Source organism: Dermacentor albipictus, chromosome 1, assembly GCF_038994185.2.
Source record: "Dermacentor albipictus isolate Rhodes 1998 colony chromosome 1, USDA_Dalb.pri_finalv2, whole genome shotgun sequence".
NCBI classification, from domain to species: Eukaryota; Metazoa; Arthropoda; class Arachnida; order Ixodida; family Ixodidae; genus Dermacentor; species Dermacentor albipictus.
The window spans coordinates 109,800,968-109,922,475 of NC_091821.1; the positions used below are offsets into that span (position 1 = coordinate 109,800,968).

General features: G+C 47.1%; 1 protein-coding gene across 2 annotated transcripts; it reads right to left on the minus strand.

Moving 5' to 3' along the window:
* Window positions 1-991: 991 nt before the first annotated feature.
* Mtp (microsomal triacylglycerol transfer protein) lies at window positions 992-65,903 on the minus strand. 2 transcript variants are annotated; one of them, XM_065439427.2, is made up of 19 exons: window positions 65,235-65,903; window positions 38,647-38,673; window positions 35,905-36,098; window positions 34,283-34,510; window positions 33,372-33,485; window positions 33,059-33,204; window positions 21,433-21,521; window positions 20,690-20,760; window positions 18,950-19,110; window positions 18,378-18,540; window positions 17,869-17,982; window positions 17,123-17,335; window positions 13,706-13,917; window positions 10,185-10,282; window positions 9,970-10,091; window positions 8,307-8,510; window positions 6,598-6,752; window positions 3,280-3,450; window positions 992-1,209 (listed from the first exon to the last, which is right to left on the minus strand). In XM_065439427.2, the coding sequence occupies exons 1-19, from the start codon at window positions 65,287-65,289 to the stop codon at window positions 1,062-1,064; spliced, it is 2,685 nt and encodes an 894-aa protein (XP_065295499.1). In that variant the 5' UTR covers window positions 65,290-65,903; the 3' UTR covers window positions 992-1,061. The 2 variants fall into 2 exon arrangements, with proteins under 2 accessions (XP_065295499.1, XP_065295500.1); XM_065439428.1 differs by lacking the exon at window positions 38,647-38,673 and having other exon boundaries at window positions 65,235-65,899.
* Window positions 65,904-121,508: the final 55,605 nt, after the last annotated feature.

Here is a 121,508-nt window from a genome sequence, read left to right on the forward strand (position 1 = left end):
CAATATGTCCACTGATGCAAAGTAATTATGTCTCGGCACTGCCGGTCGAGAAACGTTGCTTCGAACACAAGAAATTCATTGCCATCACTAAACTAGCATATTCTTAGACACGTTGCAGCGACAGCTTAACCGGACAGGAAAGAAATCGATTAATTTGATCGACAGTTTTCGGCGCGTTGCGATTGGAATTATTCCACTAATAACACCATTGCGCCGCATGAAATGACGACGGCACTTCTATCGGTCAGATTTTACAATATTTGGTACACAGGGGAGTCTAAAGAAGTAAAGCTTCGGCAGTAGGTATCGTCGAAACTGTATCCTCCAGTGCTCCTAGCGCCTCATCAAACAACACAAGATTTGCACTTTGGTTGACTCGGCAACATAATTTTTAAATCACAGCAGCACTGAAGACACTGAAACTGCTGTATAGGGCTGCATAATTTTTCGATCCGACGTCTATACGCTGCCTTAACGATTTGCCAAACATCGGCACATGCTCAGTAGTGCGTTTAGTTTTGATGATTGTGTGCTTCTAATATGAAGTGCGTCTAATTTGTGTGGTCAAAATTACAGAAGTTGCGAGCTAGGAGCAAGGCGCATACTTTGTACATTTCCGATTTCTGTCACTTCCAGCGCTCTCAAATACTTCCCGAGCTATTATTTTTGCTTTACTTTTATTCGAAACAAATATTATCAGGTTGCAAATTAACGTATATCTCAGGGTATACGTTGTAACTACAACCCGTCTTGAAATAAAAAATAAAAGGTTGAAACATAAAAGCACTGAAACTGAGCACATTTCTAGCGGAGGGAAGATTTAAATTGACATAGCTTTTTTTCCACATTTTGCTATCTTCCTCGCCACCGCCTGTTGGCAACGACAATGTAATCGATATAATGGCAGAGGGACATTACTATTATTTGTTTTGAAAACGTATACACTTGACCGGTGCAGCAAGAACTATGCAATCATGCACACCAGGCGGACACATGTGAAAACAACTTTTATTAATTTTTTTAGATGACAATTTCATAAGCATGTAGTGCCTAAGCGACATTCATACATCGGCGAGCATGACAGAGCAATACTCGCTGTTCTTGTTGTGAAATGCATACGACTTCCCGCTTATATTTTGAGATCTCCTCTTGAGCCTGCGCACAAGATGCTTGCGACCCGTCACGCTCTCGTATTTCCTGATGTTGTGCCTGAAAAAAGAAATAAATAATTGAAGGACAAAGCAGAGAACAGTGTTTTGCGATAAGAAAGTTGGATTCCCCACGCAGAAAATTCGATGCTCCTTGGCTTTGCGTGGAAACATGAAATAACTTGACGTGTAAATGTGGCTCCAGAAAACACAACCATATTGCGAAGACTGCCTCTTGGCCTATTTGGTATTTGCTGAAAGATATATTTGCAGCTAAATGGACACACAGACACACACACTATATGGACACACACACTGTTTCTGTCTATTATCGTAAGCGCTTCTGTCAGTGTTTATGCCAGTGTTTGAATGATATACCGTCGTCAGTGTTTCTATCTCTCTGTGTGTCCGTTTATCGGCAAGTATGACTTTCAACATTGAAAGAAGATCGGTTGTCAGGCAGGTTTGCAAGCATAGCAACTAAATTCGAAAAAAAGAAAACTCAGTGCCCTTCCACTCTGTGAAGAAGGAAGAGTAGCGAAGCTGTGAATGTATAGGCCTCTTAATGGCGGACTGCACCTCCGCCGCGGGTAGTCCCCGCATTGCACTATCTTCGGGATCGGCCCACGTATGGGAAGCTTTATGTCTACCCACGGACACGATCCTGGGGGAACTAGCCTTTAATAGTTTCGCTGTAATTAATTAATTAATGACGACGACGAACGCGGGAACAGTGGCACGAGCGCGTTGGCGCGGTAGCGCCGAGGGGCGCCAACGATCCAGCTGTGGAAGACGACGCTGGAGCCAACCTTGATAGTTTTGTGTAGACACACGGACACGATCCTGGGGAACTATAGCCCTCAAGAGCTTCGCTGTAATTTGCTGTAAAGTTGGTTACGTCTTTGTGTTACTGAATTAATTAATGACAACGTCGAACGCGAGAACAGTGGCACGAGCGCGTTCGCGCGGTAATAATCACTAATAAATGCTCCTGAGCCTGGCAGATCAAGTATGGTTACGTGATTCCGGCTACAAATCCTGCGTGATCACTTTTTGTACTCGTCCACCAAAGGGGAAGTACTCTCGGCACGCAAAACTAGGGATAAATTTAATGCCTCTGTTTTCCACTATGCGCTCTTAGCACTGCTACGTGTTTCGATCGTGCTTAAGTCATGAAGCGGAATAGACAAAACGCAACAAAAACACAGCCATCGGTCCTGAGCAGCCGTTGATATTGAAGCGTGTACTGACTGGCTTCCTGCCACGTGAATCAGTCAGACTTCTGCGCATTGGAGCGACGATCACTAAGAATTATACTTTCCCTATAGCACCGTGAAAAGTGCCCCCAAAAAATATTCTTCGTTATTTTGAAACCCACGACGCTGCACACGATTAAGCAGTGAAAAAATGCAAGTAAATAAATAAGTAAAATAAGAACAGCAAACAGACGCGAAATGTGCTCAAGAATGCACGCAAATTAACTTTAACTTGTCTATAACAACGTATTCTGTCCAAAATTTGTTCAATTATGGTAATACGAGAAGAAATATGAAACATAGAATATACCCGGCATGATTCGATCTTTGCAGCCCTGCCGTGTATAGCAGCGAGGAGAAAATTTAGTAACTGAAGAACGAGAACCGCTCCTTGTTTGAACGAAGGTATACCACGCAGCAAACATAGCTCCTCGGTGAGTTGTGTAACTTGTACCGAGCTTGCTCTACTATAAATTATTCAAATTCGTGCTCCTTTTTTTATTCGGCAATTCAATCCAATAGACTATAATTTAGCGTTCCATTCACTTGTCATTGCAGCGGAATAATGGCCTACATGTAAACGGGGAGTGCGTCACGAAGTATCTGCTTTTTTTCCCTTTTTTTCCATTTCCCTTCTTATTTTCCCCCCATATTTCTTTCTCTTGTTTGTTAGAATAACAGATAATTGCCGGGAAGCCGAGGAGAACCTATACAAGGAACTGGAAATCGGGCGCACGATCGTCCGAACCCTACAGTTTCTTTTCTCACAGGTACAGTCCGCTATGTTCGATCAATGCTGAGCTCGTGAAAATATTGCATTTTCGGCCGGTTCAGATTCGGTACTCGGTCACGGCGACGACAGGCTGTGCACGCACCTAAGGACGACGCCTGGTTGCGTCATCTGGATGCACATCTTGTAGGGCTTCTCGTAGAAGTCGAGGTCGGTGACGAACTCGAGGTGCGTGTCCCCGGCCACGTTCAGCTGAACGTGGCTGGAGGCTGCGTCGCTGTTGAGCGATGCCGACGCCTGGATGACGGCCGCGCCGCTGCAGTGAAGCAAGGAAAAATTCAGTAAGTGGAATGTGGTGTTTAACTACGACTAGTTTAACGAGCCCCTCAAAAGGCTTTGGGGAACTCGACGCACACCGCGAAAACTGCTGAAAATGTAAAAGAAATCCCGCGCGACCTTCTTCATGGAGGAGCGACTCGCTTCGCCAGCGAGACGATGTTGCACGCATGGTCTACCGCGTCAAGCGCATGTCGCAGCGACAAATAGCCAGCAGCTGCGGAAACAATCGGGTGTTCAACGCGGATCGTTCAAAACTGCCGCTGAAAATGTGTCGCGTAGCAAGAAAGTAGTCGCGTCGCGGGGGTCGTCACTGAAGAGAAGGAAGTGTGACCTCGCCTCCGATAGTGGCCGGAATACCGCTTGCGGGCATTGGTATGGGCAACGGGAGAGGGCCTCTGCAGCCGGGAGGGTAGCGCGTCTCATCGCACAGTTTCTGTTGACATATTTCGCTTGCTTTTATCTGGCTACTAATAAACCATTTTAAGTATTATTGCGGTAGAAAGCTCCCTGGACGGCGCTTTACAACTTCTACAGTATGACCAAGATTGGCAACGCGTCCTGGAGAGGGGGCTCTGAAAATGCTTCATGAATGAAAATCCTAGTGAACGTGAAGGGGCCGCTTACACGCTCGGCTTTCTTAAACTAAAGATCAGTTAACTCAAACTTTTGTTTCATCAGAACCGAAATTAAATTTTCTCGAGAGGAGCTAAAGGTTACTATACAGAAAAACAAGATTGCTTAGAACATCAAATTTTGAGTATGGAATACTTCTCAGCAACGCTCTGGCGTTCAGATTACGAACACAGAAACACCAGCTATCAAGCCAAAAACCCTCACTGCGCTCAAGTATGTGTGCAAGTGCTAACAAGCAGCCGTCTGTCAGACGCTTTTTCAGAATGTGTCGTTTCACAGTACCGTGTGGCATCGCCGACATTAAAACCACATTAATTTTGTCTATTGACGAAATCGAGCCTGTTGCAGAAAACGCGCGCGAGTACGCGACGAAATGCGTACGAGACCGATGAAAGCCAAGCCACGATGAGGCTTTCGGGGCGACTGCAGCTGTGACGACAAAGAGGTCCAGGAGACGTGACCGACCGCAGCTAGAGTTCAAACGCCGGCTGGTCGAACAGAAAAGTTCTTCGTGCACGCAGGCCATGCCGAACGAGTTTTCAGTGCACGTCTGTCTTGCACGATCGTCTACATATACCGGGGCTTTCGCAGGGACCATCATAACGAGACGTTTCCAGTTAATAAATGTGCTGCATGCTGAAGTTTCAAGATCATTCCTCAGAAGTTGAAGTCAAATCAACAGAACAGCGGAACTCGACTTTTCTGCCGTGTTTCTGCATACACGGTGTCCCAGCTAACTTTAGACAGAGTTTAAAAAAATATGCGAATGCCACGTAGCTGGACAGAACCAAAGTAATGTTGTTTGCCGTCACTTGGAGACACTCAGATTATTATTTTTTCATCCCGCCTATTTAGATAATTAGCCTTAATGAATTAATCAGCTTCTCAAATATTAGATTTAGATTAAAAGTGTCAATGAGAAAATTGTAGAGCAACATAAGAAACCCCTGATGCAGTTTTCTATTGCTCAATACGTCCTACACTAAATTGTTTTTTTCCGAGCGTGAAAAAAGCCCCCAAATGCACGCAAAATTGCCTCGCGACTGGCCGATCGAGACACTTAGCGTGTATTCGCGGGCTTCTTTCACGCTCGGAAGAACACTTTTATGTAGCACGTATTGAGCAACAAAAAGCTGTATCGGGTGTTTTTCATGGCGCTCTACAATTTTCTCATTGACACTTTTCATCTAATTACAATATCTGAGAAGTTTATTAATTCATTAAGACTAATTATCTAATTAGGCAATATGAAAAAATATAATCTGAGTATCCCCAAGTGACGGCAAACAACCTTTCCTCGGTTCTGTTGAGCTACGTGGCATTAGCATATTTTTAAGGTTTGGCTAAAGTTACGTGGGCCACCCTGCTTAAGGGAACACTTTAAACATACCAGCTACGAGACATTAGGTCATGATCCGGTCGTCTCCTGCCCTAAATTTTTCTGAGTCATCTGACGTGCAACACCATAATATGGGCACCAGAAAAACAAATTTTGAGACTTCGAATCATTATGCTCTTTTGTGTCTTCCAGATGTGACGCGACACTTCATGCAACAAACTTTTGGGCAATCAAAGTACCTGTTTCTGAAGTATTACACCTACGTCGAGTTTCGTAACCGACGTAATTAAAGGAAGCTGAAGTGGTTTTAAACGTTTCAATAAACACTGCGTCTTATTTGTAGCACAAACAGTAACACAAATAGGACTCACGTTTTGAATTCAGGCATGTATTTACATGATGCGCTTGGAAAAAACAGATTGGCTAATCACCTATGCGAAAGTGGCGGTAACAAACTTGACATTGACGTCAATGTGGTGAAAAACTCCTACCTATGTTCCGCGTGTTTCGTTGAAGTCTCGATCAACGCTTCTCAGAGAAAACAAAGCCTGGAAACTCAGAGCCGTGACGCAACTCAAATGAGTGAATCCTTTCGTGACAAAGCACGCAGCGACGGATATGGGGAACGCTATACTATACAAGCGTCGCTGATCGCTTGGCAGCAGCCCTCCTATAATCCACCTGCTGTTAGTCAACTATCATGACTTTGCTGTTGCGACCTTCCCAAGTGACATCTGGGAAGCGTTGGGTAGCACGTCGCCAATGACGTCATTATCGTGAGGCAGCAAAAAAAAAATAAACAAGGTGGAAGATTTGACGCAGTTTTCTCACAGTTCCTTTTCGTCTACAGTTTCCTCTCAGATTTTCAACGTAATACAGGGCACAATACGAACCAAATGCATAGCCAGGCTAAATTTGCTTCATATTTAAGGAACGCTTTTCCCCTGTGAGACTGCGCAACGATCCTCACATGGTTGAATATGAAAAGAAACCTCCGGATAAATACCCTTATCTTAGAACCAAACAAAAGAGAACAAAGCACTTTTTTTTTCTTCTTGTAACAGCTACGTAGCAGAACTGCGCGTATATTCCATAGAAAAAAAAATGAGCATGCAAACCATTCGCGAAACGCATCAGGATGATTGGGCGCACCTGGTCTTAACCACAGAGTGGGAGTTCCTGTTCCACAGGGATATTTGTATGGAGCCAGTCATGTCCAAAGAAATGACTCCCTGAAGCTTCAGTTCCAAGACAAGGCCGTTGAGCAGGGCCACGAACTGGTGATGGTCCATCATCAGGAGGTTGCCCTGCAACATGGTCGCAATTGTCAGTCAGCTTATACCTTGTTTCACTTTCTCTCTAGTGCGCTTGAAACTGCTTCCAAAAGTTTTTTTTTTTTACGAAACTGGAGAAACGTATAAACGAAAGCAATGCTGCCGCTGGAAAAGGATTAACGTAGGTATTTTGGAACTCTTCCGATGTTTTTTCTTGCAATGAGCAGGGCAAGGAGCCACATTGACTATTGCCCTCTTCATTGTAAGCATGCCATCGGTAATGGTTCCAAAGCGTTAGTACGTCATTCTTTATTTCTTTTTTCTTGTATTAATCAAGGGCATGCATGCATTCTTTCCTTCTAAGCAACCTGACTATGCAAGGATAAGGTGCCTCAGAAAGGCTGGCCAACGTTTCAATAGGATGACCTATCTTCATCAAACGAAGATAAGCCCTCCTATCGAAACGTTGGCCAGCCTTCTGAGGCACATTATCCCTGTTTATAACCTTTATACAAACAGTGTGCTACTTCATCTGTCAGCCTCATTCTTGATTCAGACTATTAGAGGAAATTTAGTCCACCATAGTATAATATGCATGTTCGCAATTGCATTGTTACCGTGCTGCAGCTATAGTACACTTCAAGGACTGCTAACGGTAAAACGATTGGTTAACGTCAAACTGGTTTTCTGATTAGCGATTTCTGTCGCGTGCTGCGGACCAGCGTGAGAAAGCGCCGAGGTGCCTTTATCACTCTGGAAAACAAAATTTCAGCCTCGAGGTGCGCATACTTTCGCCTTCCTGTCGGTGGAAATTGTTGGTCGCGGTTCGTGCGTGAACGGAGCCAACAATAACGTGACTTTGACCGCGCGTTCAACCACTCCGCTGCCCGCGGCCACATTCCTCGAAGCTTTCTCATCGCGGTTCGCCTTTCGTCGGAGCAGCGCAGCACACGCGACGGCGTCGTGACGGCTTGGCCGAAAAACGGTAGCGGTGGTCAGCACGGCCGGTTAGTTTTGGCTTTCAGCGGAACGAGCGCGCAGCTCACGTAGGTCGCATACGTGGAACACTTCGCTAATTCTTTTCCTCCAGAATACAGCAAAAGGCAAAATGATACTGACCCCGTAGAAAATAGCAGCATCTCAAGGCCGAGAACGGTACACGACAAAAACCAGCTAGCTGGAAGGATTAACCAGTTTCAACTACGATGCACTGACGCACGTTCGTGACGTAGAGAATTCGTCAAGGAATTCGTTCTACTTCATGCACGACCGGCGAATCTTCCAGCAAATTCACATCGGCCCTTTGCGGCACCAGCTTTACTCGCACGGCCGAAAGGTTCGGAGCTGCGCTCCCCAATGTGCTACTCTGTGGCAGCTATAGCTAAACGCACACGTTTGCCCGCGTACTTTTGACCAAGATTGTACATAGGTGGGGACGATAACTTATGTGGCCGATAACATATTTCTCAGGGCCAAATTGGCATTTTCTTTTTAACGTCACCGGCTCCTCGCTGAAGCGCCCTTTGCGACGAACACGACTCCATATGTGAAATAGCCAGCCCCTGAGCGGGTAATCCGAAGAAGTACCTGTAGCGCCGGCGTGGGCTCGCTGCCAGTTCCGGACCACACGTGGCTCATGAGCTCCGAGGTGCCCACGAAGAAGACGTACGGCCGCAGCTCGTAACCGAGCAAGCTGAGCCGCATGCCGGCCATGGCCTCTTCCTCCTCCGAGCCACCGGACTCATCGCCTCCGCCAGCTACACTGTCCAGGCCGCCCGCGAACAGGCCCACCTGCAAGAAGAGCACGAGCCATGCGCAAACACTTGCACTTCGAGTCTGTGTGTGCATAGTATACACGTTTCGCACGTCACTTCACTGAGGGACTCTGAGACGACGCGCAAGCACAAAAACTTCTCAATGATCCTACATACCAGACACTTTTCCTCCCAACGCATGGAGAGCATTAGTCACCATGCGTCCCTTCGAGCCAGGACAGACAAATATATTTCCGTGCAACACCTGTAACTTTTATTCACATGTCACATGATATTCTTGCCGTTTTTATGGGGAGATATTTGCCAAACCCTTAGCTTGTCTTTGAGAACTTAATTAGGGTGAGGTTCGCGGTGATGGTAGACATAAAAAGTATATATATGAATTCAACAGCAAATAAAAACTGAGATGCTTAATTAATTATGCTACGTGCGGAGTATTAAGTGCGAGATCAAAGCACCACTTCGGCACGGTCAACATTTAGCAGCACAGGAATGAGCCGCGCAGTTGTGCGTGTTAATTCAGTTACTATTCAGTGTCCAAATATTTGCACAACGCGGTCCTTCTTTTGCTGGCGCAGGTATGAAACGCAAAAAATTTTCGCGACGCAATACCGATGCAAAGATCACAATAAATAACAATTGAATTAAGTTATATCCACGTTTAGTGCGATTGTAACGCCGTTTTTCGAATTGAAGGAATTGTGCTGCTTGCAGTCGTCGCCTTTTGAACCCAGCGCTTGTGCCGACTTGTATAACACTGCAGTATAGTAACCTTGCTCAGAATATGCTAGCATGCTACGGCGTCTTCCGGCCGACGTCTAGAGGCCTCTAAATAATGCCGCGTCGCAGCGCGACTACATTAGGCGGCACATAAAGTTACCTCATAAACGTTTTGTAGTCCAAGAAAGAATATACTGCCCTTATCCTCAGCGTCAGGCACGAGGAACATGTGAAAAGAAAGTCCGATTTGGATGGAATGAAAAGATGCTCGTGTACCGTGCTTTGGGTGCTCGTTGAAAAATTCCCGATGGCCGAAATTAATCCGGAAACCTCCACTACGACGTTCTTCATAGCCCGCGAGTTGCCTTGAAACGCAAAACACCATAACTCCATAAGAAAAAGCGCATCGACTTTGCGCTGTCGCAACAGTTCCATCGTGCAAGAGAAAGGGATCGTTGTCGAGGCAAAAATATAATGCAGGGCTGCGGGTATGGACAGGGGTGCTTCTGATTGGCAGACTTTGCCACCACAAAGACCGACAAGAAGTCACGAAGAACAAAGGACAGCGCCGGGCCAGTTCTGCCCGAATTCAAGTTTAGTGTTTTCACGGTCTGGTGAGGGGTGCTGATCCCTGAGCATAGCTGTGTCTTCACGTTCACCCATCTTCACGTTCCATGTCCTAACGGCTTTGAAAAGCACAATAGAAAGACTATAGTAAAAAATATTATTTAATGTCCAGTTAAAGTGCTGCTTACCGAAATTAAGTTGAGGGTTTCGTCGGCAGTCTCAAGATTGAAGTCCAAGGAGCTCTCCTTGAGCAGTCCACCAGGTATGAGCTCCATGTTGACTGCATAGGTGGAGTTCAGGTCTTCGCCTTCTGCGAGAAAATAAAAAGGCGTCACCACTGTTTTGAACTCACGAATATCGGACGCGGAAGCACGGTGCAATCGTGGGGCGACCCGAGACTTACTGGCCAGGTATTTGGTGAACGTGGCAGATGAACCAGAATGGGCCAAGTTGTAATAATTTCCAAAGGTACTATTGTTGAGCACCTTGCCGGCAAATGACCTGCGCATAAAATAGCTGTTTTAGTCCATGGCTGGGAAATTGCGGCGCGAAGTGACGACGCAGGCGGGAGTACCTTCCGAACAGAGATGACGTACGATCGATAGTGAAACTGACTGTGTTAGTGGGAATAAAATTAGAATGTTTTAAAGAGACCATTGCACTAGAATTGTGCTGCAAGCGAATGAGAAGTTGAGCTAGTTGGAATTGATCCATGGCTTCGAAATTACAGCAGGAAATGGCGACGCGGAGAGAACAAGTGAGAAACGGGCTCTTTCAAGTGCGTTTCAAGTCATTTTCAAGCCACAAATTAGTTTCAACCAGCAAAGCTTTCCATCTCCTTCTACTTTAAACCATCTGAGCCTCTACTGTTGCATTGTAATGAAGGCTGAATCAAAAGAAAAATTGTGTATAGAGCTTTGAGCGCAAGTGAAAAAAACCCAAGGTCCATGGTCGAAATCCGGTGCTCTTCGCTTGCTTCTCATAGCCCCCCTGCTACTTGGAGTCAAACACCACCAAGAAAATGAAATAAAACCTACTGAGCGGTCCAGAAGGCGGGTAGGAATATAAATAGAAGCAGAATCTTCGCTTTTAGGCTAACGTATAGGTAAACAAATCCAGATAGCGATAACTCTTTGTGAACAGACGGCGCGCGACGAATGCGAATCAAACAGCTAAGGCTACGCCCTAGCGCTGACTCGCAGCTGCATGTTTACTGAGACAATAATGCTTCCACGGGGAAGTGGAGCATTACTGAATTATAATTTAATTTGCTAAAGCTGCAGATTGTCTCATTTACTTATATGTTTTTAAGGATACACCTGCTCAGCTTCCGGGAGCCAGTGTTCTGTACATCAAGAACAGCCTATCCTTGCTTCTTTCGCGATAAATAAAATGAAGTAAGACCATGCCTTTTCATTTGCCTTCTTGTTTGTTACTGTTGGCTGCACCTCATATTCAGCCTCAGTAAGCATTATCTGACATGAAGTCATTGCATTGAGGACTAAATGCAATGACAACTTTCTGAAGATACAGCGCAATACAATAACAACTCAATGGAAAAACGGTGCAATGAAGATCCCATGAAAAAACAACGCAAAGAAAATAAATGAAGACCGCATGAAAAAAACAGCACAATAATTCTCCAATAGATATACAATGGATTCACGGTGGTCACTTTTCCATGACTTTTCAACAAATCCTCCATGAAATACCCATGGAATTTCCACAATTTCTCTGTTGATGGTACAATGAAATATCGATGGAAAATAAATGGATTTCCAACAACATTTTTTCTAATGGCTGGCAGCACAATGTTCGCCGAACAAAGCGAGCGATGGTTTGAGTGGACTTCGAGCCAAGTATGACACCTGGCTTTTATCACGTAAAGCGGAACTTCACGGACATCCCGTTCAACAGTATAGACCACCGGGCTCGTCAACGATGATTAGCCTTAATCTCGACGGCCCATGCAGACGGCGCCGCGTCACCGTTATGCAGTCTGATTTTCTCTCTGCACTACCGTGTTACCTGAACTAATAGGCGTACTGGAGAAAAAAACATGGCGCAGTGTTGAAACACGGCCCATTATACGGCATGCAGAAGCTCTGAAATCGCCCTGAGGACGGGTCACGTCGTGGAATATCCTCGGCCGCATCGTTTAGGCGCCGGTCGGTCATCTTCCGTGCTGGTGTCTGACTGGTACAGTACATCTTGTAACTGTCATTTACTTGTACTTTAGATGGCAAGCGTTCAAGATGAGACAAATGAAATCTTTAGTGCGAATAGGCACACTTGTGGGGTAGGTGTGTGGAGTAACAGCGCCCACTCATTCTCCAGCGCCGCCTTCACGCATTGACTGCGGAACGCAGTGAAGCATGAATTCTAGAGCATCGTTAAAGAGTAAAGCTAGATTGATTCTAGGCACAGTTACCAATTTAAAGTGAGCATAAATGGTGGAGGCGACGCGCTTACTATAATACTCAGTCAACCCTCAATAACTCGAGCTCCAGTCTCTCGAAATATCGGTTGAGTCGAAATTTCATTCGGGCCGTGTTTTCCACCCATGGGATTTTTCACCTTATCGCGAAACGCTTTTGTGCAGGACTCCGGATATCTCGAAATTTCGAGTCCTAAATTACCAGGCAAAAGGCAACGCGGCAGTTCCTAAGTCGAGGCAGACGCCGCGCCGAGCTGCGTTATCTTTCTCCCTTATTTCTTTCACCGTTCGCGCGCACTTTGTTGAGGCCTCACGCGGTAGCGGCGAGATTTTTTTCGTCCCTCTCATTTAGGACGCTGCCAGTGACGCATCAATGTGGTCGCAGCGTATTAATTGTGATCTTGGGCAAGCTGATCGGCACTTTGGAGCAGGCGCGTTCAGCCTTCGCGCTGCGTCCAAAATAAGCCAGCATGCAAGCCCTCTGCGTTTAGGCGAGATCGTGGCTTGATAGGGACGCTTGCTTCATGCTGCGCGACGGGGAGGCGTAAATTCCGCGTCACTTGTAGGCACCTGTTAAAGGGGTGACAATTGCGCTCTTCCATAGTTTTGATTTTCGAAGTGAAATTGCATGGAATTCAATACGATGCAGAAAGTATACAGCAGCGTCAGCTTTTGGGATGTCTGAAAATGGTTATGCTTGGATGACTGGCTTCAAATATATGGTTAGGGTCAATCGTCTTGACTCTGTGCCAATTTATGTTTTTATTTAATTCTGGCGTTTTACGTGCCAAAACCACGATATGACTATGAGCCACGCCATCGTGGGGGACTCGCGATTTAATTCACCACATGCGCCCAATGCACAGCACATGGGCGTTCTTGCGTTTCGTCCAATCGAAATGCGGCTGCCGCGACCGGGATTTAATTGATCTCGTGACTTCGTGCTTAGCAGCGCAATGCCATAGCCGCTAAGCTACCACGGCGGGGTTTCACTCTGCGGCAAGCACGCTGCATTGATACAGTATACCAGTAAAGACACTACCCGTATATACGCGGACGACTCCGGTGCTGATGTACGCGATATTGACCGAAAATAGTACTAGCGCTATTTTGGAAAAACATCCATGCATGTGGTTTATGCACGGCCAGAGCTAGGGCTTATATTTTTGTATTTCGCTTATCTCGAAACTCCGCTTATCTCGAAATTGTCCAGGTTTTTACAACTTCAAGTTAATGGGGGTTTACTGCATATACGCGCATGGAATCGCTCTCTTCGTACCATGTGTGCCCCACGTGCTGAGTGGTAGACGGCATAAATATGTCGTCAACTTGAAAGCCCTGTATTTCCAGCACATTGTGACAACTATCAACTTCCGGTACTCCGCGGTACAAGTACATGTGCCGCATAGAAATACCAGTTTGAGCTCAAGGTGGTCTACACACACGCGCATGCTGTGGCGCACTAACGTGAGCGAAGGCATCAATACCTGGCGCGGTCCGTGCGATCGACCAGTTCGAACAGCTTGCTGGCAATGAAGGTGGCCAGCTCTGGAGCCTCGACCCTGGGAAGCAGCTCCAGCGTGCGCTCGATGTGCCGCAGGCTGGAGCTGGAGAAGATCAGCTCGGCGGCTAGAGCACGTGCCGTGGAGTCGTGACGCCGGTCCACCTGCCCGTACACTTTCTCCAACGCGTCCAGCACCTGTGGCCAAAGATGTATGCATATATTTAAGAGCACACGGGCAGCGCGGCAAATCAGGCCATACTTTGTCCATAAAAGTATTGTCGGTGTTACCTGCAGGCCATTTTAAGTGCTCTGTGTTTGCAGTTGGTTACAATTTTACCCACACAACCTTCTGACAAAACAGACGAAAACTTATTCATAGTGGACTCAATATTTTTCATTAAGGAATAAAAGTTGATGAAGAAAGAATGACATGCCGAATAACTATTTTTCAAGTGTTCTTGCCGTTTGGTTCATGTGCCGTTTTACGCCTGTATTCTTTACATTCTCGGAATTTGTCTCTCGATACGGCCGTCTCGCGCTTTATACTGTACGTGTCCGTGAGCACTCATCCTTGTTCATTGCGCCGCCTCCGAGATCCCGTGGCTGCTCATGCGTATACTGTTCTATAGCGTGTGGATGTCCGGAAAGGGGTAATATACACTGTAAAATAACTTACACCCTTAAAAGCGAAAAAGGGTGTAAATGTGTCCAACTCACACCCCTAGGGTGTCGGTTATACAAATCACACCCTAAAGGTGCGAGTTATAGACATATTTACACCCTTTTTCGCTTGTAAGGGTGTAAGTTATTTTACAGTGTACACCGGTGTCCCACAGCCACTTTCAATCTCGATCGAGCCCGATCTGGATCAAAATTCTCGACCGCGACTGGCTTCTTTCCGCAGATTGAGCAAAGAAGCCAATCGCGACTGAGGTATTCGATCCGAATGGCGCTCGATCGCGATCTAAAGTGTGCCATGTGAAACCCGTATTGCACTTGGGACATGTTTCCGATCTTTAGTGTGATGGCGACGCCGTCGCTGACATATTTCCTTTTCACCCTACTCTGTTCATCGTAAATTTTACGTATGCTTTCCTGACAAGCAATCTATCCATATAAGTTCCCTTATTAAGTCCCCCTTCGTGTTGTTGAAGATGGCGGTCGTACTTCACACGTCCACGGCGTACGAGCAATGAAGTGTAATTCGTTTTCTATGAAGCAAGGGACGAACGCCCATCGAAATTCACAGGGGAATGCAGCCCACGTATTGGGAAATGTGTCTCGCTTCGAGAAGTGTGAGGTGGTGGTGTTCTGAGTTCGCAAAAAGCTGTGAAGACTTGTATGACAACCGGACATGCAAGACAGTCAGCCGGACGAATTCTACCACAGGGGCATCGCAAATTTGTGATGGGGCAAATGTTTGAACCGGTGTGGGGACTATGTGGAAAAATAGTGTATGGCACGTAGAATAGAACATATATTTGTAATTACCTGTATGTACCTTATTTTGTGTCATGAAACATAGGGGCAAATAATTTCTGATTCCCCTTAGTACAAGTGTTCTTAGTCAACGCACGCAATTTAAGAGGCATGCTAACCGCTAAGACACAATATAGGCAAAATGTCCGTCCACGCTTTTTATTTACGGCAGAATAATAATAAAATATTCGTAACAATTAATTGTGCATCACGACAGTGCTGCGTGCTGGAGCACTTTGCAAGTTCTTTACGAACTGGTTATTTGCAGCCTAGATTTACAGATTTATAGAATCAGGACCTGAGTACCGGGATATGTGACTTACATAACTTTATTTGGCGCGCTTTCTGAGCTTTGCTTAAATCTCTTTGCCGCTTGTGCTACTTCCTGGTGATTCCACAATGATCTATAGGAACCCTGCGCACTTGCCAGATGACACTGCGACTCATTTATCCTACGTGTCCCCGACGTCAGCCGCTATAGGGCTACGAAAAAAAAAATGAAACGATCTTCCGAACATTGTCTCAGTGTTAATATGTTTGTACCCAGTCCAAAACCTAAACTCCGTAATATGCTCGTGCTGCCGCGTATACGAGCGCGACCCTTTCCTCGTGATAAGCGTACCTCTAATTTTGACTCTCCCGCTCTGCTGTCGACTGTGTAAGAGCTTCAGGTGCCCATATTCTGCATGCCTGGTGGTTATACTTGCTTGTCCAGCTCTCGGATGATCCTCCAATGAAAGCATTTCTCGGCTCACAGAAAAGTGCCAGTGTACAATGGTCTTTCGCGGATATGCCATTCGCCATTAAATACACATTTTTCAAGAAATTTAACTGTGAAAAGCACTATGAGCTAGAAAATGGAGCGTTCGTTCGTCACGCTTTGGCTCAGGCACGGTACTACATGTCATAAAAGAAGACGTTCTACGTACTCGACCAGGCATTGAACCACGATCGCGCGTCCCCAAACCGAACATTCGAACCATTGCGTCGCAGGTCAACTCGTGTACTGGACCACGGCTCCCACGGTCGTGCGCTGCATTGCCAGAGGCATGCGGTGCCTGCGATGGATCGAGAGCCTTCATACACCCACACACATATGCACTCAAGCGTCGTAGGCGTGCGTACGAAGCTCCCAACGGACGCCGGCGAACTGCGGCGCACTCTTCCCGCTCCACTTGCGTTCGCATAGCGCTGCGCGTGCTTTCGGCGAGATTCGCGGATTGAGGAAGCAAATGTGAATAAAAAGTAAGAAATAAAAAAACAAAGAAAAAGGAAAAGGCCGGGATTTAATGCGGACTCAATGAAAGCAACCTCATGGATGGTTCTGTAACCCACTTGCATGACCTGGTTGCAAATGTATGGCGCTGCGGACAGCGCGTTTGCTGCTGCATGAAAAAAAAAATATATGCTGCTTCAGACTGCAGAGCAGCTTCTGCACAAGAGTTTCCGGCAGTTCTCCTATGGCAATGGAGTTCTTTCAATGGTTATCCAGGAACGTTAATGTTAATTTTCTTTCAATGTTTTTCAGGTCAAGAACCTTCCATGCATATAGGGATGGGGACGTGCAAAAGAAGGAGCGAGAAACGAATAGGTTTTTTACATCTTGCATCAAGCAGCTGATTCTAGCGAGACCTCTTACTAGAATCTGCTACTTGCTGCAAGAGATAAATTTTAAAAAATTTATCTCGTTCTGTCGGACGCCTCGTCACTGTGCCTGGAGGGTTCCTGGCCTGTCCGCGACCGCGAGTCGTGACAACAGGCTGACTACGCGTCCAGGAAACGGGGGCTCATAATTGATGTTCGCAGTAAGTGAATCGACGCCATAAAAAAGCCTCCAGAGTCCGGCAACTTTTTGTTTTGTTTTGTTACACGAAGGTGCGAACAGGACATCCGTTACTATACGATAAGGAAAGCCCTGTACCTGGTCGTTGAAGTGCTCGCTGCCGATCTTCTTTAGGGCGCGCAGAGCGGTGAGGACGGACTTCTTGCCTCCATTGCGGATGGCGTAGAGGAGCGTGGACAGGGTGGACGGCTGCGCCGCGTTCTGCAGTCCACGCAGGTACGTCTGCCAGCAGTGCTCGTCCTTGCACTGGCGCAGCTGGCCCTCGAGGAACTTAAGTGCCGCGCCTACTGCCTGCGTGGGCGGGCCGTGCAAATATAAGCTTTGTCCCGTTTCAGCCGCCATGATGAAATACGCAACGAGTTATTTTCCGCATTCACATCACGGTGACACCTTATTAATCTGAAACCCGGCCTTCCTATCTTTTTCCTCATTTCTTCCTGGGCATAATTACCACACTCGTGATTAATCAGAACTGATTATACCACGAATTTCTAAAGTTACAGAATTGTGTCCACAGCCGTAACGTTGATACCTTTTGCGACTTCCTAATGGCGCATCTTTCTAACTTGTTGCGAGTTTACTAAACAGAGCTGTACTGATTAATGAAACAAATTGTACAAAACATTTCTGGGTGCTTTAGCGGACAATTTGTGAAGCTCATTTCAGGTACGTACACGGAACCGAGCACTCTACCGAGGCTGGTCGAGGTCACAGTCGGCTATAGGCTGCCTGTACGCTGACATGCATGGCATGCAACTAGCGCGCGCACTTCGCTGCGTCGACGCTTGGCGGCATCGAAGTGCAACAAGCGAGAATAGACGCACCTCACTCTTTGCGCAGTTCCGGTGTGCTTTGCAGTACACGTTGACCAGGGCTCCGAGGGTGGCCACGGCGGACGCCTTGTTTTTCACGTTACGCATGTCCTTCTTGGCGACGCTCTGCGGAATGATAAAATTCAAACGGTGCACAAAGCTTTTCTCCTGGCATTTTCGAATACAAGCTGGTGAATCGCTTTCGAAGAACCGTTTCCGGAGAGTGTTAGGTGCGCAGAACGACGGCGCGTGTAGTGCATCTGCGCCTGCTTTACTCAGTCAATGTTATCCGAGCTGGCCTTCGGACAGCCAGGGGAAGTGAAGACACCATACTATGCTAAATGTATTTACTACAGAGAAGCATAATTGCATAAATCATATCGCAAAGTGATTACGTAGTGTGCGTCGAAAACAAATGATACCAATTAACGCGAGAAGCACCATAACTGGTTCTCGTGCATAAATCGTTATAGAGCATACGTGAACTGAGGCCAGTGCTATATCGGTGCCAGTCGACTCACCAGGATCTCATTTATGATGGCGGAACTTGGATGAGACGTGGCCATAAGGCCAACGAGGAAGCGCTCAGCAAGGTCACTCTCGGAATTGAAGTTAAGAAATCTAAACGCCGCCTTGACGGAGGCCATCGTCTGCGCCGCCGCTGCCAAGTCCAGAAGCTGAGGTCTGCGGTAGAGGGAAACAGCAATGGACGCGCGTGGTTATGCCAGTGACAGAGACGCCATTGCACATTATGCTATACACGTGCACTTACACATGACGCTATAAAAGAAATCGACACACGGACTCAAGGAATTCTCTGCCTGCGAGAGCACCACTATATATAGAGGGCGAGCTTCACTATGGGCGAGCTTCACAATTCATCAATGTTTACGTGAGGTATACGGATGAATTTCAGTACAAGGTCTGTCGCAGCTGCTGCTTGGAAAGTCGGCTGTTATAGTTTACATAGTGGTACCGAAAAGTATCACTAAACTGCGCAAAAAACACATGCGTATCTCTTGCATTACGTATGTATCCGTTTTTCTGCGCTTTTCCTCCCCCCACAAGTTAGGCATCCTGAGTATGCACGCACGTGATGTTCTTGTTCTTGCTGCTCTTGAGGACGGCATGCACTTCCTTCTCGGAGGCCTCCCGGAAGCTGTCGAGCAGCCTGAGGAACGACACGGCGGACTTGAGTGTGGCCAGGCTTTTCGCGCGGAGATTCGACTCGAACAACTTAACGTTGTCGGCCAGCTGGGAGAAGCAGAGAAGAGCGTGACATTAATTGAAATCGCAGGCCCTGCTCCAGCAGCGAACATTTCTGGTCATACGAAATCGGAACGCTCCCCACCCACCCTCTAAAATTTTTTGGCCATTATTCTCTCGGCTCCACTTCCTCCTACACATGATCCAGCTAGTCAACCTGCCAAACTTCGCTATAAAGTCTCTGTCTTAGTTTTTTTTTTTTTGAAACGCACTATTTGCCATACAGCATATTATTATAGCATATTATTTGAACAAATACGTGCAGTCTTTCTTCGAGAAGAAGCTGCATAAGTGACCTGTGAAACTTATTCTCCAAAATTAACAACTTGTTTAGTCATTTGTCAGATTTGTTTGTTTAGTAGTACATTTTTAATAATAATACATTTTTAATAGTAATACATAATACATTTTTAGCAGTAGTAGTTTAGAAATTGTGGCCTGGTGTGACAGATCAGGAACGGTCTTCAATTCTGATAAGACTGTGCTTTTGCGCATGACAAGAAAGAAACGTCCTATCCCCTTTAGTTACTCTGCTTACGGCACTACTATCTCGGAAGTCGAAAAATACAAATATTTAGGCGTTTTAATAAATTCACAGCTTAACTGGAGCAATCATGTTGATTACGTCTGTTCATCTGCGTTAAAAAAACTTGTATTTTTGAAACACAAGCTCAAAGGAGCCCCCAGTCACGTTAAGCTATTAGCCTATATCTCTCTTATTCGGCCCAAACTTGAGTATGCGGCTATAGTGTGGGACCCGTACACCAAAAAAGATATAGAAAAAATAGAAAACGTGCAAAGACGGGCTGTGCGCTTCATTTACAATAAATTCAAGAGAACTGATTCCCCATCTGCTTTAATGGCCTCCAACGAAATTAAACCTCTTCATATAAGACGGAAAATTGCTCGATTAACGTTTCTTCATTCACTCATCCAGAGAAAGTTTGGAATTTCTTCACCTTATGTTACACCTTCCACTACACGAAAAACCCGTCACCAACATACCCATGCCCTAACACCATATTTTGCGAAAACAAACTTGTTTAAATACTCGTACTTTCCGCGCACAACAAACGATTGGAATGCACTGCCTGAACAGATTGTCTCAAGTGACAGTTTTGAAATAAATCTTAGAAATGAATTTTGATGTGCTGATTGATGTGCAATGTATTTCCTTTGACTTGTTTCGCTCATTTGTATCATGTATCCAACCTTTTGTCTATGCAATAACTTCATGGCGTTTGTAAATATGCCTTGTTATCTGCCCTTCCTGCTTGGACCACATGAGGTCTGCAGTATTACGTAAATAAATAAAAAACTTGTAATCTTGGGTTGGTCTGTACTTATCTCTGCCACTGTAAGCACTTTTTCTCTCGTAACCTTTAATATAGGCAAACTAAGGTAATCGTATGGCGAGTTTTGGCAATCTAATCAAAAACCGGCTTCGTTCCTCGTCGAAGACGCGTGTCAGTGGCCCGTTTCAACCTTCAAGAATATGCCTTGTAAGCTCGTGCATTAGAGCATTGTCAGTATGTTACGCGTAAATCGAGACATTTTTTTCACATACAGACTTGCAGTTTTTGGTGCACTTCTTCAGCTCCGGCCTTGCGACTATGGTATCCTCAGTGACTTTGTGACCTGCAACAAGAGAAGTGCAAACAATGCGAAAAATAACTACACATATATATTTACTAAAAAAGTGACTTCGAGAAAGCTATTATTTGCTTTTATTTTAAACTCGCAGATCAAGAAAGGAAGACTAGTGCTCTCGCACAGTTCCAAACTATTTCGTGCCAAAATAAAATAATCAATTGATACATAGTTTTTCTGCCATATGTCCTGTTTGAAACACGGATGCCGAATTCTGAGGCAATGACTACGACATACATTTAAAAGCAGCCCTCAAGGATGGATAACCTTATTGCGCTAGATGTACAACCCCGCACTACTGTTGAATGGCGTCAAGCTCAGACCGCAGCCACATATATATCTAGCACGACAGTCACATATGTGTAATAAACAACAAAAACATTACACTAGAAAATTGTGCAGCAGACTTTTGTACGCTCTTCAAGGTACAGTTCTGCAAAAAAATCTGTGTTCAGAACGAAAACAAAAGTTGACTTTATCGCCTTACAAAGAAAGCTGAGCATGAATATACCATACGGTTGAATGCGCGCGCGGCTGCTTTGCCGTGCCTGTATTTTTTTCCGGCACCATCTGCTTATGTCAGCAATAAGTGAAAAGAGAGTATGAGGGTGGAGGTAGGCATGAAGACCGAGCACATGCAAACACAGTGGAAGCATTTACCGGCGGTCAGCTCTTGAATTACTTCCGCTTCTGTTGCTGCAGTGAATGTTTGACCGGACGGTGAAGTGGATTCCAGTTTGTAGGTATGCCTGCAGAATAGAAATTCAAGCAAACATAAGTTACATACGCAACAGCATAGAGGGGTTCCTGCATAGGACTATCGAGCAATGCTTTATATGACAAGGCGCTGCTTTCACGACTTCAGGAGGAATAAATCAGAATCTTTTTTATTCACCGCCAGAATGGCGTTGGGGGAGTCGACTAAAAGCCTGTGAAACTGGTACAAGAATATCAAAGCTCCCCACGCAAGATGGTTCTATATGCACAGTAACATATGCAGTAATATATGGCAAGAACACTGACTATCCCAATCGAAGCCAAGACAAGCAGAAAGCAGCAGAGCCATTAATATGCCTAGAGTGAATGACTACACTTTGTTCAGCGACATAGGTTCAACCGGTGTAAAAGACTGGTTTAACGGAAACAGAAGGTTATAGTGGTTATAGCTTGTCATTTGACAGCCATGTTTGTTCGAGTTTTCATATTAAAGTAAATGCAACCAGCACGTACATCACGTACACAATACATTTCATGAAAGAGAACAATTGTCGTCCACCCGAATTGTAGCACGAAACTACAAAGGAAATCCATAGCAGTTTAAGAAAAAATTGTTCCGGTCCGTCCAGGATAAACTCTTCTTCAACACTGAGCATGCCTTATTTCGTACGCTAGCTACTCGCATAACCCATGGTGTAGGGCAAGCTGCAGAGGTTGTAAGGCTGCTTTCGAGTCACAAAAGATGTCCCAACGATTTGGTGGCTGCTGGAGCACGTAATTGATTGCACCTTGAATCCCCTAAAGGTTTATTACGATACTTTACTAAAAGTTTCACCACCAGTTTTATTTCACCGACAGTTATACTGAAAGACCATTACCAAGGCGCTGACAGGGGCTGCGTAAGTGCTTGTTTCGTAGTCTGAAAAACAATGATTTCGCGTGCGCAGCATTTATATACAGATTAGTTTCCATCGCTTATGGAATTAATGTAGACTTTTCTGCAGCCTATTTTTCAGGACGCGAGACACATCAGGAGCTCTGAACAAGCTGACATTAACACATAACTAAGATGAAGAATTTACTCATAGACACAATAACTTGTTAACGTAACTGACTTGATGAAGCATAAGGTTTTTTGGCGCAAGGGCCATGGATGGCCGAACAGCACCAAGAAATGGTGTGGGGAAGTCGATGATGCAGTGAATGACAACTGCCAGACGTAGCGAGGCTGTATAGCTAGAGGCCTAAAACATTCCCTGTGAGGTACGTAAAATATACAAATAATAAAATAATGTCAAGGACGAGTGATGTGAGCGATGACAACAGAATATATTCTAAAATGAAATAACACAAAAAAAAGATGCGTCGATTCCACTAGCACGACCGCCTCACTAAGGCCCTTCAGCCCAAGGGTCTGGAGGCACGTGCTCTACTAAAGACTAAGCTCGCAGCAATACCCTCTAGATAGAGGGAGGGCTACGAGCCTCTCGGGCTAATAACATGCAGCACATCATTTATAAAGTTAAGCACTGCCTTGCTTTCAAACAGAGGTTCTGAGCCAAGAACATTGTTGGATGTAAGGGGATGCGTTGTTTGTATGTCAAAGGAAAGTACCGTCTTCGCTCCGATCCTGCTTCACGGCACTCCAGCAAGACGTGTAGTAGGGTCAGCCTTTCGCCACATCTGCCACAGATGGGAGGTTCAGCGCTAGTTAAATGGTATGAATGTGTACCACATCTACGCCCTGTTCTGAGGCGGCAAAAGAGAACTTCAAGCTATCGGGACTTTGTTAATAATGGCCAGTTCTCTAAAAGCTGTAACAAGCAAATGGCGCCCCCTCGGGCATAATCTTCATTGGCCCGCCAGGCTCGCTAGGCAACATTGGTCACCGCACCAATAAACACCGAGGAGCACAGCTGCTCGGCGGTCAGTCATTGTTCACCACCACGCTGCGGAGCGTCTGTCTAATGGAGGGTGCCTCGAGCCCTCCCTCGGTCATGAACCTGGGCGGATCGTGACACTGGCGACGAGTACCCACGGATCGTCCCACGCCGCTGCGAGCAGCGAAACACCGACCCGTTGCTGCCGACAAGCCGCTGTACGGAAGGCTCGAGCAGATCGAGGGAGATGAGTCCGCCGGTGCAGTTTACGAAGAGCAAGTCCACATGTTCTTCCAGGCAAACGACACACCCGAGGACAAACAGCAGGACCTTTTCCTGGCCAGCTGCGGGACCCGCGTCTTCAGTCTCCTGTTCGGCCTTCTCAAGCCAACCACACCGCATGTTAAGACGTTGGGTGAGCTGCTCGCCATACTACCCTCGCATTTCAACCCAAGGCCCGCCAGGCTCGGTAGGCAACATTGGTCACCGCACCAATAAGCACCGACGAGCACAGCTGCTCGACGGTCAGTCATTGTTCATCACCACCACGCTGCGGTCTAACGGAGGGTGCCTAGAGCTCTCCCTCGTTCACGAACCTGGACGGATCGTGACAAAAGTGGCTTAATTACATGGAGCTTCTTCAATGTTTGCTCATACCATAAGAGTTGCCAGCTCCTAAGTTTTTTGTGTAGGAATGGTTTCAAGTCTTGCAGGAACAGTTATACGGCCGGATTGCTAGGTTTTGTTGCTATGGAAGTTGCCATTTTATCTGCAAGCTCGTTACCCTTTTTACACTTGTGCTCATACACTAACATATTACAACCTGTTGGTTAGATGCATACATATTGCAGATCAGTAAAGAGAGGTTGTTTATTACAGGATTTTTCTGTTTTCGTAGCGATTGTAAAGTTTTGAAGACAAGGAATCTGAATATAATGACCTTCTTGAGCTTTGATTTCTTAATGTGTTTAGTAGCCGACAGTTTTGCATAAGCCTCTGCTGTGAAGATACTGGTTTCAGGAAGTAGTACGTCGGATTCCGAAAACGATGGGCCGACAGCCGCGCCGCGTAAGCGACGCCGGCTTGTGACTGACACATCTGTGTAAAACTCTGGGAAGGTGTACTTCGACTGAAGCTCTCAAAAGTACATATGTATGCGCGCATTTGGGCATGTTTTGTTACATAAACAAATGATGTATTGTATTCAACAATTTGCCATTTCTATGGCTGTAACAGCTTTGCTGGTGCCATTAGAGGAGTTTGAAAGACTGAAACACCAATTTCCTCACTTATGTTCTCTTATTGCAGGTAGGTTATGAAACAGGCTGGCACTAGACATAACTTGTAAATGAATAGGAGGGGTGCTCATTGTTAGAGTGCACTTTCAGGAAATACAAGAAACTGGAGTACGACCTCTGGAGATGCAGTGACCACTCATTTGATTTTGTGTAGAGAATTTCTACTGGGCTTGTCCTGACGGCACCGGTCGCCAGGCGGATGCCTAGATGGTGAACAGGGTCCAGTATTTTTAGGGCGCTTGGAGTGGCAGCATGACCTCATAGATGCATGAAGCATTTCCTGTCACTGCCTCATGTTGTGTGAGACAGAATTTTAAGGATGTTCATTATTTTGTGGCATTTGTTCTTGAGGTATTTTTTGTGTGGAATGAAACTTAGTTTAGAGTCTAAAATTACGGCAGAAAATTTTCGTTCGGTGTTCACAGGCAATCGCTGTCCATGCAGTTGTATGTCAGGATTCGGGAATATAGCCTCTCTTTCTTGAGAATAGCACGCAGGAGCTTTTAAGGGGATTTAACCTGAATACATTTTCAAACCTCCATGTTGACACTATATTGAGGCCGAGCTGAATCTGTCGCTCGCAGACTGCGAGGTTACAGGACTTGAATCCCATCTGCACGTTATCAACGTAAGTAGAATAAAACATATTACGTGGAATGTATGCACGTAGAGAATTAAATTTGCTATAAAGAGAGCGCAACTAAGTAAGCCACCTTGTAGTAGACCAGTTTCCTGAATAAATGGCCTGGATAGGGCATCGCCAACTCTAACGCGGAATATACGGTCGGATACGTAACTTTCGATTAAATTAAGCATATTGCCACGGATGCCCATTTCCGAGAGGTCTCGAAAAATTCCGTAGCGCCAAGTTCTGTCATATGCTTTTTCGATGTCAAGGAACACGGCCAGAAATAACTGTTTGTGGACGAAAGCATCACGAATGCATGCCTCAATGCGTACGGGGTGGTCGGTTGTAGAACGGCCTTCTCTAAAACCGCATTGTTATAGGTTAAGAGGAAGCTACAGCTCGTGTGCTCCTATCTAAATACATGTTAAAGGAGAATTCGTTTCTCTCGGCAACCACTGCACTAAATTTGACGAAGTTTCTTGCATTTAACAGAAAAACCTAAAATCTAGTGACTGTCGGTTGCCAATTTTTTTTTATTTAGGTCATCAGTATTTTATTAAAAATTGGCAAAAATCGAAAATTTTCAGAAAACGAATGTATCAAGTGTACAAATCTAACTCTGCAATGAAAAATGATATCACAATTTCGTGAATTGCATCTAATAGTAAATCTAAAGTGGAAAAAAATAATATGTTACACATGAATCTAAAAAAAATTAGTATTATGAAAATGCAGCTTTTGCACAGCCCTTGTACACAACGCAACAAATTCACGTAAGATATAAAATGCTCTATTGAATTTGTCCACTTTCAATGATCTAACGGTGCCGTTTACAGAACCTCCATATCTGTTCTTGATGCACAGCTATTAATTTGTACACTTCGCGCTTCTATTTTTTTTCAAACTTCCGAATTTTTGAAAATCTTTTTAACAACATTCAGGGCCTAAATCGAAATTCCGCTTCCAACAGTCACTAGAATTTAACTTTCTGTCTCAAGTGCAACACCTTTCAATAAAATCGCTCCAGGGGTTTTCTCAGAAAAAAAAACTTTTTGCATTTTACATGTATTTGAAATGGCCGCGTCGGAGTTGGGCCCGAGCTAAAGCTTCCTCTTAATTTCTTTTTTATTCACGATGCGATAGCCGACGATTAATCATCTTTTCAAATAACTTGCAGAAGCATGGTAGTGCTATGGGCCAGTAACTTGCGATTAAGGGTGGATCTTTTCCTTGTTTCAAGATGGGTACCACAATAGCTTCTTTCCATGAATCTGGAATGTACCCTGTTGCCCACATGGTGTTAAAACGGGGCAGTAGTACTTCCTGTGTGTCAGGATTACGATTTTTAATCATTGTGTACATGACACTATCAGGTCCCGGGGCAGCCTTCATACAGGTGCTCAAGGTAACTTTGAGCTCGGCAATGCTAAATTGTAGGTGCTAAATGACACCATCGTTCACTGGGGCAAGATTTACGGTTCAGCGCCTTATTTTCCGCTATTAATTTGTGTTTGAGGTAAGCCTTTGAATATTTTGCCAAACTAGACACACGCTGAAAATGTTCGCCAAGTGCGTTAGCCTGCTCTTCAAGGCTGTCGCCTTGATCGTCCACCAACGGCAATAGGTAAGGTTGCCGCATTGATATTTTCCGTAGTCTGTTCCACACTTTTGCTTCCTGGGTGTAGGAGTTCATACTCAAGGCCTATTTTTCACAGCTGTCTTTTTTGGTTTTACGTCGCGTTCGCCTGCCTCGCGACTTCACATACTTTAAATTTAGGAGATTTTCTGTGGTTGGGGACTTACGTAGCAAGCCCTAAGGCTTATTTTGCTTCTTACGAGCATGTCCTACAATCTTCTTGTAACCAGAGAATGCGCCTCTTTGGAGCCTCATTTGTTCGCGGTATGCAGTCGAATGCGGCGTCAATTATAAAAGCTGTAAAGAAGGTGGAACTATCATTGATATTAAAATCGTTAAGAGCATTATGAGGCGTACGTGTCATTTGGTGAAAATTTTCCCAATCGACGGATTCTAATTTCCATCAAGGAGTCTGTGTAAAGAGATCATGTTCTGATCTTTTAAAACTGATGGGAAAATGATCACTGCCCTATAGGCTTTTAATTACGTCGCATTCCAGGCAGGGCAGAAGTGTGGCAGAGAAGATAGCTAGGTCTACTGCAGAGTAAATGCTGTGTGTTATGCTGTAAAATGTCGGATCTTTTTTATTCAGTAAGCGTGTACCCGAGTTCAAGAGCAACTTCCCTATAATGAGACCCCTCGCGTCGCACCGCGAGTCACCCCAGAGCAGATTGTGTGCGTTGAAGTCACCGAGTAGGATAAACGGCTCTGGAAGCTGGTTTGTAAGAGATTGGAAATCTAAGCTGTTGCGTTTATACTCGCGAGGTATATATATAGAGCAGATAGTTAAAAGCTTATCAAGTACCATCGCACGAATGGCCACTGCCTCGAGAGGGGTTTGAAGCATCAGCTGCTGGCAATCAACTTTACAGTGATGACTGTAACGCCACCCGCCGAGGCATGGGCGTTCTCGCGATCTTTGCGAAATATGGCATACGAATTCCGGAAGTTTGTGTTGAGATGTGCTGCTGGGATACAGAGTACTTTAGGGTTATATTTGGATAGCAGTTCCTTAATGTCATCAATATTATGCAGTACACCTCTAGCATTCCACTGAAGGATCTGCGTCGCCATATTGACAAAAATAGAGACGTGCACATGTACTCCGCATGCCAAGATTTCTATATTTGTATCATGCTAGGAGCCCGTGTCGAAGAAAAACCATCCTCGAACGTCCCATCGCCAAAAAGATTTTCGTACCAGATACCCAGCCGTTCATGTGACGCAAGAAATTCACGGAACTAATTTCTCAAGCTAAAATAGAAGGAAAAATCGTAAACTACGACTTACACACAGCCTACAGACATGATAGCTCTCGGATTGTAATTTCAATATACGAGAAAACATAATTCTATTACGCGAAAACTCAAACGCCGTTTCCAGCGTTTCTACAATGCACAGACCGGAGACGGCGTCTGCCATTTACGCGCGACGGCGCGTAAATATCTGAGTTTAGGGTGGCCACCCTATCTGAGTCCACGGAGCTGCGCGCCCGCTTCCTTGAAAGACTTCCAGATGGCGCTCGCCTCCGCCGCATCGCGGCCCATGCAAGAGGCCGCGTTTCGACCAGAAAGCCCGCCTTCGTGCATAGCGTTCGCCGCGAGCGTTTCCCTGTAAACATTACGGTTACATACGCTGCAGTTGCCGGGAAGCGTGGGGAGCAGTCAGGGATGTTTGAATGCTATCGCGTTCCACTCTTAAAGGCGAAGCTTAAGCGTTCTCCAAATTTTTTGTTCTTTTGCGACACGCTCAAGAGAGCTGTGCTTGGTGTTGTATCCCCTGCTCCTGGGAGGCACTGGATGAGCGTGCTGGGCACGAAGAGACGTGTTTTAGTCTTCCCCTCACCAGGGGAGGCTCTTAGGGCCACCGAACCACTAAGCTGCTGTCCCTTCGATGGTGACAGAGCAACAGCTGCCGCATCCGCCGTGGGGGCGGGAGGCGGAGCCGTCAGCCCCATGTGTGAGGTCCCAGCGGTCGCCATAGGCCTAGAATGCTTCGATGCGCGCGAGGCGAGCGAGCGCATCTAGGCACCCTACACAGAACATTGTGACACTGCCACCTTGTGTGCCACATCGGCGTAAGTAGTGCACAGCACATCTGATGGGCGCTTCCGTGCTTCCTTGAACGTGATGTTTTCTTTGATTTTCAGTTTTATTTCTTCTTCCTTTTACCATGCAGGGCAAGAACGAGAGTACGAAGGGTGCCCACCATCGCAATTCACACGGTGGATTGTCTTGTCACAGTCATCTGCAGCGTGATCACGGTTGCGACATATTGCACAGGTGAGCCGTCCTCGACCGCTCTGAGATCCGTAGATTCCGCATGTATTCTCTGACACGAATTTTCATGTAACTTTTCTACGTGCTCTGGTAGTCTGCTAGTTCCGAAAGTAAGGATGAGATGTTTGTCGTTATTTAATTTGTCATCACAGCGTATCTTAATTCTCTTAACATCAAAAACATTGTGCTCTCTCCAGCCCTCAAGTTCCGTTTCACCAAGGTTGATAAAGTCGTCCTCTGAGACTACTCCACGGACGAGGCACGTACCCAGGATCTTTTTCGGGAGGGGGGGGGGGGCACCCCAAGGTAACTTTTCTATGCAAAAGGGGGGGGGGTACCTTTACTAATACAAATGTTAATAACGCCCACCATTCGCCATAAAGACGCGTAAAACCGCAAAAGAGAAATGAAATAAGGTGCATGTCACAGGTACGCCTTTGAGATACACGTACCTCTCCTTTACTAGGCAAACAAGGCACCACATCAAATGGACTCGCGCAGGAAAGAAGCGCGGGAAGAAGACTGCCAAGAACAATTAAAAAAGCGAAAGTGTAAAATAAAGATTTCTATGGTAGCATACAACTTAAAAAAAAACAGCAGTTGACAACCAAGGCACACGGCCCACGCGGGGTTGTGTTACTCCGCCAGCCAATCATAGAAGCAAACAAAATCGTCGTCATACGGTTTTTTCGAAATGGCGTCCTACTTGATACCTCCGGAGCATCTGCTGTTCTTGAAGAGTCTTTTCATCGACGGAAAGAATGAGGAGTGCAACAGACATGGACAAAGTGTATGGAGTTTGAGCATTTCATTCTTCAAAAGTCTACCTGCCATGGTTGCTTAGTGGCTATGATGTTGGGCTGCCACGCACGAGGTCACGGGATCGAATCCCGATCCCGGCCACGGCGACCGCATTTTGGATTGGGGCGAAATGCGAAAACACCCATGTACTTAGATTTCGGTGCATGTTAAAGAACCCCAGGTGGTCTAAATTTCCGGAGTCCCCCACCAAGGCATGCCTCATGGTTTCGGCACGTAAAACTCCATAATTAATTAACTAAATCTTCAAAAGTCTGCGGTACAGTTCATTTCACCACTGAGCACGTTTTCCTCATGAAACTTCACTGCCAACTGAAGTGCAACTTGACAATATACTGCATAGTTGCAGCGAAGCAAGCATTTTATTTCAGTTCAATGAAGAATTAGGCATTTGTCATTCCACATAATAGGCGAGAGAAAACGTATAAAGTTACGCGCTAATAATTTTATATTTGTGGTTACCGCCTGATTTGGGTAACAGGAAAAGTTTGAAGTATGAATTATTTGCAGCCTCGCGGAGGAACAGTGGCTGGCGGTTATGAGGGCGTGTGCGGGTCTTCACTGTAGACGTGAGTTGTATCCAATTATAGCAGTGTTTTTTTAATTAGCTCTGGAAGAATTACAAAGGAATATACATTTGCGGAACCATCACAGTTCTTTTGGATCCCTCGTTTACTGCTCTTACAAGTGCCACAACCGGCTCTTATTGTTATTTGGGAAGTTGCGTAACGATGCGTGGCCGCCAGTCCCATATAACCGTGTAGAGCGCAGGACGCTGCGGTTCTAGACGTACTGCGCCCACCGCGGAAGGTTATAAAAACATCTATACATAAGCACAGCAGAGAAGTGGCTACGTCAGGCGGCTCGACTGATAACTGTAGATGCGTCATTCAAAACACACGGAATTGTTCCCCACTTCCGGCGGCGTTTTCTCTGCTTCCTTTTAAAAAAAAGATGTTGATCAATAAAGATTTTTATAAACAATGGTTAAATTTGTTAATATTCGCTGTTTCTTCCTGTTTGGCTGTTGCCTTGGCTGTCTCCCTTAATAGATCGCTTAATTTCTCAACTCCTTGCGACTCTTGTTTCCAGTTGCCAATTTTGCACGAAAGGTGCTGTACAGTTAGGGAAAAATCAGACGAGGTAACGGGTGACAGTCATATTGCTTATGCTCCTATCTAAACACATGCATAAGGAGAATTCGTTTTTCTCGGCAACCACGGCACGAAATTTGACCAGGTTTGTTGCATTGAAAAGAGAAATATGCACACTATACACCCCATCGACAATAGGTATCAATGTATGTGCGTTATAATAATATGCAAATGATGTACACGTCAATATCTGCAGCTCTCCTTGTTTCATTTTTACTATTCTCATTTGTTCTGAGCAACGGTCGACAAGGGTACGAGAACACTTCTAACACTCGAATACCGTTGCTGCGCCTTGTAAGCTTCTTGGTTTTGTCCTGACATTTATTATTTACTGAGCTTCATCGGTTTGAGACACAAGGTACACTCATGCAAAGTTGAAAGCAACTTCTCCATGGCAATGTAGAATTTTAACCATCGTACACTGTATGAGTGTTACATGTGCTACATCAGTGGCAGCAGCTTATCGCGCAACTTGCACTAAAACGCTACCAATGTGTTCATTGGTAGTCGACAAAAAATGTTCATAATTTTATGGCAGCATGACTTAAACAGGGACGGGGTGGTTTCATTTCACGCAAATGTAAATTTTATTCTTGGTCTCTACCAGCCAGGGCAGGACCCAAGAATGCACGGATTGTGGTCGACGTCTGAGCTTTTCTTTCATTTAAGACTGTCTCCACTGGCTCGTCTCAAGTTCATTCATTCATTCATTCATTCATTCATTCATTCATTCATTCATTCATTCATTCATTCATTCATTCATTTATTTATTTATTAGTTCTCCACAGGTCAAGGTCAATCATGCGCTATGTGCGCACGTTATCGAGTTCACTATTTCAATCTGAAGAAAGTGACGTCGCCTGAATAGCGGAACAGGGGTGCGATCGGAGATGGTTGTTCGGCGCGTTCGTTCGGTTACCGGCGCGCGCGATTGGCCTACTCCGCGCCGACGTCACCAGCCGCGGGGCGCCACCCCGTTTTTGGTGACGTCAAAATGACGACACGCTCCTGTCAATCATCCGCCCACCGAGCATTTCGTCCGAACGGGACGGGAGTTGAGAAGTTTGGAGCGATCATACGGCTTCGCATGGCGCGTCTGGTGGATTGGATTGGATCCAACAGGCGGCCTTTCCGGCTGCGGAATGGCACGAATGGCACGTTTGAATCCAATCCATAGTTTAATTCTAGAAAATGGCGCTTCCGTGGGAAACTTCGGTTGTTTCGCTGGCGTTTCTAGAGGAAGGAGGAGAGTGGGTGGGGGTGCGAAACGCGTTTGAAGAAATGGCAGAAAGTGAATTCCGGCGTCATTTTTGTTTCTCGACACAAATAATTTGTTGGTTGTACAGAGAAATCGACAACATCATCGGTGCCAGCGAGCCACTGGGATGTTGTCGCTGCCTCTTGAAAAGTGCGCCATTCTTCCCGTCGTTTTTTTTTTCTTTTTTCTTCTCGCTGTGCGCGACACCACCTAGGGACGACGCAAAGAACCTAATAGTTATAAATTGCAGTAGTCACTCGTACTATACTATTTGAAAACGTGTTTGGGCTTGAGAAGAAAAAATACATTTTTTTAGGTAAAAATTCCATTCAATTGGAAGACGAGAAACATTTGGCTTTGTAGTATACTGTCTGCAAGCATACGACAAACGACGGAAGTAAACTTCCGGGGAGGTCACCGCTTCCTGACTGGCTGCTCTCTCCGCCCCGTTGTCACAAATTTTGCATACTGCAACTTTGTGACGTTGCAGCAACTGAACAGAACCCGTATCGAACAAAATATCTCCGACCGCGCCCCAGGTCGTTTTTGCCTTCCTCTTGGATATTCAGACGGCGGTGGTTGCATTTGTGCCGCCGAAAAACTGAACGTGTACTCACTCTGCTTTGACTAAGATGTTGGCTTCTTTCAAGATGTTGACATACAATTGAGTTCGTTCGCTGATTTGCACGCTCTTTGGAGCCGTCATGTCGGGCAGTAGCTCGTACAACGACGTCGACTCGGTTAGTACCGTAGGCGACTGAATCTGGAAAGCAAACGTAATAGCTCGCTAGTCATCAGCCGTCGTTCAACGCAAAACGAAACATGATGAGAACTTCAAGCGCCATAACTAAATATGTTCGAAGGCAGGCTGCAGAGCACACGTATTAGTGCATCATTATCAACAATGTCGAATACGTTGCAGTTACGTACGGGTTTAGGGTTGAAGTATTGCGTTTTGTCAGGGTGTGTACATGAAGACTTGTGCTTCGTAATGATGTTACGCTCGGTCTTGAACGACACCGCGCACCGACCGGAGACGTCAACCTATAACGGCACATAAACAATGCATTCAGATGTGTAAAAATCTAAGCAGAAAGAAAAGTATCCCGAAAAATACCCGACGCAGAGAATGCGAGAACGTATAACGTTTACATAGATGAGAATGATATATATATATATATATATATATATATATATATATATATATATATATATATATATATTAAAAATGCGATAAGTGTCCCTTTCAATGCAGTTAACCTCATTATTCTACTATAATGTATACAAAAGAAATCAGTGAACGTTGAACTTGAAGAAAATATTGTATACTGACGCGGGGACCTTTGTTAGGCATGCACGCCTTTATCCTCGCCCCCTTTCGAACCTTCAAGAAAACAAAATGCTCAGTCAATCAAAAACGTCTGCAGGAGCAAGCACGAGCGCAGTTTCACAATGCTCTTGAAATGCAGTGTACTAAAGTAAAGCCTGAAATTAAAGAAAAGTGATAATAAGACGTTTAATTCTATTCACGGTGCACCTATCGAGGAGCCAGGTACCTTTGTGCCACATGTACTTTAATTCTCGGAGCGTTTTACGGACCGACACGAATGAGTTGGCTGCATGCCATAATACAAATGGCGGTCCATCTGATCCAAGTTTAAACTGCGACATACAGCACTATGTAAATAATAAAATTTTTTCGCTTAGCAGTTTTCGCGTCGGCACTCTTTGCTGATCGAAAAAAAAAGTACTTCTCCGTTCCCTAAATTTCTGTTCTCTCTTTGGCACTTTTTTTTTTTCAAATCCCATGCACGTGCGCGAAATACATGCGGCAAGAGGACCTGGTGCTTGTTCTCGGCCGTGAGCTGGTACTGCAGCATGCTGGCCACGGCCTTCTTGATGTTGACGCTGGTGAGCGACTCGGCGTGCGACCAGACCTTGACGATCTCACTGCTCTGCTGAAGCACGTAGAGAGGCAGCGGCGAGGCCGCGTCCCATTGCGACGCGTGCTCGCTGCGGCCGCCCTCGGGCGCATCTGCCGGCACCACGGTCAGGTGCACCTGCGACACCTGCACGCCACGGCAGCGGTCAGCTCACGCGACAGAATGTTGGCCAACAGCACCGGCAATGTTGGGCAGCCCCTGCGTCTTTTCGTTATACAGGGCGTCCCCGCTAACTATAGCCACAGTTTAAAAAGATATGCTAATGCCACGTAGCTGGACAGAACCAAGGTAATGTTGTATGCAGTCGCTTGGAGATACTCAAATTATTTTTTCCATTCCTCCTAATTAGCTAATTAGTCGTAATTGGTTAATAAACTTCTCAGACATTATGATTAGATTGAAAGCGTCAGTGAGAAAATTGTAGAGCGACATGAAAAACTGCCGATACAGCTTTCTGTTGCTCAATACGTGCTACATAAAAGTTTTTTTCCGGGCGTGAAAGAAGCCAGGGAATACACGCAAAGTGCCTCGAGCGGCCAGTCGCGCGGCAATATTGTGTGTATTTGCGGGCTGCTTTCACGCTCGGGAAAACACCTCTTTGTAGCACGTATTGAGAAACAGAAAGCTGTATCGGCAGTTTTTTATGTCGCTCAACAGTTTTCTAATTGACACTTTTAATCTAATTACAATGAGTAGTTTATTAATCAATTACGACTAGTTAGCTAATTAGGAGGAATTAAAAATAATAATTTGAGTATCTCCAGGCGACGGCAAACAACGTTACCTTGGCTCTGTCCAGCTACGTGGCATTAGCATATATTTGAGGTTTTGCCAAAGTTAGCTGAGACACTGTGTATACGAATGCTATTGAGATTGAGTACGTGCGTCCAGCCAAACAACGACCTCAACTCGCTTCCAGATATTTTCCGCAATCCACGACAACATGCGCATCGCACGCCTGTGTATTTTCTCGAACAAAACGTATAAAACTACAGCAAGTTTCGCTGATATCGCTTTTCAAGAGAGCGTATACCAGGAGGTGAATAGATCTTCTCTATCAAAGAGGCAGTTACAGACACTGTGTTCATTATCAATGGCGAAATGTGCGGGTCATGACGAGGATGAGCACAGGTACCGACAATGCAAGCTACTCAATGAAGAAACAAATTATTACACAACTCGCAAAGAAAAAAAAAAACGGGACCGAACAAGAAGACGAACCGACAGAGTGGCGACCTGTAACTAGGGTTTATTGCGCTCAGCGCGTTTTTCTGTTAAGATGTACAAATTAGCTCGCCCCCACAAAATTGTTTCGAATAACTGTCGTTCTTAAACGCAAATCAATCAATCACTCAGTCAACATGTGCAAGGTTTCTGGTGGTCGTGCACTTTGCGAACAGTTTGAATACGCTGCGAACAAAGCTATATGGTTCTGCGATTGTGTCAAATGAAACCTGCAGTAGGTTTAAAAACGCGCACAGGTGCAGATAGGCAACGCCGTGCACGAGGCACACACTCACCTCTACCCGGAAGAGCCTGTTCAGCGGATCCTGGGGATTCTTCCACAGGCAGGTGACCGCAGCGGCCGCCCTGAGACCGTAGCCAACACTCTTGCTCGTCTTCCCCGCTGGCCGGGGCACTGCTTCGTTCAGGAACACGTCGCTTTTCAAGCTGTACTTGTACGTGGTCCCCAGCTCGAACTGTCGGCTCGGAGCTGTTTCACAGACACGGCGCCAGCCCGTTTAGTACACACGCCCTTCACCAGTCAGATAGGGAAGCACGGTTAAGTGAAAGAGAAACGTTTAAGAGAGAGAGGAAGAGAGAGCTATTTGAAAATCGAGTATGAAATATACCTTTTTTATGAAGTACACATCCAATCTATCGCTTTTAGTTGACTCCTTGACACCTCAAACTGGCGTTAAAGTCGAAAAAAAAAAACTGTTCTGATTGCAGCAACGTTTTCACATGCTTCATCGATTTCATGTTGGGTCTACGGCGTTTGAATAGTTATACATTGGCAACTTCATATCGATTTGAAGTATCTGGTCGCCACTTAATTTCTGACCACTTTCGTTAAAGTAAGGCGATTTGAGGCCTTCTAGCGCACGTAGGACAAAGAGAAAGACGTCAAATTTAAGCTTGTAACAACAAAAAAAAGAGACGCATATAATTAGCGTAGAGCTAAGCACGGAACAGTAATCATGCGTAATTAGCGAAAAAAAAAAGGCAGAAGTTAAACCCAGCTGGGTTCTTTCAAACTGCACGCGGCTAAAAGCGGAACCACAAGTGTGGCTTTACTCAACGGACAATGTCGGCCGATCCCGGAGACAGTGAAGACTAAAAAATGTGGGCCGATCCTGAAGGTAGTGCAGTCTAAACAACCAACCACGTGGTACACTAATGCGCCCAAGAAGCCCTTGTCTTTGTTCGGTGTCAACCGCTGTGGACTCTCCTTTCTTGAATGTATAAGCGAGATACTAGAGGTACTTTCTTTCGACATTCTAACAAGCTACCGCTTCCAGTTCGAATTGTTTGAAGCTTTCACGTACGGTGTACGTTCGTACGGGCTGTGTATCCGTATACTACGTTCAGATAAATTTTATACAAATGTACACAAGGTGCCCTGTACCGCTGCGTTCAATTGCCCATAGTTCAACATGAACGACTCCGAGTGCCTCACATGCGATTACTTTATTTGCTAGCTGTAATGCTTATCTACAGCAAAAGGTGTTAATATCCACTTCTCTGCAGGAGTACGTCTTCTCAATCACTTCACCCTCAGAAACCATGAAAGGCAAGGACTGATACGACGAATGTTGACAAAAGGACACGTTTTCTTTTTTTTTACGATAATCAGTTATATCGCCGCATTGTGATGCAGTGACACTCTGTCCGACTAAAGAGAGCTTCACGTTTGAAAACTAACTTATATAAGCGTAGTAAACACTGTACGTTCGAGATACCTACGGCCTTTCGAGTATAGCGTTACTCATGGGCCATTTTTTTAATCCAAGTGTTCAAGATAGCGATTTTTTTTTTTTGGGGGGGGGGGGGGGAGGTCCGGCAGCTAACTCTAACCACTTGCCCCTTTCCATGTGTAGCTTAAAAAGACGATGCGACCAGGCATTGACCTTTGGCTCTTGACATCGATACACTCGGCGGAAAGAGGTCATGAATATGACTGATATTTTGCGCAGGTTAGTGCAGTATAAGTTAAGAAACGAAGTTAAGACCGTATCTGAACTATTTCAGATTCAAGCAGTCTTAAAAGGACATACATACACATAACACATTCACAACAAGGTGAGGCAACATGCCCTCGACACACAGATCGAAATTACGCACATTGTATTACGCCCGGCAAGTCCTACAGCGAGGAAGCGTTTTTTTTCCGTCTCTTTTTTCTGCTGTGAAACAACAAGTCTTCCGTAGCGTCACTGCATTAGTATTTAATCATGTAAGATATTCTGTCACAAGATCTTTTAATATCATGCTTAAGATACTATACATATAAACTGGTCGTTTGTCGATGAATCTCGGACGTAATAAATTTTCGAAAAGTTAAAGCTTTTACCACTAGTCACTTTTACGCGTATACTCAGGGTAACACCTTTGCGTGTATTTGGCGATTATTCGATTTTAAAAAAAAAGAAACCGAGATCGAAATACTCCAAAGCGTATACACATTCTTAAATGCCGCCTCTCGATTCTTCAGTGAGTCGATATAATTAAAATAAATTTTCCAGTTTTTACGGGCTCGCGGGCGATATTGTGCACTTACAAACGAAATGTCAGAAAATGCAGCCGCGTGTACAAAATGTGGCGGAGACAAAAGTTCCCCTCATTTGAAAAGGAATGAAAGCACAGAACGAAAAATAACTGGACTTAAATTGCCTATGAACACGGTCTGCAGCCAATCGTTGAACGGAAAGCGTTAGCAGAAGCCTGGTTTTACTCAAAGACAAAGATATATTGGCGGGCCTCCACCCTGTGCGACACTGCAAACGGGCGACGCTAAGAACAGGCGGACACATGCGAAGAAACGAGTGCGGTCAGTGTAATGTGCACATTGACGTGACATGAACAAGTCACGTCATTAGAGGAACGACTCGGACAGCGAAGGATTAGTGAGGGTCAGAGACAGACAGTTCCCAGCGCCAGATACATACCATGCACGCTAAACACGGCTCAACGCACCAAAAACATTCCTCCGTTAGAGTCAGTACGCATTCAGAGCAGGCGTCCGTTGCTATGGTACGTACCTGGAGCTGGGGGCGAGATTACTGAATCTGAAAGGTCCAGAAAAGCACACAATTGGCCGCTGTGCGTGCACACCGAGGCTCCACAAATGATGGTGGGCCTCGAACGCCATATTTTGACAATGCTCTGCAAGCTCCGGGCACCGACAGGCGTGCCGCGGAGTCGTTAAAATGCACTCACTGCCAACGAAATTGCGACGAGACTACACGTGTTTTTCGTTGAGACATAGGAACACCAAAGAACCGCAAACATCAACCTTCCTGTTCACGAACCCATGGCGGCTGTCAGTCGGTACAATAGATAACGCAGTATTTTTTTTAGGTTTGAGCCTTGGCGAGTAGCAATGAAAATCGCAAAAAAAAAGTGGCAATTACTTTCGCCTTAGTGAAGTAGATTTGTGTAGACTCCTACACGTACCACCAATGTTGACATGGTGTCCTTTAACTCCCATGATTATGTCACGGAAGGTTTGCACCCTAAAGCAGCCACCGTGATAATAAAGGAACATTTGCGGATCGGAAATCACGATGAAGAGCTGAAATCTAAGTATGCCTAAAATGCACACAGCATTTTGCCACCTGGAGTAAGGAAGCCGCCGTCAAATGGTGAAATCAAAAAAGTTAAAATAAATCGATGAAGTACGCACCAATTGAGCCTGAGGCACCCGCCAATACTATTCAGTAACCAAGAAAGCTTTTTGCTCATTTGATCATATTGTTTCAGCAGATGCATCCAGCAACCACACAAGTATGTACATTCTCCCGTATGAACTGAGATTATCGAAGGGACAAATTGAACCAGTCATTAAGAAAAACACTAAGTTTCAATGCGAAGCGTTCTATAGCTGTTTCACTTCTTATTTCTTTCATAGAATGTCCTTCAAAACAGAATGCTCAGAAACCCCTGTGAACCGGTATCATAAAATAAAGCACCAACATGATCTAATTAGACAAACTAATGCTGTGAAGAGAGCTGCGATATCGCACACTTCACAAAAATTGACGGCGACATGTCACGTGTGCCGATGCCTCAAGAAGCAAAATGCCTTCGACAGTCATACATCTTCTGAACCTAACTAATGGCCGGACGTTTGAAGTATAACATGGCCACATCTCCTGACACTGACTAGTCCACTCGAGCTGCCGAACACAGCAAACATAAATTGTTCGACGCTTACTACGTGTCTACGTATGAAGCCATTCAGCTTTGTTCTTATCAAACTTAAGTGCATAAAGCACAGAACAAATCAGGAAAACTTTAACGATCAAGCTGGAAACTGCCAACAGAACGAACAACGTCTGCAGATCATTTTCAAAATACGGCGCGTGCGGCTACGCGCGGCCGTACAAAGTACACACCGCCAAGTACAAGCCGCCCCGCTCCCTCTCGCGCTGCCTCTCCGCTTTCCTTCATATTGACCCTTTTCGCGGCGATGCCGTGGGCGCTGCCATATTTGATCACGTGGTGACGCGTCCATTGCTTGCCTCAACTGCCTTCGTTGCCTCCGTGTTTACAATGGATGTATATGACGCCGGTGCGCGGCTTAGCAAACCTCAGTTTCGGGATATATCGTAGTGGTTATATCGTACTGGGTGGACGACACGAAGCTTTGGCCACAGCTTCAGAGAACATGCAAAGGAGCTTTCTGAGCTGATTGTTATGTCCAAACGGCGCGAGCAGCGTATATGATGCTCGATCTAAAAGCGGGGCTAATTATGTATCCCAATCTATCCAAACTATCCGCTCATGAATTCAATCGGGATTAGTGTGTTCTGCTCTTTGTTCTTTATTAGGCAAATATATTGAAGCACAGGCTTGTCACGTTTCTTACTCTGTAAAGTTCCTCGGTGCGGTCACTATCTGATTATTTTCTGCCTAATCGCTCGCGGGTGTGCTGACTTCCGATAGATTTGTTCTTACTGCGCACAAGGCTTGAAACGTAGCTATTTAGTACACTCTAATACCTTGTAGCAAAGATCGTTAGTTAGAAAAGTTACATTACGTTTCGACTCCAATGCCTCTAATCATTCGCTTTACCAGGTGTGACTGCTCTCCCATCGAGCGCCAGCTATGCTGAGGGAAACTTCGGAGGGAACCAGCTAATAGATGGTTCGATTGGTCTTTCGCCCCTATACCCAGGTCGGACGATCGATTTGCACGTCAGAATCGCTTCGGACCTCCACCAGAGTTTCCTCTGGCCTCGTCCTACCCGGACATAGTTCACCATCTTTCGGGTGCCAACGTGTACGCTCTGGCTCCGCCCCGGCGACGAGTGAGCGCCTGGGACGGGCCGTTGCTGCTCCCTTTTCCGGACCCCTGTGCGGTCCGGGATCGCAACGCAGCCCGCAAGGGGCCTTCACGTTTCATTGCGCCATCGGGTTTCGAGAGACCCATTGACTCGCGCACATATTATCGCTAGTTACTCGCTTACTCTTGTGGACCGTCACGGAACATTCAGCTTCGACCATTCGTGCGCTATCGGTGTAGTCCGTCATTTACTGTGCGTATGTGGTGCGCATATATTCAGGTGTGCGCCCCTTCATTTATTCTTGACACGTTTGCGATAGAGTGGACGTAAGTTTCCGTGCCAGTTGGATAAGATGTGTGTAGATACTGTGCGCGCAAAACCTACTACGACAGGAACCAGAGCTACTCCCTTTGTCATTGTTTAATAAGCGGTACTAACTTTTGCCGACGTTCCGGGCTGAAGCCCTTTCTGAAGGTGAGCGATACAACGCTGGCGGATGAGTCTGTATCCTCGAGGAAATCCGCACACCTCATGTACGGACAGTTTCAGCAGTGGTCAGTGACCTTGGTCCCACAGATTCATTCCATTCCTTAATATTCTAGCCATTATTTTATGCAGTCCATCATCATCATCATCGTCATCATCATCAGCCTGGTTACGCCCACTGCAGGGCAAAGGGCTCTCCCATACTTTTCCAACTACCCCGGTCATGTACTAATTGTGGCCATGTCGTCCCTGCAAACTTCTTAATCTCATCCGCCCACCTAACTTTCTGCCGCCCCCTGCTACGCTTCCCTTCCCTTGGAATCCAGTCCGTAACCCTTAATGACCATCGGTTATCTTCCCTCCTCATTACATGTCCTGCCCATTTCTATTTCTTGATTTCAACTAAGATGTCATTAACTCGCGTTTGTTCCCTCCCCCAATCTGCTCTTATCCCTTAACGTTACACCCATCATTCTTCTTTCCATAGCTCGTTGCGTCGTCCTCAATTTTCTGCCCCGGGTTTCTGCCCCGTAGGTGAGTACTGGTAAGACACAGCTATTATACACTTTTCTCTTGAGGGATAATGGCAACCTGCTGTTCATGATCTGAGAATGCCTGCCAAACGCACCCCAGCCCATTCTTATTCTTCTGATTATTTCCGTCTCATGATTCGGATCCGCCGTCACTACCTGCCCTAAGTAGATGTATTCCCGTACCACTTCCAGTGCCTCGCTACCTATTGTGAATTGCTGTTCTCTTCCGAGACTGTTAAACATTACATTATAATTATATAGTTTTCTGCAGATTAATTTTAGACCCACTCTTCTGCTTTGCCTCTCCAGGTCAGTGAGCATGCATTGCAATTGGTCCCCTGAGTTACTAAGCAAGGCAATATCATCAGCGAATCGCAAGTTACTAAGGTATTCTTTAACGCTAGAACGTTATTTAGTTTGCAGTCCGTTACTGCACAAGCCTTCAATCCACCATTGCACATATTGAAGCATGAATGGAGCACAGTGCGTGAGCGAAAACACAGTTGTATTTCCGACAGCTGATCGCACAAAAACAGGGCAGAAGCGATAATGGTTTCGTATTCGTGCGCTTTTCACGAGGGTTGCCATGTGGGCTTGTTGGTGATGCATCTTCAAGGGGGGTATGTGTGTCCCTTTGTGTCTTCTTTTGTCCCGTCTTAGAATCGCGCTACCATACCCCCCTTGAATGTGCGCTTTTGCTGAGGCAGCATGCGGCGCGCCGCCGAAAGCGCCATCTCGTTTCTCGAGAACAAAGTGCTCCGCGAAAAATGTCAGTGTGGCGCGCGAGGTTGAGCCGCGATCGCATGCGCGATTGTCAGTTCTTGCGCCCCACGTTGCGCCCGGTCACGAAATGCGCAGTTGCTGCCGGAGCACAACGCCCCCTCCCTCCACGTCCTTTCGCGCGAAAGAAAACGGCACGCTTGCCCTCCGCTTTCTTCGTTCGCGCGTGCCAGATTAAGCCGCAATCGACTGCTTCCCTCGCATGTTTTTTCAGTCGCGCATACAGCATACGACGCGCGGCGACGGTGTTATCGCCTTCGGACTTCATACGGAATATCACAGTGACGACGACGGCTAAAATGCGCTTGAGTGTCCATATAACTGCTATCGTAACATAATAGTTAGAAGAGAAAAAAAAGAAAGCAGGGAGACGGAAAAGACGACATGCAGAAAGCTATCACGTCAAAGCAAATGACTGAAAGCATTACAGCAAAAAACAAGGAGGGTGAAATTAAATTTGCACAGACCACACGTTCGCTAAGAAGGAAACCGGGAAGAGCAATAGATAAAAAAATGAAAACTTGAAAATGTCGCGATGAAACTGCGTAATTTGGGCTCCAGGGGCAGCACTGAGCGCTGACGGTTTTCGGGTGTATCAGCGTTGCAAGCTGTACGCCATCTGTCTCTTTCCTTGTGTGTGTGTGTGTGTGTATATATATATATATATATATATATATATATATATATTGTAAAGGGGGTTTATTCGGGTCCTAGAGAAGCAGCGACCAAGGCGGCAGCAGCAGCTAGACTCAGCCAGTGAACGAACTGGTTACTGGGTATGAGCCACACGAGTCAGTCTATAGGGAAGGGGTGAGGGGGTGGGCTTAGATCATGGCGCTCTTTTTGGCGGCACTGTTGAGCAGACGTCAAAGAACGGGCCAGTTGTCGGCATTTCTCGGCGTACTGAGCGACCGTAGAAACAAGTGAGCACTCAGCAGGGTCCGGCCGGTAGGGGAGAACCGTATCAATGGTGCTGGAGGGATGGCGGCCGTAAAGCGGAAAGAATGGTGAGAATCAGGTAGTGGCTTGAGAGGCAGTGTTATAGGCGTATGTGACGAATGGAAGTACAAGATCCCAGTTGGAGTGGTCAGACGCAACATACATTGATAGCATGTCACCAAGAGTTCTGTTGAATCGTTCTGTTAAGCCATTGGTTTGTGGATGATAAGCAGTAGTAGTGCGGTGATTAATTTGGCATTCAGATATAAGTGACTGCAGGACGTCCGAGAGGAATATGCGACCCCGATCGCTCAGCAGTTCACGGGGTGCGCCATGGCGGAGAACAAAGTTGTTCAGAATGAATGAGGCGACGTCTTTTGCTGATGCGGCAGGCAAGGCGGCGGTTTCGGCATATCGTGCCAAATGATCTACGGCGACAACAATCCATCGGTTGCCGGAGCCAGTAGATGGAAGAGGCCCGTATAAATCAATGCCGACACACTCGAATGGCTGAGCTGGGCAGGGAAGCGGCTGGAGAGGTGCGATGGAGAAATGCGGGACACATTTGCGGCGTTGGCAGGCAATGCAGGAGCGTACGTATTTGTGGACGAAGTTGTACATCCCTCGCCAATAATATCGTAGGCGAAGCCATGTGTAGGTTTTCGACACTCCGCCGTGACCACACTGCGGATCAAAGTGAAAAGCGGAGCATAAATCTTGTCGAAGGTGGCGGGGCACTACTAAGAGCCATGTGTGGCCGTCATTGTGGTAGTTGCGGCGGTACAAAAGTCCGTCGCGGATGGTGAAATGCTGCGCCTGTCGGCGGATCGCTCGAGGTGCCGAAGCTGCCGGAGGATTTGACAAAAAGTCGGATATCATGATGGTCCATGGGTCTTTACGTTGCTCTGAGGCCATGTCCAGGATGCAAGCGGTGAGATATCAGGTTTGTAGGTAAAAGCACTGGTGTCTGAAGTAAGTGGGGAGCGCGAGAGGGCATCGGCGTCAGAGTGCCTGCGTCCAGAGCGATAGACGACACGCATATCATAGTCCTGAATTCGGAGGGCCCACCGAGCGAGGCGGCCCGACGGGTCTTTGAGGTTAGAGAACCAGCAAAGAGCGTGATGATCCGTCACCACGTCAAAGGGTCGACCATAGAGATATGGGCGACATTTTTGAAGAGCCCATACGATAGCCAGGCACTCTTTTCCTGTTACTGAGTAATTGACCTCAGTTTTTGTGAGTGTACAACTGGCATAAGCGACCACGTATTCGGCATTAGGGTTCTGACGCTGTGCGAGCACGGCACCAAGGCCGACATCACTGGCGTCAGTGTGAAGTTCTGTAGCTTCGCTTGGATCAAAATGGCGCAAGATCGGCGGAGACGTGAGTAGGCGACGAAGAGTCGTAAAGGCATCATCGGAGGCTTTCGATCAAGCAGAAAGTTCATTGTCGCCTTGTAGGAGTTGGTTCAGTGGTGCGATCACAGTAGCGAAATTGCGAACAAAACGTCGAAAATAGGAGCATAAGCCAATGAAGCTGCGTAGTGCTTTTAAGTTAGTGGGCTTCGGGAATTCGGATGCGGCGCGAAGTTTAGCAGGATCAGGAAGTATGCCTTCTTTGGAGACAACATGGCCTAATACAGTCAATTTTCGAGCTGCAAATAGGCACTTTTTTAAGTTAAGCTGGAGCCCAGCATTCCGGAGACAGGTAAAAACTTGATGTAAACGGCGAAGATGAGTTGGAAAATCAGGGGAAAAGACTACAGCGTCGTCGAGGTAGCAGAGACAAGTGTGCCACTTCAGGCCTCGCAGGATGTCGTCCATCATGCGTTCAAAAGTGGCGGGCGCGTTGCACAGACCGAACGGCATTACAGTGAATTCATACAAGCCGTCTGGTGTTACAAACGCAGTTTTAGAACAGTCAGCGTCAGCCATGGGCACCGGCCAGTCGCTAGAGCGGAGATCTAAGGAGGAAAAAAACTCCGCACCTTGCAAACAGTCAAGGGCGTCGTCGATACGTGGCAACGGGTATACTTCCTTTCGGGTAATCTTGTTAAGCCTTCGATAATCCACGCAAAATCGTACGGTGCCGTCTTTTTTTTTTTTTTAACTAGGACGACTGGTGATGCCCAAGGACTACTAGAAGGCTGGATGACACCGCGTTTCAGCATTACGTTCACCTGGTCATTGATAACGCGTCCTTCAGTCGCCGATACTCGGTAGGGACGCTGCCGAATGGGCGCATGGCTCCCAGTGTTCATGGTGTGCGAGACAGTCGTTGTGCTGCCGAGGGATGTTGCTTGGCAGTCAAAGGAAGAAGAGAAGCCTTCGAGCAAGTTAAGAAGTTCATCGCGCTGCGTCGACGTAAGGTCACTGGCAATAGCTGGCGTAAAAGAACGCGGCAGTGACTGACGAGGCGATGGCTCGAGAGCGGCAAGATAAGTGGAGTCGTCCGTCGTGTCAAATATTGAAGATGAGGCCAGGGGTCACCAACGCGACAGCAGCAGCTAGGGCGCAGCCAGTGAACGAACTGGGGATGAGCTACGCGATGGCAACGGAGCTTTTTAGCCTGTCGATCTTCTTCGTCACAATATATATATATATATATATATATATATATATATATATATATATATATATATATATATATCGTATTTGGATTCGGTGGTTACAAGTCGTACGTAACGCAGCTGCATGTACAAAACCACAATTAATGAAATGTCTAACGAAATGTTTGTTTCCGTATGTGCGCCTTAGGCTCCTTACACGACTTCGCACGCTCGTGCGTGCGTGAGTACCTGCGTGTGTTTGTGCGCATGCGTGTGCACATGCGTGTGCGCGCGTGTGTGAGAGAGAGATACATTGCGAAATGTCATTGCAATAAAAGAGGCAGAAAAATGTGTCGTAATCTACAGCTTGTTTTGGCGAGAGCCATCCAGCAGTGTCCTCCTCTGCAATGCAGGCGTGCATCCCGCAAGCGGCTCGCACTTCAGAGAACCGTCCGGCCGCACGTCGTCTGCTACAGCGCGTCGCGGTAAGTGTTACGAACTTGTACCGCTGCACCACGATTACGGCTTTGTGGTCCCGTAGCGCTCGTCACCCGTTTCGTGACAGAGCGTTGGTAGCGATGACTCCGAGCCTGGCGTCGATGAGAATAACAAAAGGGACTTTATACATTATATACAGGTTATCATACAGGACATGAACGGGTCGGCACTGGGGCCGAGTGCTCACAACAAACGCGACTGTTCTCGCACGACGACGTCCGGCGAAAACGCGTTACACATCTCACCCCAGTCGGGAGCGACACTCTCTCCCGGTGGGGTCGGCAGATCCTGTTTTTCAGGCGGCGTGTCGCTGCTTTTATAATCCCCGAGGAACCATTGTCACTCAAACGGCCCAATACAAAGTCAGCACACGACGGTCGTCCGAGGGGTCCAACCAGCGACCGCGCTGGCCACCCGGTTCAAAGTTCGCGCGCGCGGTGACCTCCAGGCAAAGGGAGGCGCGGCGCCGGGCTGTCTGGCACACGCTGACACGTCCAAACTTGCGGCTCGCCGAGGCTTCTCCGCTTCTCCCGCAGGACACCGCTGCCTGACGGCTCAGCATCTTGCCTTTTCAAGGGAGAATTAGGGCGCTCGCAGGATAGATTCTGCATCTTGCAGATTCGGAATCCGGGCTTGTGGTAATGGCACAACAGCATCCCCGCCCTCAGATAAGGCGCCGGGAAGACGAGCTGCCTCCACGTGGCTCGGATGCCAGGCGCGCACGTTCGTCAGGCTCGTCCAAGTTCACGTCCAGTGTCGGGACGCCAGGTAACTTCACGTGCCCAGGTCCGACTCGCCAGGACAGGAGCTCTGCTCACCGCGTCGTCGCCAAGGCACCTTGACCAGCTCCGCTCGGGTCGTTCCTAAGACCTTGCTTCTCGCCACTGGTCCCGCTTGGTCGTTCTGCAGCTTGCAAAACCGACCGGCAAAAGGCAACACCCAACACGAACAAGTGCCCTCTGTCTCCCGTCAAACACCAGACAAGGCCATAATTCAAATCAACCTAACTAAATTGCTATCCCTCTTTTTGCTCCCGCTGCAACAAGAGGCAGGTGTACGATCTAGCACACAAGGCTCAAACAATCAGTTTTCAAATCAACAACACAACAAAATAGAAACAATTATTAATCATCAATAATAATGACAAATAGAATGGTCCCCTTGAAATCGCTTGGACCGAAAACATACTTCTGAGGAAGCAAATGAGGTCATTCATTTTTCCCGGCGATATTTTCGCGGAATCCGAAGCTGCTTATATTTGCGACCCTGCTTATCCGTGTAGCGGCGGTACGATAAGCCAGATTCTTTGCCAAATGAAACCCCCTTTTTTTTCACTCCCCGTTTGACGCCCTTCCTCAGATCGGCTAGTGAACAATCTTCCTGTTGCTCGCGAATCAGACTTTCTCTTTCAACTGCAGCCTGCTCCTGCCGGCTGGCGGAAACCGGAGCGAGTGTGGAGCCCGCGTCGCCTAATTGCGGCGTCGCGTCTATATCGCGGCTAGCACTGCACGCGTCACTCCCACTCACTTCCAGGACCCGCTCGTCTAGGCCAGCGTCTGAGCTCTGCCTCTCCCGTGACTGCTCGCCACTCAAGTTACCGTGATCGGTCCGTGTGCCGCACCGCCTTTCGCTCACCGACGCTAAGTCAAGTTCCCTCGACAGCGGGCGCGCTTTGGATCGCGTGGGGGCCATGTACGCCACGTCGGCAAAGAATGATTTGCCCTGATCCCTCAGCAGCTGCTCCGAGCTATTTGAGAAGAGGTAGGAAAATTGCTCCGGGAGGGCGGCTGACACAGCGGCTTCGGTGTTAAGTTTCCCAAATTCTCCTTCAATGATAACCGTTGCGATCGGTAAACAGACACTCTCCTTCTCGGCCACTTGCCGTATCCTAACGCACTCTCCCGTAAAATCACTCGAGGAGACGAAAGACGGGTGAACAACGTCCATAGTTGCTGCAGAGTCCCGCAGTGCTCGGCACTTCTTGCCGTTTACCTTAATTTCCTGCACATAGGGCTCCAATAGACGTATGTTTTTGTGAGTTTCCTGTATCGTTGCAAAAGCAATTCTCTCTGGGCAGCTTGCAGCGATGTGCCCTTGCTTTTTGCAATTGTAGCAGGTTAACGGTTTCCGTTTTTCAAAAGAACGCGTCATTTCGTTTCGCTGTTTCGGACCATCGTCATCATTCTGAGATGCATTCTGTCCTTCCCTTACAGTTTCTTTGGTAAGGGATTCGTCGTCCCGAAACTCGCGACGCGTGATTTGCTTCCGTTCGTCGGGCTTCCCGGAAAACCAATCTCTCCTATCAGCTTTTTCTACGCGCACTGCCTTGCTGTGCAAGCTGCGGCGTGTGTAATACTCTTCCGCTAACTCTGCTGCCTTGTTTAGCTTAACCTCCTTTAGCCTATCTTGCAGCCAGAGCCGGACATCCTCATCAATGCAACGGTAGAACTGCTCCAACGCGATGCATTCGACAATTTTGTCGCGGTCGTCGTAAACCTCTTCGCCCTTCAGCCATTCCACCAAGTCGGCTTTTAGACGAAACGCGAAGTCAACATTCGACTCCTTGCCCTTTTTTGCATACCGGAACCTCTGCCGGAAAGCTTCGGGCGACAATTTGTACTTCCGCAGTAGCGCTTCCTTCACATCACTGTAGCTCTCAAACGCCTCTTTCGATAAGCAAGTTATTACGTCTGATGCCTCCCCAGGAAGCAAGGCTAACAGATTCTGTGCCCAAAGGGATCGCTCAATGCTATTCCGTTCGCAGACGTGCTCAAATTTCACGAGGTATTTGGCCATATCCTCTCCGACGACAAAGGGTGGAAGTTGATCGCGTATTCTTGGACCGTTAGAAGTGAGACTAGGCGCTGGCGAGTTATTTCGGGTCTCCAACTCTTTCATTTTAAGCTCGTGCTCACGAATCTCTCTCCTTTCCTCCACGCAACGTTCCTTCTCCCTCTTTTCCTCCTCGCGACGTTCCTTTTCTTTCCTTTCCTCTTCGCAACGTTCCTTCTCCCTCTTTTCCTCCTCGCGACGTTCATTGATATCCGCCCAGGCCTCTGCGGCTTCCTCAGCCGTTACGTCTCCAGTCCTCATGACCTCAAGGATCGCATTCTTTCTTTTGGTTGAGCCCAACTCAATGCCCAACTCCTCACAAATTTCGAGAAGTTCCTTCACCTTGTACTTCTCCATCGTTCACACTGTCCTCCTGCTGTTTACCCTTTTTGAATATACCTGCCGTACGCTACTATAACACTACTAGTAAGACATATGCAAGTATTTCACACACTGCCCTGTTTACCCCCTCAGCATCCCCTGGTTTCCAAAACACTCTTACTAGGCTTGAAACACTCAAGGTTATCACAATGCAACACCAAATCCTTCCCTAAGCTACTATAACCTGTGTCAGAGAAAGTCTGGTGTTTGAGGTAAACTTCAGGCACTCACCGCGCCGAGGTAGCTGATGCCGGTCAATCCCGTAGCTGCCATCCAGTGTTACGACATCCCACCGCTGCCACCAGTGTTACGAACTTGTACCGCTGCACCACGATTACGGCTTTGTGGTCCCGTAGCGCTCGTCACCCGTTTCGTGACAGAGCGTTGGTAGCGATGACTCCGAGCCTGGCGTCGATGAGAATAACAAAAGGGACTTTATACATTATATACAGGTTATCATACAGGACATGAACGGGTCGGCACTGGGGCCGAGTGCTCACAACAAACGCGACTGTTCTCGCACGACGACGTCCGGCGAAAACGCGTTACACATCTCACCCCAGTCGGGAGCGACACTCTCTCCCGGTGGGGTCGGCAGATCCTGTTTTTCAGGCGGCGTGTCGCTGCTTTTATAATCCCCGAGGAACCATTGTCACTCAAACGGCCCAATACAAAGTCAGCACACGACGGTCGTCCGAGGGGTCCAACCAGCGACCGCGCTGGCCACCCGGTTCAAAGTTCGCGCGCGCGGTGACCTCCAGGCAAAGGGAGGCGCGGCGCCGGGCTGTCTGGCACACGCTGACACGTCCAAACTTGCGGCTCGCCGAGGCTTCTCCGCTTCTCCCGCAGGACACCGCTGCCTGACGGCTCAGCATCTTGCCTTTTCAAGGGAGAATTAGGGCGCTCGCAGGATAGATTCTGCATCTTGCAGATTCGGAATCCGGGCTTGTGGTAATGGCACAACATAAGGCACGAAAAACGATCTTGGCTGATCAAGCAGGCGATGCGTGATATAAAATGCGTTAATTACGTGACCACTAATCAGAAAGAAAACTTGGCCCAAGATGTTTTTTTATTATTATTAGCTAGTGTGCAGCCGACAGTGCCCGCTTTCAAACGGGGGAAGGAGGGAGGGAGGGGGGTGGGGGCGAGTGGCCCCTTGTCGACGCGCTTGTCGTATCAGGAACTTCACGAACGTTGCCACGCGCTGTCGCCCTTTCGAGAGGAAGGTGGGCCCACCATTTGCCTTTTTCATGCATGTTGCGAACCCAGCAACCCATTACCGAACTGAAGCAAAAATCGCTTTACATGCCTGACAGAGGCTTCCATTACGCTATTAGTGCGTGCGGATGTTTCACCAAACAGCCCATCAATTTTGTGCCTATGACATTTGACTGAATGTTGTGCAATTTTGTGCCTATGCACTGAAATCCAATAAAGAACGTGCGGATCCAACGAAGAAGCATATTCCAAACGTGCTTGCGTTAATAAAGGCGCTGCTTCTAAGCATTGCGATCAATTAGATTGCATTTCGGAAATTATATTAAATTCTGGGGTTTTACGTGCCAAAACCACGATCTGATTTGAGGCACGTTGCAGTGGGGGACTCCCGAATAATTTCGACCACCTAGGGTTATTTAACGCGTGCACTTATATCTAAGTACACGAGAGTTTTTTTTATATTCGTCTCCGTGGAAATCCGGGTTCGATCGCGGCCGGGATTGAACCCTCGAGCTCATGCAGCGCTACGCCATAGCCGCTAAGCTACCGCGATTGCATTTCTGTGAATTGTCTCTCTGTCGGTCTTTCGCTTCACACCTCGCAAGGCGGCGAATCGCACTACTCACAGGCAGCTCGTCGTTGACACTCGCAACACTTCACGTGATAGGAACAGTCAAGCGCCATCAGTGCGAGGCCAGAAACATGTGTATGCCTAATCGAGCCCATTATCGCCAAGCAAGCGTTATCGTCGAGCACGCGTATACTTCATCGAGCAAACGGTTGCACACCGAGACGGCACGACGCTTTCGCCATAAAAAATAAAGGGGGGGGGGGGGGGGGGCAGGCGCGTCGGGCCCGACGGAAGGCGTGCACACTGGTCTCGTTGAAGCTCCTCCTGGCGCGAGTATCACGCAATGACGAAACGCCTTGACCCGCGTGCAGTCACGGTTCTTTGTTTTGCTCGCTGCCGTTTAATGAAGACGACGGCCGCGAAACTCGTTTCTCTGGCGCGCGCTGCCGAAAGCGAGTTCAAGTGTGCGGCCGAGAAACGAGCAATGCCGGTTCGCAGGGCCCGCCTGCAGCGCGGCCACCGCTCCCGGGAAGAGCGCGGCGAAAGTGGCCCGCTTTGGGGCGCGTGGCTTCCCCCGCGACGGCGCTGCCGCGTGGGTGCCGCTAATCGGGACCACTTACCGACAAGTGTTTTCGGAGCCCGCCAGCGCCGCTGTCGCGCTGACACGGCCCCGACGAGGCGCATCCTCAGTTCGTGCGACGAGACGCAAACGCGAATTGTCCGTGCTTCAGCTCTTTCATCCTCTGCCCGTCTCTTTGTGGCGTTTGTTGATCCCACAGTTTTCCCACATCTCAGCAAGATCGCGTATGATTTACGTGTTTATGAACGAAAAGTCAACGGCCAACAACGCCAAGGAAAGCGCAAATGTACTGTGCCTTTTAGAAGTGTTTTAGCCGCACCGTCGCTTTTAAGAGTGCAGCTGAGGGATCGATGGCGGAGGTATTTTAACGTAGAGCGAAAAAAAAAAAGAAGACGAAAAGAAGAATATTACAATGCGGGAACAAAACTGAGTTCGATATAAATTTATATCTCAATTACAAATGTATCTGCAATCGCAACCTTACTTCCATGCTTACTTTCCTTACTTTCCCTCTTTAAGCAATCTTTGGTCATCGCATTTGTTGGCTTGATAAACCCTTTATTTCTTCAGTTGCATACTTGTAAAAAGAAGAATAGCACTTTCCTTTTACTCGTGTAGCCTTACTTGCCCTTTTCTAGGCGTCCCGGTGGGTATACTATGGCACCCTAATATTTTTCTAGAGTACACACAGAAACACACACACACACACACACACACACACACACACACACATTATATATATATATATATATATATATATATATATATATATATATATATATATATATATATACACACACACACACACACACACACACACACACACACACACACACACACACACACACACACACACACACACACACACACACACACACACGCTGCCCCCGTGCTAACAACGGTAAAAACAATATCTTCTTTGCCGCATTTTTTGTTGTCCGAATGGCTCCTTAGAGCTTCCATGCGACGGTATGTTGCGTGGACCATATACAATGTATAAGATTGGTTGATTTCGGTGCTGTAAATGTATGTGAGTGATTTTATCAGATTCAAAGAAACTCTTCATCGTACCATGAATAAGCCTACCATAGATCTATACCATAGCTCCAAGGTCTATACCAAGCCTACCATATATATATATATATATATATATATATATATATATATATATATATATATATATATATATATATGGTAGGCTTGGTATAGACCTTGGAGCTATGGTATAGATCTATGGTAGGCTTATTCATGGTACGATGAAGAGTTTCTTTGAATCTGATAAAATCACTCACATACATTTACAGCACCGAAATCAACCAATCTTATACATTGTATATGGTCCACGCAACATATCGTCGCATGGAAGCTCTAAGGAGCCATTCGGACAACAAAAAATGCGGCAAAGAAGATATTGTTTTTACCGTTGTTAGCACGGGGGCAGTGTCTTTGGTTAGCCTGCGAACGGTGTTCCGACAATCGCTGCGGTGGCTACAGGCATGGACAAGCAAGCCTCTCACGGTAAGCAAACTTTCCGAACAGTTGCGTGGAAGTTGCAGCACCCTACACAACGCTATATTTGCACTTGAGCGACACGTTCGTGCCGTTCACCGATAGCGTTCTATTTTCCGTTGTTGAACGCTGTCGGTTCCACTGGCTGCGATACCTTCGCGGAAGAGGTTAACGCCTCAGAGTGACAAACATAGGCGTGAAGAAGCATATGCGATTGTCTGAAATTACAGCAACAGCGCATAGAGCAGGGGATAGAAGGACTGAAGACAAACTCTCACGCTCGTGGCACATATGCCTGTGTGACGTACAGGGCCGGTGACTTTTATGGTGTCCATACCTGTACCGTGCTACCCGCTGTTTCTTGTTTTAGATATAAAAGACGGTCTGGCTATTATTGGTAGAGAAAGTATCAACGACGTCAGAAATACGCTAATAATAAACGCCATTGCTATACGTGAAAGAGTGTGCTTGCGTTCGTTCTCTCCTTCTCTCTCTCTCACGCACAGCAGTAACTGAGTTACGCGAGGTAGCAGATCATTTATTCAGTCAGCATTAAAAAACGATGCTGCAGGTGAGCTACAAGGCGCAGTCTTTGTGACTGCTTTTTCGAGCGGTGCAAACGAACCTGAAGGTTAATGAAGGAGTGTGCGACAACGAAGAGGAATTAGTGGCTCCGTCCCCCCACTTCATTATTCGCTTCATCCGCACTGCCTGTGCTTCCACTGCCCGCGGCACGCTGTTCTAACATGCCCTCGCTCCAAACGACGCACGAGAGGCGCAGAGATATGTGCTTAATCCTCAGGAATCAAGCACCCGACAAAAGGCTAGACACCGAGATGGCACGCAGAGTTCAGTACTTCCGTATTCTGAAGCAGACATGCGTAGTTGAAATCGTTTTTTTAGGACAAACGTCATAGAGGCACGTCGATGGAATTCGTCACTTTGTTTCCCACAACGATGGAATACTTAGTCGCCGTCATCGCCACCTTTTCCTACAGATAAAGAGCTTCCTCCCACTGTTGGCCACTGTCGTAGTCATCTTCGCCACTGCCGCGTGCACTAGACCCCCCCCCCCCCCAGGGCCTACATACGCCCCTGCGCCTCAACCTTCATTTTCGTCGTCGGGCATTCTTCATAACGCGCGCAGAGCATGTATCGCTCAGGACTTCGTACGAATACGATTTTGCTGGTATTCACAACGTACAGTTTGGCCGACAGAGCGCAAGCATTGCTATTGAGAGCTCTTAATGACACCTAGCGAGACCGGTGAAAGATGTGGGATTCTACGATACCCGCTTGAGTTTACAACAACTTGATATAATACTGTTTAACAGCACCTGTAGGTGTATAACTATATTTCTCAGCGTGTCCTACGTAAAGCAAGCCGATCACATGTGATTGGTGGCTTTTCGGGCGTCGAGAAAGACCGCATGCAGTGCTCTTTTATCAAGCACTGTCACACGGTGTTTAATTTGAAATCTTTCATCAGTTTGAGACTCATTTGTCGTGTTCTGATGAGCTCCAAAAATGAATTTGGGCTGGAGGTAATAAATATACAATCGTCGAAATACATATATAGCTCGCGTGCAGCTTGTCACTGAAAACGCCGTCTGTCGCTTATCTCAGCGCCTTTGGCAGCCACTGAATTGAACTGTGCCAATATGTCAGATCATTATCGACTCCGAAAGCGACACTTGGCGATCGAGCTCTAAAAGTGGAGTACAGATATGGTAGAAAAATATGTTATCGCTTTTATACTGTTCGCATACTTCAAGCGCATTACCGACGCTGTTCACAGTTCTCTCCATCTTCAACATCTGAGCAGCATAAAAAAAAGGATATCACAGAAAATTCGTCATACCGTGCAGTTCAACAACGAGGTTTTGTCCTAACAACCCGGCGTGACTGACTTTTCAGTGCACTGGCATATTTCAATGAACAGTTTTGCTTACACGTACCGGACAGAATATTCAGAAAGATCCGAGCTAACCTATCGTGCCTCGTTAGACCAGCTTGTTTTCAGCGTGCTGCTCACGAAATACTATATATGATGCAAGCTGTACAAAGGCTGTTCAGCTTTCCCACATTCATTATGTTTGTTTTATAAAAAGTGACCGTAAGACAGAAAAAAAGCGTTAATTCGTCTTGTGAGAAGAGGAAAACAGGACGAAGGGCAACTGTTTTCCGGGCAATATGTGGAGGGCGCACGTACTACAGCTGTATAAAGTGACGCATAACGCCGAAATCACAAGTGCTCATTTTGTATCCCTGTGAGAAAACGCAGAAATCTTTAGAGTATGCTTCAATTGGCAAAGTCGAAGCCATAAACATGGCTCACGTTCTGTCTACTTCAGATCGCTCAGAATTACAGTGCATACTATTGAAACGCAGCGTTTTCGCCTTCCGCCGGCATCGGAATGCAGCCGCCTATGAAGAAATTTGATTGACCTCAGCAGCATAATAAGCATCTCGTGCGATTATGCCTAGTGGCGTATCAATGTGAGTGCCGTACAAACGCATGAACACTTGCGTCTGTTTCAAGAGGAGGATGCCAGTGCATCAGTGTGACTGTCCCTTCAATGAAGCAGGCATGTTTAAAGACAGAACTCTCGGCTTATGGATTCTCGATACGCGATATCACCTCGTTATCTGGAACGTGCCCTGAAAGGGACCGCACAGCCCTCTGGTCAAGGGGTCTCCCGGCACTCAAGCCGATCGGCCAAGATATGTACAGGGCTGCAAGCAGCTGATAAGGTCGCAAAGGCGCATGACTCCTCCTCGGGGGACCGCCAGCGGACCAGGGCAGCGCAGAGACATAGTACACGACGGGCAACAATGTGCCCGTCGCGCATGCGCGTGGCACCTTGCTTCAGCATCAGACAATAGCCATGGACGACGTCAGGATTCCTGCAGTCTGGAGGCAGCTTTCATGGCATTTCACACGAGCTGTGCTAGACGGACACTTGGCGGCGTTCCCTGCTGCGGCCGCCAATATCATAGGTTTCACTTTGGGGAGGACATGGCACAGTATACGGCAACGAGCTGACTGGGGACCTACTCGTGGCCTCCTATATAACTACCTTTGAGTAAATGTTTCATCACAAATGAAAAATACATATACATATATATACATATATATATATATATGCACATATATATATTAATTTAAACTCGGGGTACTACTATCCGCGGCTTTTTTTTTCAGGTTCTCTCAATTAACAAATGGGCTAAACCATGTAGAAAAGACCACTTAACCGTGGTACGTGGCACCGTCCAAATATCAACCAAGATTTGCCGCGACACATACGCTAAGTATTTGGCATCGAAAAAATCGAATTTTGAAAACCAATTTTATCAGTTTAAACTTACGGCCTCTTTTAGAGTCCCTTTAATCTTTATTGGGTCAGCGGTTTATTAAACTTTTTCGAAGTTTATCCGGTATCTCTCTAACTAAGTGAACACTGGCTGACGGTATCTTGCATGCATTAGAACAAGTAGGAGTACAACACAAATCGATGCATATAAAATTGGAGGGAAGCTCGGCTGTACGAAGCCTACTGAATATCGCAAGCAAATCACTTTTGCGGTATTTGGCAGATGAAATAATTTTCGAGGCTGAGGGACCGCACACATGACACATACTCAGAAGTATGCGGTAAGTTTCTCGCTTAGCAGTGCGAAACTCTTTGCTTAGAAACATGGTATGGACAGCTAGCTTGCACAGTTTTTTCATCGGTTTAGCGCTTGTATAAATTGTGACCCGCGCGAGGGGGCCCCTGAGGTATTCCTCGGTGCACGCGCTGTGGATATGGTCGAGAATGGCAGGGGCAGTGAAACATTTACCCCATCGCCCGAGTTCGAACAGCGCAGTCTCGTCCCCAAGGCAATAACCATCTCCTATCGCTTGAAACTAAAATGCAAGACAGTTCGCGGCACGTGTCACATGGCGTAACTAATATTGAGAACATGGTGGAATTGAAAGCAGCTGTCCTATTTACGATAGAACAAGGTTCAGGGACAGGTCATCTTGGAACCTCCCAAAACAGAAACAGTTCACTTTAAACTACTGCGTCTCTTTTGCATCGTGAAAGCGTCGGAGAAAGCAGTTTCTGCCGTCTATAGTTGCGATGTAGGCTTGACATGTGCTGCGAAAATGCTACGGGATTGCGAGCAAGACACGAGCTCAAGGTGGCGACATGTCCTCTTCTTCAGTACGACTCTTGCCAAAAAGCTACTGGCTGTTCAGAAAAGCTGAGTGCCTGACTTGAACGCGCCAAGAGAGATAAGTGTGGCGATACAGTTTCCTCTCGTTCCTATATTTATCTTGCACATATAGGACATGGTCCTTGGACGAAAATTCCCTGATGCTTTCTGAAAAGCCCGAAAAAGAGGCGTAAGGCTTTGGCATGGACTACGCGAGGTTAAACGTATCGCCTTCACCGTTCTTTTTTATTCTTTATTCTAAAAACAACTGCACTGCGTTCCAGATTAAGGAGAGAAGGAAAACAATAAGCTACGTGACCACGCCTGCTGTTCATGCCGCCGAGCTAATTTTTCGAGTTCTACCCCCTAGCACTGATTTCCCTATTAGGGGCAAGAAATTGGGGTGGAGCCCTCTCGTGAGTGACGTCACGGCCAGGACGCCGCTCGCTCCGGCTCACTCGGCTGCCGCGCGCGCTCGTTCGCTTCGTACATGCTCAGAGTACTGGGCGTGCCTGCCGTACTTTTTCAAAGGTACTTTGGCTGCTATCTGCTGTCACGCTTCAACTGCAGCTTCTTCGAAACTGCGTGAATAGAGAAAATTTGCTGCGAGGATATTGTAAGCCATGTAGAGGTGTAGGGGTCTGTCCATAAAGTTTGCGTAAAAAAATCGACAAAACCAACCTCATGATGACTGTCGAAGGTAACGCGTTTCAACGTAGATGTGCGCCGCGTCTGTCCATAAATTTTGTGCAAAAAGTAATGTTTTCAAATTCTGCACAGGGAAAGTTTGTATGGTGCTTCATTGTAAACGTATAACCTTCATTTAGCATTCAGTTATGTCAGATATTTCGCTTTAAAGGGAACAGTATTCTTGGTATTTGGTGTAAACTTTACGTTAAATCGGTATGTTAGAATAAGATACTGCCTGCGAAGCTCTCTTCAAACTTCATATTGCTCTGGTGAGTTGTTCTATTCAAATGTGGGGACTGTAATTATCCGTAAATGGAAAAGCTAGGGGTGAATGTTTGTACGAAAAAAAAAAGTGCTTCTACTTTCAGCGTTCTCGGAAACAGCCCCCCAGAAAATGCATTGTTCATGACAGTTAACACGACGACGCGTCATGCATGGTATTGCAATCACCCAAAAGAAAAGAGCCAAGCCATTACAAGCGATCGAATGTTTCATATGGTTTTCTTTTCCTCCTTCAGTAGTGGTTCATGTATTCCCATACACTGGGGTGCGCGCACAGCCATTATTTTGGCATGGCTGTGCACGATGCCTCTTCTTAAGGCGTCTGCTCAAGCATTTCTTCTTCTGACTTGTTTCTGACACGTGGCCTGCAGTGGCTTTTATCGACAATATGGCTGATACATCCCGCAATGGACAGAGAGAGAGAGAGAGATGCAAGCTTCAATGGTATGCGGGAAATGTTAGCCTCGCTGCTTGCCTGACATGTTATATACTCCAGGTGCTGGATGATGATTATTACGCATACAGAGATGAACACTTAACACATACAGTCACACACACACACACGCACAGATAACTATAGTGATTTTCACAAAGTTTGTGAAGGCTGGTTGCCCGCAAAGAACGTCAATAGAAGCAACTGACTGTCGTTATGGCGTTACGTTGAGGCAGGTATTGTAGGCGAAACTCATTTGTTCACTACAACTTCGAATCGAAACCATGAAGCAGTTCTTTTACAGCGCCAATTGGAATACATACGTTATACTCGAGTCACTAGAGCACCGCTTAGGCTGCCTGGAACAGGAAAATCTAACTACCGTCTGCATCATGATGTCTCGAACTACAGTGGTGTTTAATTATACGAACTGAGAACCATTTCCTTCGTCAGTCCATCAGACCAGCTCCTACACCCGCCTCATAAAGAAGATACTATATGCAAGCGCCTCATGAATTCACTTGATTTTCTGTTTATCTTCTTCGGTGAATGCTGATATCTTCAATGTGTCTCATACCACTAATGAATGAAGCTTCGGCTTCTTGCTGTCTGGAACCATACGGCCTGAAAGGCACATTTCGCCCAAAAGGTTGCGCCGAGCAGCTGTGTCAGTTTAGCCAAGCAGATCCTTCACAACTGTTCTCCAAGCAACAAGCACCTGTAAATTTCAAAACTGAGTAGGGCTAGTATGTTGCACTGAAAAGGGAATAAATATTGTTCCATGCCTTTCCGCGAGCGGTAAACAGTTTAAAGCCTCAATTGGCTTTACTTCAAGTTACCGCCGCTTAAGATTACCCGTGAAAGACGGCGTAATATTGATAAGCAGTTCAAAACGCAAACGACACTGGCAGAATCTATGACTGCAGAATTGTTTATTCCTTGCATACTGCCGAAAGTTTCTGTGAATAAATGAGAAAATTCTATATTTTACCATGAACTGTACTCGTCGCGAGAAAACAAGTTCTAGCGGGTTAAAATCAAAGTAACTGTTGTAAAAGTCATATATAGCCAGCGTTTGTTACACGCTAGTTGTACGACGCAAGTATGGCTACTTAACTGGATTGTTTCATCCCATGTTTTCACGATTATGTGTTTTTATTATCCACGTGAGCCACTGCTGTAGAGCGTAGAACTGTACACGAAAAACCCACACCGCTGTGGACTCGGCTCCGTCAGGCGTCACTGTAACGTTGCCTTTGATAAATATATTGTTGCCTAGGAAATAAGCTCCTTCAATAAATTTTGACGAACGAGGACATCGTAAAAAATATATTTGAGAAGACCGTCATAAGTGTACCAGCATAGCTAACGAGAGCGAACAAAAAAAATAAACACTGCAAAAAGCGCCCGCCACTGCCCGAACTGTAGCAGACGACATGTGCGAGTGAGTCCTTGCCATGACGTCATGCGAGCGGCGCTCGCAGTGCCCCTGCAGCTCGTTCTCTGGGCTAATAGGCGAGAATTACGCGTGAACTATAACTGTGAAACAGTTACGCAGAAACGGTGCACAGAGTGGAGAGTCTTAAAACAGGACAAGAAGCTTATCATACGGAAGGGGAACTTGTCGGCAAAGAGAAGCCAGGAAAAAGGCACTGCTACACTCATTATGAGGCGTCTGGACGACCTTGAGTGCCAGTGATTTGCCAGATTATTCAGGAAAGGACCATATTTCAGGGACACCATCACAGTGGGTCTTCAAAGTATCTGTCGCCAGATATAGCATATCATCTGTTCAATATACCCGGTGTTTCAGCGAACACTTTCGAAAATTGCCTGTGGCAGAGATAGCACAATTATAGTCCATGAGCTGGCATACTTGAAGAGGCGCACATTACTTGCAAAAAGAAATTGAAATGCATAATTAACAAATCATGCATAATTAATGCATGATTAACAAAAATCAGTAATACAGCTTTTAACTAATTGCTGTATATATATGGCACATATTGCAATTTACAAATTCCAGCCCGGGAGTTCACAAGGCGGACCCACCTGGAACGAATTCTCAGGATGACACCAGTTTCGAGATACTAATTCTCGAACTTCGCAGAGAATCGCAGTGGCGTTCCAGTTACCTTTTGTGCTTCAATGCATAAATAGACATTTTGTTAAGAAAGTAAGTGGAATGACGGTGCACTTACTTTTACCGCAAGTTTGACGGCGCATGTCTCGTAGATGGTGTCATCCACAATTCTTTTCAAGTGGATATGCCGTGCAGCGACACTTGCTATTATTAACAAATTGCAATATGTGCCATAAGGTGATTAGTTAAAACTTAATTGGTGAATTATGCATTTAAATTTTTTGTGCATGTCCGCCTCTTCTAGTAGGCCAGCTCATGGACTATAATTGTGCTATCTGCCACAGGCAATTTTTTTTTTAAATTTAGATTGTTCGCTGAAACACCGGCTATATGCATCCCGAATTTGCGTCAGCTATAGAGGCAGAGTCTGTTTTGGAATTGACGTTTTAGAGTCAGCTTAAAGCATCGCAGGCCATCTGAAGCACCAACAGTAGACGAACAACCTTGACTAATATGTTTACTTCAACTGCGATTCTTGAGAACGAGTGATAAAAAAAAGACCATTTAAACAATATGAACGTGTAAGTGCAACAGATGATGATTGCGGATAATCCATCTGCACGATAATAATGTAACGAGACAACTGTAGCGCGCTTTCACGTTGTGAAACTACATGACAATAATTTTTGGCAATGATGGAACACTGCTATGGGGCTCATGAAAATCAGGCTGTATGCTGAGGTTCGACCAGGTATTTATCAGTTGGGTAGATATTTATTCAGAGTTATCACCCACGCCCTTCATTTGTATCAATTTTTTTTTAAGAATCGGTGTTTCGTCGGTGACTGAGTTAATGAATTAACCAATTAACCAATCAATAGCCGGGACTTCATAAACGCTTGTAAGCAGCATGAGGGCGGGTTTTATAATCACTCACCAAGCTCGTCGACGCCGTCAAATGAGGCGCCGCTGATCTGAATTGTTAATAATGGCGGCACCCGCGCCACGGTTGCTTAGTGGCTATGATGTTGGGCTGCTAAGCACGAGGTCGCAGATCGAATCCCGGCCACGGCGACCACATTTCGATGGGAGCTAAATGCGAAAGCACCCGTGTACTTGGATCTAGGTGCACTTTAAAGAAGCCCAAGTGGCCAAAATTTCCGGAGTCCCCCACTACGGCGTGCCTCAATCAGATCGCGGTTCTGGCGCGTAAAACCTCGTAGAAAAAATAAAGGAGGCGCCGACATCTTGGAAATTCGGTTGTTTTTTCCGTCGAAGAAACCGGAGCAGCATCTGCAGTTTGCTCACGCTGCTCCAGACGCGGCCAGAGGGACCGCGACGCGCGCTATCGCGTACAGCTGCCACACGTATCCAGCGCTATCGCATCACACTGCAGGCTCGCGTGCACGCACTTGAGTGCATGCGCATACTGTGCTAGCTCTGTCGCGGGACACGCGGACGAGTAAGCGAGAAAAATGTGGCGCACCGCCATCAAAATGTTGCCTCAATAAGCACGGGTGAAGTTGTGAACTACGGCGCTGTGTCAGCAGATCGGTGTATGCCATCGAAGTGATATTTCGGGAACAAAAAGAATAATAATAAACGACGATTATCGATTTCTCTAAATTATAACTATATCGCACCATCAAGTTCGAAAAGCCCATCATAAAGGCCCGCAGAGCTAAGGACAGTTGACGCAAGCAAAATTTTCAACACGCCGCTCACTGTTAAGAAGAGCGTCGTCCCTTTCGCAGCATATACTGGAGTTCGCGGCCCTCTGCAGCAGAAAAATACAGATAGCGGCGGGTGAGAAACGATAGTGGCTCTAAGCCCGCTGGTTTCCGCTGCAGGCGCAGGAAATTCGCCTACGGAGCTATCCTCTCCCCCCCCCCCCCCTCCCTCCTTCGTCCTGTTTTCTATCGTCGTAGTCGACGTCTAGACACGAAGCAGAGGAACGGAGGGTGCCAAGACGCTTGCAGGACGGATTTCGAGACGCTCGACACGCTACAGCGCTCAGCATTCACGTTCGAGATGCCCGTACAGGCATTCCTGAATAAATAACACGCGACATCGACAGAGCTTAGAACGCGGCTCAACGGTCGTGGCGTGCGGCTGCGAACAATTACAGAGGCCACGCTTGAAAGCAGCTTGGCCGAGGAAGGACGGTGACTAGAGAAGACTATTATCGGGTGCAACACAAATCCAGAGCTTACGCTGTACTTATGTCGGTGCGCAACATTCGAGCGCAGCTACGGTGTGCAACATTTGTTATACAACTACATACACCGCTCTGCCTTGGACTTGAAATAGACAACGCGCTACGACGGCCGAGAAGAAAGAAGTCTAACTGCACGGAATACGTAATAACGGGAGCTGGAAGTATACCAGTAGCTGTTGTGGTTAACGAAAACAGCCGCATGAGGTGCGGTCTTACATGTGGGCTAAACATGCTGGGCGAAAGTGCCGAGCACCGAATTCAAGTGGGCAAAGTCGTAGCTGTCCTAGTTCAGCACAGTTGCAACTAGTATCGTTTCATAAGGGTCAGTGACTGACAACGTGTCAAACGTTGAATGGCGTCCCAACCAGTATACACGACATTCGCTACTGCTTGTACCGGTATTGCCGGACGGCCCCGCCTTCGTCGCTCCTTTGGCGCCAATTTCAGCCACAAAATAACGTACAATCACAACAGCTGCTGGTATACTTCGAGCTCCCGTTATTACGTACCATGCCTCTCTGCAGTGCGCGCTAAAGCTGCGTTCTTTGGTAGACACAGCATCATGTCTAGAATCCTTTTTGCTAACTGGATAACAACAAGAAAAAGAAAAGGAGGCATTGGCTTGGCGAGAGCCATTCACTGTCATAAATAAAAGGTTTAGAAGACGCCTGTATAAGCCCAGATTGCGTCATTTTTTTTTCTCCTGTATATCCATCGGCACTAGTTTTCTTTCAATACCATGTTGAGACAAAATTTGAATTGGGAAGGAAACGCTAAGTACACCTCGGCTACGATAAACGCAAAGTACACGGTGGATGTAAACGCGGACAGATATCGGGGCAGTATTGGAGCCCATGACGCCTTTTCGTACCGAAATACTGCTATTGGTGCAAGTTCTTTGGTGGAAATCAGCAGTTATTAACGGGGAGTGCCTTTTCTATAGCAGATCTTCGCATGGAGCCAACCATCACTTACGTGTACTAATAATTTAAAATGCCATCATTAGCTAACGAACTGAGCATGGTTTGAATTGACTGAGTCGCGTCAACGTAAAGCTGCTGGCTGACACGTATACCTAAGCATCACACTTCGGGGTGTCTCTCATGTGGCGTTACACGTGTCTGCACCGCACACGTGAGTGACAACACGGTGCACCATTGTGGGCGCTTTCATTAACGCTGACCGATGCCGCCAAAAGGCGCTACAAAACCATGCTTTAACGCGTTTACAGCACGTGGTTACGCGCTCGATTGACAGGACACGCGCATCAGACGAAACAAGGGTCGTTCTCAAGAAGACTTCGCGTCTGCGGACACACTTGTCTCAGCTCTTGTAGGATAACCCCACATCGAAGTTGTAAAGCACGACTTAACCGCTATATTGCTTTCCCCACATAGGTGGCGTATACTATACAAACATGCTCGGGCCTCCGTATAAGGCCACGTGCAGACTGACTTTCAGGCACTACGTGCAGCAGGCAAAGCCAGAGCTTGTCGCTGTGGCGGTGCCCAGTTGGGTAGTGCCCCGGCAGTAGTACAAGACGAGCGTCACTCACCGGCGAGGCAGGCGAGCGCCGCCAGCAGCCAGGGCAGCAGCCGGGTTCGGGCCATGGTGGTAGTGGCGGCGGCGTGTGCTCGCGGAGCCGCAGCGAACCTATCGCCTCTGGGCGCTCGACTTGCGCCGCGCCGCGGAGGCAAGGGCCGCCGGTTGGTTGACCTTCAGATAAGGGCGGCCCGGATCGCGATGATATTTCACCGAGGCTCGATGGCGCGGCTGATAGGCGCTGAGTGAGGACTCCTGCGCCTGCTGGACCATCGCATCCGAGCCGCGGCCGGTCGTGCTGACGGCGGGCGGCCGAGCAGCGGGCTTGCCCCAATCTGGCCTTGGCCTTGCGGGCGACGACGATCGGGAGGGGGGGGGCCAGCGGCCGAAAAAGGCAAAAGTGGTCCTGCCAGTTCGCCCGGGCTTCTTCCGGGTGAGGGTCGGCCGCCGCCGCCGCTGCTCGGTCGGCACCGTTGCGCGCTCCTCGCCCGGCCGGAATGCCGATGCTAATAGAGAGGGGGCTGCGACGCTCCGGCGACGCGCCGCCACCATGACTGCGCAGCCCAGATCATTGGGCCGCGCGGTCGTGCACTGCCTCAAGGGCGCCCGAAGGCCTCCCCGCACGGCCAGGGATGACGCGCTGAATCAGCTTCCTCGCACGTGCAAAAGGGCGCTACGGAAATTCCCTCCAGTCATTGCAAGATCGTGCAGCATGCAGTCAGCTGATGGTTTTCTTTGCTGTCCTCCAGCAAAGTGTCGCTATGTCACAGCGCGTTCCCGCTATCTGTCTGAGTATGAATATGGGCCGACACAGTTCAAGTTAATAGTCCATAGACTATATCGGGTATAAGGAAGAAAGATCTGATATTGTCAGGCTTAACGTCCCGAAGCTGCACAGTGGTTTAGAACGGACGCCGTAGCGGAGGGATTCGGACATACTTGGCCAACTGGGGTTCTCTGAAATGTACCGAATTCATAATAATATTTGGCGTTTTACGTGCCAAAACCACTTTCTGATTATGAGGCACGCCGTAGTGGAGGACTCCGGAAATTTTGACCACCTGGGGTTCTTTAACGTGCACCTAAATCTAAGCACACGGGTGTTTTCGCATTTCGCCCCCATCGAAATGCGGCCGCCGTGGCCGGGATTCGATCCCGCGACCTCGTGCTCAGCAGCCCAACACCATAGCCACTGAGCAACCACGGCGGGTGTACCGAATTCATGGTACACGAGCGTGTTTGCATGCCGCACCCATTGGACTGCGATCGTCGCGACTAGGAATCGAACGCGTGACCTCAGCAGCGCAACGTCGTAGCCACTGAGTCACTGTGGTGGGTGAAGAAAAAGAAAATCAGCTCATAAGAGTGCATGTTCGAAGTTATGCATGCAGACAAGGGCACAAGAAGAGGGAAACTGAGTACACAAAAGTCGACTATCAACTGAAGGCTGGCACAGTACGGGAAAAGAAGGTAGACACAAAACTTATCTGCGCATGCTCAAGAGAGGCAGCGCTAACTGTCAATCAGGGACACTCGCCGGCCAACGCGAAAGATAACTGTTTAGGCACGATATTTCATCTTTATGTAAGATAATCGAAGGCTGGGGATAACGCACGCGCTTCTACTACTATTGATATACGAAGCCTGAAGACGTGCTTTTTATCCCGAGCTCAACTTACTTTTTGTCGTTCTAAGCTGCATAAAGTCACCGCATGTTAATATGTCGGATTGCTGGAGTTTATTTATTGTTATTACCTACTTACGCGGGAATTATTTAACCATCATGCAACCGTTGCGGCTTTTCCATGCTTGTAAGCTGAATTTTTTTCTTCAGGCACACTCGCTTACTGAATCCATCTATCAAGGAGTGAAAGCAAGGTCACTATCACTTACGAGCAAAAAAAGAACGCGATGCTATCGGCATCATTCGGCCAAGGTATGCAAGTCACCTAAGGGTGCAAAATTCTGCGTTCTGCATGCTTCAAGTGACAGTTAAAGCCTGAAGAGGATGCCCATGTGTCTATGACTATGTACATAATTAGCGCAATAAAGTCATGAACACAAGTAAAGGCAAAACAAACACAGCTCCATGCATGGAGTGTCTCGTCGCGTCTGTTTATGCCTTAGATTTAATGTGTTGCTCACGCTTTCCTTGTCTGGATCTGTGCCGTGACGCAGGCGGACCTTGCACGAGCGTTGTGTTTTCCAGGCGGAGATACCGGAAGCTGACACAGAAGCTTACCGCACATGGACGAGCTCCAACGCTTACACCCGGAACCTTCTGGGCGTTGTACATGCAGCCTGTAAGCTTGCATGCCCTACTTTAACCGCTCTCTAACTTGCTTCACACCTGCGAGCACCTACAAATATACTTCAACTTACTACGCCATTACAAAGAAAAGAAAATATTCAGTTTCGCCATACAGCAGAAGCAATTAATGCGATAGCAACGTGTTAGAATATTACACGAAGTGTATGACCCGTAGCTGCAGTGGCAGTGTTAATTAAACTATATGCGTAAGCCGACTAAGTAAAAACGAGCTCTTGTGCTCGGGGCCCTCCGTTTGAATCCTGCCATGGCACAAATTCATTAATGTTTATTATTTAAAGCCAAGTCTTTCTTAGCGACTTTAACACCACTTTTCCGCATCGGGTATGTTTCAAACGTCTTTCCTGAGCCGGTCCAGGAGGTAGTGCACAGCTGCGCCGAAAAATTACATCATTTTCAGGTTTGAACTCTGTTATTATTTAAGTCTGAGACAGTGACAGTGACAAGAACTTTATTAAGAGTGTCCTGAGGAACTCGATTGGGGGGACCGAAGGCTCCCCGATCAAGTTGGTGGCTCCGCCCACGACGGGACAGGGAGGTGGTGACTCTCCGCGACGTCGCGGGCCCTCTGGACGACCTGTAGTTGGTTTGTGAAATCCGAGCTCTTCAGCAAGGCGTCCCACTTGGACTAGTTATGAAAGTCGGAGCCCGCGTTGTACGGGCACAGCCAGAGCATGTGGTCGAAGGAGCAGCACGCGTGACCGCATTTGGAGCACGATTGCGGGAAGTTCGGGTCTATCCAACTCAGCGCTCTAGGGGTGAAGTAGGATCTCGTCTGTAAAAGTCTGAAAGTAACAGCCTGAGCCCTGTTGAGTTTCGGGCTGGGGGGAGGGAATTTTCTTCTGCTTAGTCTGTAATGTGATGTAATTTCATGAAAGGTCGTAAGATTATCTGTGAAGGAGCAATCCTGCGGGAGAGCCGGACCGTTATCTCGGGCGCGGTTCGTGAATTCACGCGCCAGGCAGTTGGCCCGCTCGTTAGGGTTGCAACCCGCTTGGTTAGTTACATCGTTCATGTGCGCCGGGAACCACGCTAATGTATGACCTCCAATGTGTTCTCGCGTAGTAATACGAAAGGATCTGTTGACGATGTCGGCTGCGTATTTACAGACTAGAGCGGACGAGAAAGCCCTAACCGCCGTGCGCGAGTCGGAGAAAATGGTCGCTGGGCATTTTGCGGCTTGAAGAGCCAAGGCTATCGCGGTTTCCTCCGCCTCATTCGCGTGTTTAGCGTAAATTGATGCGGCGCTGATAAGTGTACCGCGCGCGTCAACGACCGTGATTGCAAACCTGTCTCCGCTGCCATATTTGGCGGCGTCGACGAAGAATGCGTCTGCCCCGTAAGGATCGATTCGTCGAAGGATGGTTCTAGCCCGCGCTCTTCTGCGACCTTCGTTATATATTGGGTGGATGTTCCTCGGCACGGGCTCAACCTTTATACCTTCACGGGCTAATTTAGACAGGGGGTGTCTGTCGAGCGGTGCCTGTATAGGGAGCTGACCAGTCTGAGAAGATTTAAGATAAAAGGTATGTGCTGTCGGTGTTTTCCTTCATCACATTTGTTTGTGGACTGGCTCTTTGCAAGTTATGTCAGGCAACTAGAGCGACACTCTCACACATGTTGTGGGAGAGTCCTGTTATATCAGCTAAAATGGCAGTAGCTCCGGAGGCTCTTGCGTCGAAGTGGGCTGCCGCTTTGCGCAGTTCCAACCTCAGCACACAAGATTGGGCAGTCCAGCAGGCCCGAGAGGTGGCGACGAGGCAAGGCCTCGAAGTCACCTCATGGGAGACCTGAGCCCGGGTCGTTAAACTCTGCGGGATTTAAAATAACAGTTGTTTCCATCCATCCATTGTGGACTGGCATTCTCCAAATTCTTAAGAATAACTTTTTCAATAAACTGAAGCATCACTGCTTAGTGAATAATGTAAGACCTGGTACGAGCAACCTTAGGGATAGAATGGTGTGGCAATATAACCCGCATATACCGCATGCGATATAGCATAGCATGACTCATAACATACATACACCTAAATATATACGGAACCTAACGGCGACGACGACGACAAAAATTCTGTTGGAGTGTCCACATAATTGTTATCGCAATAAAAAAGACCAACAACATAAAGACGGCGCGAGCAGAGAATATCGGCTCGAGCGCGAGCAGAGAAAACGAAACAGAAGGCGTTTGCACGAGGAAGAAAGAGGAACGTTGGCTCTGGTCAAGTAGCTGGCAGTTTTGTTTTGTTGTTTGTCTTTTACCTGACCTTTTGTTCCAATATCTGTTAACTTGCCAAAGTAATTTCCTATTTCTCTGCAATGTTTCTCTCATCGCCAGGCCAGGAGGCTTCCTCCTGGTCGGCTTCGGTTCCTCCCCCTGATTTGCCGGTGGAGCTTTTCTTACGCATTGGGACAAGCAGCGTACCTGCGGCTTTGGTCCCGAGTGATGGCGGAGTGATTCGCATGAACAATCTTAAGGCAATTCAAATCGAACTCCGTATGGCCTCGGCCAGTTTTCAACAAATCACCGAGGTTTGACAGTTTAGCTGAGGGGACATTCTTTGCTGTTCGTCAGACCAGGCTGGTGTTCAAGATTTACTGAAGTGCAATGTTTTTGTGACACATCCGGTGAACAGTTTCATTCCTCATCACCTTGCATATACCAAAGGCCTATATATTCCACGGTGTCGACATAAGTCTATGTCCCGCAGAAATTTAGGAAATATTTTCAGCGGCAGGCGTGATTTCTCTGTATTGTTGCAGCCGTGTCGTTGATAATAAGCGCATGTCTACAGAAACAGTCATTGCTACATTTGCTAGAATTATTATTATTATTTGTTTTGAACACATATATACAATGAACCGGAAAGGGCAAGTTAGGAGCAGGCTGGCAACTGCCACCGGAAGGGGCACAACGCCTCCCTACTCTTCAGAAGGGAGGTGACAGCAGCACAGAAATGGAAGATATGAAGGAGGGCAGGGAAGAGATCCGGACAGCACCCGGACAGATCTAAAGACTAAAGTAGAACACAGCTAGTACAGACCACACAGTAGGGCAGGCCACTGAAGGTCACGCTACTACAGAATGTTGAATGTAATAGTTTCAACGCTACAAACGTGAACCTAAGTTAGCTAACTCTAGAAAAGTAAGTAGAGCGCGATGAGCCTGATCACTTTTAGACGCACAACTACTGGGGTACAAATATTCGTCGAGTGTCGTACACCGCAGGCCAAGGAGATGATAGTCTCTCACTAGGGACACGCGCGGCGCACTGAAAGCGGGACACTCAAATATAAGGTGCTGAAGTGTTTTACAGCAGCCACAAGACGTACACGATGGACATGCCACACGTCCTTGTGCACGTTCACCAAGCCTTAGATTGAGTAGCTGTGCGCTAGCGCGACGAGGCAAGCCTCAACCGCGAACGTGGGGCGGGAACGTTCCATTTGCGACGCGCTGGCCTGGATTCTGCTTGAGTAGGTGGCGACGAATCAGCAGACGAGCGTCATCAAGCTTGCACAAAATTTATGGGCAATCACAGTTGCTATGAGCGCAAGTTGAAGCGAGTCGATCAGCCTCTTCATTTCCGGCGATTCCTACGTGTGAAGGTATCCATTGAGCAACGAGAAATACCCCACGTGATGAAATTTTGCTCGCAGAGTCAGTAATGCTGCGCACAACTGGGCAATCAATCTCACTGCGTTGTAACCTGCTAAGGGTAGCGCGGGAGTCCATAAAGATGGCAATCTTCGATGTAGTTAACTCCTCTTGCACGTATTTCAGTGCAACATTAATCGCTGTTAGCTCCGCAGTTGTTGACGAAGTTGGATGAAGTATTTGAAAGATACGCCGTACTTGAGTCGAAGGGCAGAAAAAAGCTGCGGACCGTCGCTGCGTACAGATGCATCTGTAAATATTTGAAGATAATCTGGAAACCTTTCGAACATGCGAGACTGAGCCAATTGTAATATTGCCGAAACAGGCATATCAGGCTTTTTGTGCATGTCAGGGATTGTGAGGTAAATGGGGAATACGTCTTTCGTGATATCTTTTGGAAGCGGAGGCGTAACTGAAACAGCATGTTCAAAAATGTATGTAATATTCATAAACAATGCCGCCATTTTTCCCATGCGAGATAACGGGTGGTGAATGAGACGTTCAAGGAGCGATTGACCATTTAATGCGCGGTGCAGATGCTCAATATTGTCACGCGCTAACGCAAGAGTAAGTAACAGTACGAGCAGCCAGAGACGAAAAATGCCAGGCACTAAGCGACGGTTCTCCAGCGGGCGCGGGATCTTTGACTTCGTCGTCTTCTTCGCCGTTTTGCCGGGCACGCAATGCTGACTGTTCGCTGGCTCAAAACACCAGGTGGCAATATGATATAGAGCTCTCTGGTCTGCTTGCAGCCTCAGGGGTAACTGATGCGCTTCAGTGAGTAATGCAACAGATTCCGCCTCACGAGGTAATCCAAGCAATAGTCGAAGGGCAACGCGATGATCTCGTTCCAGTTGGGCCATCAAACTAGGTGGTACGTTCAGGACTAGTAACGCATGCATCATGCCGGAGAGTACAGATGACTGGTACATCTAGAGAGCCGCTGTTTGGTCGCAGCGAGCACCTTTAGCAGTCAAGGCGGCCACCTACTTAAGGAGGGAGTGCGATTTGCGTCGTACAAATTTAACGGCAGGACGCTGTTACGGTTGGCGTGTAGCACTCCGGGCAAAAAGGATGCTCAAAGACCATGCCTAAGCGAAACGAAGGATGAATTCCTAATTTGATATGGTTGTCTCGAGTGGTTGCCGGTCTGGCAGGCGCCCCGCAGTGATGACAGGCCCCTTTGTGAGTGCGACTCTAGGGCAGAACCCTTTTCACAAACTGCGCGACTCCAGGGGAGCACCCTTTCCGCGAACTGTCCGACTCTAGGGGAGACCCTTTCCGCGAACCAAACAGGACCCGCGGGTTGCCGCCAGAGGAGGTAAGCTCGTGCAACGTCACCTGGGAGAAAGGATCAGCCGCCCATCGCCGACCAGACTCAGTGCATGTCACGTGACGTTGACGTGAGCAAGATCCCGCCTACGATTTTAGTGGGCCTATTTAAGGGGCCCCGCAATGTACTTTTTCAATTCATTCATTCTCTTCTTCTATATCCTTCACCAGCCATTGAATAAACAGTGCAAGTTTTGCACTAGAAATCGTCTCGTCCCTGCCTGGTCACCTTGGTCCACCGGACGCCTGCAGCCTGCCGACAACGCCACGCTACCCAATAGTAACGCCGGTCGAGGTTCGAGAAACAGGCGTCGCAACAAAGCCAAGAGATGCGATTATCCACAATTAATCCAAAGTAACGGTGTTGTCGCACCCAGTTTATAGGCGTTTCGTCAAGGTACAGTCGGCTCATTGTTCGATGAGAGCGTTGCTTAGGGTGATATGCAATTGCAGCCGACTTAGTAGGTGATATGAGCCGGCCAACTTTACCCAAGTACTCCGAAGTAGCGTTTAGAACTTTCTGCAAGCTTGCACGAAGACGCGGACCAAGGTGCGAAGGGCCGCTTATCCACCGCTTATCCACAGAGCAATGTCATCTGCGTAGACAGCTATGCTCACAGGGAAGTCACTGTCCCGGGGCAAACGACTTGGAAGCTCGGCGAGTACGATGTTAAACAAAAGCGGCGATAAACCGCTGCCCGGTGTGACACGGCACTTCACATTTCGGTATTCACTAGTTACTGCTCCGACACGCACTTTCATCCGGCGCTCCGACAGAAAATTGTGCACAAAGCGGAACAAAAGAACAAAAATAATCGCCTTATGCGGAACTGAATCGAAAGCTTGCTGTATGTCTAGGAAGAGCACGTAGGCGGAATGCTTGTTTCTTCTAGCAAATTCGAGCGCCGAGACAAGGTCTGATATGCTGTCCAGAGCTGAACGGCGGTGATGAAAGCCACTCATACATCAGGGAAAAAATTCAGCTCCTCTAGCCTGACATCTAAGCGAAACAAACCATTCGCTCCATCAACCTGATGACATTTGACGTTAGGGATATTGGCCGGTAGGAGTTGAGGTGTCTTGCAGGGCGCCCTGACCTTAATATTGGTATCATCACGGATGATTTTCATTCAGCAGGGATTACACCAGTTCTCCAGACTTCATTATACTCGTCCAATATACGGTCATGAAAACTGTTATCAACGTTCCGCAATGTTTGATACGTTACACAATCTGCACCTGGAGCAGTGCGGCATTTGGAGAGGTTCAGCGCGTGTCGCAGCTCCTCAAGAGTGAAATCTGCCTCGTCCATCTGCCAGGCTGGACCGTAGGAAGCGGTTATGGTGCTGTGACGTGTCAAAGAAGGAAGGTTGCCATTTGTGGTGTCGCTGGATGAAGGAGAGACGAAACTGTCTGCAAATACCTCCGCTATAACTTTTGGTGACTGGTGTTGTGCCATTACCACAAGCCCGGATTCCGAATCGGCAAGATGCAGAATTTATCCTGCGAGCGCCCTTTGGACAAACCCAGGGCTGCGCCGAAAGACACAGCGCCCTAATTCTCCCTTGACAAGTCAAGATGCTGAGCCGTCAGGCAGCGGTGTCCTGCGGAGAAGCATCGGCGAGCAACATGTTCGAACGTGCCACCAAGTGCCAGACAGCCCGGCGCCGCACCTCCTTTTGCCTGGAGGTCACCGCGCGCGCGAACTTTGAACCGGGTGGCCAACGCGGTCGCTGGTTGGACCTCTCGGACGACCGTCGAGTGCTGGCTTTGTATTGGGCCGTTTGAGTGACAATGGTTTCTCGGGGATTATAAGGCCACGACGAGCCGCCTGGAAAACCGGATCCGCCGACCCACCGGGAGCACAGTGCCGCTCTCGACTGGAGTGAAATGTGTCACGCGTTTTCGCCGGACGTCGCCGTGCGGGAACAGTCGCGTTTACTGTGAGCTCTCGGCCCCAGTGCCGATCCGATATTGTCCTGTATAATGACCTGTATATAATACAGGTCATTACAGTACCACCGGCACCCACGACGATAATGGAAGAGAAAATCGTCTAGAGGAATTCGAAATCCCACAGGTAACGCCGGAAGAAGTAAAGAAAGCCTTGGGAGATATGCAAAGGGGGAAGGCAGCTGGGGAGGATCAGGTAACAGCAGATTTGTTGAAGGATGGTGGGCAGATTGTTCTAGAGAAACTGGCCACCCTGTATACGCAATGCCTCTTAACGTCGAGCGTACCGGAATCTTGGAAAAACGCTAGCATAATCCTAATCCATAAGAAAGGGGACGCCAAAGACTTGAAAAATTATAGACCGATCAGCTTACTGTCCGTTGCCTACAAACTATTTACTAAGGTAATCGCAAATAGAATCAGGAACACCTTAGACTTCTGTCAACCAAAGGACCAGGCAGGATTCCGTAAAGGCTACTCAACAAGATCATATTCACACTATCAATCAGGTGATAGAGAAATGTGCGGAATATAATCAACCCTTATATATAGCTTTCATTGACTACGAGAAAGCATTTGATTCTGTCGAAACCTCAGCAGTCATGGAGGCATTGCGGAATCAGGGTGTAGACGAGCCGTATGTAAAAATACTGAAAGATATCTATAGCGGCTCCACAGCCACCGTAGTCTTCCATAAAGAAAGCAACAAAATCCCAATAAAGAAAGGCGTCAGGCAGGGAGATACGATCTCTCCAATGCTATTCACAGCCTGTTTACAGGAAGTGTTCAGAGACCTGGATTGGGAAGAAATGGGGATAAGAGTTAATGGAGGATACCTTAGTAACTTGCGATTCGCTGATGATATTGCCTTGCTTAGTAACTCAGGGGACCAACTGCAATGCATGCTCACTGACCTGGAGAGGCAAAGCAGAAGAGTGGCTCTAAAAATTAATCTGTAGAAAACTAAAGTAATGTTTAACAGTCTCGGAAGAGAACAGCAGTTTACGATAGGCAGTGAGGCACTGGAAGTGGTAACGGAATACATCTACCTAGGGCAGGTAGTGACTGCGGATCCGGATCATGAGACTGAAATAATCAGAAGAATAAGAATGGGCTGGGGTGCGTTTGGCAGGCATTCTCAGATCATGAACAGCAGATTGCCATTATCCCTCAAGAGAAAAGTTTATAACAGCTGTGTCTTACCAGTACTCACGTACGGGGCAGAAACCTGGAGGCTTACAGTTGATGTTCGCCTCGATGTCAGTGAGGGAAAACTTGAAGATATTATGGATGTCGCGAAGTCACGTTACAGTAGGCAAGCCAGTGACGCTGATTGCAATGGGGTTAACTGTTTATTAAGATAGAATATGCAAGCGATAGAAAGGAAAGTATTTACACGGACATCACTACGAGTAACATGTTAGAATTTTGGTCTTCTTTCTTAGCCGAATCTACACCGAATCCCCACCAACGGCCCCGCACGCACCTAAAAGCATTCCCAGCAACCCCCTCGCCCCATCGTTCGTCCAATCACACTGCGGTGCGCGCAGTGTGCACACAACGGGGCTCCAAGGTGACACTATCGGGAGTTCCAATACGTCCAGGTCGTTGCCACAAATCCCTTGCAGTGCAACGAGTCCCCTTTTGTCTCACAACCTCGCAAAAAAAAAAAACACACTTCCCGAAGAAAGCACTTCCGCGTTCTGTTCGGGCATCTGGACAGCTTGCGAATGTCTCTGCACACTGCGGTTAAGCGACGGGGGGCTGACTTCAAGGCCAGGGCATTGCTTCCGCGAACCGGGTGGCGGAAGCCCGACACACAGTCACCCCTCCTACGCGCTCTTCGTAGCCCGAGGGTCCCCCACCCACGATGCTATAAGTTGCCGCCGTCTTGGTGTCGAACCACTCGTCTCCTTTGACCACCCCGCGCGACAATTGCATGCAGCTGTCCGCACAAACGACGCCGACTTCACTCCTCCCCACCAAGAATGTCACGGGGATACTTGTTGTCAGCGTGACATTTTTCACACACACACCCGCACACACCACGCAGCACATCACGAACGGTCCTTGCAATTCACAAAGGAAGGGCACAAATCTGCTGTCAGGTCCACCATGCATCCGCGGTAGAAACAACAAAAATAGCCTCCGTCGCCGTGAGGTCTGTCGACAGCAGCACCCGCGAACACTAGAATCGGGCACGTGCGTCCTAACCCGCATGCACTCACACACAAGCCTATACACACAAGCAATTAGCAAAGCCACCGTAGCTGCGCACTTCCCGTATCAGGCTTTTACTCCCCCTCCCCGTCATCTAATCGCGACAGCGCATCTGCACATCGATTTGCCGTTCCTTTTATGTGAACTATCTCTAATTCATACTTCTGAAGCGCCAGTGACCAGCGCATCAGCCTTGGGCTGGTGGATGCTGAGCCGGCCAGAAACGTTAGCGGATTATGGTCGGTGGCCACCTTTATTTTTGCTCCAAATAGCCAGGTGTCCAGCCTCCCCAGCGCCCACACGACCGCAAACGCCTCTCTCTCTATGGCTGACCACTTTGCCTGTGATGCTGTCAGCTTTTTACTCAAGAATGCGACTGGCTTTTGTTCTCCCTCCACAAGCTGCGATAGGCAAGCCCCTACCGCTATCTCGGAGGCATCGGTTGTCAACAGAAACTCATTATCATGATCAGGCGCCACCAACTGCGGCAGTGATGCTAATACGTTCTTTACAGCGCAAAATGCATTTTCTGCCTCCTCATTCCACGGGATCACCTTAGGTATCCTACGGGCTGTCAAGTCAGTTAGCGGGCGTACCACCTTAGAATATTCGGGAATATATTCACGGTAATAGTTAAAAAGACCCAGGACACTCCTAAGATCCCTCTTGGTTTTCGGGGCCTGCAGTTTGAAGATGGCACTCACCCTATCTGGATCGGGGGAATGCGTCCAGGATCCGACGACATGACCAAGATATTTCACCTTTGTCTGTGCGAACTTGCACTTAGCAGGATTCGCCGTCAGACCCACCTGCTTGAGAGTGGCCAACACCTTTCCCAGGTGCTGCATGTGGTCTGCCCAGGTTGTAGAAAATACAGCCACGTCATCAATATATGCCATGGCATATTCTGAATGCTCACGTAAGACATCATTCATAATTCTCTGAAAAGTTGCGGCCGAGTTTCTCAGCCCGTACGGCATGACTCTCCAAGCATACAACCCTTTAGGTGTAGCGAAAGCGGTGAGTCGCTGTGACTCCTCTTCTAGAGCTATCTGCCAATACCCCCTAGTCATATCTAGCACCGATATGTAGCTGGCACGCGCTACCTCGTACAACAACTCAGTCATATTCGACATAGGAAAGCTGTCAGGCTCTGTCACTGCATTTAGTTTTCTGTAGTCAACACACATCCTTAATGAGCCGTCTTTCTTGGCTACACACACTACTGGATGTACAAAGGAGCTGTCTACCGGATACACGAAGCCCCAGTCTTGCAGTTCCGCAACCTGTCGCTCAATCTCCTTGCGGAATGCCACTGGCACCCTGTACAGGTGTGCTTTCTCCCGTGTTGCATTTGGAAGCAGTGCAATTTTATGTGAACCTACCAAGCATTTACCGGGTCGTTGAGAGAATACCTCCTGAGCTTCTCCTAAAACTCTACGTAGCTCGTCACACTGTCGCGCCGTTAACGTCTCGTTCGCCACTTGGAACTGTACGTTTTCTTCCTTCACTCTAGGACAGGGGGCATGCATCACTGCACCGAACTCTTCGTCCGATTCAAACACTACGCCTACATTATAGGATCTCGCCATGTATGGCCGCAGGCGATTCGCATGCACCCACTTCGTTCCCTCCTCAAACTGCACAACATAACTGTTGTCCTGCTTCTTCTCCTTTATTACCGCTGGCCCTTTCCATTTTGGCTGCAGCTTGCCTATCTGACTACCATCCAGCACTAGAACCTTATCACCTATGACAAATTGCTTTTCCCTCGCCCTCAAATTGTACTTCTCCGCGTACCGTCTTTGAATCGGCTCAGAATGTTCATTAACCTTAGCCGATGCTTCTGCCATCTTAGTCCTGAGATCCCTCAAGTACTGCGCTGCTGGCTTGTTCAACCCCGTAGGTAGTGTCCACTCCCCAGTCCATGTTTGCCGAAGGATGTCAAGCGGCCCACGCGGTGCTCGGCCAAACATCAATTCGAATGGCGAAATTCCTGTTATATCATGAGGCACTTCCCTATACGCCCATAACACGCACGGAACGTAGCGGTCCCAGTCCCCTTTGTGATCATGGACGACGTGCCGGAGCATTGCCTTAAAGGTGCCATTCCACCTTTCAACAATTCCGTTGCTTTGCGGGTGCTCTGGAGTGGAAAACCGCATCTTAACCCCTAACCGCTCCATGAGTTCCTGTGTTAACCTTGACACGAAGTTGGTGCCTTGATCACAGCAAATCAGTTCAGGCGTCCCGTATCGCGAGAACACTTCTATCAACGCCTGACACGTCGCTTTCGCAGTGGGGCTCCTTAAGGGAATCACTTCCGCCCACCTTGTGCATAAGTCCACCACACTCAAGGCATAGCGGTGCCCGCGTATCGACGCCGGGTCAAGTGGCCCTATACAGTCAATGTATACAACCTCAAAGGGTCGCTCAGGCCTCGTCAATGGGGTGATAGGCACGTTGTCTTTAAATGACGGTCGTGCGAATGTCTGACAAGTATGACAAGTTCGACAGTGGCGCTTTACATCCGCAACTATAGTAGGCCAAAAGAATGCGCTCCTAAGCCTTTGCTTCGTCTTTTTCTCAGAGAAGTGGCCGCCACTGGGTCTATCATGCGCAAGCTCTAAAACTTCTTTCCTTTTTGACTCGGGCAACACTAATTGCCTGTGCAGTTGGCCGTTAATCCTCTCGTCATGAAAAAGCATACCATCCTGTACTTTCATTCCATGCGTACCGTCAACTGCTTGCTTCCATGCTTCACCCAGCGAGTTGTCCTCTTTCTGCTCAACCCTGAAGCGGGCAGCAGGAGATGCATCATCCGAACCCATAGCTTCGTTTCCAGCCAGGCCGACGGACGCAACCATAACATCCTCCTCCGCCTCTTCGTCGTCATCGAGCTCTGGACCCCATTCCGGCCAGTCTGCGACTGCATTTTCTGTGGTGATAAACGCTTGCTCGAGAGTGGCTCTATCCTGTGCTTCTTCCTCCAGCTCCATTTTCGCACTTTCCAGAAGTTCGTGTGCTTCTGGCGTTAACAATGCACCTATGCCTTTTGACAACACATCAGTGACTGCACACAAAATGAGCACCTGTTGGTGTCTGCATCCATCCTCTCCGGCTAGGGATAGTGGTAGATAAAGCAGGTCCGCGTCAACAACCTGACCAAATGCGCCCTTTAACTTAATTTTACCTGAACTCTTGCCCTTACAAGCCTCGGGTACCGTCTCTGTCCTCAACACAGTTATCTCTGCACCTGAATCGAGACAAGCCCTGACGGAATTTCCCCCAACTTCCAAATCAACCCAGTTTAACACCTCCGACGCGGCTTGCTGGTTTACCTTATCACACTGCTCCACCTGCGGCCGAAAACTGTCAGATACAATTATCTCCGCCCTCGCTACGATTTTGCTGTTCTCTTCCTCGGGCTGCACCTTCTCGAAACCGTGCCGCGGGTCTGGACAATTGCTGGCATAGTGTCCAAATTTCTTACATTGGAAGCATCGGATAGCTTCCGTTCGAGTTTTCTTGCCTGCATTCCCTTTTTGGCCACTCGTCTTCCCCACGCGTCTGTCTCCTTCACAGAGTGGCTTATCCGAACGCTCTCCGCCATCGTGAGATGTCCTAGAATCTTCCCTTTACCTCGAGAATATCACTAACGCGCTAGCCCGAAATGGTGGACCAAGAGACAACAGACAAGTGCCCTACCTTGACCACTCCTGTCTCCGCCACCTGGACTGCCTCTCCGGAGTGTTGTTGGCCGTTCTGGGTGCTCCTGACAGCTCTCTGTCGCAGCAACCGCTGATAGTTGTCCGATGCGAAACAATTCCGCAAACTTCCCGTTCCTTTTCCAGGCTGCTCACTGCTCTCGAACTCCACGTCGCCACCGTCGCCATGCCGCCCTCGACATCACCTGCGCTCCTGCGGTTCTCCCCGTCAGCCTTGCCGACTCGAACTCCGCGGCGCTGAGTCGCTGTGCCACCTATGACGTCACCGGCGCTCCTGCGGTTCACCCCGTCAGTTGCTGACTCGAACTCCGCGGCGCTGCGTCGCTGTGGAACTCTTGACGTCTTCTGCGCTCCTGCGGTTCACCCTGTCAGTCTTGCTGACTCGAACTCCGCTGCGCTACGTCGCTAGTCCACCTGTGGCATCTCCGGCATTACTGTGGTGAGCGTCTCCGAGATTCCTGCAGCTCCGCTCAGCAACAATGAGCCTGCTGCAGACTGTCCAGCTTGCGGCTTTGCTCGTAGCTTCCTGCGCCGTCCTTCCGACGCTGATGTCGTGTCCTTTCTTGGGGCTTCCAAATGCTCCCCCGCCTGCTTGCTCTCCGCCCAAGCAACCAACACGTCACTTGCCTTCAGTAGAAAGACGTCGCGATCCTGCCGACTGCGCCAGTTGATGTTCGCCTCGATGTCAGTGAGGGAAAACTTGAAGATATTATGGATATCGCGAAGTCACGTTACAGTAGGCAAGCCAGTGACGCTGATTGCAATGGGGTTAACTGTTTATTAAGATAGAATATGCAAGCGATAGAAAGGAAAGTACTTACACGGACATCACTACGAGTAACATGTTAGAATTTTGGTCTTCTTTCTTAGCCGAATCTACACCGAATCCCCACCAACGGCCCCGCACGCACCTAAAAGCATTCCCAGCAACCCCCTCGCCCCATCGTTCGTCCAATCACACTGCGGTGCGCGCAGTGTGCACACAACGGGGCTCCAAGGTGACACTATCGGGAGTTCCAATACGTCCAGGTCGTTGCCACAAATCCCTTGCAGTGCAACGAGTCCCCTTTTGTCTCACAATCTCGCAAAAAAAAAAACACACTTCCCGAAGAAAGCACTTCCGCGTTCTGTTCGGGCATCTGGACAGCTTGCGAATGTCTCTGCACACTGCGGTTAAGCGACGGGGGGCTGACTTCAAGGCCAGGGTATTGCTTCCGCGAACCGGGTGGCGGAAGCCCGACACACAGTCACCCCTCCTACGCGCTCTTCGTAGCCCGAGGGTCCCCCACCCACGATGCTATAAGTTGCCGCCGTCTTGGTGTCGAACCACTCGTCTCCTTTGACCACCCCGCGCGACAATTGCATGCAGCTGTCCGCACAAACGACGCCGACTTCACTCTTACGAAAAGGCTTCTACTTAAATTGAGGACGACGCAACGAGCTATGGAAAGAAGAATGATAGGTGTAACGTTAAGGGATAAGAAAAGAGCAGATTGGGTGAGGGAACAAACGCGAGTTAATGACATCTTAGTTGAAATCAAGAAAAAGAAATGGGCATGGGCAGGACATGTAATGAGGAGGGAAAATAACCGATGGTTATTAAGGGTTACGGACTGGATTCCAAGGGAAGGGAAGCGTAGCAGGGGACGGCAGAAAGTTAGGTGGGCGGATGAGATTAAGAAGTTTGCAGGGACGACATAGCCACAATTAGTACATGACCGTGGTTGTTGGAGAAATATGGGAGAGGCCTTTGCCCTGCAGTGGGCGTAACCAGGCTGATGATGATGATGATGATGATGATGATGATATGTATAAAATCCCTTTCGTCATTCTCACCGACGCCTGACTCGGAGTCTTCGCTACCAACGCTCTGTCACGAAACGGGTGACGAGCGCTACGGGACCACAAAGTCGTAACAGTGGATGGCAGCTACGGCATTGACCGCCATCGGCTACCTCGGCGCGGTGAGTGCCTGAAGTTTACCTCAAACACCAGACTTTCTCTGACACAGGTTATAGTAGCTTAGGGAAGGATTTGGGGTTGCATTGTGTTAACCTTGTGTGTTTCAAGCCTAGTGAGAGTGTTTTGAAAACCAGGGGATGCTGAGGGGGTAAACAGGGCAGTGTGTGAAATACTTGCATATGTCTTACTAGTAGCGTTATAGTAGCGTACGGCAGGTATATTCAAAAAGGGTAAACAGCAGGAGGACAGTGTGAACGATGGAGAAGTACAAGGTCAAGGAACTTCTCCAAATTTGTGAGGAGTTGGGCATTGAGTTGGGCTCAACCAAAAGAAAGAATGCGATCCTTGAGGTCATGAGAACTGGGGACGTAACGGCTGAGGAAGCCGAAGAGGCCTGGGCGGGTATCAATGAACGTCGGGAAAGGGAGGAGAAGGAACGTTGCGAGGAGGAAAGGAAAGAAAAGGAACGTCGGGAGTGGCAGGCAGAAAAGGAACGTCGGGAGTGGCAGGCAGAAAAGGAACGTCGGGAGTGGCAAGCAGAAAAGGAACGTCGCGAGCACGAGCTTAAAATGAAAGAGTTGGAGACCCGAAATAGCTCGCCGGTGCCTAGTCTCACTTCTAACATTCCAAGAATACGCGATCAACTTCCACCTTTTGTCATCGGAGAGGATATGGCCAAATACCTCGTGAAATTTGAGCACGTGTGCGAACGGAATAGCATTGAGCGATCCCTCTGGGCACAGAATCTGTTAGCGTTGCTTCCTGGGGAGGCATCAGACGTAATGACTTCCTTATCGAAAGAGGCGTTTGGGAGCTACAGTGATGTGAAGGAAGCGCTACTGCGGAAGTACAAATTGTCGCCCGAAGCTTTCCGGCAGAGGTTCCGGTATGCAAAAAAGGGCAAGGAGTCGAATGTTGACTTCGCGTTTCGTCTAAAAGCCGACCTGGTGGAATGGCTGAAGGGCGAAGAGGTTTACGACGACCGCGACAAAATCGTCGAATGCATCGCGTTGGAGCAGTTCTACCGTTGCATTGATGAGGATGTCAGGCTCTGGCTGCAAGATAGGCTAAAGGAGGTTAAGCTAAACAAGGCAGCAGAGTTAGCGGAAGAGTATTACACCCGCCGCAGCTTGCACAGCAAGGCAGTGCGCGTAGAAAAAGCAGATAGGAGAGATGGGTTTTCCGGGAAGCCCGACGAACGGAAGCAAATCACGCGTCGCGAGTTTCGGAAAGACGAGTCCCTTACCAAAGAAACTGTAAGGGAAGGACAGAATGCATCTCAGAGTGCTAACGATGGTCCCAAGCAGCGAAACGATACGACGCGTTCTTTTGAAAAACGGAAGCCGTTAACTTGCTACAATTGCAAAAAGCAAGGGCACATCGCTGCGAGCTGCCCAGAGAAAATTGCTTTTGCAACAATACGGGAAACTAACAAAAACATACGACTATTGGAGCCATATATGCGGGAAATTAAGGTAAACGGCAAGAAGTGCCGAGCACTTCGGGACTCTGCAGCAACTATGGACGTTGTTCACCCGTCTTTCGTCTCCTCGAATGATTTTACGGGAGAGTGCGCTTGGATACGGCAAGTGGCCGAGGAGGAGAGTGTCTGTTTACCGATCGCAACGGTTATCATTGAAGGAGAGTTTGGGAAATTTAACACAGAAGCTGCTGTGTCTGCCGCCCTCCCGGAGCACTTTCCCTACCTCTTCTCAAATAGCTCGGAGCAGCTGCTGAAAGATCAGGGCAAATCATTCTTTGCCGACGTGGCGTACATGGCCCTCACGCGATCCAAAGCGCGCCAGCTGTCAAGGGAACTTGACTTTGAGTCGGTGAGCGAACAGCGGTGCGGCACACGGACTGATCAAGGTAACTTGAGTGGCGAGCAGGCACGGGAAAGGCAGAGCTCGGAGGCTGGCCTGGCCGAGCGTGTTCTGGAAGTGACTGGGAGTGACGCGTCCAGTGCTAGCCGCGATAGGGACACGACGCCGCAGTTAGGCGACGCAGGCTCCACACTCGCTCCGGTTTCCGCCAGCTGGCAGGAGCTGGCTGCAGTTGAAAGAGAAACTCTGATTCGCGAGCAAAAGGAAGACTGTTCAATAGCCGATCTGATGAAGAGCGTCAAACTGGGAGTGAAAAAAAAAGAGGGTTTCATTTTACGAGGAATCTGGCTTATTGTACCGCCGCTACACGGATAAGCAGGGTCGCAAATATGAACAGCTTCTGATTCCTCTTAAATATCGCCGACAGTTACTAGAACTCGCGCGCGAAAATGCGTGGGCAGGGCATCTTGGCTTGAAAAAGACCAAGGCTAGAATGGCTCAGGAGTTTTATTGGCCGTATTGTTGGAAGGATGTCGAACAATTCGTGCGCTCTTGCGACACCTGCCAGAGAATCGGCAAATCCACTGACAAGTGGAAGACACCGATGAAGTTGGTGCCAGTCATATCCGAACCTTTTCGGCGACTAGTAATCGATATTGTAGGCCCTCTGCCAGAATCAACGAACGGTTGTAGGTATGTTCTGACCGCTCTGTGTGTCGCGACCAAGTTCCCCGAGGCAGTACCTCTTAAGGAGCTAAATTCCTCCCAGGTCGTGGACGCTCTGCTCTCAAAGTACGCACGCGTCGGGTTCCCTTCCGAGATTCAGTGCGACAATGGCAGCGTCTTCACCAGCTGCCTAACTTCTACTTTTTTGGAAAGATGCGGCATTAAAGTAGTGCACAGTTCCATCCATCACCCGCAATCTAACCCAGTAGAGCGGATGCACTCGGTGCTGAAGCGAATATTGAGAGACCTGTGCTTTGAGCGTCACTGTGACTGGGAGGCCTGCATTCCCGCCGCTATGTTCGCCTTAAGATCGGCTCCCCATGAGAGCACCGGCTTTAGTCCCGCGGAGCTTGTATATGGCCGGAGCCTAAGAACTCCGTTGCGCATGCTGCGAGAGTCGTGGGAAGGCAGTGACGACGACCCAAATATAGTCTCGTACGTCCTCGACCTCCTCCAGAGGCTCGGGAAAACCAAAGATATTGTAGAGAGCCACATGAAGGCGGCGAAGACCTTGTCAAAGGAATACTACGAGAAGTCAGCAAAAAAACGCACATTCGAAGAAGGCAGCCAAGTGATGTTGCTGCGACCGTCGAAAAAAAAACAAGCTCGAGGTTCATTGGGAGGGGCCCGCAAAGGTTGTAACTAAGCTTTCCGATATCAACTAAGAAGTTAAATTAGGGAGACGGCCCAACAAAATTTACCACAGCAACTTGATGAAACCCTACATTCAGCGTCGCGCGATTATAAGCATGACGATAAATGCTGACGATGAGGAAGGCGCCGAAATCCTGACGACGGCTGATATGAAGGGATGTGGTTTAGAGCTAATGGTGGAACAGCTGACGTTGGAAGCGCGTCTAAGTGCCGCCCAAAAGGAGGATTTAAAGGGAATCGTTTCAGAGTTTAGGGAGGATTTTTCGAACCGTCCCGGAAGAACAACGGTCCTAGAGCATGACACAGAGTTAACCTCTGATCAACCGATCCGCAGTAAAAGGTACCGTTGTTCGCCCGTGCAGAAAAAAATCATGGCTGAGGAGATTCAGCGCATGCGTGACTTGGGGGTTATAGTACCAAGTGAGAGCGACTACACGTCGCCCTTGATACTAGTCCAGGCTCCAGGAAAAGATCCGAGGCCATGTGTCGATTATCGGCGTCTGAACGCGATAACCCGAGATCAGACATATCCGATACCGAACCTGGAAGAAAGGGTAGAGACAGTGTCGAAGGCAAATTATATATCTACCCTGGATCTTGTGCGAGGCTATTGGCAAGTGCCCCTTACGGAACGGGCTAGCCGCTATGCCGCCTTCGTTTCCCCGCTTGGAACATTCCGGCCACTCATGTTGAACTTCGGCCTCAAAAACGCACCGTATTGTTTCTCTAGCCTGATGGACAGAGTGCTTCATGGTTTAGGGGAGTTCGCATTGCCGTACCTCGATGATGTTGCCATATTTTCGGACACTTGGGAATCACATCTGGAGCACTTGCGAGTCGTGTTGAGCCGGTTGAAAGAGACAGGTCTTACTGTGAAACCAGCTAAATGTCACCTAGGTTGCGATGAAGTGACTTATTTGGGCCATGTGGTGGGGCGCGGCCGGCGTAGACCGTCCGACATCAAGGTAGCTGCTATATTGAACTATCCCCGGCCAGTGGGCTTGGCAGCAGCACCTCAGGCACAATGCTCAAGAACCCATTTTGCTTCATTGCGCAGGTTGCTTTATCTCGGTGAAGGATTCGCCCGATCTCCCTCTTACCAAGCAAATGACGTTGGCTTCGAGCATCCAGCACTAGCTGATTTTTGCTTGATCAGCGACCTCATCATGACTTCCATCAGCGTGTCTGCGCCTGCGCTGTCAACGGTGACGTCACATCACGGGGACACCATGCCCTATATAAGAAGCTTCCCATCGCCGGTTGCAACCAGTGGGCTTGGCAGCAGCACCTCAGGCACGATGCTCAAGAACCCATTTTGCTTCATTGCGCAGGTTAGTAACTACTTATCGGCCTACTGCTATCGTAGCGACAACCGCTTTTTGTTGCTGCTGCCCAGCCCACTACGTATGAAGAGTGTTTGTGCATATCTTTTTTCTTCCCAAGACAATATTTTAAAATGCGGTGATATTGAATCAAACCTAGGCCCAGACACGACTGAAAGGGAAATGCTCCAGCAGATTCTATTAGGTCAAAGTTCCCTGAAATCATCTGTCAGTGACATTCTTGCAAAACAGGGCTCTTTTGAGAAAAAAATAGATGGTTTGACCGAGAGAATAAAAAATTTGGAAGACGAGGTGGCAACCATCAAGACCGTAAAAGCAGAAGTAGAGCACGTGAGGTCAACTATTAATAAACTGGAAGCCACTGTATCACACCTGTTAACTAAAACTGGCGACTTGAAAATCGAAGCCATAGGAATAACTTACTTATTTACGGCATAAAAGAAGAGGAAAGGGAAACAGAAACGGAACTTACGGACAAAATAACAAAGGACATTCTTAGCGAAAAACTTGGAGTTTCGATAAAGAGCATGCAAAGATGCCATCGAATAGGTGGGAAATCAAACAGGAATCGTCCTGTCATCATAAATCTACATGACTACCGAGAAAAGACTTTAATAATGAAGGCATGCCCAAAATTGAAAGGTTCAGAATATTCAATCAGCGAAGACTACTCGAAAAGAATTCGTGATGTCAGAAAGAAATTATGGGAAAGCGCATCACAAGAAAAGGTTAATGGTGCTAACGTTAAGCTGATTTTTGATAAGTTAAGCATTAACGGTGATATGTTTGGATGGGATAATGCAAAAAACAAACGGTATAAAATCCCGAAGAACCATAAATGACACCACAAAGAGACCAGCCCTGCATTCAAAATCTTAAACATAAACTGTCGTAGCGTCGTCAATAAAGCTGCAGAACTTGAGGGCATGCTGTTCTCGCATGATGCAGACGTTGCCATGCTTACAGAGGCGTGGTTGAGCAGTGAAATATTTGACAGTTTGTTCCTAAGGGCTATAAGGCATTTCGGGGTGACCGTGACAGAAGAGGTGGAGGAGTGGCCATTTTGTACAAATCATCAATGCAACTTTTTAGTATGCCCGATGCGCAAGATATTGAAGCTGTCTTTTGCAAAGCATACATCAACAAGGTCCGCTTCATCCTTGGTGTTTTTTATAGGCCTCCAAACTCTTCTGCTATGGTACTTGAAAACTTAAGGGAATATATGCACTGCCATGTAAAATCAGATGACAGAATACTACTGGCAGGGGACTTTAATTTACCAAACATTGATTGGCACACCTTTTCATTGCATTCTGCTCACAGTATTGATAACACAATCTTTGATATTGTATTCACGTTTGACTTACTGCAAATGGTAAATAATTTCACGAGAGTACAGAGAGCCGTAGGCTCAATTCTGGACTTATTTTTTGTAAGTGGCGCCATCCGAAATGCGATAACCTGTGAAGTCACAAACGGGATTTCTGATCGCAAAGCTGTCTTGTTGAGCTTGTCAAATGTCTACCCTGATCACAAAAACGGTGTTCATTTGTTTCCGAATTTTTCTCGTGCTGATGATGAATCTATTCTGGATATGCTTGCATTCTACTTTGATGACTTCAGAAACAGCACTTGCAATGTAAATGACTTGTGGCTTTCTTTTAAGGGAATTGTCTCTGAATGTATCCAACGATTCGTTCCCACAATTGCAAAATCTTCTGTGCACCGTAACGCATGGATTTCTCGCGAGACGTTACGCTTACAGCGAAGGCTTAAAAGGTTAAAAGTGAAAGCAAGAACAAATGTTCCCTTAATATCTATTGTAGAAGGCACTTCAGAACAACTAAAACAGAAAATAATTTGCGACAAAGAAAAATATTACGGAACGATCCTGCCTTCCTTTATTAAAACGTCTCCCGAGAGATTCTGGCGCCAAATCACACCTAAATCTTCTTCTACCAGTGGGTTCATGATAGACGGCAAATGTGTAAGTGATGAGACTGTCGTTTGTTCTGCTTTTAACAAATTCTTCCAGTCGGTATTTACCAAAGATAATTGTTGCCTTCCCAACTTTTCTATATCACTTCCTGTTATATCTGACGTTGTCATTTCTGAGAGCGGCGTTTTTAATTTGCTATTGAACGTTGATACTACAAAGTCTCCAGGACCAGATAAAATACCAAACGCGTTTTTAAAGCGTTATGCGGAATGGTGTGCTAAGTACCTGTATGTCGTGTTCACCAGATCTTTACGCGATGGTTCCCTACCGGATGACTGGAGGACGGCCGAAATCAAACCTTTACATAAATCCGGGAAAAAAACACACATAGACAATTACCGACCAGTATCTCTTACATCTACATCATGCAAAATTTTAGAGCATATAATTCATAAACATATATTAGGTTTCTTAGAAGAGCACAAGGTACTTACAGATGTCCAACATGGTTTCAGGCATAGCTTTTCTACATGTACTCAATTAGTTGAGACTGTTCACGATCTCGCACAGACAATTAATGAAGGGAAGCAAACAGATGTTGTGTTCATGGATTTTCGTAAAGCATTTGACAAGGTATCACATAACAAATTATTCCATAAATTAGGGTATTATATAAAAAATGAACAGATACTTACATGGATCAGAGCCTATCTTACTAACAGACACCAATTTGTCACCTTAAACAATACTTCTTCTAACAATACAGAGGTTGCGTCTGGAGTCCCCCAGGGATCAGTTTTGGGACCACTTTTATTTCTATTATTTATAAATGACATAGTCGCAGAACTTTCAGTTTCCGTGAAACTTTACGCAGATGACTGTATTTTGTATGAAAAGATATCTTCTGTTGATGATCAGGTGCGTCTACATAGTGACCTGGCAAAGGTCACTGCTTGGTGCGAACAATGGCAAATGTCTATTAATTTTGAAAAAAATGTTTTTATGAGAATCACACATAAGAAAGAACCTCTTCAATTTGCATATAATGTTGACAACGTATCTCTATCAGAGGTAAGAGAGTACAAATATTTGGGCCTATGGATAACCAATGAACTTTCCTGGACGAAGCACATAGATACTGTTGTTGCGAATTCTTTGCGTAAATTGTTTTTCTTGAGGCGCTCACTGAAATCATCTACGTCTGGTGTTCGTTTACTGGCGTACAATTCCTACATTCGTCCGTTGTTGGAATATGCCGTAATTATTTGGGACCCATTCACTTTAACCAATATTAAAAAACTGGAACGTGTACAGCATAAGGTAGTTAGGTTTGTTTTTAATTCATACGGCCGCGCGTCTGTTGATGAGCTCGTAAGGCGCAGTGGATTACCTCCGGTGACTGTGCGCAACCGTATCTGTCGATTAAAGTTACTCTTTCAACTTGTAAACGGCCATTATAAGGTTAACACTTCCAAGTTCTTTACTTATTCATCAGGTTATAACACGAGACGAAGGCATGCTTTGTCGATAACCCCCATCAACGCACGGAATAACTGTTTCAAATATTCTTTTTTTCCTAGGACAATAACAGACTGTAATAATCTTAATTCTCATATTGTTACCCAGAATTCCTTATCAATGTTTGAAAAATGCTTGCAAATGTTATGAATTCGTGTGCGTTATCTGTTGTATGTTTTTTTCTTGTATGTATTCTTCACCAATGTCCTAAAATGCCTGCATATGTGATGGATTTGTATGTGTTTACATGCTTGTACATTTCTATGTATACCCACCCTGCTATGATCTGATTTCAGATCGCAGTATCTATAAATAAAAAGACGGATATACGGACCTTTTTAGGTTTAGCTGGATATTACCAACACTATGTGAGAGACTACTCTGACCTTGCCAACCCGCTAACCGACGCACTTCGGAAGTCGGAGCCCGTTAAGGTGACGTGGGACTCAAAGAAAGAAAATGCGTTCAAAATGCTGACGCGAGCATTAAGCCATAAGCCGGTTCTGACGGCACCAGACTTTTCGAAAGGTTTCATCATTCAATGCGACGCGAGTGATCGCGGCATGGGAGCGGTACTATGCCAAGAAGATGCTAGTGGTCATGAACGACCAATTTTGTATTTAAGTCGCAAACTAAGTTGCAGAGAAGAGGCATACAGTACCTCTGAGAAAGAGTGCGCCTGCGTTGTGTGGGCCGTTCAGAAGCTGGCTTGTTATGTCTCCGGTTCTAAGTTTGTTGTGGAAACAGACCATTGCCCTCTAACTTGGTTAAGTAGCATGTCCTCTAAAAGCGGCCATTTGCTGAGATGGAGCATGACCCTCCAGCAGCACAGCCTCGTTGTCTGTTATAAGAAGTGAAGGTTGAACGCGAACGCTGATGCTCTAAGTCGTGCATTCTAGGCCTCGCTTCTTTCAGTGGCCTACTCGTTCCTACTCGTTACTTACCTTCTCTTGCTTCGCGACGACCTGTCCTGTTCACAGAGAGATCGGGGTAAAAATGAATGACCTCATTTGCTTCCTCAGTAGTATGTTTTCGGTCCAAGTGATTTCAAGGGGACCATTCTATTTGTCATTATTATTGCTGATTATTAATTGTTCCTGATATTTTTGTGTGTTGTTAATTTGAAAACTGGTTGTTTGAGCCTTGTGTACCAGATCGTACACCTGCCTCTTGTTGCAGCGGGAGCAAACAGAGGGATAGCAATTTAGTTGACGGGAGACAGAGGGCACTTGTTCGTGTTGGGTGTTGCCTTTTGCCGGTCGGTTTTGCAAGCTGCAGAACGACCAACCGGGAACAGTGGCGAGAAGCAAGGGCTTAGGAATGACCGAGTGGAGCTGGTCGAGGTGCCTTGGCGACAACGCGGTGAGCAGAACTCCTGTCCTGGCGAGTGGGACCTGGGCACGTGAAGTTACCTGGCGTCCAGACACTGGACGTGAACTTGGACGAGCCTGACGAACGTGCGCGCCAGGCATCCGAGCCACGTGGAGGCAGCTCGTCTTCCCGGCGCCTTATCTGAGGGCGGGGATGCTGTTGTGCCATTACCACAAGCCCGGATTCCGAATCAGCAAGATGCAGAATTTATCCTGCGAGCGCCCTTTGGACGAACCCGGGGCTGCGCCGAAAGACACAGCGCTGTAATTCTCCCTTGACAAGTCAAGATGCTGAGCCGTCAGGCATCGGTGTCCTGCGGAGAAGCATCGGCGAGCAACATGTCCGAACGTGCCACCAAGTGCCAGACAGCCCGGCGCCGCACCTCCTTATGCCTGGAGGTCACCGCGCGCGCGAACTTTGAACTGGGTGGCCAGCGTGGTCGCTGGTTGGACCTCTCGGACGACCGTCGAGTGCTGGCTTTGTATTGGGCCGTTTGAGTGACAATGGTTTCTCGGGGATTATAAGGCCGCGACGAGCCGCCTGGAAAACCGGATCCGCCGACCCACCGGGAGCACAGTGCCGCTCTCGACTGGAGTGAAATGTGTCACGCGTTTTCGCCGCACGTCGCCGTGCGGGAACAGTCGCGTTTGCTGTGAGCTCTCGGCCCCAGTGCCGATCCGATATTGTCCTGTATAATGACCTGTATATAATGTATAAAATCCCTTTCGTCATTCTCACCGACGCCTGACTCGGAGTCTTCGCTACCAACGCTTTGTCACGAAACGGGTGACGAGCGCTATGGGACCACAAAGTCGTAACACTGGCCAGTCGCTATGCTCAATGCAGCCGTAGGATTCTTGCAGATTTCAGGAGTGCGGAGAGCCTTCAGTATGCGCCACACATTTCCAAAACCACTTCCAGTGTGCAACGAACTACACAAGGCTTCCCAGCTCTTGCGACGAAGCTGTTTTGTATGCCGCCGTATGGCTGCATCAATGCGGTTATACGTAGTCCAGTCAGTGCGTCGTTTAGAGCGCTGCGCCCGCCTATAAGCGCGCCGTCGACATGCGCGCAGCCGCAAAAGCTTTAGATCGGGGTTTGGTTTGCCGATACTCCGTCGTCGTTGAACTGTAGCTTCTCGTAAGCACTCACTCATAGGTTAAATAGGCCGTCTTGAGATGGTGCCTCTGAGATCAGCTCTCGGAACTTGTACGAGTTAGTCACTGCAGTGTATAAACGACATCCTGGCGACCCGCAGTATGTGTTGGTGTTAACCAAATGGGTACGTGACCTGAGCCCCACGGGTTGGGTTCACATAATCAGGCTAAGCACACATCTCACGTTGATATCGCAAGGTCTATAGTGGAATGCTCCTTTCCTCTACATATAAATGTAGGTGAACCGTCATTCAGTATTTGCAGATCGTTCTTGATAATGATCTCGTTAATATCTGCCCCACGATTGTCTTGGGGACCGCTACACCATCGTGGATGGTGGGCATTAAAATCTCCGCATAACACAAACGATGCACCACACCGAGACCCTAAGCATTCAAGTAGTGAGGTATCGGAAGAACGTGTAGGCCTGTTTTATATGCTTGCCACCGTCGTACACACACCTCTGAGGCTCACAGTAACAGCTGCACACTCGAACTCATCGTCACAGATGCCGTCTGTGTCAAGAACCGCGAAATCCAAGTCAGCATGCACGTACAGTGATGCTTTTGAAGCATTGCGCGTATGCGCCGCGTCCACACACCGGAAAGAGCCACAAGCTGGTTCCGCGCATCGAGTGTTACTGTGGACACCCACGAAGCCTGGCAATCGATATTCGTTTTTCCTTACGTCAGTTTCCTGAAGCGCTGTAGCGTCCGGTGGAGTCTTTATAGCGATGAGTCGAAGGACTAGATCAGCGTACCGCGGTCGTATTGACCTGACATTCCATTGCAGCACAAAGGGCTGAGGCTGCTGACAACTATTAACATTGTTTCCGGTAAAACGTCTAGTGAAGGCCGTCAAGGACTAGAGCAAGGGCCTTCAAAAGTTGCTCTGCTGCTGACGCTGCTGCTGTCTGACGACCGGATTAGAGATTTGATGACGTTGGCAAGCATATTCAGAAGATTCACAAGTTGCACATCGTCGTTGGCTGAGACCGGTTTAGGTACTGGGTTTGCAGTGCTTTCCACTGTGGTCGAAGTCTTTGTAAACACTTGTTCCGACGATTTCGATGGCAGCGCTGGCCACGATGTGCCTGAAAAGCAGAAGGTCCGTCCCCCTACTTTCCGATGCGTTCTGTCTTTGTCATTCTTTGAACGCGCTGCTTTTCCAGTCGCTGGGGCAGCACTACGGCGACGGGAGCTTTCATCTCCTGCTGCCTTCTTTTTGGCTTTCTCTTTTAGTGCCTTTAGTTCATTTTTCAATGAGGGACATCCTTTCATCATCATCATCAGCAGCAGCAGCAGCAGCAGCAGCAGCAGCATAGCTAGTTGCGTCGTCCTCAATTTAAGTAGAACCCTTTTCGTAAGCCTCCAGGTTTCTGACCCGTACGTGAGTACTGGTAAGACGCAGCTGTTATACACTTTTTTCTTGAGGGTTAATGGTAACCTGCAGTTCATGATCTGAGAATGCCTCCCAAACGCACTCCAGCCCATTATTATTCTTATTATTATTTCAGTCTCATGATCCGGATCTGCAGTCACTACCTGTCCTAAGTAGATGTGTTCCCTTACCAATTCCAGTGCCTCGCTACCTATTGTAAACTGCTGTTCTCTTCCGGGACTGTTAAACATCACTTTAGTTTTCTGCAGATTAATTTTTATACCCACCCTTCTGCTTTGCCTCTCCATCCTTTATCCGTTGCCAAATGTTCAACATTACAGTTAGGGAACCGATATGCCTGACTTTCACAGGAATCTACATGGTGATTCTCACCGCATTTGGCACAGACCAGATCACTGGTGCAAACGCCCTGAACTTGGCCAATCTTAAAGCAATTATGACATTGCAAAGGCCGGGGTACGAAAGGTCGAACAGGATAGCGCACAAGTCCAGCCTTTATATGACTAGGCAGCTTTCCACAGGCAAAAAGTATCTTCATACACTTTGACGAGCCCAGCATTCGAATGCCAATTATTTTGCATGGTGGCGTGCAAACCATCATGCTCTTAAAAATGTCGTCTTTGAGATCCAAGTCGACATCAGATATGACACCAGCTGCTATATTTGTACCCTGTGGTATGTAGGGCCGCGTGTGGACCTCACAGATTTCAGACAAACCAAGTAGAGTTTGCACCATCTTATCATCAGTTGTGTCAACGGCAATGACAATTTCCCAGGGGTTCACGCGAATCTCTTGGATTAGTCCAGGGGTAAGTTTGAAGAAGAAATCATTAAGTTTCTGTCGGAAGACAGCATTCAGGCTTACCATCGCGTTGACGGGTATGAAAGCTACTGTCGTATTCTTGATGGTGCTGTACATGATAGTCCCTTCACTTGAGGACGACGCCGGAGACGTCCGTCGTGGGCGGCGGGGCTGCACAGGTATGAAAGCATCCGAATCTTCCGATCTTGAGTCAGAAAGCTCAGAATCAGCAGCGTCGGCTCCTACTGCCGAACTGAGCCGCTTCCGAGCCGCTTCCAGGTTTTAACACCCCTGCGAAAACCGAGCGCCGGGTCGGGGGACACCTGTGCCCAGTGCCCAGACTTATAGAACCGGTGGGTGCCGGCCGGTGGGTTTCGATCCAGCCACCTCCCGCAGCCATGGCGGACGCTCATTCCACTCGGTGACGGCTACGTGTGTGCGTGTGCGTGTGTGTGTGTTGGAACTTCGTCTCCGCTTGCTCGAGGGTATGAAGCATTTTTGTTTTAAATTTTCGCTGTTCCATCAATAGAAGACTATGCGTCTTGGACGTCCCATCTCTTTAATCAAGACAGCGTGGTAGCCGGCAGACTTGAGGCCCACCATATTGCGCCGAAACCCACCGAGATCTTCTGAACGACGTCAACCTGATCCATTCACTGTATCGCGCTGCAATACCTGTATATTTGGCGAATAGTTCCTGGCTGCCAACTGAGTAATGCCAGCCAGCTGCCAGCTGCTCCGACGACGTCATTGCCTATGTTCGCAATTGGACGACATCCTAAAAGAAGCGGGAGGCATTCTACGAGAACAACAAGAGCTATCGACATCTCAGGTCCGCGATTTACGTTATCGAATCGACGCAATCTACCTGCAGATAACGCTAACAGATTAGAACATTCTAAACGAGAGTGAGACATTAGACGCGGGCAAATATGAAGACAATCTTGTTACAATGACACCAAAACTTCGTTTCGAGCTTCAAGACAGCCGTACGCCCCAATGTTCGCGCCAGGCGAGCAATTAAGCTTCTGTGAGCGTGAAGTCTAGACTGTCGCAGTTGGAACTGATGAAATTCGATGATAACCGAAAGCAATGACACCGTTTTTGGTAAGTTTTCGACGGCAGTGCACACCGAGGAAGAGCTCAGCACTAAGTTTAATTATTTGAGCACTCTGCTCAGTGGAGCTGCCGCTTGGGTCATATCTGGACTCCAGGAAACTGAAGAGTGCTATCAAGACGCCATAGATATTTTCAAGAAACGCTTCGGAGATGAAAGTATAAGAACACCTTCGAAGCCTTTTAAAACTGAGTCTCGTTGTCTTCGAACGTCACGCAACTTCGAGACCTCTATGACCAAGTACAGGTGCATATGTAAGGAGTATCAAAGCGCTTGGCACGAGCCTCTCCACTTACTGTTCCATGTTACGGGAGATTCTCTTGCGAGTTTTACCTTCAGACTTAGTGCTTAAATTTCATGAACTTTACAAGCCGACGACAGCATTGTCGTCGGCTTGTAAATTTCATGGGAATTGACTCAACACCAGATGACGAAATCAGTGAAATAGTTACAAAGATAGAATTCTGGAGTACTTCGATCATTAGCAGTGCCAGCATATGCGTCTCCGAAAACGCCAGAAGTCGTCCAAAAAAATAGAAAGACATCGCGGTCTGTTCAGCATCGCAACGTGTCATCAGCAGCGGCTCTGCAAAGTGTCTTTGAGAAGCCTGACCTGTGCCCGTTTTGCAAATTATCTAAGCATAGTGCCGAAGTCTGCGACAACAAAGAAGTGAGTTAGATACATTGCAAGAGAAACGAATTCTCACCAAGGTCGGGCGATGGTTTTGATGTATGAAGCAAAGTCACATGGCAAGGGACTGTAGAGGAAGACGAAAACGCTATAGATGTTCTTAACGTTATGTCACTTCTATGAGTGATACTGACTTCAAGAAGAAAGAGAAGGAGGCTTCTTCTGCGACAGCAGTTAACCTTCTTTCTCAACAAGCGAGCCCCATTATTTTCTTGCAGTCCATGACGGCAAGAGTGATAGCCAAGGCATTACAGCAGCAGCAGGGCACTACAGCACACTTTCTGATGGCGGAAGCCAACGCAGCTTTATTAACATGGGCATCACGCACACTCGGGTGTCAGTTCTTGCAAGAAGAAGCGGTGACAGTAGGAGTTTTCGGAAGACACAAGACTCGGAAAACAATGAGAAGAGTCTGCCTGAATGTTTTCCCTAAAAGGACGGATAAACCTATAGAAATCGAAGCTCTAGAAGGGGAGGCCATCTGGAGCGAGCACATTCCTATTCTATATGAACTTATAACGAAGATGAAACTCGATTCGATACACAAACCCTTCCTTTAGATGGAGACAACGGAAATTCTGTAGCGATAATATAGGTTCAGATTATTACTGGCAACTTGTGACTGGCGACGTGAAAAACGCGTGGAAGAAATAGAAGGAACTAAAAGCTGTGCACACTAAATTTGGATGAAGTGTACAAGGGACACTTCCTTTCCCAGGAAACTCCGTTCACTGTTCCAGCGCCACTTTGTACCAAACCTAAGTTGAAGTGGACACTGCTTCTGATGCTCTCACGTGATTTCGGCACCTGGGAAGTATACGTGTCAGCGCTGATGAAGAAATCAAGCTAGGTAGCGAACTGACGCTACACGAGTTCGAGAAAAATATATCTAAAAAGGGCGGTCGCTATCAACTTCGACTTCCTCGGAAGAAAACGGTGGACCTGGCAGACAGTTTCTCTCTGGCCACTAAGCACTTTGGTATTTTGATGCGCCAGTTCAACAACGACCGCAACCTCTTGGAAAGGCACAACAAAACCATTCGTGCATATTTGAAAGAACGATCAACAGAAAGAGTTCCCTATTCAAGTTCCGTGATCAAATTTCGACTTGTATACATGCTGCATCGAGCGGTGATCAAGAAAGACTGGACCACAACAAAAATTCGCAACGCTTTCAACGCATCCTCGTATGAACATGGAGCGAAGTCATAAAACGAAAATTTGGAATCAGGTCCGAACTTTAATCCAGATTAAGCCACCCTACTTTTGAGTTTCCGGTGATACAAAGTCGCTATGACAACAGATGTCGAAAAGGCGTTTTTTCAAATCAGCTTGCATGAGGAGGACAGAGATACACTACGATTCCCCTGGTTTACAACGCCTCCTCAGACAAACCAACCGTTACCAGAACAAAAAATCTGGAGGATGACCAGAGTGCCATTTGGAGCCACTTCAAGGCCTTTTCTTTTGATGGCCGCGTTGCAACGTCCTTTTCGAAGTGAAGAGGATAGGCACAAGACGACAGCTATACTGCTTTAGAAATTAAAGTACATGGACGACCTCTCGATCGGAGCTGACACCACAGAAGATGCCATTAGGATGGATGAAGAAATAATAAATATATTCAGAAATGCTTCATTGAACATAAGGAAGTGGAAAAGCAATGACCCTGCAATGACTGCCCATTTTAAAGGTTCAATCATGTCACAGGAACAAACGTTTTGTACACCGTCAGGAACACTCAAAGTTCTTGGATTGTCCTGGAATACTGGCAATGATAGTTTATTTTTACATCCTGTGGGCATCTTGCACTTTATTTCACAGTATAAAGTGACCAAATGTTTCACTCTGCTAGCTGTGGCAAGATTCTATGACCCCTTAGGTCTCATGTCTCCTTTTCTTGAGAGAGCAAAGAGATTTTTGCACGACCTTTGGATAGCGAATCTCGAGTGGGACCAACCTTTACCATCTCATCTAGCGGACGCATGGGTAAAATGTAGTTCAGAAGTAGCTCATCTTCAAGACTTCAACATCCCAAGATTTTTGGGCACAGGAACGGAAAGTCCGATCTTCGAAACGAATCTGCACACATTTACCGACGCAAGCGAATCAGCATACGGAGAAATTGCCTACGCATCCATGTTTGATTCTACTGGCAACGCTTGTAGTATAATTCTGTGTACAAAGACGAGAGTTGCGCCGATCAAAACAATGACACTGGCTCGACTTCAGCTACTGTATGCTTTGCTAGCGGCCACACATGTACCATTATCTTTCAAGAAATTGCGACCTAGCCTTCAATAAAGTAACAATTTGGCCCGAGTCACAAATTACGTTCTGCTGGATTCGAAAAGAATCGACGACATGGAAGACCTTCGTCAGAAACCGGGTGGCCAAATACGCACGCTAACGGATTCTTCTTTCTGGCGCTTCTGCCCACGCAAAGAAAATCCGACAGACTTACTGACGAGATGGCTCTCAGCTGACAGATTACAGCAGGCAGAGCTGTGGTGGCATAGTCTGAAATGGATGAGCGATCCTTTAACGTGGCCAGAAGACATTTGTCATGACACGCAAATAGGAATACCGGAGCGCGTCAGCACGACATGTACTCATAAATAACAACAATAAATAACAACCACGGAAGACGAAGACGTGACGCCATAGCTGCACGCGCCGCGAGCCAGTGCGCGAGTTGCGTTCAACGAAAACGATGTATCGAATCACGACCGCAAGGATGTCGACGGCAGTGGAGCGCCGCATCGCGTCCGAGGGTTCCGGATGAAGGCGAGGACATTGCGCAGAGGCGACGGGGGTCCTCGCACGCCGCCGGTGCGTCAGAGAAGAGGGCCTTCGTCCTTCACGCAGCGGGCTCGGAACATAGGCAATGCACCGTGCGCTTCTGGTCGCTACGTTTATTCTTTCGGGCGGCGGCAGCGGCCCAGGAAGCCCTCGGCTACAAGTACGCGTCTGCAACGAACACCGCGTGCGGCCTGAGTGTTCCGACGGCTGCAGCTTGTGAGTTCCCGTGCGTACCGACTTACTGCGAGACCCGGACCTCAAGAAGGCACGGGGCCATGCTGCGCCGACAGCCGAGCCACGGCGACCGTGGCGACTTCCGTGCCCACCGGCCACGCGGAGACCGAAGTTCAGAGACACTCAAATCCGTAACCAGCTAGCCTCCGATGGCGTGGTGGCAATAATCTAGCAGGACTCCGCACCTCGGTCGGGCACGACGCAGTGCGACCCGCATGGCGGCGCGCCACAACGACGTGCTATCGCCTGCTACCACCGACGCTGTTCCATATTATATACAGTTGCACACGCTCTCAGGCCACCTCGTCTCACTTCTATCTCGTAGAATAGTGTGTCCCATTTAGTGGTCCTTTTCTATGTCTAAAAGGCACAATTAGCTGGCCCACTGAAGTCGGCAACTTCTCCGGCAACTTCGGCGAAGTAACAGAGAACGCCGTCAGCTAGTCTCGTCAGCGCTGACACGTGGCGCAGCTCTCCATACCCGGTGACATGGTCACGTTTAGCACCAGGACTCTACGCATCACGCTATATTTGCTCAAGTTAGAGGCGGTAGCATTAATTGAGAAAATGCCGCTGCTCTGATGCGTGTGGGTGTGGTATATCGTGCTGCAATAAGAACAACAGGATGGAGTGTGTAGTAAATTATATATGGGCAGGACGCACAGGCAGCTTAGAGTAAGCCGAAAATACGCGTCAGCACGAAGCTTCGAAAGCGAGCGTCAACGTGAAACTCGGACCTCGAAACATGGGCAAGAACCGTTATGATGTAGTCGGCGAGTGTTTTGTACAGAGCACTGACAACCTCCTTTAGGAAGACGTTTTACACGCTGGCGAAGAACTCCGTCAGATTAACAAGTGACTTCCACTTAGGCCTTACGGTACCTGTACTAAATGCATAGCTGATAAATGGCTGAGAGCAGCAAGGGGCCCTTGTTATCGCACAAGAGTTGCCAAACAGTCTTTATTAATGCGATTAGCATTATTTGCCTTCTTCGGGTGTTTTGAGCTTATCTATCTATCTATCTATCTATCTATCTATCTATCTATCTATCTATCTATCTATCTATCTATCTATCTATCTATCTATCTCACACCAACGCAGTTGTCCAAGTTCTCTACCAGTTTGGTTCACTATAGACAAGAACGGCACCGAGAGCGGCGCTGCTGCGCCGGCGTTGAGAGCGCCGCATGCGAAGCAAAATTCTATTAGCGGGTGGTACCCCTCTCCCATCTCTCGTTCGCGCCGCCTTGATTGCCTCCTGCACTGCGCGTGTTTGGGCACGTTTCGTGCCGCGCGCGGTGTGTGCGCGTGGACATTTCCTTCGAAGGGCGGTGTACAGTCTGTTTCACATTTAGGGGAAATCTCGAAGCGCATTGCATCGCGATACGGCGAGCGCTTGAGTCAGACGGCGGCAGCAGCTCGCGCAGACGCTCGAGGGGCAGGATCTTGAACGGCGTCGTCTGCTACGGCGGCGCGCGCTGGCCGCATTGTCGAGAAACGTTCTACTGTCAGGTGCAGGGCGCCGATCACATCGTTACTGCGTGAAATGAGCCGGTATTCTTTGCTAAGCGTCGCGCGACGACCACTGATATGCCTCGAATGTAAGTTCATCGCTGCATGGCAGTCATAGACGACGTACTGATTCCATACATTCTTGACGGCCCGTTTCTGGAAGGCGACTGTATATTCTAACGCGATAGGACGCCGATCCACACTGCTCGTGCTGTGCAAGAACTGCTAGAAGAGCGCGCAGTCACTCTCTTGGAGCGGCCGCCTCAATCCCCGGGCGCCAACATCATTTAAAATGTCTGGGGCTCGTTGAAAGTATCGCTGGCGCAACATCCCCTCTATCAGTCGCCCGAGGATAGGCTTCGATCCACCATCGTCAGCGACTGAGACGTGCTGCGAATGAACACATCCCTGATCAAGTCATTCTACACTTCACTGCCTTCCAGGATGAGCGCTGTCATCGCTGCCGCTGGGGACATGACGAGGTACTAACTGAAGTTCCGAGCGTGACGTGTCCAATTCCCCACCGGCGGGCAGGGTCTGTCTGGTGTAGCGAATGATTGTCGAGAAAAATCGCTTCCAGCTCATTGTCTGAACCTAAAACGTTCATTTAATCGTGTCCGTTTGTTTCACCGTGTTCGACTCCCATTGTTGAGTGCTTTGTTTTCCTTTCGAGTCAAACAAAGACTGAGCACGTTGCGCGCACATCTTGGTGCGTTTTGTCACTGCTCATTACGGTAGCACACACAATGAAGAAATGTACGTGCACACGCTCAGTAAAGAATATCAGCTCAGTTCCCGCAGTACCGATGAAATCGGTGCACTGCCCCTGACAGTACCACGCTTCCCGAAAATGCGGCCAGCGCGCGCCGCCGTAGCAGACGACGCAGATCACGACACCGCCCCTCAAGCGTGTGCGCCTGCTCGAGCTGCTGCCGCCGCACGACTCCATTGCTTGCCGCATAGCGACGCAATACGTTCCGAGTTTTCCCCTTAGTGTGAAACAAACTGCACACGCTATATTTGCCTTTAAGAAGATCGGTACGCTTGACGATTATTTTTATGGCTGCAATGCGGCGAAAGGGAAGCGTCTCCTTAACCATGTAGGGGACGCTGAGCAGGTAATTGGAAACGACATCGTATGTGCCGCCGGAAAAATCGTCAGCACTTACGATGCGGCACATACATACGGCACCTACGAGCTAAAGTCATTTTTGCAGTTTCTCACATTATGTTTACTACAAATCCGTGTTGTCTCTGATGGCGACAACGGACTTCTATCGACACTGTGCGGAAATAAACAAGATATATCGCTGTATAGCACAAGTACGACATGCGCACACAACTTTAACTAGTACGTCCCCTACAATATGGAATAGAGGCAGCAATGTAGACAGCTTGGTCATTTTTTAACAGTACTCAAGAGACGGAAGTTGAAAGCATTATTAATCATTTCTGCTTCAGCAATGCCGGCGCGACCAAGGCGCGGGTGTGTATCGTCCAGTAACCCGATCGATCGGTGCAGTGGTGAAGCGGGAATGAACTCCGGTCATATTCAATGCATCATGCACATATTCAATTTCTCGGCACGCGTGAACTTCGGCCACTGCTAGCGCATACAACAGACGTGGTTTCCATTCTTCGACAGCGCACACACAAACGAAACACGAGAAAGAAGACAGGACAAGCGCTCGTTGAACTAAAAGTTTTTATATGAATAAAAGGATTATGTACCGAGTAATTATTAATTTCACGTGGGTTACATATAGAAACCGTCATACACTCAGGAGTTATCAATGAACGAGCTCGCTTCGTTTGCCAGATGTTTACTTCGCTCGGCGCACCGCAGTAATCCATGTCTGTCGTCTGCTTCTTTCGTAGCATTTTCTTGTGAATCAGCAGAATTTCACTGGCGGCATCAACCTTTTCATGTTTACATTGCTGTCGTGACAGTTAACAACACAATAATAATTTCCGGTCATCCGAAGAGGCGCCGTCGCAAACAAGAGACGTTTCGCGCGCAGCGCGAACTGAACGCGGGCGCGACCGCAAAGGGAAGCGGCGACGGAAGCCTACACCCGTTGGAGATGAAATCGCTCCGCCAGGGGAGAAACGAGCGCTGGCGTCTAGGATGAAACTTGGCGTGCGGTCGTCTATAGGTATGAGCTCGTGGTCGTGATGCCCGTCGTGGTCGTTCCATCGTCTTCATCCCAGCTTCGTTATCTGATTCTCATCATGCCGTCCTCGTCCAATTGACACCACCTAGGTGGTGTTGCCGCGTCACGCTTTCTACACCGACCCAGTGACCGAAGTTGTCTAATAGCTTGCGCCGCTAGGTACGTGCTCATGGTCGTGATGGCGTCGTGGCCATTGCGTCGTCATCATTCCAGCTTTGTCATTCGACTCTCGTCATGCCGTCGTCGTCATCATTTCGCCATGCATTCGTTGTCATACCGTCGTCGTGATGCCGTCGGGGTCGTTTCATCGACGTCACTGTAGCTTCGCAATCTGACTCTTGTCATGCCATCGCCGTCACGCCATCGCCGTCATACGCTCGTCGTCCCATTGCCCACATACCGTTGTTATGTCATCGTCGTCATACACTCGTCGTCATTCATTCGTTCCCATACCGTCGTCATGATGCTATCGTGGGCCTCCATCGTCGTCTTTCAATTTTGTCGTCGAATCTTATTATGCCATCGTCGTCATGTCCATCGTTGTTAAGCTGTCGTTTTACCATCGTCATCGCTTCAGAACTGTCATCTCATTGTAGCCACGCCGTCTTCATCCTACCGCCTTCGTCGTTCCATATACATCAATGCTTCTTCATCATTCAATCGTGACTAGGCCACCGTAATCTTTCCATCGCCTTCAGATAGTCGCTATCATGCATTTTTGTCATACCGTCGTCGTCACGCCGTCGTGGTCTTGCCGTCGTGGGTGTGAAATACGGTGTGTCGCTACAATGCTCGAATGCTAATCGCATTACCATCGACAATAATCGTGAGATGAATTGATGAATTTTGCAGTAATCTTTAAACGCGAAGCTTTCTTTGCTTGTTCTCCAGATTTTCCGGGCGCTGCTGCTGTGGTCTCGCTCGCGCACGCCGCTGGGTTTCTTCCAACACCACCAGATGGCGCTCGCCTCCTGGTCTTAGACAAATACCTTAGAGACTTGGAAGAGCCGCCAGTAATTGAGAATTACGTTTGCGAAGAGTGGAAAAGAACTAAATTGGTAAGAAAGGGAGGAGGAGTCGGAATGGCTCATCTATCAGGGAAGCCAAATGAAAAAGAGTAAATTCAAAATGACAAGAGCATCTCTGTTATCATGCACAAAGAGTGCAAATAAAACTTGGCTGGGCGTGACGTATTTGTGCACCGAAAACAATTGCAGAGAGAGGAATCAAGAGTTAGTAGAATGCCTAAATGCTAATACACTAAGGCTTTAGGAAATTATGCCGAAATTATACTGTTAGGTGACATGAATGCCCACATACAGTATATGCATGGCTATACCGACAACAACGGGAAGTCAATGCAAGATCCTTGTGAGCAACATAACCTCGTTATCGTGAATACAGCGCCTAAGTGTGATGGGCAGACCACGTGGGAAGTGGAAAACCGGCAATCGACCGCTGATTACTGTCTGATGACAGAAGGAATTTATGATAAACTGGGAGAAATGGCCATTGACGAGGAAGAGTATAGCAGCATAAGGAGTGACCATAAGTCCATTATTTTGAAAATGGGATCTGTAGTTGGGAAAGGGAGCAAGGAGCGAAGAATGGCCAGTCCAAATTTGAACGCTGAACAAATAACAAATATAGTCACAAGAACCGAGGAAGAACTTGGCGAATGGCCAAGCAAGAAGTGGGAATATAGTGAGCTCCTAAGTGTAATTACGATAGAAATACGAAAAGAGAAGAAACATGCTTGTCGGAAAGGAAAAAAGAAACCGAAAAGCTGGTGGAACAGGGAGATACGAGAAGCGATCGCCGAACGACAGAAAGCATTACGAGAGCGCAGGCAGGCGAAAAAAGAAGCGCAGTTGCCGGAGGATCAGTTTGCCACAAAATGGGAAATTTACCGGGAGAAAAAATATATGGTTCAAATACTGGTTCGAGCAACGATAAAGGCGAAAGTTGTCAGAAATACGTGAGATAAAGAAGGCCGCACTTGGAATATTTTGGAACCACATAAACTTATTAGGCCGGAAGTCTGGAACAACAGAATAACATAACCTAAACGAAGATGGAAACAAACTGAAAGGGGAAGCGACATTAAATTATATCCGAAAAATAACAGCCGAATCATTGAGGTTATATTCGAGGAAAAACAGCGCATGAGAGAGAACCAGATCGAAAAGGAGCTGGTGCTGACTGATTTGAACTAAAAGAAAGCCGAATAGAAGGAAGGAAGGAAAGAGAAAAGCAGAAGGGGGGGCGGGGGGGAGGGAGGTTAACTAGAACAGCGTCCGGTTCTAAGCGCACAGCCGCAGGGCTAGAGGAGGTTCCCGTAGGCTGATTTATGAATTAGGACCAAAAATTATGGAAGCTCTGTTGAAATCAGTAGAAACAAACTTTAAAAGATAAGCGAATATCAGAAAGTTGGCGACAAAGTAGAATGAATTTAATTTATAAAGATAAGGGAAAAAAAGATACAATTGACTCATATAGACCGTTCGCCATTGCATCGGTATTATACAGGTTATCAATGCAAGCGATAAAATTAAAGCTGCAAGCATGGGCAGAGAATAATGGCATTTTGGGAGAACTTCAGAATGGCTTCGAAATCGGTAGACGCCTGGAAATTAACTTATTTACCCTTACTCAATGTATCCAGAGTAGAAAAGAGAGCATTAGATGTGGCTATTTTAGACATTACAGGAGCGTATGGAAACGTAGACCGCAACATCTTGTGGGATATTCTGGAAGGGGAAGGCTTAGGCGACAATTGTATACAGCTTTTGCGGGGGATGAGCAGCGAGAAGAAAGTTGATATCAACAAGGGGCTGAGGCAGGGGTGCCTTTTTTTCCCACCACTTTTTATGATGTACATGGTGAGCATGGAAAGGGCGCTAGAGGAAACTAATATCGGGTTTCCTCTCTCATACAAACAGGCTGGTACAGTAGTACAGCAGCACATTCCAGGTTTCTTTTATGCGGACGACATTGTGTTGCTAGCTAACAAGCAAAGTGATATGCAACGTCTGACTAATATCTGTGTATATGAAGGCGAGAATTTAGGTCTGAAGTTTAGCGTAAAAATATCAGGTGTTATGGTAGTCAATAAAAACAGTGGACAGTGTCAATACAGGGCCAGAAAATACCTCGCGTAATAAAATATAAATACCTTGGTGTAGGGATAAACGAAGGCAACAGATATATGGAAACACAGGAAAGAAGAACAGCAGCAGAGGGGAGGAGAAATACCGCCATAATGATACAGAGAGCGCTATGGGGATACAGTAGGTACAAGTATGTGGAAAGGTGTAATGATTCCAGGATTTACATTTGGAAATGCAGTTGCTTGCTTGAAGTAATTGACTCGATGGCAACCAAAGGTCAGTGGGGCACCTCGCATTGGGCGCTCACGGGAAGACTACAAATGAAGTTGTGCAGGATGACAAGGGCTGGACAAGTTTTGAAGTGAGGAAAGCTCAGAGTAAAATTAGTTATGAAGAACGGCTCAGCAATAAGAAAGAAAGTAAACGGGCTGGGAGAGTGTTCAGATATTTGTGCAGGAAAAATTGCTTAACAGGGGAGGAAAAGAACTAGGAAGCTTACCAGCAAGTATGCGACCGGTATGGTGAGCAACATGACAACAAAGAACGCCAAGCGGAAAGTCAGAGAGGCTGAGATAATCTCATGGGTGGCGGCAGTGGAAAAGAAACCTGCTAAGAGTAACTACTTAAGAGGAACAAAACGAAATCAGGAAAGAAACAATTTATGATAACTCAAAGGCGAGCTCATTACTTTTCGAAGCAAGATCAGGATGCCTTAGAACACACACTTATAAAGCGAGATAAAATAAGGAAGAAGCATGTGCTTGGTGCGGTAAAGCTGGGGAAACGATAGATCATGATTTATTAGAATGTGAAGATATCTGCCCAGCGGTGGGTTTAGGCATTTCTTGCCTCCTTGATACCCTTGGGTTCAGTGAGAGCAGGGGCAAAGTGAAGAAGTCCGCAATAGAGATTAGTAAGAAGTGATAGGCAGATTGGTGGAAGAAAAGTAGGCAAACGACGAACAACGGAGGTGTACAAAAAACAAAGTTCCCAATAAGGATTCAGAAAGTTTGGTGATGGAAATTCTTCGTGGGTATTTGTTTTCTTGTTCTTTTTTAAAACATAGGTAGGACATCAGGCAATATAATAACAGGAGCCAGGTGGCGCAACCAACAGCCCCGTTCCCCCGGGGACGCTCATAGCATCCATCCATCCATTCATGCTCGCGCGCGCCGCTGGGTTTCTTGCAACGCCACCAGATGGCGCTGGCCTCCGCGCATCCCGTAAAGTGGCGCATCCCGTAGCGTAAAGCTAGGGAAACGATGGAGCATGTTTTATTAGAATGTGAAGACGTCTGCCCAGCAGTCGATTTAGGCACCACTGGCCTCCTTGAAGTTCTTGGGTTCCGCGAGAGCAGTGGAAAAGAGAGCAGTAGAGATTAGTAAGAGGCTATTGGAAGATTGGTGGAAGAAAAGTAGGGAAACGACAAAAAACGGAGACGTACAAAACAAAGTTCGCAATAGGGGATCAGAAAATTTGGTTATGAAAGTTCATGGTGTTTTTTTTTTTACCTAAATAGGACATTAGGTAGTATAATAGCAAGAGCGTGGTGGAGCAACCCACCGCCCCGTTCCAAAGGAGGCGCTCATAACATCCATCCATCCATCCCAACCGGCAGCGCCGCGGCTGCGTTTCACAGTTTGTGCGTATGGCACGTGGTGTGCTTCCATTTTTGTCGCATAGAAAACTATGCGACAAAAATGCAGGTGCTGGGCTGTGGGGGTCGCGTGCTGGGCAGTGATAGTGTAAACACTACAGTCGTCCATAGCCTGAAGAGAGCGCTTGGAGCTGGCGTCTCGACAGTATGCTGGCCACGTATGCAGAAGGAGCACGTAAGCACGCGCCAGAAAAATGGCTCCAAAACATGCACTCAGAGTCGAGGATACCCAGGCCGGAAGGAAGCGTAGCGAGGAACGCCTTATGCAAACACGTCTCCCCGTGTTTTATGTGGACTACGCAGACAAACAGCAGTGTTAATTGCACGCAAGGTATCGTTTAATATCAACGCACCACTCTCGTATTGCAGTAAACGCTGAAGAAATTACACATACGCCGACATCATCACCGCTAATTATCGTCAATCAAATGAAACAGTATACAAAACTTCGGACGTCAAATGCCACAGTGCGTGGGATCCGCAAGTTTTTTTTTTATTCAAAATATTTATGTTGACCTTCCCCTCGTTCGCAAATAAAAAAGAAACTGAGGAATTCCACATACTTTTATTTATAGTCATTCATGCAATGGGGGCTTCTACTCCGACGGCGGCTGCGTATGGTGCGGCTGAGCATGGCCGCGCGGGCCCTATCTTAATAATAATATTTGGGGTTTTACGTGCCAAAACCACTTTCTGATTATGAGGCACGCCGTAGTGGAGGACTCCGGAAATTTTGACCACCTGGGGTTCTTTAACGTGCACCTAAATCTAAGCACACGGGTGTTTTCGCATTTCGCCCCCATCGAAATGCGGCCGCCGTGGCCGGGATTCGATCCCGCGACCTCGTGCTCAGCAGCCCAACACCATAGCCACTGAGCAACCACGGCGGGTGCGCGGGCCCTATCTTGAAAGCGATCTGCGATGGGCACAGAGACTAGGTGCACCAACGGCTGGTAGCTTCGTGTGCGTTGTGTTCTCGCAGCTTACTTCGTGATGAAGCGAGAGGCAGCACAAAGGTCAATTCGGTTGCTGCTTCTGCCGCTCTTATTTGATTAACGCGTGCCTAGATTCAAGACTGTGTACGGGCCGGCCCCAATGAACACGAACGTGTCTACCCGCATAATCGCACACTACTTATACTTATCTTCATCATCACTGCTCAAACCCCTCTTTTTCTCTTTTCCTCTCATTTTTCTCTCCTCTGAGCGGAGCACCAGGCTAGGCTTCAGATCAACCTCCCAGTGTTTCCTCAATAAATTATCCTCTCTCTCGCTCCTGGGCCGCTAGGTATGCGCCCGTGGTCGTTCCATCGTTGTCTCTCCTGGAGTTTGCTCACCCGGCTGAGTTCGCCTCGCTTTCACCGGTTTCCACGGCCGTCAACGTATATAGTCACGCATCACGGAAATCTTGATGTATCCCTCCTTCCCCTCTCTCACCTATTAACCTTGCACCCCCTCTCACCCCCTTCCTAGTCACTGAGCCCTGCCCTCACATCGGTGGCAGAAACCAGTTATTCTTTTCCTTCCATCAAAATCACTATATATCGCTGTAATTCCAGTTTCGTCATCTGCATTTCCTCATGCCACCGTCGTCACGCCATCGTCGTCATACAGCCATCGTCAGCCCGTTATCGTTATATCGTCGTTGCCAAGCCCTCTTCGTCGTTCCATTGACGTCATTCCTCTTCCGTCAAAAAAAAATTAAATTTTGGGGTTTCACGTGCCAACACCACGATCTGATTATGAGGCACGCCGCAGTGAGGGACTTCGGAAATTTTCGCATTTCGCTCCCATCGAAATGCGGCCGCCGTGACCGGGATTCGACCCCGCGACCTCTTGCTTAACAGCCCAACGCCATAGCCACCAAGCAACCGCGGCGGCTATTCCTCCTTCGTCATTCCACCTTAATTATGCTGTCGTCATTCAGTCTTGATTATGCTGCCTTTGTCGAGCCATCGTTGTCATACCGTCATTGTGATGCTGTTGTTTCATCGTCGTCATTTCAGCTTCGTCATCCGATTCTTGCCATATCGCCGTCGTCGTACAGTTATCATTACGCCGTCATCATCATACACTCGTCGTTATCCCATTCTATTCATGCCGTCGTCGTCGTCACGCTGTCGTTGTTACACCATCGTCATCGTTTCGTAATCGCCATTCCGTTACCTTCATGCCGCCGCCGTCATACCGCCTTTGTGGTTCCATCGATGCCATTCCTTCTTCGTCAATCCATCGTCGTCACTTCATCGTCGTTATAGCCATGGCATACACTGGTGAGCGAGTGTCATGGCAAAGTGGGCGGATCCCGGAGGCAGTGTATGTCGCATATTGCCGAATCAGTTGAATGGTCAGAAGGACCACTACAGATTGTAGTAATGATGTATCTAGCGATACGGTGCGTCCCTACATTGCTTGAGGCTAATCGCATTAATGTCGACAATCATTTTGAGATGGGGTCTGTCAGAATTGTTTTATTTTCATTTTTAAATACTATGGTCTATTTGGAAAGCGCTATATTGCTCGAGTGGGAATACAGAATAAAGCAAGAGAGGAAGGGAAATCAATACAAAAGAAGTACATTCATTGACATAAGGCATCGGCAAAAAGCTATAACAAATATGGTGAAAAATTACACGGATCAAAAACGCATTGCTAAGTGCATTTAAAAACTTATTTGAAGCGAACGAATGTTCCCAGCTATGGAGTTAGTGGAACAGTGTGTGAGGGAATTAACTGCACTTGAAGGTGTTCGTACGTGGGCTGTAAGGATTAAACCTTTTATTGGCAGCTCAGCAATATTGCTGACCCAACAAAAACATCTGCAAAAACTAGACAAATACAAACATTATTACTTCTTCAACAGCGGTGTTCACAAAAACGTCGACCGTGAGCAGCGGCAGTTTTAATGACAAAACCAGAAGGCTTCATCGCTCGTGTTGTAGCGCACGTGGTGGTCATATTCTCGCCAATGCGAATATTGTTTCCTTTGTTCAAGCAAGCTCTTGTTCTTTATCTCCATGCAGGTGCATCTCAACAACACATATTGAACTTGCCAAAGCAAGTACTGGAACACCAGTTTTGGAAACAGGTAATCAATATTTTTGACCTACTGTACCTTGCGTACTTTTTTAGCGAAACGCTTAAATATTTCATTTGTTATGTATCTGAGCAATATAGAGAAGAAATAAAGCAATAAGAACATTCTAGGCCAAGTCTATCTTATCCTACCAGTTAAAGGGTTAAGGTTAAGTTTATCAAGCGTATACCTGCAACGGACGGTTTAGCCAAAGTTATAGCATGTCTTTGACAAGTGGCAAGAAGAGTTAAGTTATGCTGTGCAAGAATTTAAATAATTCTATACAGCGACGTGCGGAAAGTGACGTTAAGTTTAATGATAATTTAAATTTATTGATCAGCCGAGGAAGCTCATTAACGGAAAGTTCAACAGACTATCCTCGTCATATCCAGTTATTGCGAAGTGATGCTTTCTGACTTTCACCTGACAGTGAATTATATATAGCTAAAAGCACAATATGATCTCGCCTACTGCTTAAACATTCTGCATCGGGATAGCACCAGCAACTTGCATAAAATGAAGCTACTCGTTGCTTCAGCTAATCAATCAACGTGAGAATAGCAGTTTCGGCATGTATCCTAGAAAAATAGTTAAGGAACAAAGGAGAAGAAGGAAAAGATACCCAAAAGCGAGGATCAGAAAGCGACGCAGCGCCTCCGAGCAGCCCTTTATAGACCTAAACACATCACGTATAAAGCGTGCCTTTGTCAAAAGACCAAGCCTTAGACGAGCTACAGTCATAATATAGAATAAGTGTAACGTGAACAGAAGAAAAGGGCGACCTTTGTGCGCCCCTTCCGTCTGTTCATCTTGCGCTTCTCTAATTCACAGGAAGTCCAGGGCTGAGGCATATTTACTTCTGCAACTTTGTGTGGCTGTATCTTGCATAGTTGTCGTTGTGCGTTGCTCCTCCGTCTGGTCGGCGCGACGCTGGCGCTCGCACTCAGCACGCGTACTTCTTTTCGCGTCTTTCTGCCTTAGTAGCATGTCTCGGAGGAGCTATTCTCCCACATCACTCATTTTTTTCATGTTGCTACTCTACTGAATGTTTCTTTTTTTTTTCAGTGTGAAAGCACTACTAGCCTATCAGCCTAGATTTCGCCTCTGTCTGTTTGAAGCCTACACGTACAGAACCGCGCGAAGAGGCTGTGCCCGCGCGTTACCCGATATTGTATTCTATGCCGAAGATACAAACATTTTATTGCGAAAGCCATTATATGAACACCCGAGGCGCGTTTCTGCTGTCGCCGTGAGGTTCCGTGTTGACCCTTTTCGTGAAGCAGTTTGCTCTAGAGAAACGAGATGGCGCTTTCGGCGATGCGTCGCACGTTGCCTCGACGAAACAGCGCGAATACGAAACCATTACTTCTGCCCTGCTTCTGTGCGATCAGCTGTCGGAAATGCAATTGGGTTTTCGCTAACGCACTGTACTCCATTCGTGGTGCAAGATATGGAGCGGTCGAGTGAAGAAGTATGCATTAGTTGGCTGCAAAAATTGTGACTGTCATATTAAGGAATGGAATGGACCTGTGTGTCCGAGTTCGCGGACCACCGCTACATAAGAACTGCCTGTGTTGCCGGCTGTTCGAGTTGCGCGGCTTCCCTTGTGGATAAAAAAATCACTCATCCGCCAGCATTGTAGCGCTAAAACCGATTCTAGGAAATGACTTCAACTCCGGATCGTCCGCAGGAGTGATTTACGCTCGTGTACGGTGCCAATTAAAGGGAGTACCGCCGCTTCTTAATTGGCACATAGTACGTTTCTCACACGTTATCTACACACACACACACACACACACACACACACACACACACACACACACACACACACATACACGCGCGCGCGCGCGCGCGCGCACGCACGCACGCACGCAAACTTACACCCTCTCTATCGCCAAACATATCAATAATATGTGAACGGAAGTACACTTGAATCAATGCGTCGAAGCATGGGTGACGGCGGCTATACCAACAGCACACTAATGTTCGAAGTTGAACTGGCTGAACGTTTAGTAATTGTCCACACAGTAAGCGAGTAACTAGCGATAAGGCGTATTTGCTACAAGCTACTACAACGTACATAACATCTACGTTACAGGAGAATTCATATTTCTCGGCAACCACTGCACCAAATTTGGCGAGGTTTGTTGCATTTAAAGGAAAAACTTAAAACATAGAGTGGTTTCGAATTTATTATTTATGCCGTCAATCTCTTATTAAAAATTGGCAAAATATCGCACATTTTCAGAAAACAGTACCATCACGTTTACAACTCTAACTCAGCAAAGAAAAATCATATCACAATTCTGTGAACTGCATCTAATAGTACATCTAAAGCGGACAAGAGTGATATGTTACACACGAATCTAAAAAAAAATTAAAAATATGGAAATACAACTTTTGCAGAACCCTTGTAAACAACGTAACAAATTCACGTAAGATATAAATTGACATATCGAATTTGTCTGCTTTGAATGATGTTATGGATGCAGTTTACAGAAGCGCGATATCTCTTCTTGATGCAGAGCTATTAATTTGCATACTTCATACTTTTATTTTTTCAAACTTTCAAATTTTTGAAAATCTTTTTAAGAAAATTCAGGCCCTAAATCAAAATTCCGCTTCCGACAGTCACTAGAATTTATCTTTCTCTCTCAAATGCAACAAATTTGATCAGAATCGGTCCAGGGGTTATCTCAGAAAAACGTTTTTGCGTTTTACATGTATTTGAATAGGCTGCGTCGGAGTTGGGCCCGAGCTAAAGCTTCCTCTTAAATGTATTTGCTGAACAAAGAACGAAGATTTAAACACACCGCATGATACTGATGCAATTCGTAAGCGGAAAGTTAGGATAGCTTGGAACACATTTTTAGCACCGCTTGTATTACAAGCACCGTATACTCTGCTCGTGCCGTTTGGACAAAGCGTAATGAGCTCCGGAAGCGCTTACATGTCATTTGAAGCTTTAGCCAAAGCTTCGCGTGTCGTCCACCCACTCACCGTCTACGATATCCGCCAAAACATAGCTCTGCAGAGCCGCAGCGGCGTCATGTACATCCATTGTAAACACAGAGGCAACGGAGGTAGCTGAGGCAAGCAATGGACGCGCCACCACGTGATCAAACATGGCAGCCCCCACAAGGATCGCCGTGAAAAGGGTCGATAAAGTCCAAGGGCGATAAAATCGTCGCCGTGAGCCGTATGTTGTATGTGCGAGTGAAAGCTTGCGAGGGTGAGCCGGCGAACGCGTGTGCGAGCGAGGAAAATGGGCCGGAAGCGCGCCCTCTCCTGTCGCGCGCAAGGCACGGGTGTGAGGCGAGGAGTGGGGGCGATCTTGTCTAGCGGCTGCAGCTTACGGCGCGTCCGTGCGGGCGCCGTATCTTCAGCACGATCTGTGACGTGGTCGAAGTGCGCGCCCGCGCGGGCCTCATCTTCAAAGCGATCTGCGATGTTCGCAGAGTGTGCGTAGTGCCGGTAGCTTCGTATGCGCTGTGCTTTCGACGTTTCGTTCGTGTTGAAGCGAGTGATACACGAAGGTCAATTCGATCGCCGCTGATGCCGCGATTCGTCACTGCAGCATTTTGAGAGCGAGTTTTCATGCTCATCGAGCGAGGTGTGTTTGTGCTACCTGTGCGTGCATGACACCGTGCTTGTCAGTTTAGTTAAAACACGTTGGCGTGCTACTTGGTTTGAATCCCTGATAGAATGTGTAAGCGCGACTGAACGAGGACGTAGAAAGAAACAGAGACAGTGCTGTATCTGTGTGTCTGTTTCGCCGTCCTCGTTCAGTCACGCTTACCCATTACGCAAGTGTTAATTTAATTAGTAAGTGAATGTTTACAAATTATACGACCGATAAAACTACTATCCTTTCTTCGCATAGCTATCTACTAATCTGCTATCGCAATCGGTGCTCCGCCTTTCGGGCTAAACTGCCGCTTTTGTTGTTTTTGGTCTCTGACAACATCTCTATTCTAATTCCACTTATTAATAACTCGTTAAATTCCTTTTCAGTGTGGTTATCGGCTAATCAACTAAACCTGTGCGTTAAGAAAAGGAACTGTATTGTTTCTTGTCCTATTAACACTCCAGTCATAAGCTTTCATATTATTGAACATTTCAATCGCAACCACTTGAAAGTGTTTCTGAGTAGAAGGTCTTGATTGTACTCTTCCGCGAAAATCTGCGGTGGACGTATCATGTAAGTTCATCATCATCGCATCATCTGAACGCTGAATAAGCATTGCATTCTGTTCCTTTTAAAACTTCAGCATCAGCTGTACTTTTCTGCTATTCATTGTAGACAATAGTAGAGTCTACTTGTCTGGGATGTCACTTCTAAAGCTAAAATGGAAACTCTATTCCAAATGCAGAAGTGTATTCGCATTGTTCACCTATTATGAGCTATAGGAACAATGTTAAGGCAAAAACCAGATTAAACTACGGCAATCTGCTATTACCGTGGCAGATTCCTAATTTACTTAATGATGAACGTGCTTTATTTGATATTATGGAACATTCAACTCTTTTCAACGTTCAGAAAGAAATTGAAACTATTTTCTCAAAAATTAGCTTTTTTTCTAGTTTCTTTTGCTGCTGGTCGACTGATATGCAGTTATGTAATTTCATGTACTTTCAGTTTCAATGCAATTTCAGTTTCGTCCGAAAGGCGAAGCACCGATTGCGATAGCAAATTAGTAGATAGCTATACGAAGTAAGAATAGTAGTTTTATCGGCCGTGTAAACTTGTAAACATTAACTTACTAACTAAATTAACAAGCATGATGTCACAAGCGCACAAACATGAACAAACCTCACTCGATGACCGCGCACACTCGCTGTCAAAACGCTAGAGTGAGGAAGCGCGACAGCAGCAGCGAGAGAACTGACCTTCGTGTTGCCTCTCGCTTCAACACGAACTAAGCGGCGAGAATACAGCGCACACGAAGCTATCGGCACTCGGTGCACTCTGCTCCCATCGCAGACCCCTTTAAAGATAGGGCCCGCAGAGCCGCGCCATATGCAGCCGCCACCGAAGCAGGCCAGAGTGAGCCGCCATCGTCGGCGCACATGCCGCATACGGCGCGCGGCAACTATGTTATCGCACTTGGAATTTATACGGAACATCACGGCAACGCCGACTTCGACGGTGGAAATGCAACTGACCAGGGTGTCCATATAATTGCTATCGCAATAAAATGTGTACACTATGGTCTGAAAAAAGACGACCGGTATACCTTGCCCCTTATAGTAACCGCGACGGTGCTGCTTTCGTTTTGCTCGATGCGTGACTGCTTCCCCCTTCCTCCCTTTCGCGGACGCTGCGGTTGAGGTCGCCACCACTGAGCAGGACAATTATTTTTGTTATTCTTCGGTGACCTGGCGCACCCCACTCCTGAGGATTGGCCAAGAATCTGGCGGTGCAACTGTTCAAAAAATAATGCTGATTTTGAGGAATATAATTTCAATGAACATTGGTAACTGCAGTTTGTGGAAATCAAAATTTACCTGATATAGATAAGGAATATATTGCATCTACACATTACAGAAAATAGAGATGTGAATTAAAAAAGAAAACGAAGCGGAAAGCATGGAATTTTTCTTGTCATGCACAGAAAATTGCAGAGGGCATCAGAAATGTTCCTGTGGTTACAACCAAGTTCGGTAGCACAAAAAAAAAAATAGAACCACCGGGAGAGCCAACGTCAAGCGAAGTTTCCGTAATGGTTCTTTCGAAAATCTTTTCCTTTGCATTTCAGGACGGTGACATGTAAAAGGAAATGTTCTAGAGATTCACTCTCATTGCAGAAATCACACAAAGGTGATATCGCGAGACGAAGCCTGTAATAGACTCGACAACGTAATCTCGCAGGCGACACTTCAGCCTTTCTAGGGGAGCACCAGCCATTATTTCAAGGAAAATTTAGGTGCGGTAATTCAGAGACGGACAATGAATATTTGTTAAAGTTGTTTCCACTTGAAAATTTCCTGAAAGTTTTCTGCCACTGTTACAAACGCAGATGCTGGTAAAATAGGGATAAGCGGACTATGATGTGATGCTACTGTGCTACTACGAATTCATTAGCAGATTAATTTAGTACTGAACCTTTCTGGCCAGGAACTCACACCAAACAAACGAGGCGCAAGTTCCTTGGAACGAACGAACGAATGGAACGCTTCGGATGCGTTTGATGAAGCAGGTGTGGTTAGCAAAGAACAAACAGATCGACAATCTGTTAAAATTAGGGCTCCTGACAGAGATGAAGGTAATTTAAGTAAAGCTAAAACAGTTGCTAATAATTCAGCCTAAAAAAATAGGAGTGAAGCCAGGTAATCGAATTGAAAAAGACTAATTCAGAGATGCAGGGAAAGCACAGGAAAGGCGGGAGATGGAAATTCAAGACGATCAACAAAACGAGAACAAGGTAAAAGCGGGAGCCAACGTTTTGACAAGTGGACTTGAAAAAGCCAAGTCCACTTGTCGAAACGTTGGCTCCCATGTTTATCTTGTTCTCGTTTTGCTCATCATTTCAGAGATGGTGACACAATATCCACACCTGCCTTCCCTTCACAGACGGAAGCATCAGTCACTATCACTGTTTTTATTTCTGTTTTATTTCTGGTAGTGCAAGGTGATCATCTAAAATACCATTCGGGAATTGATATAACAAATGCTTAGCATTATTTGTAAAAAGGTAATCAAACGCACTCATAGCGATCGGAGTAGAGCTGGTTGATAAGTTTACCTCACAGGGGTGAACTTGTAATAGGGCGCCGTGAACGAGACCGCTGATATATATATATATATATATATATATATATATATATGTTCTGATCCAATAATGAAAACGTAATGAGATCTCCTCTGTGGTGGTGATAGATATTTAGAAAAGTTTGTGCTGTCAGTTACCGTGGTTTTCCTTTGAGATAATTACTTCCTCCTCCTCTATGTGCACAACCTTGATGTGCGCCGAAAGTAACCTCCTGTAGTATACAATCTGACAATGACGCCATCCATCCAAAGTCTGCTTCGAACCTTAAGATCTGGTAGGAAAAGTATCATCTCCATAGAAGGAAATGTAGCTCTCGTGTGCAAGAACAAAAAACGCCTTGTGTAGCCAAAGTAAACGTTTCAGGCCATTACAATTTACAATGAGTCTCCCTCGTAGCAAATGGAATGCATAGCCAATCTAACCCACTGGGAGCACCAAAGGTAGCCATCTTGCTGTCAATTGATTGATTGATTGATTGAATCTTTATTGGTTTATCACATATACATGTGATGGGAGGCGAAGGGAAAAGCCATTCAAGGATGGCTTGAGGGAGTCCTTCGCCCCCACGCTGGAAAGACAACAGCAGAGGCACACACGTCTTGTTCACATGGTCGTACACTTTTACAAAACATATTAAGCACAACATTGCCATAAACCTTGACGAAACCACAAAATTAAACACATTAGTTACTGTCCTACGTAGGGCATCATGCGTTAACATACTTTACTTCACCTCAGCATCGAATGACAGCACATTTCATAACAATGTACGCTTAGTAATAGTGACATTGAAACAATATAATTAAATAGTAATCGTAAAACAGCTCTAGTGGTCAATGTTAGGCTAGAAAGAATGTGTACAAGTCAGATAATGTTGCTTCGCGAATATCGATTTGTTTTTTATTAAACTCATTTAGTAGACGTGGAAGTTTATTTTGGAGCATTTGCCGACCATAGCTAGTGTGACAATATGGAACATTCCATAGTTCTGTTGTTCTAGTGGCATATGATGCTTCCTTCAAATGGAGATTCACCAAACCCATGAAGATAGAATTATGACAGTCATAGTTAAGGCGATATTCACGCAACAATTTATACTCATATGTGTCTTGTACTCTAATTATTTTAAATTTTTTAAAGAGCTCCTCAGTAGAATGCCGGAGTGGCACATTCTCAATTATTCTCAAAATTCTTTTTTGCATGACTAATAGCCGCGATAAATTCGATTGTGTTCTATTCCCCCAGACCAAATGACAATAGTTTAGATAGGAAGCGAAGAGGGCGTTATAGATTAACAATTTTATTGACTTCGGAATTAGGTAGCGGTTTCTGTTCAGAATTCCCGTTATTGCACCTAACTTTTGTAATATCGCATTGATATGCTCATCCCACTGCAGTGATTCTGAAAAATGCACACCAAGTACTTTAATAGACCTAACTAGCTCTATCTCTGAGCAGCGATAAACTAGGTTACGTACTACTGAAACCTTCCTGCCTATAGAATGAAACATCACAGCCTTTGTTTTCTTTGCATTTATCTTTAATTGGTTATTATCTGCCCACGTGCTTAGTTCCTCTAAAATGACATTACCTTTATGAAAAAGCTCGGCATCTGATGAAGACGAAACAAATATGCTAGTGTCGTCAGCATAAATTATAAATTTACCTTCTAAAGATATATGGACTATGTCGTTTATATATAAATTAAAGATCAAAGGCCCGAGAATGCTACCCTGCGGTACTCCTGAGATTATTTGCTTTCTGTCAGATACCATTTCATTCATTGACACAAACTGACGTCTTTCTGAAAGATAACTTTTCAGAAGCATCAGGGGAAGCCCACGAATGCCATAGTGACTTAATTTGTCAAATAAAATTTTATGATTTATGTAATCAAAGGCTTGCGTAAAATCAATAAAAACACCAAGAACAAATTGTTTTTGTTCAAATTTGTCCAATATATATTCTTTCTGGTCGAGAAGAGCTAGTTCTGTTGATCGATTTTTTATAAATCCGTACTGGCATTTCGTTATCACGTGCTTCTTACAGAAAGGATATAGTCGATTATAGATTATTTTCTCGAAACCTTTAGAAAATACAGGCAGTATCGACACTGGTCTATAATTCGAGACGTCTTTTTTGTCTCCTTTCTTATATAAAGCCACTACACGAGCCACTTGCATTTTGGATGGAAAAATACCTGTTGAAATACATAAGTTATAGATATATGTCAGCACAGGAGCAATTTTATTTATTACGTATTTTACTGGCCTTACTTGCAACCCATCAGCATCGCAACTTCGGCTGTTTTTTAACGCCAAGAAAACAGAGCTAACTTCATGTTCTACTGTTGCTTCCAAAAAGAATGTATTTGCATTTTGAGGATCTAGAGCTGTGTAGGATGCACGTGGCCCAGTGTCAAAATCTCTCTGCACGAAATAGTTGTTAAACACGTTGACCATACGGTCACCACTGACTGTTCCCTCACCGTGCAAGACTTCTGTCACCGGTTCCTTCCTGTCACTCCGTCCTATAAGTGAATTCAACTTGTTCCATAATACATCTGTTCGTTTAGAACAGGAAGAAAATAGATGAAAGTAATACATTTCCTTTGATTTTTTAAGTTCTTTATCTAAGGCATTTCTAAACCGCTTAAATGCACTTAGGTCTACTTCTTTACGCGTGCGCATAAACTTCTTAAATAAACGATCTTTTTTGTCAATCTTGAGCTCACGTGTCATCCATGGCTTTCGACAGCCTTTCACCTTTTCCAGTCGTTTGTAGATGAAATGTTTTTTGTATACTGCCGAAAAACAACTCAAAAAAGTATCATAAGCCACATTGGCATCAGTAGAGTGAAAAATATTGTCCCAACACACGTTACTTATATCCAAATAGAAAGCGTCCAGAGCAGCTTGCGAGACACGCTGGAAACCAGAAGCAACATCAGTGTCCACTCTTGGACTGTCGGTCTTAATACAGCAGCATATTGGCCTATGGTCGCTGATTGGGTACGAAAGCACTCCTGTTGTAACCAAGGACTTATAATAATTTGTTATAAACAAATCAATAATGGTCTGCGAGCACATGGTAACCCTTGTAGGAATATTTACTACGTTGGCACAGTTATAACATGAAAGCAAATTTTCGAACTCAAATTTTTTTACATTATTGCAATTCATATCTATATTGCAGTCTCCGCCGATGACAACATTATACTGATTTTCA

Excerpts from the sequence above, each read along its gene's own strand:
- Mtp (XM_065439427.2), bottom strand. The coding sequence starts at position 65,289 with ATGGCCCGAACCCGGCTGCTGCCCTGGCTGCTGGCGGCGCTCGCCTGC. Across the intron at positions 10,092-10,184 it reads GTTCACCAAATACCTGGCCA|AAGGCGAAGACCTGAACTCC; the intron begins GTAAGTCTCGGG and ends ATTTTCTCGCAG. Across the intron at positions 6,753-8,306 it reads AGCCCACGCCGGCGCTACAG|GGCAACCTCCTGATGATGGA; the intron begins GTACTTCTTCGG and ends ACCATGTTGCAG.